The sequence below is a fragment of the Dryobates pubescens genome, chromosome 26, assembly GCF_014839835.1.
Source record: "Dryobates pubescens isolate bDryPub1 chromosome 26, bDryPub1.pri, whole genome shotgun sequence".
In the NCBI taxonomy this organism is placed as follows: domain Eukaryota; kingdom Metazoa; phylum Chordata; class Aves; order Piciformes; family Picidae; genus Dryobates; species Dryobates pubescens.
The window spans coordinates 16,994,439-17,106,668 of NC_071637.1; the positions used below are offsets into that span (position 1 = coordinate 16,994,439).

General features: G+C 60.6%; 4 protein-coding genes across 11 annotated transcripts; all 4 read right to left on the reverse strand.

The window, feature by feature from the left end:
* Window positions 1-6,382: 6,382 nt before the first annotated feature.
* LOC128898575 (corticoliberin-like) lies at window positions 6,383-7,641 on the reverse strand. The gene is made up of 2 exons (XM_054173587.1): window positions 7,608-7,641; window positions 6,383-6,794 (listed from the first exon to the last, which is right to left on the reverse strand). The coding sequence occupies exon 2, from the start codon at window positions 6,768-6,770 to the stop codon at window positions 6,384-6,386; it is 387 nt and encodes a 128-aa protein (XP_054029562.1). The 5' UTR covers window positions 6,771-6,794; window positions 7,608-7,641; the 3' UTR covers window position 6,383.
* Window positions 7,642-18,940: 11,299 nt separating this feature from the next.
* Window positions 18,941-44,796, reverse strand: UCKL1 (uridine-cytidine kinase 1 like 1). 6 transcript variants are annotated; one of them, XM_054173576.1, is made up of 15 exons: window positions 44,729-44,796; window positions 35,322-35,515; window positions 34,437-34,543; window positions 34,083-34,253; window positions 33,789-33,860; window positions 31,651-31,840; window positions 30,643-30,704; window positions 25,714-25,733; window positions 23,348-23,446; window positions 22,745-22,838; window positions 22,410-22,472; window positions 21,327-21,449; window positions 20,914-21,021; window positions 20,350-20,506; window positions 18,941-19,181 (listed from the first exon to the last, which is right to left on the reverse strand). In XM_054173576.1, the coding sequence occupies exons 1-15, from the start codon at window positions 44,776-44,778 to the stop codon at window positions 19,105-19,107; spliced, it is 1,587 nt and encodes a 528-aa protein (XP_054029551.1). In that variant the 5' UTR covers window positions 44,779-44,796; the 3' UTR covers window positions 18,941-19,104. The 6 variants fall into 6 exon arrangements, with proteins under 6 accessions (XP_054029551.1, XP_054029552.1, XP_054029549.1 ...); XM_054173577.1 differs by having other exon boundaries at window positions 35,322-35,512; window positions 44,729-44,795; XM_054173574.1 differs by lacking the exon at window positions 44,729-44,796 and adding an exon at window positions 40,274-40,542 and having other exon boundaries at window positions 35,322-35,512.
* Window positions 44,797-52,319: 7,523 nt separating this feature from the next.
* On the reverse strand, window positions 52,320-83,303 carry ZNF512B (zinc finger protein 512B). Its single transcript, XM_054173683.1, has 17 exons — window positions 83,193-83,303; window positions 76,577-76,699; window positions 75,144-75,223; window positions 74,236-74,364; window positions 73,355-73,527; window positions 72,988-73,241; window positions 72,525-72,596; window positions 70,851-70,985; window positions 68,930-69,054; window positions 66,288-66,380; window positions 66,032-66,130; window positions 65,044-65,319; window positions 64,243-64,434; window positions 56,849-56,950; window positions 55,896-55,958; window positions 53,199-53,297; window positions 52,320-52,616 (listed from the first exon to the last, which is right to left on the reverse strand). Exons 2-17 carry the CDS (start codon window positions 76,695-76,697, stop codon window positions 52,320-52,322), a joined length of 2,310 nt encoding a protein of 769 aa, XP_054029658.1. The 5' UTR covers window positions 76,698-76,699; window positions 83,193-83,303.
* A 10,797-nt stretch (window positions 83,304-94,100) lies between these two features.
* SAMD10 (sterile alpha motif domain containing 10) lies at window positions 94,101-107,113 on the reverse strand. 3 transcript variants are annotated; one of them, XM_054173526.1, is made up of 5 exons: window positions 107,008-107,113; window positions 100,990-101,171; window positions 97,156-97,324; window positions 94,781-94,921; window positions 94,101-94,235 (listed from the first exon to the last, which is right to left on the reverse strand). In XM_054173526.1, the coding sequence occupies exons 1-5, from the start codon at window positions 107,036-107,038 to the stop codon at window positions 94,183-94,185; spliced, it is 576 nt and encodes a 191-aa protein (XP_054029501.1). In that variant the 5' UTR covers window positions 107,039-107,113; the 3' UTR covers window positions 94,101-94,182. The 3 variants fall into 3 exon arrangements, with proteins under 3 accessions (XP_054029501.1, XP_054029499.1, XP_054029500.1); XM_054173524.1 differs by lacking the exon at window positions 107,008-107,113 and adding an exon at window positions 104,186-104,427; XM_054173525.1 differs by lacking the exon at window positions 107,008-107,113 and adding an exon at window positions 104,186-104,427 and having other exon boundaries at window positions 94,101-94,278.
* Window positions 107,114-112,230: the final 5,117 nt, after the last annotated feature.

Genomic DNA, 112,230 nt, shown 5'->3' on the forward strand with positions numbered 1-112,230 from the left:
TATCACCAAGCCTCTGCTGGGTGTCCCTCCCCTCCCCCTGGGTGTCCCTCCCCTTTTCTCTTCTCTTCTCACCTGTTTGACGTCACCTCAGGTCCCAAGAGCTGACAAGGAGCTGGCTGGATTTCAGTGGCAGCCTTGTTCAGTGGTTCCTCCCTTGCCAACAGACCTTTCAGACCTGAACTTTGGTGGATTATTGGGAGATAACTTCTCACTTCTTTTCCCCTAGCTGCAAAGGTCTCCTGGGTGGCCTTGAGGACAGAATGGTTTGGCTCAAGGTTCATAGAATGGTTTAGGTTGGAAGGGACCTAAAAGATCATCTAACTGCAACCCCCTGCCAACCTTCCCCTAGATCAGGTCACTCAAGGCCTCATCCAGCCTGACCTTGAACACCTCCAGGGAGAGACCCTTATTTAATTCAAAGTCTGTCTTTGACCCCTTGGCAGTCTCTCAGGCTTAAAAATGGATGTCACTTTGGTTGTCCTTGCTGCCTCTGCCTGCAGCCTGTGCTTGGGTAGCTGCAAGCTTTGAGCCCCAAATGCCACTGGTTCAGATCCCCCTCTGCTGTGCAGATGATGCTCTTGGTTAAAAGGGATGAAGTGCTGGAGGGCTGGAGCTTTGTGAGGGATCAGAGGGGCTCAGGAGGAGGAGGCTGTTCCCCTGTGTGCTGCAGTTTGTTGCCCTCCATGCCAGCCTGGTGACACAAAGCCAGTGCTTGTGGAGCAGCTCTGACCCCCCCGGGCTTCTCCTCAGCGTTCACTGGGAACTGGTTCTCAACCCCTCTGGGCCATTGCCACTGAAGTGGAAGGGCTGGCAGGAGGCTGTGGCTCTGGTGTGTGATGCACCAAGGGTCACTCCCAGCATCAGAGGATCAGAGGAGAGGCTGTTGCCTGTGTTCTGTGGCAGGAGACAACATTTGCTGGCTCGGTCCTCACTTGGCAAGGCCTGAGCCTGAGAGCCCACACTCCATCCAGCTGTGGGGGCTGTGTGCACACTGCTGGGAGCTGATGCTGCAGCAGAAAGCACTCTGAGATACCCCAGTGAGGAGGAATGGTAGGAAAAGAGGGCTTCAGGTGAACATTCCTGGATCCTGGAGCTGTTTGACGCTTGCCCACCTCTAACCCCTGCGTTGCAGATCCTTACCTGTTGGCATAGCTGCTCTTGACCTGTGGCTGCTCAAACGTGGCCCCTGCAGAGCAGAGCTGGTGGCAGCAGAAGGTGAGTGGGTTCATGCCCACCCTTCCCACTCGTTTCTGCTCCTGTAGGTGAGCTGCAAGTGAATCCTGGCCTCTAGCATGAGTTGCACTTCCAGATGGCCCCCAGCTAAGTGCAGAGCTGTGCTGGAGAGAACGGAGAGCACCCTGCTGCAGAGGGTCCCTGCAGGCACCACAGCCCTTCCCTGGCTTCACCTGCAGAATGTTTCCTTCCAGATTGCCCCTGGGCACCTCTGGTCTCTTCAGTGGGTTGCCAGGGTTAAAACTTTAGGTTATTGTTGTCTGTTTCTCTCGTTTGTTACAAGCTGTATTTGTCCTTACAAGCTGCCTGAGAGCTCTGCCTCAGTCTCTCCACCGAACCTCTTCAGCACCTCTCACAGCTCCTCCTGAGAGGGGAGAAGCTGACCTGGAGAGCTGCTGGCTGCTGTGCAGGGCACTGCTGAGCTGTGTCCCACGGGGCAGCTGCTGATGGCTTAGGGGCGAGCAGGGAGAGCTCCTGCCTGGCCGTGGAGCACGCTCAGCACTGAGCCTCCTGCGGAAGGAGGTGGTGCTGGACCTGGGGCCCCATCCTTCCGGGGGGGATCCCCCAAACACAGTCAGGACAAACTTGAATGAGGGGGGGCTGCCCCCAGGAAATGCCAGTTCCCTTTTGCCAGTGATGTCTGTAGGGAATTCTTACTATTTATCTGTACATACATCTGTTGCTGTCGACCTCCCTGGCCTCTGAGGGTGGGAGGAGAGTTCTGCTGCTTCCCCACAGCGATGCTTTAGAGCCATTCTAGTCACCTTTTCAGTCTCCTTTGTTGGGTTTGCAACCTTTTTAACCTGCTTCGGCTGTCAGTGCTCATTGTCTTCAGAAAGCGATGCTCTGAGGCTCGGGGCAGGGCGTGTGGAGCACGACCTGCAGTCAGGATGCAGAACCCCCCCAGGTCCTGTGGCAGGGAGGGCTCAAACCCCTGTGTGCCGGCTGCTAAACACCACAGGTGTGGTGTGGCCCCACAGACACTCCTGTCCCACCCCTGGAGTGGGTGCAGAGGGACACCAGTGTGCCCCTTGGGGTGGTTCTGTGGGAGCATCTGTCCCCTGTGCACTGCTTGGGCAGGGGACCTGCTTTTCTCAGCTGCTTTGTGCCCTGTGGTGTTCTTGGCATTTCCAGGTGACTGAGGGAGCCTGGCTGGAGCCCTGGGGCTGCCAGTTGTGCTTGTGCTGTAGGTTTTGCCTCCTACTGCAACCAGGATCAGCCTTGTGTGGGACAGGAGGCTCTTGCCAGGGGCTCAGGGAGGCTTTTGCAGCCCCCACCTCGTGTCTAGAATGCTGGATGCTGTTGAAATTCACATTGCTTAGAGCACTGAGGAAGAACCCCCCCAGCAGAAGTGCTGCTAGTGTAGGGCTGGCATAAACTCAGCCTGCTTCACCTGCTGCTGCTTCTCTGCCTGCCAGCGGGGACCCCCTGGTGTGCAGTGCATCATTACACCAACAGCTGCTTCAGGTACCTTGAGAGGAGCAGAGCTGAGCACTGACAGGGTGGCAGGAAGTCAGGCAGGGGCCCAGTGCTGCCAGAGCCCTGCTCTGCTCCGCATCCTGCAGCAGGAGGCCTGTGCCAGGGCTTGGTGAGTTCCCCACCCCTGGGATGCTGCAGGAGCTGGGCAGGGGAGCTGTGTCTCAGAGCTCTGCACGAACCAAAGGCCCCAAGTCTGGAGGACAAACCTTCAAGTGGAAATCAAATGGCAGTGCTGCCTGCAGGGCTGGGGCTGGCTGTTGGGAAGGGAAGAGCAGCAGCTGGGGGTTGCTGGTGGCTCCCTGCCTGTGTGTCTGTGCAGAGGAAGCTCTCCCAGGAAACAGCCAACCCTCCCCAGGGCTGCTGCTGTCTCCTCTGCTCCCTGTGCCCCCAGCCCGCCCTGGGGGCCGACTCCTGCGGTCTGCCAGCAGTTGCTTGTCAAGAGCTGCACAATTTACTGGAACTCCAGAAGCTGCCCCTTGCCCCCAGCCCCTCTGCCCAGGGCTGGGCTGTGCCAGCTCCAGCTCGCCACGGGAGGAGGCCAACGAGGAGGGAGGAGCAGGGCCATGTGTGGGGCCACCCAGGCCCGTGCAGGCTGGGATGTGGGGGGCTTGAGGGAGGTGGAGGTGTGCCAGAAGGTGGGGACTGGGGCTGGTTGGTTTGGTTTTCCCTTGTGCTGCTTTTCAGCGTGGTGCACTCTGCAGAGTGGGACTCTGGGCTGGCAGGGCGAGGGGGGGAGGCCTGCTGGGTGTCTGTATATATGCACATATGTATATATTTATACAACAGGGAGCACCTCCTTCTTGCTGCCGTGTGTTTGGGGTTTTCCCCTTGGTGGTAAAAATGTGACAATTAGACCTCCCAGCCAGCTGGCTGAGCTGCGTCTGTCCACAGTTGTGTTTTGGGGGGGGTGTTTTGTTTTGCTTTGTTTTGTTTCCTCTCAGCTGCAGGAAAAACCAAACTGAGTTGGTGGTGAAGGGACATGGTTGGGGGGGAAGGGTCCTGTTGTATAAATAAAAGGGTGTTGCAAGCAGGAGGAGCTGAGCTGGCTGGGAAGGAGAAGCAAATCTTTCCTCCTCCTCCTCCCCTCCCTGCTCCAGGGAGCCTGCAGGGGAACGGTGTGCAGGGGTCGGCATGGTCCAGCCCGGGGCTCCTCCATTGAGGCTGCTTGGGGGCTGAGTCCTGAGGGCCTGGAGTCAGTGCAGGGTGTGAAGCTGAGCTCAGGTGGGGATCTGGGTGAGGGCACCATGGTTGTGGCCAGGGTCTGGGTGAGGGCACCATGGTTGTGGCCAGGGTCTGGGTGAGGGCACCTTGGTTGTGGCCAGGGTCTGGGTGAGGGCACCTTGGTTGTGGCCGGGGTCAGGTGTGTGAGAGCCACCAGCCACCTCTGGGCAGAGGCAGAGCTGCTCCCTGCCGGGGCTGCTCCCTGCCCCGGCTGCTCCCTGCCGGGGCTGCTCCCTGCCGGGGCTGCTCCCTGCCCCGGCTGCTCCCTGCCCCGGCTGCTCCCTGCCCCGCAGCGCACCGCAGGGCTGTGCTGTGTGCAGCGGGGGGCCGGGGGGAGTCCTTCCTCGGGCAGGTCGCAGTGGTGTTTGTGTCCCGCACAGCAGGCAGCCTCTGAGGTTGCCAACCTCTCGCTGCCGTCTGCTCACCGGAGCCGATCGCTGCCATCCCTCCCCTGCTCTCTGCCCCACCTCCAGGGCTGGGGGTGCCCCAGGGGCCGTGTTCCCACAGCCCCCCCGAGCTGCTTTCCTGTCGCATGTGAGCCCTGGCTGCCACAGTTCCTGCTGGGGCTTGGGGGGGGCTGCTCACCCCGGAGGGAGCTGAAGCTGCTGGGGAGGCTCTTTCTGCACTGCACTGCACGGGCAGGGTGGGAGGGGGTGAGGCAGGGGCAGGGCCGGGGGGAGGGGGCAGGGCCAGCTGTAACACCAGGGGGGAAGCAAAAACCCGAGAAAAAAACGATGTAAAAGAAAAAAAAAAAGAGCAAAATGCCCAAAGCAGCCCCGAAGGGAAGCCTGAGCCCCCCTGCCTCTGGAGAAGGACTCTGCTAGAGCCAGCTGTCCGCCTTGGGACGGCCCCGAGGGCCTCTCGGAGCGCTGCGGAGCTGGGGCCGGGGCCGGCTGAGCTGCTGTGTCCTGGAGTCCCCCTGAGCTCCTGCCCAGCGCCCCCCGCTGCCAGCAGGAGGAGTTCTTTCCTGTTTCTAGCATGGTGATTTGTGTCTTGTTCTGTCTGGATATAAACTTACACAAAAAGAGGAGAATAAAAATAAAAACAACAAAAAAAAAAGAAAGAAAGAAAAGAAAAAAAGGACAAAAAAAAAAAAGAAAAGAAATAATAATAAAAAAAAATCAAATCCAAGATTGCTAAAGTTATCTGCAAAAAAAACCCCAAACCCACCACCAAACCACAGCCCCACCTGAGCCCAGCCCCACCTGAGCCCAGCCCCACCTTGAGCCCAGCCCCACCTGAGCCCAGCCCCACCTGAGCCCAGCCCCACCTTGAGCCCAGCCCCACCTGAGCCCAGCCCCACCTTGAGCCCAGCCCCACCTTGAGCCCAGCCCCACCTGAGCCCAGCCCTACCTTGAGCCCAGCCCCACCTGAGCCCAGCCCCACCTGAGCCCAGCCCCACCTTGAGCCCAGCCCCACCTTGAGCCCAGCCCCACCTGAGCCCAGCCCCACCTGAGCCCAGCCCCACCTTGAGCCCAGCCCCACCTGAGCCCAGCCCCACCTGAGCCCAGCCCCACCTTGAGCCCAGCCCCACCTGAGCCCAGCCCCACCTGAGCCCAGCCCAACCACCACCAACCAACCACTGTTGTAAAATAAATGTTTTCAATGCAGAAGTGCTGCCTGGGTTGGGTTTCCTTTGCCCTCCCCTGAGGCACCCCTGAGGGGCTGGGAGGGATCCCTGGAGGGGGTTGGGGGAGTGTCAGGAGGGAGCTGCAAAGGGGATGAAGATGTCGGTAGGCTGGGGGGGCTCTGGGCAGAGCCAGGGAAGGGCTCCCCCCATGGTCTGGTGAGGGTTAGCTGGGGCTGGGGGTGCCTGGCAGGGCAGAGGGAGCCAAAGGCTCCTGCTGGCAGCCTGAGTTTGGGCCCAGCTTGGGTGGTTCTTTGCCTTTTGCAGGGGGCAGCATCCCCTTGGCAGTCACCTGCTGGCCATGCTGCTGGGGGGTGCAGCCTGCTGGCCTTGGGGTGCAGCTGCCAGCCTGGGGCTTGGAGCCAGCCCCTTCAGGAAAGCTTCCAGGGGGCTCTGTGGTCACAGGGCTTGCTGGTGCCCAGGGATGGTGCCAGGGCCCTCGTGGGGTAGCAGGAGCCACCAGTTGGCCCCAGCACAGCATCCCAGAGGAAAAAATGTCCCCAGGAAGCCCCCCAGGGACACCTCCTGAGGGGCAGAGGAAAGGGTTCTCCTTTGCCAGCCCCATGTAGAACCTGGGGGGCAGGGAGGGAGTGGGAAGGGACAGAGTCAAGAGCACAGCAGTGGGGCAGGTGTGAGGGCAGATTTAATTGACAACAGTGAGAGCAACACACGCGGGGGACAGCGAGGAGGACCCTGCAGGGCAAGCCCTGGGCACGGCTCCAGCCCTCGCCCGGGCAGCAGCACCCCCCCAGCTCTGCTGTGCCACAGCCACTCGCCGTGGGGTCGGTCTCCTTCATCTCCCCCTCCAGTCAGCGTCCCCCCCTCATTTTCCTATGCTCTGCAGCAGCAGCTTGTTGCTGAGAGCCTTCTGGGCCAGTCTCTCCTCCCGGGACATCTCCAGGAACTCTCGCAGCAGGTGGAAGGTGAGGTCCAAGGAGTTGGGTTTGCCGTCTCGCCTCTTGCTGCCCTGCAGAGCCCGCGGGCTGCGGGCGGCCGTGGTGGGCTCTGCCCCGTGGGCTGGGCACAGTCTTTGTGGCAGGGGGCCGGGGGCGGGAGGTCGTGGGGCTCCCGGCCAGGGCTCCCAGGTGGGTTGGGGAGCCAGGGTGAGGCGGTGGGATGGAGCCCGCGGCCACTGCAGGGGCGAGCAGGTCTCCGAGGGCAGGAAGAGCAGGACGAGGACAGAGGCAGCTGAAATCATCCTGACCCGCATCGCAGCCGCTCCGGGGCCACACACCTGCAAGAGCCCCCCCCAGCCCACCCCGGACCCCCCACATCCCCCCCACTGCGGTCAGGGGGCACCCGAGGGGCTTCACACCGCGGGGGGACCCCCACCCCTGGGATGAGACCCCCTTGGAGATAGAATCCTCCGGGATGGGAACCCCGGGCATGGAACCCCCACTCCCCTGTCCCTGGCACAGCACCCTCCAGCCCAGGAGGTTCTGGTCCCACAGGATCCCCCCGGAGGCTGGACCCCCCACCTGTGGAGACCCAGGGATGAGTCTTCTCCCTTGGCCGCCGGGATGGGACCTCCGGCTCCTGGCATCCTTCCTGCCCCCGGGATGAGACCTTCCGGGACCTGGGAGCCCCTGGGGACCTGGGACCCCTCTGTCCGCGGGACAGACTCCCCCAAGACCTGTGAACCCCCGGGCTGTGGGACCTTCCTGCTCCCGGGATCCAGGCTCCATCGGACCCTCTTGCCCCCGGGACCTGGAACCCCCCGGGGACCTTGGGATCTTGCTGTGCAGGGGAAGGAACTCATCCTTGACCTGGGACCCCCGCCCCGGGATCCGGGACCCTCCTGCCTCCGGGTTGTGGAATCCCTTGGAACCTCCCGGGATCTGGACTCCCTTGGACCTGTGGCCCACCGGGATGCAGGACACCATTGCCTCTAGGACCCTCCTGCCCCCCGGGGACGGAGTCCCCCGAGACCTCCCGAGATCCGGGAGCTCTTCGCCCAGCGACCCCCCCGGGACAGGACTCCCCCTGGGACAGGACCCTCCCCTCCGGGACAGGACCCTGCCGGGACAGGACGCCCGGTGCCGCTCACCGCTCTCTCCGCCGCTGCCCGCAGGACGCTGGGCGCCGCCCGCCTGGCTCCGCGCTATAAAGGGGGCGGCGGGGCCCACGTGACCGCGCTATAGCCGGACACAGCCCCCCCCCCCCGAGCTGTCCGCGGTGCTGAACCCTTCGGGAGCGGGGGGCACAGGCGTGAGGGGCTGGGGGACACACATGGGGGGCGAGGGTGTCTAGGACCTGAGAGTCTGGGGGACACTCGGCGGGACACAGGGGGTGATAGGGGTGAGGGTCCAGGGGGGCAGGGTGGGACACACTGGGGCCAGGGATAAGGGTCCTGGGGGGCTACTCGGGGTGACACAGTGGGAGATAGGGATGTGGGCCTTGGGGGGAGACTCAGGGTGACACAGGGGGGGACAGGAGTGACAATCGGGGGCGTGATGTGGGGATCAGGGGGGGTGGCAGAGGTGGGAGTCTGGGGAGCACAGAGGGGTACAGGGGTGGGGAGTAGAGGGGACAGTCTGGGGGGGGAGCATGGGGGATCATGTTGGGGAGAGTCCAGGGGAGCATGCGGGGGACACAAGAGTAAGGGTGAGGAGGTGAGACCTGGGGGGGCGTGGGGGTACTTGGGGGAGAGGAAGGGTCTGGGGGTACAGACTGGGGAGGAGAGGGGGTAAGAGTCTGGGGGGGCACAGTGGTTTACAGCCGTGTGAGTCTGGGGGTTCGCAGTGGGGAGAGTCTGGGGGATGTGGAGGTACAATGGGGACAGAGTCTGGGGGAACACATGGGGTACCCGGGGCTGTGGAGGGGTGAGACCCCGGGGGTACACTGTGTTCCTTGGGGGGGGGGGGAAGAATGTGGGGGCCCTGTGGGAGTATATGGAAGTGAGAGGGGTCAGAGTCTGGGGGCATGGAGGTGAGAATCTGGAGGGGCTCAGGGGAGTATGGGGGTGAGAGTTTGGGGGGGACATCGGGGTTCATCAGGGTACACAGAGAGGAGGAGGGTGAGAGCCTGGGGGGGATAGAGGGGGCTCCTGGAGGTTTGAGTCTGGGGGTACAGGGATGTGGGGGGGATAGAGGCGAGGCGTTGGGGGGCTGTGTGGGGTGTGCAGGGCTGTGTATGCCCACGGGCACGAGTGGTCTGAGGGGTGCTCCTGTGTGTGCCAGGGGGGTGGGGGGCCCGGGGGTGTATGTGCAGACCCTCCGTGTGTGACAGCTGACGGCGGGGTGCAGCAGCAGCAGCCAGCCGAGCCCCCCAGGTCGCACTGGGGACAGCTTTGCAGGCGCTGGGGCACAAATCCACGCTCAGTGGTGGTCCCCACGGCAGAGGGGCTCGCAGGGGCCTGTGGCTTAGTCCCCGAGCTCGGCGCTGGCAGAGTTCTCTCCACCTGCTCCTTCAGAAGGTGCCCAGCGAAGACACAGCCCCAGTTCCTCCGGGTGATTCATCCTGGCCTCCTGCGGATGAGAACTCCGCTTCCGAGGCCTCGGCGCGCCCCGGAGCCCAGCGGCCCCCCCTCTGCTGCAGGATAAGAGGCAGAGTCCTGCCCCGGCCCCAGCGCCCGGCGCGGGCGCCGACCCCGACGGCACTTGGGCGGCCGAAGGCTTCAGCTTTGTGATTCATTTGCCTTGCGCCTCCCTCCCTGCTGGAGCTTCCATCACTCCATCAGCAATCACTTCATCTTGCAAAAGTGCTGCTGCCTCTGGAATCAACATTCCCTCGTGAGGAGTAAACATTTCAAGAGAAAGGGCGAAAAAAACAACAAAACCAAACCAAGAATCAAGAGGAAAGGGAAAAACATCCCAAAGAGCAGCTCCCGTTAAATGGAACTTGAATGAGCAGCAAGAACCCCCCCGGCGCCCCTGCAGCGCAGCAGCCGCATCAACAGCCAGGGCTCAGCTGCTTTCTGGAGGCTCAGCAAGAAGAGCTAAGGGGGTTTGTGGTGAGTGGGGGGCTCCCCCAGCCGCCCCCAAAGCAGAATAGCTCCTGGCAGAGGTGAAGTGGCCGCGGGGAGCATCTGCCTGCCGCGGGCTTTGTGCGCCCTGCATTGTGCGAGGTCCTCTCTTCCCGGAACCATCCAGAGCTGCTGCAAGCGCCAGAGCTCCACCTGAGCCTGTGCCCCCCCGCCCCGGAGCCCCACACCTGACCCTGCGTTACCACTGTGCCAGGGGCACAGCCTGTCTCCCCCCAACCAGCGCTGGCAGGACCCTCGGCTGGGGGCTGCTGCTGCCCTGCCTGCAGCTCTCAGGGCATCACCCAGTCCTGGTGGGTGCTGAAGGCAAATGGGACCCCCCCTCCGCCCCCCACATCCGAGGAAGAGGCTCTGCCAGTGACTGGAGCCCCAGTCACAGAGCCCTGGAGCAGGCTGCCCAGAGAGGTTGTGGAGTCTCCTTCTCTCCAACCCCCCCTGCGCATTGTGCTCCTGGGCAGGCTGCTGTGGGAGCCCTGCTGGAGCAGGGGCTTGGGCTGGGTGATCCCCAGAGGTCCCTTCCAACCCCACCACGCTGGGACTGTGTGACCCTAGATGGCTCTGGGCAGTGACAGCCAGGGAGCTCTCCCTGCAGGGAGCTGCCATGTTCCAGGGCTGCTCTGCAGTGACTGTCCCTGGGCACCCCAGTCAGTTTTGGCTGCCCGTGGGGCTGGGCTCTCTCTGCAAGATGCTTTCTTGCCCCCTCCCCTGGGAATCCTTTGCAGAGGAAAAGCTGTGGGGTGCGAGCTGCAGCAGAAGGGTTTGATGTCCAAAGCATTGCCCATGGGACATCGAGGATCACCTCAGCTCAGGAGGACTGAGCCAACAGAATGGTTTGGTCTGGGTTGGAAAGGACCTTTACAGATCATCTAAGCCTAACCCTCTGACCAGGCAGAGCTGCTCCTTCACGGACAACCTCATGGCCAGCAGCAGACCTGAGGGGATGCAGCTCTGCTCCGATGGTACCTCCAGGACCAGCACTGGGGCTGGTAACACTTTAGACCAAATGCTTTTGGTCCTTGTGCTTTAGGCTCAGCCATTTAGGGGCCGGTGGGGAATCCAGCGGCGGAGTCTGGTGCTTGTCTTTTATTCAGGAAGCCCAGCTTGGAGAACTGAATCTTTTTAACCCTGCTGCCTTCACAAACCGCTGACACGTTCGGCACTGGGGCCCTGCACGCTGCCTGGGGATTCATTATCGCCACCAGCAGGGACGTTGCTGTCTCTCCCTCTAAGCAGGAGCGTGAGCAGTGATGTGTTAATGACGCTGCCAGGGATGCCAGCTTCACGTCCCGGCAGGCAAGGCCATGGATCTGGGGCCTCACAGCTGCTGGAGTCAGAGGGGCTCCTAATTAGGCACTTGGAGCTCCTGTCCCGTGCTGGCACCGCTGACCCTGGCAGCGGCGGTGCCAGAGCGTGGCCCAGCTGCCAGCAGCTTCTCCTCAGGAACTGGAGGCCACTTTCCTCCCTCTGTTCCCTGGGGACTGCCCCCCCCTCGGTCCTTCTCCGTCGTCCCCAGCAGCCCTGCTGGGCTTCCCTCGTGCGGTGCCCTCTGCTCCTGGCTGCTTGATGGGTGCCAGAGGGGGGCTGCGGCGCTGGTGGGGGCCGGCGCTGCCCATCCTGCTCTGGAGAAGGCATCTCGTGGGCTGACGAACCTGAGATTGAGCCTGAAGTTCCACCATTCTCAGGTTAGACAGTCCTCAAGATGCCCCTCGTGTGGGCAGCTGCCAGCCCCCGTGCCACATGTCCTAGGACCCGTGGCCTGTGCTCTCCTGGGCCCTGCAACCGCTGAGGAACGCGGAAGAGAAAGCAGAGAAGCAGCTCCTTGGTTCTGCCTTCCCACCACAGCACTTCCAGCTGCTCTCCATCCCAGCTCAGCTGCTTCCCAAAGAGGTGCTCCTGGGAGGCTGCTTTCCCCTGGGCCAAGGCTGTTGTGGAGGCAAAGGGGTCCCTGGCAGGGCTGAATCCCTGCACGCTGCCTGAGGCAGGCTGGCAGCTCACCCCCCATCCTTTCTGGATCTCTGGACGTCGTTTCTGCCACCCTCCAGGCGAAGTGGTTTGCCATAAGGGTGGGAAATGAATGGCTCAAAGCCCATCAGTGACCCACAGAATCGAAGGGAAGGGTTTTCCCAGCTCAGCACCGAGAAGCTCCGTGCAAGAGGTGAGTTGGCCTATGAAAGCTCTCAGGAGAAGGCACAGAGGAACCTGTGAGCCATTTTCAGCCCCTTTCTGGATTTCTTGCTTCATCTGAGGCCTGACACAGTCCCACCTGTCTGGTAGGGACCAAGCCAGCTGCTCTCCTGGGCTCCCCATCTGCAACCAAGACTATTTCAAGGGAGTGACTCTGGATTTGTCCAGGGGCAAAGGAAAGAACCTTTCAGGCAGGGGCCAAGGGGGGTCACAGAGCCACAGCACAGCTTGAGCTCCTCAGATACCTCTACTGGGAATCTGTGATTGGCCTTGGGGGGTTTAAGCTGTGAATTATGGGCTGGCAAAGACCAAAGGTGGAAAAGGAAAGGAGCAGAAGCCAACTAGAATGAACTCTGAGCATGGTTAAGTTTGGGACAGAGCAATAAGGTAGCAGCAGACTCCTCCTGGCCTCTTTCTTGGTCAGGAGCTGAGCAGAACCACAATGAGCAGAAACACGACGAGAAACACCCTCAAAGCCTGCAGCCAGGAGGGGAAGGGCTGGGCAGGCACTGGCACAGGCTGCCCAGGGAGGTGGTGGAGTCCCCAACCATGGAGGGGTTCAGGAGCCCTGTGGCCATGGCACTTGGGGCCAGGGTTTAGTGGCCATGGTGGGGTTGGGTGGTGGTTGCAGTGGATCTCAGACATCGTCACCAACCCAAACAATTCTGATTCCATGACTGCCAACGACAGCAAGAAGCCTGCAGGGAGGGAGAGAAAGGAGGTGCAGGATCTGCCTTACCTGTGGACCTGCCTTGTCTCCAGGGCGTGAGGCAGAGTCTGGCCCTGGCCGCTCTCGGTGGATCCTCTCCCACCTGCCACCCCCACGCTGGCTTTTATGGCCTTTCTTGCCACTCCCCTGCGTGGAGCCAGGCCACAGCACCTTGCCACGCTCTCTGCTGGCTTCCTGTTTGCTCAGCGTGAGCCTCTGTGCTAAAATTTCCATTACACGCTGGACAGGCAGGGCAGCAAAGGGAGATGAGGCAAAGGCACACCAGGAAAAAAGAACAGGCAGAGAAAACTCCACAAAACCCAATGAAAAAACCCAACTGTGTCTTACAGTGAGGATGAGACAGCTCCTGGCTGCTGCTTGATAGAGAGAGGTGAGGAGGGATCCCATCTGTGGGCGCTGCAGAGCGTCCTACAGTGCCTGCGGCTAGGAAGCTGCTCTGGCTTCTTCCTTCCATGGCCCTGGGGAGATGGAGAGGTCCTGTTCACACAGCACCCCAGCAGGGAGGGGTTGGAAGGGACCTCTGGGGATCACCCAGGCCAAGCCCTGCTCCAGCAGGGCTCCCACAGCAGCCTGCCCAGGAGCACAGTGCCCAGGGGGGGTTGGAAGCTCTCCACACCAGGAGACTCCACAACCTCTCTGGGCAGCCTGCTCCAGGGCTCTGCTCCCTCACACCAAACAACTTTCTCCTCATGGAACCTCCTGGCTGCCACTCTGTGCCCACTGCTCCTTGTGCTGTCCCTGGGCACCACTGAGCAGAGCCTGGCCCCAGCCTCTTGCCCCCCACAGCTCCTTCAGCTCTTGCTGAGCATTGCTGAGGTCCCCTCTGGGGCTGCTCTTCTGCAGGCTCTCAGCCCCAGGGCTCTCAGCCTCTGCTGCTCCCAGAGCTGCTCCAGGCCCCTCAGCATCTCTGCAGCCTCCCCTGGACTCTCCCCAGCAGTTCCCTGTCTCTCTTGAGCTGGGGAGCCCAGAGCTGGACCCAGAACTCCAGATATGGCCTCAGCAGGGCAGGGTAGAGGGGGTGGAGACTCTCCCTTGCCCTGCTGACCACACTTCTTTCAAGCATTCCAGGAGACCATTGACCTTCCTGGCCATGAGGGCACATCCTTGGCTCACAGAACAGAGATGGAAGTGCAGCTTTGCAGACATCTGCTGCTGGACCCCAGCTTTTTGCCTGGCCTTTGGAGCATTTTATTGAACTCATAGAATCACAGAATCATTTCAGTTGGAAGAGACCTCTAAGATCACCCAGTCCAGCCTTCAACCCACCACCACCGTGGCCATCAAGCCCTGTCCCCAGGTGCCATGGCCACAGGTTTCTTGCACACCTCCAGGCATGGGGACTGCACCACCTCCCTGGGCAGCCTGTGCCAGTGCCTGCCCAACCCTTCCCCTCCTGGCTGCAGGTTTTGAGCTCCAGGGCTAATGAATCTCATCTGTATGTTTGCTGAGGTCAGACAAAGGCTTTCAGATGTCCTTTCTAGGAATGTCTCTGTGGTGAGTGAGCTTTGCCCCAGGCTGGCTTTCAGCAAGAGGCAGCATGAACTGAGCTGGAGGTGTGGGGCAGCAGGTAGCCACAGCAGGTGTGGGAGCATCACCTGAGTGTCCTCTCAGTGCTCCCCTGCCAGCAGCTGGAACCCATCCCACATTCATCCACTCCTGACAAAGCAGCAGAGGAGAGGCTCCCATGTGGGCACTGCCAAAGTTCCTCCTTCGGTTGCACACAGAAATTCACTTTTCATTTATTGATGTTGGTTGAAATTGTTGCAGTTGCCCAGGGCTGGACCCTGCAGAGCTGTGGGCTGGAGCTGCCAGGTTCAGAGACCTGTGACACATAGCTGACTGCAGACCCCACTCCTGCCAGGGTCTCAGATGAGGACTGGGTTTCGCCACAGCAGCTCTGCCTCCCTCTGTGCCAACAGGAAGCAAGAGGGCAGCAGACTCAGAAGGAAAATGAGTTGTTTGCTCTGACCTTTGGTCCCTCACAACCTGCCTCTGAGGTGCTGGAGCATCTCCAGAGGAGAGCAAGTCTTCTGAGGAGCAGCTGAAAGAACTGGGATTGTTTAGTCTGGAGCAAAGGAGGCTGAGGGGAGACCTTCTGGCTCCCTACAGCTCCCAGAGAGGAGGCTGGAGCAAAGAGGGGATTGGTTTCTTCTCACAAGCAACAAGTGACAGGACAAGTTGTGCCAGGGCAGGTTGGAGCTGAGGAACAATGTCTTTGCTGCAAGAGTGGTCAGGGATTGGCACAGGCTGCCCAGGGAGGTGGTGGAGTCCCCAGCCCTGGAGGGGTTCAAGAACCCTGTGGCCATGGCCCTTGGGGCCAGGGTTTAGTGGCCATGGTGGGGCTGGGTTGCTGCTTGGACTCAATGATCAAGAGGGTTTTTTTCCCAACTGAAACAGTTCTGTGGCTCTGTGACCTTATTGATCACCAGGCTGCTTTCCAGCCCCCCCATGCCCAATAATGGGGCAGGCAGCAGCCCCGGAGCCACCTCAGGCCGGGGACAATGAGCCACTTGGATCTGTTTCAGAGCAAACCAAACCCATCTGCTGCAGAAAGAGAAAACACAACCTGAAAGTCCTCCTCTGGGGTGTTGCTGCCTCGGGTGTGTGCTCTTTGATGGTCAAGCAGATATTGTTCTCAGGTTTTGTGTGTGCAGGTTTGGGTTTTTCAACTGCTCTGCTCTATTTTTAGCGACAGGAGGATGGTGCTGAGGAGCCTCTGCTGCTGGCCAGAGCAGTGATGCTTTGGGGCACAGGGCAGGAAGTGAAGCAAAGCCAACGATGGGGCTGTGCTGGGAGCAGGGATGGGGTGGGCCCCTGGCTATGGCAGGGGGGCTGCAGCTGAGCCTGTGGACACCTTGTGATGGGAATAATTCCAGTGGCTTTGGAGGGGGGGTTTGGCTGCTTTAGTGGGAGAGCTGGAGGGTGGCATTGCCTGGGTGTGTAAGGAGGGAAAAAGGGACTTTCCCCCTCCTCCTTCTCCAGTAGCACCATGTTTTGGGAGGATTCTCTCAGGAAAGTGGCTGTAGCTTCCCCAGGGCCAGATGTCCTCCGTGTTGCTGTCCCTACCCTCCGAGATGTTCCCCTGTCCTGCGTGGCTGGGCAGCAGTCACACACTCACAGAGTCACACAAGGCATGGGGTGGGAAGGGACCCTTAAAGGTCACCTTAAGCAACCCCACTGCTGTTAGCAGACACATCTCCAACTGGATCAGGTTGCTCAGGGCCCAAATCAAGTTTGACCTTGAGTGTCTCCAGGGTTGGGGTCTCCCTCACCTCTCTGGACAACCTGTTCCAGGATTTCACCATTCTCATGGTGAAGAACTCTCTCTGTGTGCCTAAGGGAGCTGGAGCATGCAGATTCAGGGGCTGGAGCTGCCAGGCACCACTCCATGGCTCAAACCACCACATTTACTCTTTTTTCCCCACTTAGACCCAGCAATGCTCTGACCCTTGAGGAGCTTTTTGGGCTGGTGAGAAGCAGCAGCGCTGCTGGGGGCTGTGGCCAGCACTAGTCGCTGCGCTGGAACCTCGTGGCCAAAGCTGCCTGAGAAAGCCTCAGAGCTGTACCATGGCACAAAACCCCCCAAAGGAGTCACTTTGCCTTGGGGACAAGAGGGTGGCTCTGTGTGCTGGGTGTCCCCAGCCAGGGCTGTGAGCGGCCAGCAGGGCAGGGCAGAGGCAGGGAGGGAGCTGCCTGCCTCCCACGCAGCGTTTCCGACGCTGTGTGCCACAAACAACAGACATTCAACTCTGTAGAGCTGCTAATGGTGAGCAGGGGCAGAGGGGCCTGGTGGACCCTCCAGGCCCCTGCCATGGGAGGCTGAGGGGGACCCAGGATGGTGCCTTTGCCCAGGGGTGAGGGAAATGCTGGCAGTGGTGTGGCCAGCAGCTCGAGGGGGGCGATTGTCAGCCTCTGCTTGGCCACGTCTCCAATCCTGGGGTCAGTTCTGGGGCCCTCACTCCAAGAGGGACATTGAGGGGCTGCAGCAGGTCCAGAGAAAGGGCAATGATGCTGGGTAAGGGTCTGGAGAACAGGGCTGGGGAGGAGCAGCTGGGGGAGCTGGGGGTGTTCAGCCTGGAGGAGGTTGAGGGGAGACCTCATTGCCCTCTACGACTCCCTGTTGGCTGGAGCAAGGTGGGGTTGATCTCTTGTCACATGCAACAAGTGACAGGACAAGAGGAAACAGCCTCAGGTTGTGCCTGGGGAGGTTCAGGTTGGATATTAGGGAAAACTTCTGCCCAGAAAGGGCTCTCAGAGGCAAACTCTGCTCAAGACCCACCCATGGTGTTGTCTCCTTCCAGGAAGCCAAGAGCACTGCTCACACAAGGTCTGCTGGAGCCTTAGGCATGAGGGATGATGATGGCATCCATTCATTCTTGGGGCTGAGCATGGGCTGGAAAGATAACACTGAGCTCCTCCAGCACTGAGCTCCTGCCCTGGCAGCTGCAGCCCCGAGGAAGGACTCTGGCTGCAGACATGGACCTGGAGATGCTGCTCTCCGTTGTCCCCAGCGCTGCTCACTTGGTGCCCCAGCCAAAGCCCCTTGTGTCTGCCTCTCCTCCTGTGTTTGTGCTTATGAGCTCTCCTTCCACCCACGCAAGCAGCTATTTTTAGCAGGCACTAATCAAGAGGCAGTGCTGGCTCCCAGGGCGGCTTTCAAGCCCAGGGCTCACTGCTTGTGCCCAGCGCTCGCAGGAGCTCAGCCCTGTGTCTCCTTTTAGACTGAGCTGAGCATTTACACAACGTGCTGCAGAGCAGGAGCAGCTATTCTGGGCTCATCACACCTGAGCCCACACTCAGTTAGCACCACTTTAGGCAAGGGTTTGGCAGAACATCCTCCTCCTGGCCCTGCTCTCCTTGCCGCTCCCCTCTGTGACCCTCACAGAGACAAGTTCCTCCTTGTGCTGAGGTGGAACCTCCTGTGCTGGAGTTTATATCCACTGCTCCTTGTCCTACCCCAGGGAGCAGGTGAGCAGAGCCTGGCCCTGTCCCCTCCCTCTTGACCCCCTCACCCCTCAGATGTTCACAATCATTTATCAAATCCCCTCTCAGGCTTCTCTCCTGCAGGCTAAGCAGCCCCAGGGCTCCCAGCCTCCCCTCCCAGGGCAGTGCTCCAGGCCCTTCAGCATCCTGGTGCTGTCTGCTGGCACCCAGGGAGAAAATCCACTCCTGGAGAACTTTTTGTTGTTGTTAAAGCCTTGTGATCTTGGTGTGAGAAGCACAGCCCTCCCCACCAGGCAAAATGATACTGATGGAGAGGTCTCACTGCAGTAGCCACCACTGGGCTTTGTCTTGTGCAGCATGCATGGCCTTGCTCTTTCTGCACGGAGGCAAAGCAAACCAGGAGCTGCAGCTGTGCCTCAGGGAAGAGTCACGGGAAGCAGCTGTTTGCTGTCACCACCCCCTCCCCTTTCCCACCATCTCTGCCCCTTTGCCACCCCACCCACCCCATTTCCCCCCTTTCCCCCCTCAAACCCAGGGCACCTGTGCTCTATTGGAGTCTCCTCCCACCCCAGGTGTGGCCACCTGGCCCTCCCCACCCCCTGCCCTATTTATTCCCCACGGGGAGAGGCTGCCGCCCTAAGCTGAGCCCTTCGGGGCTGGAGGATCCTCCTCTCACCTCAGGTTAGTGCCCACAGTGCACACTGGGTGCTGGTGGTGGTGACAACAAAGGCCGGGGGGCCTGGTGGCCCCCCGGCTGTTAGGGCCCCCTCCAATGCAACAGCTCTTGCCGTTGCCTGCGCCGGTATGCTGCACGGGTGTGGGCTGGGGCCGTTGTTGTTGCAGAGCTTACAGGAACGCTGGTTTGCATTTAATGAAAGGTTTCTTTGTCCCAGGTCCATTAACTGTTTGACTTTTAGGTGCCTGCATGAAACTCCTCAGTATGTTCCTGCCCCTTGGAAGTACATGCAATGAAGCTGTGAATTAAACCAGCCCTTGGTGCACAGCAGCTGTTACCAACCCTCCCAGCCTGTGTGTTTATGCAGTTCGTGATTCTCTCTCAGCCTTAGCCAGACCATCTTCTGTCGTTGTTGTCATGTATGTGTTTAATGGCTTTCTGCTGTAAGGTTTCCTCTCCTTCCCCTCACCACTGTGTCTCCAGAGGCAGTGGGAGCTTCACCAGGATTCCCCCCGCTCCCCACCGAGCTGCTCAGCAGCTTTGGAGCCTCCGCTGGACCCTCTCCAGCGGTTCCGTCTCTCCTGAAGCAGCGAGCCCGGCGCCGGACCCGGCGTTTTGCTTCTGGACGCCCAGCACACAGAGCAGCTGCTTTCAAGAAAACCACAGGAAAAAAAGTTTATTCTCTTCCTTTATAAAATATCTGCAATAAGTTATAGAGGCAAATCTTTAAATTAAAATAAATTAAGAGGACTTTGGGCCGGGGGCCGGGCGGAGCCCCGGGGCCGGAGGCCGGGCGGCGGCGCTGCGGACCGGGCGGCGCCCCGGGGCCGGGGGCTGCCGGGGGCCGGGGGGCAGCCGGGGGCTGCCCTGCGCCACAGCTCTGCTTTCTCTGAAAAAATATTGCCTTTGAGGCAGGTCTGCAAAAAAATATCTATGCTGGCTGAGGAGGAAGGAGACATCTGCGATGGACAGAGGGGTTAAGGTGCAGTGCCGAGGCTGCCTGGAGCTGGCGGCGTCTCCAGAGCCAGCTAAGTGCTAAGAGCATCTTCGTCGTCGCTCCAGTCGGGAGGAGCGTCCGTCCCGAAGTACCGATCGCCGAAGTTCCCTGTGGGAAGGTAAAAGAGAGCCTCGGGCAGGGTGCAGCTCTGCAGGGAGCAACAGCAGTCACAGGATGGGTTGGGCTGGAAGGGAGCTCCAAAGCTCACCCTGTCCGACCCCCTCTGCAGCAACCAGGAGCATCCTCCACAGCCTCACCTTGAGTATCTCCAGGGAGGGAGCCTCAACCTCCTCCCTGGGCAACCTGTTCCAGTGATCCACCACCCTCAGGGTGCAGAACTTGTTCCTAACATCCAAGCTGGGCACATGCCCTCCAGCCTGGCCTGGCTCCATCAGGTGAAGAATTTATCTGGATCTACCTGAAGGGAGGCTGGAGTGAGGCCAGTGTTGGCCTCTTCTCCCAAGTAACTAACTGAGGTTGTTTAGTCTGGAGAAGAGGAGGCTGAGGAGAGACCTCATTTCTCTCTGCAACTCCCTGAAAAGAGGCTGGAGCAAAGTGGGAATTGGCTTCTTCTCATGTGCAGCCAGTGACAGGACAAGAGGAGACAGCCTCAAGCTGTGCCAGGGGAGGTTTAGGTTGGAGATCAGGAAAACTTCTTTCCTGCAGGAGTGGTCAGGGGTTGGAGCAGGCTGCCCAGGGGCTGGAGGAGTCCCCATCCCTGCAGGTGTTCAAGAGGCATGTGGATGTGGCACTCCAGGACGTGGTTTAAGTTGAAGGTTGGATCTCAAAGATCTCTTCCAAAGTTCATGAGTTCCCTGTGATTCTCCCCAAGAGCTTGAACACCTCCAAACCTCAGAGCTGGAGCAGCCTGGAGGTTGTTTTTGCACCTCATGGCCAGGGTGTCCCTGGCACAGCAGAGGGGAGAGAGCAGAACAGAGTGAGCTTGTTTTGGAGGAGCTTGTTCAAGGTAGCAGCTTAAGGAATGAGGTGGGCACAGGTCTGCTCCAGCTGTCCCAGCCCAGCTTCTCCATTTGGGGCTGGAGGAGGCTCAGGGCACATGGCATGGCTCCTTCTGCCAGCCAGATCTGGCTGCCTGACAGCTCTCAGAGCATGCATCTTGATCCCAAATCCACGTGGGACCCAGCAGAGGCAGCAGGTGCCTGGGTAAAGTAAGGCCAGACCTAAAGCTGCTGCTGCTGCTAACCAGGGCTTCACCTCCTCTGGTGAGTGAGTCAGAACCAGGGATCCCTGATCCCATTCCCAGCCAGACACTCACCAATGCCAGGGATTATCCTGAAGAGGTCATTCACCTTCTTGTCCACAGCTGTGGTGATGATCTTCACCCGGGGGAAAGCATAGGCCACAGAGTGCACTCCCATCTCTGCCATCAGCAGGGACAGCAGGAAGATCTTATCCTCTGGGACATCATGATCCTGCAGGAAAGGCACAGGGACAGCTCAGGTGAAGGTCTCTGTGGCAGCTTACAGCCCATGCCTCCAGGGAGCGGCACTCAAGGACCTTCCTGGAGACACTTTTCTCCTTTCTGGCTAGCTGGGGGCCAACCAAGAAGCCAGCTGGGGATGTGGTTAACACCCAGCTCTGGAGCCAGCTCAGCCTGTGTTGTCCCCTGGGCCAAGAAGCCAGCCCCACCCAGGCTGGCCCTGCAGAGGGAAGGGTGACTTGGTCAGCGCCTGGTTAAAGCCCTCCCAGCTCATGAAGTCACCCACAGCACCTTCCTTCTGAGCACAAAGCCATTGGTGTGGCTGGTGTTCTGGGCATTGCCTGGAGCACAGCAGCAGCCCCCCCTGCAAAGCCCCCCGCTCAGCCCCCCGCTCCCTACCAGCAGCACCCTGACTGCCATCATGGCTGCGGCGCCCGTGGAGACCGTGCAGTCCATCAGGATGACGTGGTCCTCGCTGATGTCCTTCGGCAGCCGCAGGTAGTGGAGCTGGGCAGCAAGGAAGAGAGGTCAGCACAAGGGCTTGCAGGCTGAAGGGGAGTGGAGCAGCCTGAGCCCTTCTCCTCGAGAGGTGGAGGATCTGTCGTGCATCTCCATCTCTGGGACCCCAGCTGCCAGCAAGCGCTCGGAGAGCAGAGCAGCCCCCGTGTGCGCCAGCATGCTGGTAAAGCCCACTTGAGAAGCTTTCAAAGCACTCTGTGCACTTACCCCCCACCAAGACCGACTCTCAGGCTGCTGAAGAGCTCTCAGGAAGTACCTGAGATGCCCCCAGCAGCCCGGGGCTGGGGCTGTACCTCTGGCTCCCCTGTGTTGCAGTTGGTCTGGATGAGGATGGTCCCGATGCGGACGTCCTTGCAGACCGCTCGCAGCGCCGGCTCCATGGTCTCCCCCGCTCGCAGGATGGACACCCCGGTGATCTGCCACACACAGCCAGGCTCAGCAGGAGCTGCTCACCACCCCAGTGTGCCCCTGGGCCTCAGTGGGCAGCCCTGAGGACCCTCCCTCCCAAGGGGTTGTGCTGCTCCCGGTCCAGGCTGCCTTCCTCAGAGGCAGGGTGGCAGCGGCACAGCGACGTTGCCGATGCCTGAGGAAAAGCTTTTGGACTCTGAGGGTGCTGGAGACTGGACTAGGTTGCCCAGAGAGGTTGGGGGTTGGATTAGCTAACCTCCATAAGTCCCTTCCAACTCCTCCCATCCTCTGACTCTGTGACCTGCCACATACCCCAGTGACACAGCTCATCATACTCATGGTGGCAGGAACCAAACCCAGGCCTGAGGGAAGTCCCAGGAAGGCCAAAGTGTCACAGTGTCACAATATCAGTAAGGTTGGAAGAGACCTCAAAGATCATCGAGTCCAAGCTGTCACCACAGACCTCATGACCAGACCAAGGCACCAAGTGCCACATCCAATCCCCTCTTGAACACCTCCAGGGATGGTGACTCCACCACCTCCCTGGGCAGCACATCCCAATGATGAATGACTCAGTGAAGCACTTTCTCCTCACCTCCAGCCTAAACTTCCCCTGGCACAGCTTGAGACTGTGTCCTCTTATTCTGGTTGCTAGCAAGAAGAGACCAAGCCCTTCCTGGCTACAACCACCTTTCAGGTCTCCTCTGAGCCTCCTCTTCTCCAGCCTAAGCAACCCCAGCCCCCTCAGCCTCTCCTCACAGGGCTGTGCCCAAGGCCTCTCCCCAGCCTTGTTGCCCTTCTCTGGGCACCTTCAAGTGTCTCAATGTCCTTCCTAAACTGAGGGGCCCAGAACTGGACTCAAGGTGTGGCCTAACCAGTGCAGAGTACAGGGCACAATGACTTTCCTGTCCTTGCCCTGCGCCCACAGGGCAGAGTTCAGCTGTAGGTACCTTTTGGCTGCCACTTACTTGCTTCCCACTGTATGTCCTCCCTTCATAGTCCTGTCCCTGGGGGGTCTGGACAGTGCAACTCTGCAAAAACCACATGAGGAGCATCAGCAGGGGCTCTGCCCTGGCCCTCAGATGATGCCTGGTGCCAAGGAGCCAGCCAGCTGGGGGCTGGTCTGGACCCTTGGAGACCAAGGCTGGACACAGAGCTGTCACCCAGGGCCATGCCACTGCCTCATGGCCTGGGGGAGCACTTCTAGGAGGAAAGGGTGGCCATGTGAGGAAGGTTGGAGAAGGTTCAGGACCTCCTGGTAGTTCTGGGTTAGGAGCTGGAGGGGAAGCAGAGCTGAACCCACCTGGAAGGGGAGCAAGGAGAGCGCGTGCTCGATCAGCAGCCGCATCAGCCTCTTGGAGTAGAAAATGAACTCATCCCTGCTGGTCTCCTTGTTCCTGCAGGGGAAGGAAAGCAGCTTCAGCTGTGGACCAAGATGTGCCCCAGGAGATGCTGACAGAGGTCAGGAGCTGCGTGGGAGAGGACAATCCCTGCCCCTGAGCAATCCTCAGTGTCCTGTTGGCATGGGGGCCACCAGCTGGAGGCTGGCAAGACCACGGAGCACAGCTCCTGCCTGCGGGGTCTGCTTGTCCCATGGCCCAGTGGTCAGGGCAGACAGCTCCTGAGCAGGGCCTGTAGGGACAGCACAAGGGTGATGGTTTGAACCCAAAGGGAGAAATGTCTGACACTGAGGGTGGGGAGAGCCTGGCCCAGGCTGCCCAGAGAGCTGGGAGCTGCCCCATGCCTGGCACCACTGCAGCTCAGGTTGTTTGGGCTGGGAGCAGCCTGCTCTGGTTGGGGATGTCCCTGCTGAGCTCTGAAGGGTTGGACTGGAGGAGCTCTGAAGGTCCCTTCCAACTCAAACCACTCCATGATGATTCCAGCAGCCACGGTGCAGGGGCTTTACCTGATGATGGTGTGCATGCCCCTCACCTGAGGGGTGCTCTTCAGCACACTGAGGGTCTGAGGAAGAGGGTGGCACTGGTGGGCAGAGGCCAAGGCAGCCCTGTAAAGCAAACCCATGGTCAGAAGGTCTCAGGACAAGGCTGCCCAAGGGCTGGTGCACAGCACACGGCCGGAGCCATCCTCCCAGCTGTCACCTTGCACTGAGGCACACTCCGGAGCCACCCAGCCCTGCCTGCTCCTGGCACAGGGCTCCCATGAACAGGGCAGGGAGTGAGTGGCCAGTGGAGCCAGGGCAGCTGCTGGGCAGCTGCTGGGCACCTGCCCTTTGGTTGGCCCAGCCTGGTTTCCAGAACAAAGATGGAAAATCAAATCAAAGCCTTCTCCTGCTCGGGAGCCTGGCAGCGGATCCTGAAGCGGGGGGAGGAGGAGCTCTGGTGGTTGTCTCTGACCTACAAGTGCTAGGTGGCACCAGGAATGGCACAGGCAGCCTGGCACATGGCTCAGAGGGGAGCCAGGCTGCAGGGAGCCCACTTCAGAGGGTGCCTGCCCCACTGAGGGATAATCAGGTCCACAGCAAATTGGGAAGGAGCTTCAAGCCTTTCCGGCTGGCCAGGCCTGGCTCTGTGTGACTCATCAGAGCTCAGAGGGCTGGAAGCTATTCTTGGATCAAGGGAACACCACTGATGGGGAAGTGCACAATGGAGCCCCATTAGTCACCCTGCTCTTTGAGAGCAGCAGTAATGAGATGAAGGCCACAGCTCTCTGGGCTTCCAAAAGGCTGGGCAGGATGGGCGAGCAGCTGAGTCTGGGAGGAGGGCTGGGGTCTGAAAGCCACACATCAGCTCACACAGGTGCCAGGGGCTGCCTCCCAGCAGAGGTGCTGGGAGCAGGAGAAGAGCAAACAAATGGAAGCAGCAGGTGATGAAGACTTCAAATCAAGCAGAAACCTGTATCAGTTGCACAGAGACACACAAGCAGAGCAGAAGACAGAGGAGATGACTGGGTAGGAATGGAGGAAGGCAAAGCTAGAGGGTTTGAGACCCCCATCCCCATAGCCATCTCCTGGTCTTGGCTGACCAACACCAAATGAGACATTCCCAAGGCCTGGAGGTACTTCAGGGCTGCTCCTTGCTGCTGCCAGCTCTGGTCCTGCAGAGCAGCACAGAGGCCCTGTGCAGGCAGTGCTGCCAGGAGCTGGGAGAGCTGGAGGCCATGGGGAGGGTGGGGACCAAGCCCAGCCTGCTCCTGCTGCCTGCAGACCCCACTGCATGTTTGGGATGAGCAGCCCTCAAGGTCCTGGGCCTCCTGTCAGTGGAGCAGGTTCACTCTGTTAACCACAGCCTGGCCTAGATGCTCTCAGAGGTGCTCCTGCTCTAGCAGCTCTGTCCTCAGTCCTTCCCTCATTGCTCCTCCTGCTAGACCTGGCCCAGGACAGACCCTGAGGGCACAGCCCTGCCTAAATCCCTCCTGAGCCCAGTGGTGCCCAGTGGCAGTCCAAGGGGTAACCTGAACATAAGAAGCTCCATCCCAGCATGAGGAGCAGCTTCTTTAATTTAAGGGTGATGGCACCAGGGCAGGCTGCCCTGAGCAGTCTCCATCTCTGCAGACATGCAAAGCCCTCCTGGACATGCTCCTGTGTGACTTTCTCGAGGTGCTCCTGCTCTGGCAGGGGGGATGGACTGGATGATCTCCAGAGGTCCTTTCCAACCTCCAGCATTCTGTGATTCTGCCTTTAGCAGACACTGCTCTGGGAGAGGAAGAGCTCAGCCTCCCAGCACCATGCCACACACCCGCTCCTGGCCCCAGCTGGGTTTGCCAAGGTGGCAGACTGCTGTCCCCCAAACTGGAGGAGCTGGTGGGCACAAGCCTGAGCGTGTCTGGGCACCTCCCTCCCCTCCCTCATGCCACATCCATGCCATGGGAGGGGCAGCCCCTCTCCTGCCCTGCCCTCTGCAGTACTGCCAGTGAGACACGGTGCCACCTGGCTCCTGCTCCCTGCCAGCCATGCCAGCAGGTGCTCCTGCCTGCTGGGAGCACCTCCCCTGCACCCCCAGCTGCCAGCAGGGCCTGGGAAACGCTGTCAGCAGTTTGTCCCCGAGCTTCCCACACCTTCTGGTGACACCAGTGCAGGGACAGGAAGGTCCCAGGCAAGCTGCTTGCTGCTGTCCCCACGGTGCTCTCTGGGGGGCCAAGAGCAGGTCCTGGGTTTGGGGTGGGGATAAAGATGCTCTCTCAAGTCGTCCCACCCCAGTGGGGCCCCGAGAGCCCCAGCAGAGCAGGGCCCTGGGGGCTGGGCTGGGTTAGTAGCGTGGCTCACACGGTGTTAGTGTCCCCCCCAGGCACTGCCAGCAGTGGAGGTCTCCTCACATATCCCAGCGCAGCTTCCTCTGGTCACCGAGGGATGGTCAGGGGAGACAAGACAGCAGACACCAGAGTTTAAGGGCAGAGGGACAAAGGTGACATGAAACAGAGGAGAAAGCACTGTCATTAGTCAGAGTGTGGGAAAGTCCCCACTGATCATCGGGAAGAGAAGGCTCCAGGGAGACCTCGGAGCAGCCTTGCAGTACCTGCAGGGAGCTACAGGAGAGCTGGGGAGGGACCTGGACAAGGGCTGGGAGGGACAGGAGGAGAGGCAATGGATTGGAGCTTGAGGAGGGCAGGTTGAGACTGGAGCTGAGGAAGAAATTCTTGGCAGTGAGGGTGAAGAGACTCTGGCACAGGCTGCCCAGGGAGGCTGTGGCTGCCTCCTCCCTGGAGGTGTTCCAGGCCAGGCTGGATGAGGCCCTGAGCAGCCTGGGCTGGTGAGAAGTGTCCCTGCCCGTGACAGGGGGCTGGAGCTGGATGAGCTCTAAGATCCCTTTCAACCCAACCCATCCTGTGCATCTCTGCCTCTCTGGCTGCTGGACCTGCCCAGTGTCCAGGCCATTGCCAGGCAGACTCCAGCCCTCCTCTCTTGGTGGCCAAGCAATGTCACAGCTCCATCCACTCCCACCACTCCAGAGGCATGGCAGGGGGACGTTGTCCCATCCCTGTCCAAGGTGGTGCCACAGCACCAGCTGCAGCCCTGGGAGCCCAGAGGGACATGTCCATCCCTCAGCCAGGGCTCTGCTCAAGGCCAAGCTCCATCTCACCTCCATGCAACCAGCTCGTGGGCTCCCAGCGCTGCCCAGCTCCCTGCACACTGGAGCCAGGACCTGCTCAAGCCTCTCAGAGCCCAGCAGGCCAAGAGCAGTGGGCACAGAGGGAGAAACCTGAGCCTGAGCTGAACATCACCGCTCACTGCCTGCCACCAGGAGCTCCTGGGCCTGCCCTGGCATCACCACCCCTTGGAGAGGAGGCTGCAGAGAGCAGAGCTCAGCCTCTCCAGCACTCATGTCACCAGCAGGAGGGATGGAGCAGGTCCCTGCCACCACAGCCCCAGGGTGACAGCAGTGAGAGCAACGTTTCTGCCCCATCCCCATGAGGGGAAAGTCAGGTGGGTGGCCATCAGCACACCAGGAAAGCTTTGGGGACTTATTTTGCTCCCCCCCAGAACAAAAGCTTTAGAGGAACACAAAACAAAAAACCAGCCAACAACAAAAGACCAAAAAAAGCCCAAACCAAAATCCAAAACCAAACAGGAGAGGAGAAGACAGAAAGAGAGAGAGAGAGAGAGAGAGAGAGAGAGAGAGAGAGAGAGAGAGAGGTGCCCATGTCTGAGGAAGGCTTCAGGGAGGATCCTCAGCCCTTTGTGGAGCAAGCTATCAAGCAGGAAGCAGACAAGAGGCATCCAGCTACAAAGGAGCTGCTGCACTCCAGGCATTCCAAGCACGTGGAGCAGCTGCCTTTCAGGGCTGACATTTCAAACAAGGGCTATCAAACCCTGCCAGGGCTGGTATTTAAAGACACAGCTGGCAAAGGGCATGCCAAGCTGATGGAGACCTGGGGGGGGGATATTGATTGGTGAAGGGAGTTCTACTGAACTGCTGGAGAGAGTCCTGCAGAGGCTCCTAAGATGCTGAGGGGCCTGGAGCAGCTCTGGGAGCAGCAGAGGCTGAGAGCCCTGGGGCTGAGAGCCTGCAGAAGAGCAGCCCCAGAGGGGACCTCAACAATGCTCAGCAAGAGCTGAAGGAGCTGTGGGGGGCAAGAGGCTGGGGCCAGGCTCTGCCCAGTGGTGCCCAGGGACAGGACTGGAACCCAGGAGGTTCCATCTGAACAGGAGGAGGAAGTTGTTTGTTGTGAGGGAGCAGAGCCCTGGAGCAGGCTGCCCAGAGAGGTTGTGAAGTCTCCTGGTGTGGAGAGCTTCCAACCCCCCCTGGGCACTGTGCTCCTGGGCAGGCTGCTGTGGGAGCCCTGCTGGAGCAGGGCTTGGCCTGGGTGAGCTCCAAGGTCCCTTCCAACCCCACACAGCTGGGATTCTGGGGTCACCTGTGCTGAGTACCACTTGGATTAAAGAGGAGACCCTCTGGAGACAGAGGAATTCTCCCTGCACACACACACAGATCTCCACAAACACATTTTTCTTCCAGCTAACGTTATTGCTGCCATTTTTTACCACCACAGCCTTCTCCCCAAGCCAAAGCCCTCCCCACCTGGACTTGCAGACACAGCAGGAAGCTTTCTCTGTGTGGAAGTGTCAGGCCCCATGGTGCTCCACAAGCACAGCGAAATGAAATGACTCTTCCTGCTGCTCAGTCGAGGGCAGGGATGGCCTCAGCAGACATAAAGCAGGAGCAGCTTCCTCCTGCCCACCTCAGGTGCTTCAGCAGCTTGTTGTGTGCTGAATGTAGATTTTAAAGTTACTTGAGTTAAAAGTATGCTCAGACTAGGAGCAGGCTGCCCAGGGAGGTGGTGCAGTCCCCATCCCTGGAGGTGCTCAGGAAGCCTGTGGCCATGGCACTTGAGGCCATGGTTTGGTGGCCATGGTGGTGCTGGGCTGAGGGCTGGACTTGATCCTAGAGATCTGTGATTCTGTGCAATGATGGAGGTCTAACTGCAGAGCCATCTGCAGCACTGCAACCCTGCTGCTTCCTACCACCCCCCTGGCTGCTTCATGGAGCCAGAGAGCTCAAGTCCCACCTACATCCCCTGCTGAAGAGCTCAAACAAGTCAACACACTTGACAGCAGCCACCTGCAGGTACTGAGGAACTCCACAGCCTCTGGGTTAAGTCTTTTCCTAGTCCCCAGGGAGCTGCTGTCTAGACTTTAGACACTGCAGGAGACTGGGGACCTCTCACCATGCTGAATCTGCCATGCTCCTCTGAGGTGCCAGCAGGCACAGCGAGGGGCCCTGGGCTCTCACCACCCTTGAGCTGCTTTGGTTCATCTGAGAACTGCTGGTGAGTGAAGTTTAATCACCACAGAGGGAGAGTGGCTCTGAGCAACTGCTTGGTTTAGAGGCTGAGGGAGATAAAAGGCAACTGAGGCTGAGAGATGGCAAGGTTCAGCCTGGAGAGGAGATGGCTTCAGGAAGACCTCCTGGTGGCCTTGCAGTGCTCAAAGGGGTCCACAGAAAGCTGGGGACAGAGTTTTGAGCAGGGCCTGTTGGGACAGCACAAGAGGTGATGGTTTGAACTCCAAGAGGGAGATTGAGAGAAGAAATGTTTGACACTGAGGGTGGGGAGAGCCTGGCCCAGGCTGCCCAGAGAGCTGGGAGCTGCCCCATGCCTGGCACCACTGCAGCTCAGGTTGTCTGGGGCTCTGACGTCCCTGCTGGCTGCAGGGGCTTGCACTGGATGAGCTTGAAAGGTCCTTTCCAACCCAATCCTTTCCATGATTCCATGACTCCCATGATGCAAAACCTCCCCTGTTGTAGACACCCAACCAGCCTGGCCCTGCCTCAGCTTGAGGGCTCTGCACTGCAGCTGGTGGGATGAATACATCCCCGGGGAGCAGCTCTGTCCCTGCCGGTCTCAAAGCCAAGGACATCAGCTGGGAGTGTGATGGGGCCACCTGCAGTGCAGGGCAGGGTTAGGCCAAGCAGTGCCTGGCCCTGGCAATGCCTGGGGCTGCACAGACAGGACAGTTAGGGCTCTTACCTGACACTGAGTTCACGCTGCAGCAGCAACACAAAGACACAATGCAACCGGCATTAAGCATTGCCAACACCAGGGGCGTTGCAAGACAAAAGAAAAGGAGAAATAGGAATATTTTCCTGCATTCCCAGGTAGCCTTTTCCCCCTTCTCCCCTTCCCCAGGTAAATAAAAGCCCCCCAACTCCAGGCCAACCCCTTGCCTGCCTCACTGCAGCACCCAGCCAGATGCCAGGACCGGGGCAAACAGCCACGGCCCTCCTGCTCGGTGCCCTCCTTGGCCTGGCACCAGCAGTGCTGCCAGGGCTCTGGTCCCTGCTCCTGTCACTGAGGGCTTAGAAACCAACTTCCTGACCTGCCCAGAGCTGGGTGCTGTAAATCAGGGCAGGCAGCAAGCCCTGACCACAGCCCTGCAGAGGGTGGGATGCTTTCCATCACAGCCTTGCACCAGAGCAGGCACTCCTGAGGGACAAAGCTGTCCCCTGCCAGCTCCACATCCAGGGGCCTGGCTCCTGCCATCAAGGAGCTCAGAGAGGCCTGTGGAAATCAAGCCCTTTGCTTTCAGGTGCATCCATTCTTTCCACCTCCCAGGACATCACTCTGAGCATCTCCACAAATCAAGCAGCCAGGGGGTGGGAGGAGGTTGTGCTCCTGAGGGAAGAGCAGCAGACAGCAGTGTCATTGGAAGGGTCCCTGGCTCAACACACTGGTCAAGGACTGAGCCAGGCCACACAGAAGACAACTTGATGGGGAAGTGATGGAACACCTGCTGGGGACAGGGCTCAGGCTGGGGGTCAAACATGAGAAGGCTTTGGGTTTGGAAACCCATGGGCTGCACCCAGCAAGTGGGAAAGTGGGGTGCTGACTGACAAGGCTCTGCAGCAGTGTCTGCAAGGGGGTGAAGAAGAGAAGTCAGAGGAGAAGCTGAAGTACTGCAGGGTTTGGGGTGATGCCAGCCCTGGGAGGGCTGCAGGCAGGGAGGGCACATCCCTGGGATCACTCCAGGATGGTTGGCTTGTCCCCAGAGGATTTGCTCTCCCAGGAAGAGAAAGAGGCTGCTGCTGGGCCACAGCTTGCAGAGGAGCCTGGCACTGACCAGAGCAGAAGGAGAAGGCATTTCCTTCACTGCAGTGGAGGGAGCAGGGCTGGGAGAGGCTCATGGGGACAACCCCATGGCTCACACAGCAAGAAGCAACCTCAGCATCCAGAGTGCTGCTCCCTGCAGCATCACAGCTGCAAAGGCCAACCCCAGCACTAACACCCAGCTGATGAGGAGCCTCTTACCTCTTCCAGCTGGCTGTGGACATGCTGGACAATCAGGTCGATGGCCACTGTGTTTCCACTCCCTGGAGTGCACCAAAAGCAAAAGAGACACAGCCAGGTCAGGACCACAGTGCCTGGGGCACGTTGCCTCCTCCAGCTCCTCACATCACACCCCAAACAAAGCACCATGCAGCAGCAGACATTCATTTCATCCCTGCTCTTACTCAGCAATCTGCTGTTGACTGTCTGCAAGTGACCTCCAGCTTCTGAACTGCTGAGCTGTGGGAGCTGTGGGAGCTGTGGGAGCTGTGGGAGCTGTGGGAGCTGTGGGAGCCGTGGGAGCTGGTAGGGCAGGAGGTTGAGGGATATGACACAGAATCAGGGAATGGTTTGGGTTGGAAGGGACCTTTCAAGCTCATCCAGTCCAAGCCCCTGCAGCCAGCAGGGACAGCTGCAAGCAGAGCAGGTTGCTCAGAGCCCCAGACAACCTGACCTGCAATGGTGCCAGGGATGGGACAGCTCCCAGCTCTCTGAGGCTCTCCCCACCCTCCGTGTCAAACATTCCTTCCTTCTCTCCAGCCTCAATCTCCCTCTTTGAGTTCAAACCATCACCCCTTGTCCCAATAGGCTGTGCTCAAGTCTGTCCCCAGCTTTCTGATGGGTCCCTTTAAGCCTTGCAAGGCCACCAGAAGCCACAGAAGCCTTCTCCAGGCTGCACAACCAACTCTCTCAGCCTGGCCTCACAGCAGAGGGCTTCCAGCACTGCCAGCACTGCTGTGGGCTCCTCTGGACCTGCTCCAACAGCTCCAGGTCTGTGCCATGCTGAGGACCTTCCCCTGGGAATCTGCTTTCGATCAGTATTTGGAGAGACTCAACTGGAGAGCCCTTCCCTTTGGCACAGGTCAATCACCCTCCTGCCCTCACCAGCCAGGGGGCAGAGGGGCTTGGCCAGCAGACCGAGGGCAGGGGGGGAGGTCTCTGCGGTGCCAGTGAGGCTGCTGGGAGGCGGGGGCAGGGCCGGGCAGGTACCTCTGGGGACGACGATGTCGGCCAGCCTCATGGTGGGCTGGATGTACTGATCAAAGGCAGGCTTGACAAACTTGTTGTACTGCTTGATGACGCCCTCGATGTCCCGGCCCCGCTCGCTGATGTCCCTGCGCAGCCGCCGCACCAGCCGGATGTCCGAGTCCGTGTCCACGAAGATCTTCAGGTCGAGCAGCTGGGGACAGAGCCCACCCATGAGCTGAGCCCACCCATGAGCTGAGCCCACCCGAGAGCTGAGCCCACCCATGAGCTGAGCCCACCCTGAGAGCTGAGCCCACCCGAGAGCTGAGCCCACCCATGAGCTGAGCCCCCCCGAGAGCTGAGCCCACCCGAGAGCTGAGCCCACCTGAGAGCTGAGCCCACCCGAGAGCTGAGCCCACCCATGAGCTGAGCCCACCCGAGAGCTGAGCCCACCCATGAGCTGAGCCCACCCATGAGCTGAGCCCCCCCGAGAGCTGAGCCCACCCGAGAGCTGAGCCCACCCTGAGAGCTGAGACCACCTGAGAGCTGAGCCCACCCGAGAGCTGAGCCCCCCCGAGAGCTGAGCCCACCGATGAGCTGAGCCCACCCATGAGCTGAGCCCACCCGAGAGCTGAGCCCACCCTGAGAGCTGAGACCACCTGAGAGCTGAGCCCACCCATGAGCTGAGCCCACCCTGAGAGCTGAGACCACCTGAGAGCTGAGACCACCTGAGAGCTGAGCCCACCCGAGAGCTGAGCCCACCCTGAGAGCTGTGGGCTGAGCCCACCTGAGAGCTGAGCCCACCCGTGAGCTGAGCCCACCCATGAGCTGAGCCCACCCGAGAGCTGAGCCCACCCTGAGAGCTGAGCCCACCCGAGAGCTGAGCCCACCTGAGAGCTGAGCCCACCCGTGAGCTGAGCCCACCCATGAGCTGAGCCCACCTGAGAGCTGAGCCCACCCGTGAGCTGAGCCCACCTGAGAGCTGAGCCCACCCGTGAGCTGAGCCCACCCGAGAGCTGAGCCCACCCTGTGAGCTGAGCCCACCCGTGAGCTGAGCCCACCTGAGAGCTGAGCCCACCCTGTGAGCTGTGGGCTGAGCCCACCCGAGAGCTGAGCCCACCCGAGAGCTGAGCCCACCCTGTGAGCTGTGGGCTGAGCCCACCCCCACCAGCAGGCACTGGAGTGGGCTGCCCAGGGAGGTGGTGCAGCCTGGTTTGGATGTGGTGCTTTGGGGCTGTGGTTTAGGGGTGACCCTCGCAGAGCAGGGTTCTGGGTTGGCCTTGGTGATCCTGAGAGGCTTTTCCAACCTGAATGTTGCTGAGGAGATGCCAGCAGGAGGCTGAGCCCTGTGCTCAGCACGGTGCCAGAGCTCAGCTCTGCTCCAGCCTGCAGGGAGCTTTGCCTTTGCTGCTCCTCAGCGTGACCCGGGCTGGTCCCTTGCCGCCACCGGCCCCTGACTCTCAGGTCTCCCGAGACCTGCCCAGCTCCAGCTCCTGTCTCAGCAGGGTTTGGAGCACCTCTGAGCAGCTCCAGCACTTAGGCTGGGCGCTATTTGAGAGAGAGAGGAGCAGAGAAGCGAATGCCCAGGGCTTGGATCAACAGGCTTGACCGGGAGAGTCGGCTCCTTGAAGCTGGACACGGCGGCTCCCTCAAGACCCTGCCCCTAACGGTGACAGCCAAGAGCGGGGCTGCCCAGAGGGCATTCCTGGGGGATTCGCTCAGCTGTCCACTGGAGGTCATCCTTGCTCCAGGAAAGTGCAACTCGAGTGCTCGCTTGGCAGGAAAGGAAAAGCTCTAGCCCGAGTCTAAGCCTGAGCGTGGCTCACTCCCTCCTACACCGTTTCTCACGTGTCCAAGTCACGCCCAAGAAAGCCTGGAGCGCTGCATGAGTCCACCCCAGGAACACCCCCAGGAGCACCCCAGGAGCACCCCAGACCAACCCCCACCTGGCTCCAGCCTTCTTCCAGGCAGTTACAGAGCCAGGGCTGCCCTCATCCTCCCCCAGGCTGAGCACCCCCAGCTCCCTCAGCTGCTCTCCTCCAGACCCTTGCCCAGGCTCGGTGCCCTTCCCTGGCCCTGCTCCAGCGCTCAGCGTCCTCCCCGCGGCGCGGGCCCCGGGGCGCAGGGCGCAGCCTGCGCACTGGCTCTGAGCCCCTGCTCACCTTCAGGAGCTCCTTGTCTGCGAATGCCATGATGCCCTCAAAGATAATCACGTTGGCACCATAGAGGGTTTTCTGCAGAGGCAAAGGGGCTGTGGTTGGGCCCAGAACCTGTGTTCAGAGATGCCCCACGCTGGGCAATCTCTCTGGGCTCTCAGTGGCTGTCACAGCTCACCCCAAAAAGCTGCCCCGAGGCAGCCACAGAGCCAAGGGCACCTGTAAAAGGCAGGGGCTGGAGGGGTCCACTTGGCAGCCCCCTCCTCTGCCTTGGCACCCCCCTCCCACCCCGCCCCATACCCATTCCTTCTTCCGGCTGTGGGTGGTGAAGTCATAGATGGGAATCTTCACACTCTTGCCCTGCTTCAGCTTCTTCAGGGTGGCAATGATGAGGTCAAAGTCAAAGGCATCAGGGTGGTCAAAGTTGAAGTCATTGCTGGCTGCCTGCTCCTGCTGCTGCTTGGTCAGCACCTGCTCAGAGAGAGGAGCTTCAGTGCACGTGGCTGACCCCACCAGCTGCCCTCCCCCTCCACCAGCTCAGCAACTTCTCTCCTGCCCCAGCAACCACCTGAGGGGGATCCCAAGAGGCCATCACTACCACCACACCACAAGGGCCACAGCTCTCCACAGAGCCTGGCCCATGTGCAGCCTCACCTTGTAGAAGGAATCCATGGACAGCAGAACCACCCAAGGGACATCAAGAGCCTCAATGATCATGGTGGCCACTGTGGTCTTCCCAGAGGCACTGCCTCCTCCCAGGCCTGCAAGGAGAAGGGGATGAAGCCCCCAGCCCAGAGCCTACCTTTGCAACCACGGTGGGGAGCCCAGGTCATGCTGGGCTGCACAGAGTTGGAGGAACCTCCAAAGAGGGAGGTGAAGGGAGAGACCACCCTTGGAAACATCCAGCACCACCTACTGCAACTGCCAGCAAGGTGCCCAAGCCTGGGGGGAGCTGGCAGGAGAACCAGCCAGGCCTGAATCCCTGGCAGCTTGTGACAAGCAACAAGGGCTGAGGGGACAAGCAGCAAGGGCTGTGGTCTGCTCAGTGCCTGTCAGAATCCATCACTCTCATCTGCAAGCTCCCAGCTTCTGCCCAGCCCTACAGCTCCCCCTGACAGCCCTGGGGACTCTCCTGCCCCATGGTTGGACTCCATGACCTTGAAGGTCTTCTCCAACCTAAACAATTTTATGATTCTATGATCCTGTGCTTCCTGACTGCACCGAGCAGCCTGCAGCCTAGAGCCAACCTCAAGCTTCCCAAGAGCTTACCACAGCTCACAGGATGTCAGGGGCTGGAAGGGACCTCCTCCTGTTGAGGTGGAACCTCCTGTGCTGGAGTTTATATCCATTGCCCCGTGTCCTGTCACAGGGTGCAGCTGAGCAGAGCCTGTCCCTGTGCCCTGCCTCTTGACCCCAGCCCTCAGCCCTCTCAGGCTTCTCTTCCCCAGCTTTTGGGGTAGGGATCTCACCAGGATCTGCTGCAGAGCCACAGGAGGTGCAGATGCCGGCCGGAGCCAGCGGGGTGCTGCCTCCACCCACCTATGACGAAGGCCTCCTTGGACTGTGTGCCATGCTCGTTGTACCAGGGGGGGCGGCCAGCAGTGTAGATGGTCCTCTTGCTGGTCCTCAGCAGGGGGGGCTCAGACTTGCACTGGCTGGTGGTCCTCTTGCGGGGGGGCTTGGCGGTGCCCACGGCAGGGTACAGCCGGTCCAGGGATTCGGCACTGCTGCTGCTGGGCAGGGGCAGAGGAAGCAGCTGCATTGCTGCTGCAGGAGGGGCCCTGCCGGTTCAGGAGGGGTCCTGCTGCTGCAGGAGGGGTCCTGCCGCTGCAGGAGGGGTCCTGCCGCTGCAGGAGGGGCCCTGCTGCTGCAGGAGGGGTCCTGCCGGTGCAGGAGGGGTCCTACTGCTGCAGGAGGGGCCCTGCCGGTGCAGGAGGGGTCCTGCTGCTGCAGGAGGGGTCCTGCTGCTGCAGGAGGGGTCCTACTGCTGCAGGAGGGGTCCTGCCGGTGCAGGAGGGGTCCTACTGCTGCAGGAGGGGCCCTGCCGGTGCAGGAGGGGTCCTGCTGCTGCAGGAGGGGTCCTGCTGCTGCAGGAGGGGTCCTGCCGCTGCAGGAGGGGCCCTGCTGCTGCAGGAGGGGCCCTGCCAGTGCAGGAGGGGTCCTGCCGCTGCAGGAGGGGCCCTGCCGCTGCAGGAGGGGTCCTGCCGCTGCAGGAGGGGCCCTGCCGCTGCAGGAGGGGTCCTGCCGCTGCAGGAGGGGTCCTGCCGCTGCAGGAGGGGCCCTGCCGCTGCAGGAGGGGTCCTGCCGCTGCAGGAGGGGTCCTGCCGCTGCAGGAGGGGTCCTACTGCTGCAGGAGGGGTCCTGCCGCTGCAGGAGGGGCCCTGCCAGTGCAGGAGGGGTCCTGCCGGTACAGGAGGGGTCCTGCCGGTACAGGAGGGGTCCTGCCGCTGCAGGAGGGGTCCTGCCGGTACAGGAGGGGTCCTGCCGCTGCAGGAGGGGTCCTGCTGCTGCAGGAGGGGTCCTGCCGGTGCAGGAGGGGTCCTGCCGCTGCAGGAGGGGCCCTGCCGCTGCAGGAGGGGTCCTGCCGGTGCAGGAGGGGTCCTGCCGCTGCAGGAGGGGTCCTGCCGCTGCAGGAGGGGTCCTGCTGCTGCAGGAGGGGCCCTGCCGGTGCAGGAGGGGTCCTGCCGGTGCAGGAGGGGTCCTGCTCCCAGGGCATGGCAGTGGGGCCGCAGGAGGCTCCGCACTGTGCGGGTGAGGGAGGCAGTGGAAGAGGGGGAGAGGCAGCCATGGCCCTGCTGCAGCACGCCCAGCACCATGCCCAGGCCATGGGCAGCATGGAGAAGGCTCTCACAGCACTGATTTTAACCAGGTGCAGCACAAGATCACTTCCTCCAGCCCTGCTGCCTGGGGAAGGTCCCCCTTCAGCAAACACTTCAGAGGGGTCTCACAAGCACTGAGGGAGGTCACTGAAACCATCCTGATGTGCTGAGAGACCTTTCTGGGGATGAAAGTCACACACATGGGCTACAGTTCAACCATCCTCATTGCCCATGCACATTGAGGGCCTGCAGCAGGTCCACAGAAGGGCAATAAAGCTGCTGAAAGGTCTGGAGAGCAGGGATGTTGAGGAGCAGCTATGGGAGCTGGGGTTCAGCCTGGGGAAGAGGAGGCTGAGGGGAGACCTTGTGGCTCTCTACAGCTCCCTGAGAGGAGGCTGGAGCCAGGTGGGGCTTGGGCTCTTCTCCCAAGGAACAAGTGACAGGATAAGAGGAAACAGCATCAAGTTGCCCCAGGGGAGGCTCAGCTTGGCCATGAGGAACAATTTCTTCCCCTTGAGGGCTGTCCAGGCCTGGCCCAGGCTGCCCAGGGCAGTGGTGCAGTCCCCATCCCTGGAGGGGTTTCAAATCCATGGAGCTGTGGTGCTGAGGGCCATGGGCTGGTGGTGCCCTGGCAGAGCAGGGTTAATGTTGGACTGGATGATCCTAAAGGTCTCTTCCAACCAAAGATTCTGTAACTCCAGGAGTCTAAATGCCTCTCTCTTATCTCTCCTCCCACTGCAGCCCCAGGGGGGGAGAGGAACCAACCACCCTTGGAGCCCTTTCAAGCTTGGCAGCAGGAGAGCAGTGGCTGGGAGGTGATAAGTGGCCTCCGGCCAGGAGATAAGCTGCAGCCTCTGTGCCCGGGCACTGGGGGGGATTATTCACACCAGCTCCTGCCCCTGCTGCAACTCTCCTCCCTGTGAGAAGGTGCAGAGGGCTCTCCTTGCTCCTCTCTCAACCATGACCAGGCTGGAAACGAAACCCCTGCAAGGCCAGAGGAGAAGCCTGGGCACCCAAGGCGGCAGCAGCCTTCGGTGCAGCTCAGCCTGGGCTTTGCTGCCTCTCTGCTATTATGTTGGGGTTTATCCCTTGAAAGGGTTTAAACTGCAGAGCTTTACAGAGTTTGGTTGGATTCTAAGCTGGGTTGGAATGAGATTAATTCCACTCCCTCCCCCACCTCTCTTTAGAACAGTTCAGATAAAGATCAAAGTTTGAGACCACCTCCCTGGGCAGCCTGCTCCACTCCCCCAGGAAAGGAATTGTTCCTCATCTCCCCAGGCACATTTTCAGGCCATTTCCTCTCACCCTGTCACCTGATACAAGGGAGAAGAGACCACCCCCCCCCCCCAGCAGCCGCCGGTTGTGGTGGTCTCCGCAGCAGCACTCCGCCAGGGCTAGCTCCCAGCGCGGGGCTGACACCAGCCGGTGCACAAACAAAGTCCTTGGGGCTGCATCCAGGCAGGAGATGACAGGCACGCAGTTGTTTACCAGCACACCAAACGGCTCCTTTCATCCACGTCCCAGCTCCCCTCCCGGGACCCGGCTTGCTCAAGAGCGCTGCCGGCCGGGGCCGCTCGGCCGCCGCTCCCCCGGGAGCGCAGCAGGCTCCGCGCAGCGGAGCAGTGCCTGGGGACGGCAGGCGGCGCGGAGCTCCCCTGCGCCAGCCTCAGCGCACTCACACCACGATTCACAGGTTCGTGGAGTGGTCTGGGTCGGAAAGGACCTCCGAGATCGCCCAGTTCCGAGCCCCTGCCACCGGCAGGGACACTTCCCACCAGCCCGGGCTGCTCGACCTCATCCAGCCCGGCCCTGAACACCTCCAGAACCTCCCCGGGCATTCTGCATGCTCTAGTGCTGGCCAAGGCCATGGTGATGTTGACTGAGGTCACCAATCCTGAAATGACTCCAAAGTGGACAAAACTCTGGGATTTTTTTTGCAGCTGGAGTGGAGCCCAAGCCCAGCCCACAAGATGCTGTGGCCAAGACCATGATCTGCTTGCTGTGGTGCAGACCAAGGTCATGGTTCCCAAAATGACTCTGAATTGGGCAACACTTTGGCTTTAGAAGCCAAGTGAGGGTTGACCTCTGTCAGGACTTCTATGGTGCCTTCAGTCACCAACATAACCTCGCTCCTGGCTGGGGTTCATGGGACAGTAGGGGTTGGAAGGCACCTCTGGAGATCATCCAGTCCAAGCCCTCTGCCAAGGCAGGGTCACCCAGAGAAGGTCACACAGGAACACATCCAGGTGGGTTTGGAATGTCTCCAACCTCTCTGCTTGGACCCCAGTCTCCAGCTGTGTGCAGTCCCACAGGCTGTGGGCACAGCTGGCATCCTGCTGCCCCGCACTGCAGGGCACCTGCAGCACACCGAGGTGGTGACTCCCAGCAGCTCCATGCTGGAGCATCACTATGGGGCACAGGGACCCATGTGGGACAGGCTGGCAGAGGGACAGCCCTCGGTGAGAACAGAGCCATCCTCCCCCCTGCACACCTGGGGCTGCTCTTGGATGCAGCAGGTGGATCCCTGCTTGGCCTCTTCCCATCCAAACACCTCTGGACCTTCACCTAAACTGTTCCTATAGACACCAGGTCTGCACCCCCTGCACCTCCACAAGGCCTTCACGCTGCCTCCATCACCCTTCCCGTTCCTCTGGGACGAGCAGGGCCATGGGGAGGCCTCTGGGACTGTCCTGGAGCCCTCCAAAGGTCACACTTCTTCTCCTAATGTTACACTTGAAGGTTTGTAGATGTTTGCCAGGGTCCCCTTGCCAGCAGGGACTCTCCCTGCCTCCACAGGAATGGCTGATCCCTGATCCTATCCTCCTCAAAGCCATCTCCCATTGCTGTTCCTTCCCTGCAGCAGCCACAGGTCCTGTGCCATGCCCTTACCCACAAGGAAAAGCCCCAGAGGAAGGGGGCTCCCCACCTGCACCTGAAGCTATCACCATTGCCATAACCCAAGCACAGTCCTTGTCCCAGTCAGACCCCCCCAGCCTTCCCAAGCAGAGTGGCACCCCCTGCCCCCCGAGTTTCAGCAGCACAATGCCACAGCAAGGCAAACAGGGAGGGAAATGTCTGGAGTCTGCCTGTGCTCCTCTCCCAGCTCTGCACCCCAGAAGGGCTTCTCCAGCCCCATGGGCATGCTGGCACAGATGAAGGAAGTGTTTTCCTCCTGCTTCCCCCAAGCATGGGGATCAGAGGGGCACCTGGCTCCCCTCCCCACCACCACTCTGACCCCTGTGCCCTCCAGGTTTCCCACATCCCATTGCTCCCTGAGACCCCCAACCACCCCAGACCCGTGCTGGGCTGGGAAGGGGGAAGGCAGCAGCTCCCAAGCTGGCAAAGCCCCAAAGCTGAACTGTGCAAACCCAGAGCTGCCCTCAGCAGCCTGTAAACAACACGAGCAGGCACCCAGCCCTGCAAACCTCCCCACCGCGTCCCCAGAGCCTGCAGAGGCACCGGGCTGGCTCCATCCTCCGTCCCTGGCTTCATCCCCTGGGAAGCTGCTCCTTCCCCCGGCTGCTCCTTGCGCTGTCACAGCCCTCAGCCAGCAGCCGGGAATCGAAACTGAAGGCGCAGGGCTGAGGCCACCGAGGGCTTGCTCCAGCGAGCAGGGACCGCAGTCCAAGCGGTGGGAAAGAGGGAAACGCCAGGCACGGGCAGAGAACTCACCCAGGGTCCGGGCCGAGGGCCCAGCAGCCGGAGATGCGGACGCTGGCGAAGGCTGGGGGGCTGCTCATCTCCCCCCCAACGCTGCAGGTGACGGTGGGCAGGGGGTGTCACCCTCAGCCCCTGCTCACGCTTCAGCTCCTAGTCCCCAGCCTCCTGTCGCTGCTGTGCCAACGGGGGGCCCCCGGTGCGCCCCGCGGTGAGCAGCCATGCACGGCACCGTGCCCCCCAGCATGGGCACTGCGGCGCCGGGGGTGACAGGGAACACCCCCGGCAGATCTTGGGGGGCGGGGGGGGGGGAAGATGGAGGAAGGAGGAAAGAGCAGCGGCAGGGGAGTGTCCTGCGCCGGGGGCTGCGGAGCGGCCAGGGCGCATAAGAGGATAGCTTAGCCCAGAGATTACGCTCATTACCTGATATTAATAGCACTGCCTTGATTAAAGAGAGGCTGGGGGGGCAGGCGGGGAGCCGACACCTCCCCTCACCGCCCCTCGCACAGGCAATAAACACTGGGCCCCTTGGCCACCGTGGACCTGGGCTCTCCTCGGAGCTTGGGGGCCCGTGGGGGCTCCCCCGGTAAGTGTGCGGCTGCGAGCTCCCAGTACCCTGGGGAGGAGGCTGCTGGGGGCAGCGGGGACGGTGCTGGGACAGGCATGGAGGGGGGACCCGGTGGGGAAGAGGCTGCTGGAGAGGCAGAGGGGATGGTGCTGGGACAGGGATGGGGGGGGGGGCAGCTGGCACCCCACTTGCAGCCGATGGAGCTGGCAGGGACAGGGTTTGGGGTGCTGCTGGCTGTGCCTGGGCTGCCAGTGCAGGACTTGTCCTCCATCCCACAGGTCCCAGAGGCAGGGGGTCCTGCTGTGAGCCCCCCACCGTTGCTTAGCTCCTTAGGGACGAGCTGCCCCTCGCTGTCCCCTCGGCCCTGCAGTAAACAAGTAGGTGAAACTCAACACTGGTGGCTGCGGGTGGCTAAGAATAGCCCCTGCCTGCCCGGGGCCCTGCAGCCTGCTCCCTCAGCCTCCCCCCTGCCAGCTGCCCCTGTCCCCTCCCGGCCGTTTCAGCTCCTCTCCCTGGCAGCAGCCTGGCCGGGGGGGCAGGGAGCCCGGGCACCCAGCACCTAGCAGCCCTCAGGGGAAGCCAAGCAGCAGAGGAGGGGCAGGATGCCGAGTGGGGCAGAGCAGCACCCAGCACCCACGATGGGTGCTGAGAAAGGGAGGAGGTAGCAGAGGGGACACCAGAGCATCAGGCAGCAGGTTCTGAGGGCACATGGCTTGTCATGATGAGGTCTTGGGGCTGCCAACTGGGCCCCCAGCCCACCCCAGCATGGTGAAACCTTCAGTGCCCCCACTGCAAGGGGCTACAGGGAGGATGCTCCTCCTGTACACAGCACCAAGCAGGGCTGAACACATGGAGATGGGACCAGACTTGAGGAGACCTTTTCTCCTCCTCCCCAAAGCACTGAGGCTCTTCCAGAAGTGGGGGACAAACGCTGTATCCTGGTGTCCTCAGCAACCCCTACTGAACATGCAGCACACCAGACACAGCCCCTTCCTCCTGCCCAGCCCTGGGACCTGTGGAGGAGAACATCACTCCAAGATATGTCTGGAGGAAAACAGCACTGCTGGAAACCAGGGAGCAGGGACTGGCCCTAAAGAGGGGCTGGAAACCAGGGAGCTGGGACTGGCCCTAAAGAGGGGCTGGAAACCAGGGAGCTGGGACTGGCCCTAAAGAGGGGCTGGAAACCAGGGAGCTGGGACTGGCCCTAAAGAGGGGCTGGAAACCAGGGAGCTGGGACTGGCCCTAAAGAGGGGCTGGAAACCAGGGAGCTGGGACTGGCCCTGAAGAGGGGCTGGAAACCAGGGCTGATCCCTGCGGAGGGGCTGTGAGAGCAGTGGGATGGGCCCGGGAAGGTTTCAGAGGTGCCTTGTCCCCGCTCCAGCCACGGCTGCTGTCCCAGCAATACTGATGAAGTGAGTCATGATCAAAGGGACCTCTTCCAGCCTGGGAGAGCAGCCTGGACTCATTTTTCCCTCTCAAAGCTCCTTCTGAAGTTTAAAAATACCCCCCTCTTCCGCAGCCATTTCTATTCTTCTCCGAGAAGAAAGGGGATGAGGAACCTGGCGGTGAGGAGCCTGAGCCCCAGCCCTGGCCACATTGTTCCTGCTCCCATGCTCCCTGGAGCTGCTTTTCCTGCCTTTGTTCAGAATGTCCAAGCCATGGGAGCAACTCTCCCAGCACCTCACCCCACATTCCAGTTGGGACTGCCCACACCAGCTCTGGACCCTGGAAGTGACCAAACCTTCCTCCTGGCACCCAGAGCTCTGTGAACCCCAGCATCCCAGCGTACTGGGCTTGGGAGGGACCCCTGGAGCCCACCCAGCCCAACCCCCTGCTCCAGCAGGGCACCCACAGCAGCCTGCCCAGCAGCACAATGGCCGGGGGGGGTGGAAGCTCTGCACAGAAGGAGACTCCACAGCCTGCTCCAGGGCTCTGCACCCTCACAGCAAGGAAAGTTTCTCCTCATCTTCAGCCTGAACATCCTGAGCTCCTGGGAACCCATGGGTGCATGGAAGCCAAACCTGCTTGCCTCTGTCTTTGAGCGTGGTCTTGGCTGGGCCTGACCTGCATGAGCCAGCCCTGAGCTGGGCCTGACCTGCCCTACAGCATCTTGAGCTTCAGCTGAAAGCCCTGCAGCTGTGTGGTGCAAACCCATGGAGACCAGCACCAAGAACCCCTTGTCCAAAGACCAGGGTGAGATGGGGCTGGAGCCACCACTCTGTGAGCAAGCCAGGCTGGAGAGTGTTTCCTCCAGGGAGCCCACAAGGAAAGGCTTCAGAATGGGACAGAAGAAGCCAGGAAAGGGATGGAGGAACCCAGCCATGGGATGGAGGAACCTACTTACTAGCCCACTGCCAGCAGTTCCAGGGGTGCCAAGCCACTGCCCAGCAGCCCCATCTTGCCATACCCATGCCATGCAACCCCCCTGCACATCCCACCTGCTCCTCCCCAAGCTTTGCCACCACGCTGCCCTGGCCAGAGTCTCCCCCATGGAGCAGGATGGAGCATCCCTGGGCAGCTTGACTGGGCACCTCCAGCTCCCAACAGGAGAGCCACAAACACTTCCCTGTTCCAAGCCCTGGCTGCTGTTCATGCCCAGCGGCAGCAGTGCCAGGGGCTCAGTTACACAACCTCCTTACTCAGCTCCTGCCCCACCACCGTTACTCGAGGTGGCTCCTTCCTCCCCAGCCCATCCTCATCCTCCCACTGCTGACTCACAGCCAGCGGCGATGCCATCGCGGGGAGCTGCCGAGACCCAGCAGGCTGGCACTGACTCAGGCAGAGCTGGGGCGGGGTGGTGCTGTGGGGACACCCAGGTGATGGTGCACCACAACCAGGCACACTCACAGCCCCACAACCAGCTTGGTCCCTACCCCAGTGGCTGATGGGACCCCCACGGGCAGGGACGGTCACCTCACAGCCAGGATCCCCTCTGCTCTGCTGCTGCGGGAACCCCACAGCCACAGATGCTCACAAGCCTCTGACCAGGCTTCCCTCCACTCTGGTGATGCTCCAGAGCCAGGTCCCAGATGTTTGCTGTCTGGGGGCTCCAGAGCCAGGTCCCAGATGTTTGCTGTCTGGGGGCTCCAGAGCCAGGTCCCAGATGTTTGCTGTCTGGGGGCACTCTCCTCCATGCCTGAGGGCTGTGGGGAACAAGGGGGTTGGATGATGACCTTTGAAGGTCCCTCCCAACCCCCCAACCCCATTCCATGCTTTTTATTTGGGTAGTAAACACCATCTCCCCCAGCACCTTGTGCTCACTGTGGGTGCTGTCCTTCATCCACCACCCAACTAATGCTCCCAAAAGGAGGGAAAAGGGGAAAACAACCACGAAAAATGAGGGAAAAGAGGGAAATTAAAGAAGGAATAAGAATAGCTTGGGATGAAAAGAGGGGAAAATGATGGGAAGCAGCCACAGAGTGGGATGAGAAATGGAGCTGCACTTCATCCACTACCTAATTAAAGCCAAAGAGAGAGGGAGGGAGGGAAGGAGAGAGAGGGAGGGAGGGAAGGAGAGAGAGGGAGGGAGGGGGAAGGACAAACAGGAAAACAACCAGCAAAAAAAAGGATAAAAAAAGGAGGGAAAAAGGAAAACGAAAGAAGAAATGAGAACGGTTTGGAAGGCAAAGAGGGAAACGGGAAGCAGCTGGGGGGAGCGGGACAAACCCGGGGAAAGGGGCTCTCAGCGGGGGTTAAGGAAAGGAGGCAGGGATGGATCAGCGAGGCCCCACTCGCGGAAGTGGCATCGTGGGACGGGACCGGGATCGCAACGCACCGAGAGCGGCGGCTCCGGGGCGCTGCGATCCCGGTCCCGTCCCAGCAAACTGCTGTATACTGGAGGCAGGGAATGGTGGTAAGGGGTGGGGTGGGGGCGAGGGGTGGGGGTCCTTGCTGGATCTTACCTGTCACGAAGCTCCTCCGGAGCCCCCTCGGCCACCGGGGCCGCGGCCATGGTGCTACCGGGGGAGAGGCGGAGATGGAACCGGCGGAGGCGGTCCCGGCGCGGAGCTCCCCGGGACTTGTAGTACGGGATGGGGCCGGGGGGGACGCGACGTAAAGGGGGGCTATAGCGGGGGTCAGGTGCGTGCTATAAGGGGTACGGGGGTAGGGGTGGGTGTAGGGGGAGTGCGGTGGGGGGCAGGTGGGTGATTTGGGTGCGGGTGGGTGGTATGAGCATGAGTGGGTGCTGGGGGGGACAGGTGGGTGGTTTGGACAGGGGTGGGGGCAGAGGGGTGTGGGCGGGTGCTGAGGGATGCAGGTTGGAGGTGTGGGCACGAGTGGGTGCTTTTGGGGGCAGAGGGGAGCCTCAGGGGCAGGTGGGCATGTGGGAGGGAGGTGGGTGCCTCGGGTGTGGGTGGGTGTTGTGGGTGCTTTGGGCTTGAGTGGGTGCTGTGAGCAGGGGTGGGTGCTTTGGGGGACAGATGGGTGCTGTGGGGTGGTGTGGGTGCTGTGGAGGGCAGGAGGGTGCCTCGGGTGTATGGGGCTGCTGTGGGATGAAGAGGAGTGGTGTGGGCACGGGTGGGTGCTGGTAGCACCACAGGCAAGTGCTGTGTGGCAGCTTCAGCCTGGGGGGTGCTGAATCCCGACGAGCTGCCCAGGGAGGAAAGGAAGAAGTCTCATGCTGGATGTGGCCCCTGGTGCTGGGAGATGCTGGGTGCTGCTCATGGAGTGTGGGTAGAATGGGGGCACCTCTGGGGGTCCTTCTGTGGGCGCTGGGCTGTGGGCACTGGGGACTGGCTGTGCTGTCAGCACGGGAAGTGTCTCTGGGTACCATGCCCCAGGTCTGTGGCACCCCTGGGATGCAGAACCAGAGGTCCCCTGGGCTTAGGGGCAGCAATGGGATGGAGAACTGAGTACTCCAGGTTCGGGGGGGGTGTGCTGGGATGAAGACCAATGTGCCCCCTGGTTTTGGGGCACCCCTGGGATGAAGAGAGCTGCGTGAAGGAGGACCTGGGAGTACTGAGTGACTGCTGGCTGGCTGAGGATGAGCCAGCAGCGTGCCCAGGAGGCCAAGGCCAGCAGCATCCTGGCGCGGATCAGCAACGGTGTGGCCAGCAGGGATAGGGAGGTGACTGTCACCCTCTGCTGGGCACTGCTGAGGCCACATCCTGCGTTCAGGTTTGGGTTCCTCACTGCGAGGACAGCGAGAGGCTGAGAAGTGTCCAGAGAAGGGCAACAAAGCTGGGGAGGGGTCTGAAGAGAAGCAGCTGAGGGAGCTGGGGTTCAGCCTGGAGAGGAGGAGGCTCCAGGCAGACCTCAGAGCAGCCTGGCAGCAGCTGAAGGGCTCCAAGCAGGCTGCAGAGGGACTGCTCCCAAAGGCCTGCAGGGACAGCACCAGGGGCAGGGGTTTGAAATGAGAGCAGAGCAGATTGAGATTGGAGGTGAGGAACAAGTTGTGCCCCAGGAGGCTGCTGGAACACTGCAGCAGGTTGCCCAGGGAGGGAGCTGAGGCCCCATGGCTGGAGCTGTGCAAGGTGAGGCTGGAGAAGGCTGTGAGCAAGCTGCTGCAGGGGAGGATGTCCCTGCTGAGGGCAGGGGGTTGGGCTGGGCAGGGGGTCCCTCCCCGGGGCGAAAGAAGGAGCTGCAGGCTGAGAGTACAAAATCCAAAGCCATTTATTGGGTCCAGCTGTGGCTGACACGTCCAGGACAGAGACCCCCAGGGGCTGCTCCCACAGCAGCCCTGCAGGCCAGGAGGTGCCAGGGGCGACCCAGAGAGCAGCTGGCGGTCAGCGAGCCAGGAGGTCCCCAGAGGAGAAGGTTTTGCTGTTCAGACAGAGCCTTAACTTTGCCTCTGCAGATAAACACTTCTGTAATATAGAGCTTTATATATTTATATATATGGTTACAAGGATACACTGAACTCTCTGCTCCTCCTCCTGCCTTCTGGTGTGGGAGGCTTCCCTCCACTCCTGCTGGGGTCTGTTGGCCATTTTCTGTCTTTTGCCCGCTTTGTTCGTTATTATTATACATTTTTGGTGTCTCTTCTCCCTCTCCCTGTTGGGTTTTTTTTTCCCCCTTTCTTTCTTCTGCCTTCTGTCCATTTCCTTTTCTGTTTAATCATCACTTTTTGGTGTGCTTTGTCCGGTTTGGATGTTGGGTTGCTCAGGCCATGGATTCCTTCCGAGAGCCTTTTGGCCCTTTCCTTCTCTTTAATTCTTATTTTCTGGGTGCATTTTTGCCCATTTCCTCTCTTTAATTCTTATTTTGGGGAGGGTTTGGTCCATTGTCTTCTATTTCCTTTTTTTGGGTGCATTTTGCCCATTTTCCTCTTTTTAGTTCTTATTTTTGGTGGGGGTTTTTTGTCCATTTTCTTCTATCTAATTATTTTTGAGGTGCATGTTGTCCCCTTGCTCTTTGTACTCATTATTTTGGGTGAGGTTTTCTTTGTCCCTTCTCTTCTATTTCATTCTTGTTTTATTGTGTACTTTGCCCACTTGCTCTTTTTAATGACTCTTTTTGGTGGCTTTTGTCCATTTGCTTCTAGTTAATCTTTTTTTGGGTGCATTTTGCCCTTTTTCCTCTTTTTAATTCTTATTTTTGGTGTTTTTTGTCCATTTGCTTCTATTTAATCATTTTTTAGGTGCATTTTGCCCACTTGCTCTTTTTGCTGACTCTTTTTGGTGGCTTTTCTCCATTTGCTTCTAGTTAATCTTTTTTTTGGGTGCATTTTGCCCATTTTCCTCTTTTTAATTCTTATTTTTGGTGGGGTTTTTTTGGTCCATTTTCTTCTATTTAATCATTTCTGGGTGCATTTTGCCCACTTGCTCTTTTTGCTGACTCTTTTTGGTGGCTTTTCTCCATTTGCTTCTATTTCTTTTTTTTTTTTGGGTGCATTTTCCCCTTTTTCCTCTTTTTAATTCTTATTTTTGGTGGCTTTTGTCCATTTTCTTCTCTTTTTACTGACTATTTTTGGTGGGGTTTTTTTGGTCCACTTTCTTCTGTTTATTATTTTCTGGGTGCATTCTGTCCCCTTCCTCACCACCTCCCTGCTGCCTTTTGTCCATCTCCTTCCTGGGTTATTCATTAACTCCATGAATTCTCAGCACCTTTTGCCCATTCTCTCTCTTTTTCTGGCTGCTATTTGTGGCTTCTTTCACCCATTGCCTGCTTGGGCTCTGCACTGATTTGATTCACCTTTGCCCTCTGCTGCCCACTGCCCTTTGCTGTGCTCATTTTTGGTGTCTTTTGTCCATTCTCTTGCTCTTTGTTAACTTTTGTGGGGTTTGTCAGCTCCCCCCCCCCCTTTATTTTGGTGTCTTTTGGGCAATTCCTGTTGGTTTGATCAATCCATTGATTTCATTTTGGTGTCTTTGGCCCTTTCCTCTTGGTCTGTTGATTTATTTGAGTTTTCAGGCTGCCCTCTGCCAATTTTCTCGCAGTAATTAACTCATTAATTAGGTCTTTTGTCCCCTTGCTTGGCTTTTCTTCCCCTTTTTTTTGGTGTCTTTTGTCCATTCTCTTTTAATGATTATTATAAGTTTTTTTTGGGTGTCTTTTGTTCATTTTGATTATTTTTGTGTCTCTTGTCCATTTTCTGGTTATTTTTGGTGTCTTTTGTCTATTTTCTTGTTGGTTTTTTGCTTTAGTGACTTTCCCCCCCCCACCATTTTCTTCTCATTTGTGTTGTTGGTTTCCTTTTGCCTCCCCCCAGCCCCCCCCAAGGGCACTCAGCACTGGCAACCCCTGGCTGTGCCCTGGGCTGGGGGTCAGTCCCCAGGAGAGAAGGACAAGAACAAAATGCTCCCTGCCCACTGGTGCCCATGCCAGGGGGGCACAGCCAACCTCACCGTGGTGGTGCCAAGGGGGTCCTGCCCACCACAACCCACCATGGTTGAAGCTTCCCTCTCATGGGGTGTGGGTGACAGGGGTGTCACCGACCCCAGGCTGCTGCACAGGCAGATGCCACCCAGGGCTGCAGCCAGCCCCCCCAGAGGACCCCCTCCTACCCCACCCCCATGCTCCCAACAACCCTTTGAGCCCCCCAGGCAGCGGGCCAGGACCACGGGGGTGCCCCCAGCACCCCTGTGCCACCCCCAGCACCCCTGTGCCCTCCGTGGGGCTTTACTGTAGCTGTGGCCCAGGTCTGTGGCCAGCAGAGAGCACAGGGGTGTGCCAGGCTCAGGGACAGGCCTCACCCTGCCAGAGCAGAAGGTCTCCAGACCCCTGTGGGCAAGGGGGCAGCAGGAGGCAGGACCTGCTCGTCCCCATCTCACCCCACAGCCCGTGGGTTAAGGTGAGCTTCCCCCCAGGGCTGCTGCCTTGTGGGGAGCAGCCCAGTGGGCACAACCTGGCAGACTCTGCCAGCCCGGGGCAGGCAGCTGCCAGCATTCCCAGAATCAGCCTGGAGCCTGCCCTGGACAAGGAGGAATCTAAAGGATACCTCGAGGAGGAGCTGGCAGCAGGAGATGTTCCTCTCAGAGCTGCCTAGAGGGGGAAGCACCTTCCCAGAGGGCAGCCCCTCTGAAGGTGGCACCTGCTCAGCAAATCCTCCAGGTGACCATTTCCCTGGGGGCTCCCCCAGCAGTGAGGGGGGCAGGGGACAGCCACAGCACTGGCACTGCTGTCCCCACTGCCCCCAGCCCACTGCCTGCCCCTACCCTGTCCCTGGGTCCACTCCGGGGTGCTGCCATCCCCACAGAGCCACCAAGCTGTGCCCTCTCCTGCCCCTTGCTCCTCCCAGGCCACTCCTTTGCAGCCCCCCCCAAGCCCCCTTACTAAAGCTGGACCCCACAAAGACCTTCCCCCCACAGCCCCCCCAGAGGACAGGTTCCTCCCCCAGGTCTCCCCCACCCCGAGCAGCTCCCTGCCAAGCTCCCAGGCTGGGGCTCGCCCCGGGGTGCAGTGCTGCCGGGAATGTAATTAAGGAGCAGGGAATTAATTGCCTGCTAATTGAGCCCTGGGCAGGAGGTGGGGGTTAGAAGGTCCATCCCCAGGTGTCCCCTCCCCTGGCCAGGCAAAGGAGCTCTGCCAGGGGTTGTCCCCATGGTGGGAAGTGATGTGGGGACCCAGCAGAGATGTCAGTGCCAAACGCGGTGCCAGGCCCCCGTCTCTGCCCACTCCCCACCTCCTTACACTGCCACCCCTGCCCCCCAACAGCCATGATGTGCCCCTTGAGCACCCTCTTTGGGTGCTGGGGTCCCTCCTGGCCAGCCCTGGTGGTCTTTGCTTTGGTGAGTGGGCACAGGGCTCCGTGGGCACAGCACAGCAAAAGGCCCTCAGCCAGGGAAGTGTCCTGCTGTGACAAGGACCAAGATGCAGCCCTCACAGCCTCCAAGAGTCCCCTCCCTTCCCTGGGGAGGCAGGGTTTGTACCATGACCCCATCAAAACAAAGATGGGAGGAAGCCCAAGCAGCCACAGGATGAGCTGCAGTGACCAATTAAGCTTCCCCACTAATGACTTCGAAGCCTGGCACAGCCAGGCAGGTCCCTCGCCCCTGGGCACACCAGGCCAGGAGATGCTGCTGCTGGCACCCAGCTGCTGGCAGCTGGAGCAGGAGCATCAGCTCCTCCAGGAGGCCACCTCAGCTTCAGACAGTGCTGTCCCCTCCCCCTCCAACCTGCCAGCAGAGAGGGACATTCATTATTACCAAGCAGGGCAATGTCACCAGGCCCCCAGCCAGGAGGTGCAGAGCAGTGAAGGAAGCCAAGGGCTGAGGTCTGACTCGATTAAAGCAGGAGCAGAAGCTCTCCTCCCCCGGGGCCACCTCCCTGGCTCTGCACAAGGGGAAACAAACCCAGCTGAAAGGAAGTTTTCTGTTCCATGACCCAGAGGAAACGTGCCTGCTTCCCAAGGACAGAGGTAGCCTGGTTTTGGTCTGGAGACAGACACATCCCAGCCAGGGGAGGCTCAGGCTGGAGCCAGGTGTCGTGGTGGGATGGGGAAAGGAAAAGCCAGGGGAAAGGGAACAAGGGAAGGACAGCAGCTGAGTGGGGACTGCCTGTCCCCAGGGAGGGTGGCTGGGGGCTTGGACACATCCTGGGGAGCCCAGGCCCAGCCCCTGGTGGGTCCCAGCCCGCAGAGCCACGGCGAGGGCAGGGTGCAGGAGCCATGATTGTCACTTGGTGCTGCTCCTGTCCCTGCCACACACCTCCCACGGCTGCAGCTGGCTGACCAAAACTTTGTTCCTCCTTCCTGGGCCACCAGCACCTTTGGGATGGGGCAGGACGGGGAACCTGAGTTGCCTTTTCTGCCAACTGGAGCCCCCCAGGCTGCTGGGGCAGCTCAGTGGCTGCCAGCTCCCCCTGGCACCAGCACTGTCCCCCTGGTGCTGCTCCTGCCACCACAGGGCCCTGGGGCTGCCTACATCTGCAGACACTTGGAGCCCCAGGCACAGCTCCTGCCATCACCCTCCCTGCTCTGAGGTCTCACCACAGCACTCCACTCCCACAACATTCCATGAACCCCCCAACCTGAGCCAGCCTACAGCAACCCCTCCTCTGCCATCCCCTTCGGGGCAGCTCACAGCTCCTGCACCGTCCCCCAGCCCCGGGCCGCCCTGCCTGCACCTGGAGGGCCTGAGGCAAGGCCCTGCACGGGGCTGGCCACACAGCCAACACACCACAGGCCCAGGCCCTGCTGAGCCAAGGGCTTGGTCTCCTCTCCCAAGCAACAAGCGATAGACTGAGAGGAGATGGCCTCAAGTTGCCCCAGGAGAGGCTTAGGTTGGCCATGAGGAACAACTTCTGCCCCCTGAGGGCTGTCCAGGCCTGGCCCAGGCTGCCCAGGGCAGTGGTACAGTCCCCATGCCTGGAGGGGTTTCAAAGCCCTGGAGCTGTGGTGCTGAGGGCCATGGTTCAGTGGTGCCCTGGCAGTGCTGGGGTAATGTTGGACTCCATGATTTGAAAGCTCTCTTCCAACCCAAACAATTCCATGATTCTATTCCGTGTCCCCTCTTGGCCCAAGGCTAAAGGAAAAGCATGACCAGGCTGCCCCCTCCACCACATCCACTTCCAGCCCCTGCTGCTGCCCCTCTGCCCCTGCCTGCACAGCTCCAGCACCCTGGGAAACCTCCTCCTGGGATGCAGGCACTGCCCACGCTGGGAGGCTGCAGCCCCCCGGCCGGGCAGCTGCTGAGACCCCAGCCAAGGGCCCCTGCTGCTATTGCACTTCTCTTCTGCTCAAGCATCACCAGTTTGGTGCAGGGAGGGGGAAGGGAACTGAGGGGCAGGGCTGGAGGTGGGGGGTGGCAGCAGGCTGCTGCTGGGCAGGGGGCTATGTACATGGGCAGGGGGTGCAGCAAGGTCCCACTTTGCTTGCTCCTGTTTTGTTCTCCAGTGTGAAACAAGGTCCAGGACTTGCTGGGAGTGGTTAATTGCTGTCTCTCTCTTTTTCTCTTGCCTTTTTTTCCGTTATTTTTGTAAAAAGGGGTGAGCAGAGGGGGGTGGGGAGAGGAGGTGGGCCTGGGGGGGGACAGGAAAGCAGGAGAGACCCCCCCCGCACACCACCCTGTTACCCTGGGCTGTAAACGAATCCTCGGCGCGGCGGCGAGCTGCTCATTTCTCGGGCACCCTGGGGGCTCCTCCCTTGCGCTGGCTCTGGGGCCGGGGGCTGCGCTCGTCCCCCGCCTCGGGGCCGCCCCTGGGGCCGTCCCAGGCCTCCGGAGCTTTCTTGTGATTAGTCTTTGCCGCCAGGCTCTCTCTGCCCTTCGGGGACGGCTCCGCGGGCCTCTCCTTGGGCTTCCTGCCCCTCTTCTTGCCGTTTGCGCTTCTCTTGGCCTCCTCTCTGCCGGCACAAAGCTGCTCCCTGCTCCTCTTCTTCCGGCTGGCCTCGGAGGAGGTCCGGAACCAGTTCTGTGGCCAGGGGGGGACACGGGGGTTAGCCAGCAGCCCCCTGCCCACACGCTGCCGCCGGCCGCTCCCCGCACACAGCCGGGCTGGTGCTGAGCAGGACGTGGACCTGCTGCAGCCGGGCCAGGGCAGGCCACGGGCGCGACCAGAGGGCTGCAGAACCTCTCCGCGCAGACAGGCTGCGAGCTGGGGCTGCAGCGGGCTCCGGGGGGACCTCAGAGCTGCGGTTCAGGGTCCGAAGGGGACCTACAGGCAGGCTGGGGAAGGACTGCTCAGAAGGGTCTGCGGTGGCAGGCCAAGGGGTTTGAAACTGCAGCAGGGCAGAGCTAGGAGGAAGCTCTGCACAGAGAGGCTGGGGAGCTGCTGGCACAGGTTGCCCTGGGAGGAGGTTGAGGCCTCATCCCTGGAGACGTTCAGGGTCAGACTTGATGGGGCCCTGAGCAACCTGCTCCGGTTGGAGCTGTCCCTGCAGTCAGGCTGTCCTAGCACTGCTGATGCTGCTGGGAGCTGCTGTGGATGGAGCAGCCTGGGGATGGGCACGTTGGAGCAGGGAGCAGCCCAGGCCAGCTCCAGCCATCTCCTTACCTCTGAGTGAGCCTTGATGATGTGGTACTTGACCCCACTCTCGGAGCTGAACTCCTTCTGGCACAGGAGGCAGCGGTACTTGCCCACCGAGTGGTCCCCCTGCAAGACACAGCATCCCCCTGCAGCCCATCAGCCTGCAGGGGTGGCTGCCCCTGCCTGCCTCCCCCTGCTCAGGGGAGTTGGATGTTTTGAGTCTTGAAACCACAGCAAATAAAAGCTCATTTCTAAACCACCAGCTCCCTGCCAGTCCTCAACCCCAGCACAGGAGCTCTCCATTTCAGCCTGTGCTGGCTGTGCCCCAGCAGCTTAGGTGCTGCTGGCTATGGCTGGCACCAGTGCAGGCATCCAAGTGCTGGCTCTGGTGAGCTGGGAGGGCAGGGAGCTGCAGGTTCTGCTGCCTGTGCAGCTCCACCAGCGCTTGTTCCATGAGCACTGCCACCGCGTGTGTCCCCGCGCCGGCGGGAGGCCAAGGGCCTCCGTTTCCTCCCTGTCAGCAGATCTGTCATCTCCTGGGACTCCACCACCACCACCTCATTTATGCCCAACAGCCTCACCTCGTTTTCCTTTCAGGCTGTCACCAAGACACAGCAGCTGCTGCATCCCTGTCACCAGAGCCCTGGTGGGGACTGCGCCACGCTGCGAGGCACAGGGGAGATGGATGTGCTCCCTGCTGACCAGGGCTTCATGGATGGCCCCTCCAGGAGACAGAGAGGCTCCCTGGGAGTTCTCCAGGCTGTAAATCTGGAGCCAGAGTGGTCTCTCATTCTGGGGCCAGGCAGGACCAGCCCTGCTGCCACCTGGCTTCAGAGCTACTCATGGAACAGTCACCTTGGGACAGGAGTTCTCAGCACAGACCTGGAGCTGCTGCAGCAGGGCCAGAGGAGGCCACAGCAGTGCTGGCAGGGCTGGAAGGGCTCTGCTGTAAGGCCAGGCTGAGAGAGTTGGGGTTGTGCAGTCTGGAGAAGAGAAGGCTCCAGGGACACCTTCTGGTGTCTCTGCAGTGCTTACCAAGGGTGAGCAGGAAGCTGGGGAGAGTTTTGAGCAGGGCCTGCTGGATAGGACAGGGGGGGATGGTTTGAACTCAAAGAGGGATTCAAGACTGGAGAGAAGGGAGAAATGTTTGACCCTGAGGGTGGTGAGAGCCTGCAACCACTGCAGGTCAGCTTTGTGGCTCTAAGCCACCTGCCCTGGCTGGGGATGTCCCTGCTGACTGCAGGGGCCTGGCCTGGATGAGCTTTTGAAGGTCCCTTCCAACTTTCCTGATGAGCTGCCTGCTGCTGTAGCTAGCAGAGGACCTGCCCTGCCCTCCTGTGTTTGCACTTCCATGCTGCACAAATCCAGCTGCTTCTGGGGGATCTCTGCAGCCCATGTGCTAAATGATCCCATTAGGGGTTGGTGTTCCAGCAGCACTGGAGGGGAGCAGCAGTTTGTGTTTTAACCACCACAGGGGATGTGCTGGAGCTGCCTCCTGGAAGCTCCTCTCAATGAAGCTGCAGCTGGAAGTGTTTCAGGGTACAAAGCTTCACCAGCTCTCACTGTTGCAAAGCTGAGCCACCTACACTGAGCTCCTGTGGAGGCTGCAGGCCACCAGAGCTCCCTGCAGCCAGCAGCGCTGCTGCTCCACCCCAGGAGAGGTCACTGCTCAGAGACCTCCTCCAGCCTCAGCTCCATCCCCAGGAGGTACCCCAGCAGCGTCCCTCCAGCTGGGGAAGCTGCTGGGCTTCCAGAGGGGCTGCCCAAACCAACAGACTCCTGATGCCCCCCAGCCCTGGGAGCTGCTCAGCTTCCACAGCCAGCTCCCTGGCTCGGAGCTGCTGCCCTCACTGCGGGGCTGTGTGAGCTGCTGGGTAGCTGAAGGCCTGGGAGGGACTCAGGGGCTGCAGGGATCAAGCTGGGCAGGGGCTGCTGTGGGATGAGGACACTGAGGTGGGAGGATGTGAAGCTTCTGCTGCCCCATCTTCAAGGCACTTGGTGTGTCAGAGGCCTGGGCTCTTGAGTAGGGCACTTGTGTTGCAAAACCTTTCATCCAAGGCTGGGGCAGCAGCTCAAGCCCATCCACTAGCTCTGCTCAGTTTGAGCCCTCTACCTTTACCTGAAGGCAGGCAAGGTTCTGAGGGGACCTTCTTGTGGTCTTTCAGTGCCTAAAGAGGCTGATCAGAAAGCTGAGGAGAGACTTCTGAGCAGGGCCTCTTGTCACAGGCCAAGGGGGGATGGTTTGAACTCAAAAGAGGGAGATTAAGAGTGGAGAGAAGGGAGAAATGTTTGACACTGAGGGTGGGGAGAGCCTGGCCCAGGCTGCCCAGAGAGCTGGGAGCTGCCCCCTCCCTGGCACCACTGCAGCTCAGGCTGTTTGGGGCTGTGAGCAACCTGCCCTGGTTGCAGCTGTCCCTGGGGGCTGCAGGGGCCTGGACTGGATGAGCTTGAAAGGTCCTTTCCCACCCAAACCATTCTGTGACTCTAATTCTGTGATGTGCCTGTGGCTGTGGGCTTGATCCTGCCCAGGACACTGCTGAGGGTGAGCAGCTGGACTGGGGTGGTGCAAGAGGCTGAGTGGGGATGGCTCCCAGGGCAGAGGCATTGCTCAGCCCAGCAGCCACAGTTGCTGTGACTGTGCTGCTGTCCCTTGGCCTGCTGCTTGCACAGGACCCCAGGGGAGGAGAGGCCCAAAGCCTGAGCCCAGCCAAAGGCAGCTCCTACCTTGTTGCAGTTGGCCAGGTGAGCCTTCAGCCCCGAGACACTGGAGTAAATGGCTTCACAGCACTGTGGGAAGGAACAGAGCAGGGTTGGCCACGCTGCCCCCGGGCCGTGCCGGCAGGGCCCCCGGGCCGGGCTCAGCGCAGGGCCGGGGTCACACCTGGGACTCGTGCGGCCACCTCCCCTGCGAGGGGCAGGAAAGATGCCTCCCCTCAGCGTCTCCATGGGAAAGGTCCATCTGGGAGCAGCGGGGAGGTCCTGCCGGGCTTACAGCAGCCCTTGGAGCCCACGCTGAAGGGAGCAGAGGAGCCGGCTGGGCAGCAGCCCGAGCAGCTTGGCGCAAGGGCTGCTCGGAGGGCCGGAGCGTGACAGCGATCGGCCAGCCCCTCGGCCCGGCCCGGCGGCGGCAGCCCGCCCCCCGCTGCCCCGAGCCAGGCTTTGCTCCGGACGATAAACCCAGGGCCCAGCACCGGGGGGGGTCACGGCCCCGCCGGCCCGGGGCTGGGTTTGCAGCAGGACGAAGCACACAGCCTGTCCCCGAGGGCTCTGTCCCTGTCCCAGGGCTTTAGAAAGGAATGGCTGCAAACCAGCCCTGGCTTTACACTGGGAAAAGCATGTCCCCTGCAGAACGAGGCTCTGGCGCACAGAGCAGGAAGCCTTCACCCTGTCTGCATCCCAGCAGCTTCCCAAAAGCATCTCCAGAGCCCGAATTAGGCAATGCCGAACCAGGGCACCCCGGCAGAAGGGGACCTGGTCCCCAGGCCTGGTGGCTCCAACACAGCCATCAGGACCCTGGAGGTGGGACACACCTCAGCCACACAACGAGCCCAGGGAGAGGAGGAGGTGAAGCAAGGCTGAGAGCATCCCTGCCAGCTTCATCCGGGGCCCTGCAGGGGGGGGGCTGTGGTGGGCTCTGCCCCTGCTCCCCCCTGCAGGCAGGCTGGGGAGAGGCTTACGTTGTTGGGACAGTTGATGCGACCCTTCTCCTTCACTTCATGCTTCCAGCTCTCCAGCAGCCTGGGGTTGAGCTTCGGCAGCCCCGGCCGGGTGTAGTTGAGCTGCAAACAATGGGAGAGGATTAGCAGGGCAGCACCCCCCGGCTGCTCCTTGAACGACTCCCTGCCCTTCACGAGGGTCTTGCCCCCACCAGGAGAAGTGAAAACTCGTTGGGAGGCTTCCCCCAGAGAGGTCCTCCCCAGCGGGCACCGCAGGGCACAGGGGAGGCTCTGCCTGCTGCTGTGCCGGCAGTGAGGTGGCAGCAGGGCCCCCGGGGGTGGCTGTGGCAGAGGAGCAGGGAGAGGTGTGGGGCTGCTCCTGGGTCCCACGGCAGGGGGGGCAGGGTGACAGCACAGCCACTCTGCCATGTTTCATAACCAGGACAATAAACAGCCCTGCACGCTGGGCACAGGGGATGGGTGCCAAGAGCCTCCATGGCTGCCTTCCACCCATGAATGGGCACAACCCCTTGAACAATGAAAGGCTCTTGTGTTGCTGCCTCTCCTCCTGGCAGGGCCACTCTTCCCAAGTGATTTTAATTACCACTTTATTAACAACTCTGAGGCTGAGCACAGCAGGCTGCCCTTCCCAGCTCCATTTCTGCATGCTCAGCACAAGCAGAGGCAGCTGTGGCATCTCTGTGCCCCCGGACTGCCTGGCTCTACCTGCACGGCTGCACTCTGCCTGCCGCGGTGCCACCGTGCCAAGGTCCACAGGGCACACAGAGCTGCTTTGCCTTCCAGCTGGGCACAACTCCCAGCTCACCCCAGTCAGCTCTGCTGGGACTGATTGATGTTGCTCAGGTCCCAAAGCCCAAACCTGCCCCATGGTGGAGCAGGGCTGGGTGAGCTGGCACATGGCACCCTATGGGTGCTGCTCCTTGTGGGCACCTCCAGGCACAGGGCATGGCTGCATCAACAGGGATCTGCTAGAGAGAGTTCAAAGGAGATCTGTGAGGATGATGAAGGACTAGAGCCTCTCTCCTAAGAAGAGAGAGTGAGAGGCCTGGGGCTGTTCAGACTGGAGAAGGCTGAGAGGGGAGCTGATCAATGTCTATCCATGTCTGAGGGGTGGTGTCAGGATGAAGGTGCCAGGCTCTTTGGTGGTGCCTGCTAATAGGACAGGGAACAATGGGCACAAGCTGGAGCACAGGAGGCTCCACCTCAGTATGAGGAGAAACTTCTTTGGAGTGAGGGAGCAGAGCCCTGGAGCAGGCTGCCCAGAGAGGCTGTGGAGTCTCCTGCTCTGGAGAGCTTCCAACCCCACCTGGATGTGTTCTGTGTGACTGTCCTGGGTGACCCTGCTGTGGCAGGGGGGTTGGACTGGATGACCTCCAGAGGGCCCTTCAAGCCCCTAACATTCTATGACCCCTGTGCTGGCCATGAGGAGGCACAGCACAGTGCTCAGAGAGGTGCAGCCCCAGGCTTTGCCTGGAACGTGCCCAGAGGCCCTGGCACTGCTGGCTCCAGCAGGGTGGGGAGGCAGCTGCTGGGTTTCTTTTCCAGCTGTGCTGTTCCCTGAACATGCTGAACAATCTGGGAGTCTGCCTTTGGCCAGCTTGCCACAGGACTTGGCCAGGCACTGGCACAGGCTGCCCAGGGAGGTGGTGCAGTCCCCATCCCTGGAGGTGTGCAAGAGACCTGTGGCCACGGCACCTGGGGACATGGTGTGGTGGCCATGGGGGTGCTGGGTTGAAGGTTGGACTCAATGATCTCAGAGGCCTTTTCCAAGCAAACTATTCCATGATGCTGTGGAAAAGGCTTTGCTCTCAAAGCTCCCTGCAAAGGGCAGCTCCCTGCAAAGGGCAGCTCCCAGCTAGGCCTGGGAATGTGGAGGGCTGGGACACAAGCTGCTCCTTTCCACCCAAAGCGAAGGGATCCGCAGCCCCCCGCAGCCCCCACCTCGGTGTGTGGGGGCACAGCTGGAGGGGAAGGGAGGCTGGGCAGAGCTGGGCTCTGCAGGAGTGGGCAGGGGGCCCTGTGAAACGGAGCTTCGAGGGCTGGTGAGGAAGGATGTGGAAAAACCCCCTGAGCCCCAGGCTGCTGCTGCGCTGTGCTGCTCTGCGGCCGGGGGAGATGCCACAGAGCTCTTTGAAGCTCTGGGGTGAGGGCATCTACCAAGGGCTCGGTCCCTGGCCTGGGGAAGGCAATGCCACCTCCGGGGGAGAACACAGAAGTCCCTCTTTGTCATTGATACCGAGAGTCAAGATGCCAAACAGCCTCCTTCATTAAAGCCCAATCACTCCCATGAATGAGCACACATCAACGGCAACCACACACAGCCCCTGCAACAACCTCCCCCTCTGCGTGTCCCCAGGGGAGGAGCTGAGGGGGGGACGTTCAGAGCTGTGGCCTCTGCTGCTCTGCTTTCCCACTCCACAGCACAAAAAAGGAATACAGCTCCCTCCCTGCTCCCTGCTCCAGCAGCCCTGCACAATAACTTGCAGATCCATCCCCTGTCTTCCCGGGGCACTGCGGTTCTGGGAATGTCAAAGGCAACTTTATGTCTCCATTAAGAGGGAGCCCCAGGCATGGAATATTTGATTACCCCCTCTCCCCCCTCCCCTTATTTCTTTTCCTCAAACAGCCTGTAAGTGAAAATCTTCATGGCCAATTCATTAAATGGCTACAACTGGGCTTGGCTGCAGCCCATCCCCTGTGAGCCATCGAAGGATGCTGGGGTGGGAAGGCTCATTTGCTGTGACTGATGGCTTTATTTCATTAGCTTTCATACTGCAATCCTCCCTGCTCCCTAGACAGCTCTCCCCTTCCCCAAAACACACAGTGCACTAAATGAGAAGCATGCAGGCAGCCTCGGCCCTGGCGCCCGAGCTCTCCTCCCAGCCCCGGCGAGGTCCCAGCGCGCAGCACTGCTCTCCCTCGCCCCAGCAAGGAGGCAAAAGCCAAAGCGCACCCAGGGGCGCTGGCTGGCTCTCTGGGTGCTGGCTCACACCATGCTGGCACTGCTGAGCAAGGGTGGGCTCGGTCCCACCACGCTCTGAGGCCGCAGCTGGAGCAGGACGGGGTTTGGCCCCGCAGTGACACGAGTCCGCAGGGCTCAGCCCGGCTCCCCGCTGGATCCCAGGGCCATTGTTTCGGGGGACAAACCCAAGCCAGGCTTCCTCTGCTCTGGAATTTACCCTGCCTCCAGGATTTTCTTAAACAAACCTCAAGCCTGGAGATGACTTTTTCCCTTCAGCTTGGTGCCTGGCCTAGGGCAGCCTGCGCTCCACATCCAGTCGCCCCACGACGTGGCACCCGAGCTCCGCAGGGAGGGGAAGCTGCCACAGCTGGCCCCAGCCCTGCAGCAACCCCCTCACCCCCATACTGCCCTCACTGGGAGGTGAGCAGTGAGCACCCCACAGAGAAGCTTTGCATTCTTTCTGTCATGGCTTAACACAGGGAGGTGTCCTGGTCTCAGCACAGTGGTGGCCTGGGCTGCAAGAGCCCCCTGGCACTGCCAGCACAAAGCTCTCTGCACAAGGAACCCTGCATCCAGCCCTTCAGGGCAAGCAGCACACCATCAGTACTGGGCTCAGGGCTGGGGGCCTCACTCCAACAAAGGCACTGAGGGGCTGCAGCAGGTCCAGGGAAGGGCAATGAAGCTGTGGAAGGATCTGGAGAACAGGGCTGGGGAGCAGCAGCTGAGGGAGCTGGGGGTGTTCAGCCTGGAGAAGAGGAGGCTGAGGGGAGAGGAGGCTGAGGGGAGACCTTCTGGCTCTCTATAAGTCCTTGAAAGGAGGCCACAGCCAGGTGGGGGTTGGTCTCTTCTCCCAAGGAACAAGGGACAGGACAAGAGGAAATGGCCTCAAGTTGCCCCAGGGGAGGTTTAGTTTGGCCATGAGGAACAATTTCTTCCCCTTGAAGGCTGTCCAGGCCTGGCCCAGGCTGCCCAGGGCAGTGGTGCAGTCCCCATCCCTGGAGAGGTTTCAGAGCTGTGGAGCTGTGGTGCTGAGGCCATGGGCTGGTGGTGCCCTGGCAGTGCTGGGGCAATGTTGGACCTGAGGATGTGAAAGGTCTCTTCCAACCCAAGGTTTCTGTTCTAGGAAACTGTGGCCTTTCCATGCTGCTCTCTTGCCCTTAGATGCCTCTCCCCTCACCTCCAGGAGGCTGTTTCTCTCACTCCAGCCTCCACAGCAGTAAGGGCATCACTCCCTTGCAGCTCCCTGCCCTGCCCTCCACCACGCCGGGGAGCTGCTGGCCCCTGCCTGCCGCGGCAGCCCCAAGGCTGCCAGCAGCCCCTGAGCCCCGGGCAGGCCAGGGAGGGCTGGGGCCTCAGCAGCAGCTTGCTGCAGCTTCTGCAAGGGGGAGGTTTTTTTTCCCAGAAAAGCAGCAGGGCTGTGCCCTGCCCCATCTGAGGGCCATTGTGAAACACCCATCTGTTTCAGCTTATCCCCAGGCAAAGCAGGCTGGGAGCGAGGAGCTGAGGCTCCAGAGTATATTTAGCAGGGCTGGGTCTGGTTAGAGCAGCGAGCAGGCAGCGCAGGGCCTGGCAGCCAGCAGCCTTTCTTCTGCTGCCATGGCTTTGGTGCGAAGGAATCCATCCTCCAGGCATCCCACCACGGCCCACCAGCAGCAGCCCAGCCCAGCAGCCCTCTCCCTGCTTCCCTGTGGCCCTGGGGACAGGACAGGGAGCGGGGGCTGCGGCGGGGACCCCTCACGCCCCGCCGCGCTGCCTGCTGCCCCTCTGCCTGCCCAGGGATGGAGAGGAGGGGTGGCCTTCATCAGCACCCCTGAAACCCACCTTGGTGGGAGTGTGGAGAGCCTGGGGATGGAGCAGCTGCTGTGCTGCAGCAAGTGTGGGTGCCCCCAGTTAGCACTGGGTAGAGTGGAGCTGGGAAGTGTCTGCCCCTGGAAATCCCCAGGGATGGTGCAGGAGCAGCTGAGGTCTGCTGCTGACCCCTGACACAAGCACTGAATCATGTGGGCTGGAAGAGACCTTGAAGATCAGGTCCAACCCTTACCCCAGCACTGCCAGGGCACCACCAAACCATGGCCCTCAGCACCACAGCTCCACAGCTCTGAAACCTCTCCAGGGATGGGGACTGCACCACTGCCCTGGGCAGCCTGGGCCAGGCCTGGGCAGCCCTCAAGGGGAAGAAATTGTTCCTCATGGTCAACCTAAACCTCTCCAGGGCAACTTGAGGCCATTTCCTCTTGTCCTGTCACTTGTTCCTTGGGAGCAGAGACCAACCCCCACTGGCTCCAGCCTCCTTTCAGGGAGCTGTAGAGGGCTGTAAGAATGTCCCACCTCGCTCCAGGTCCAAGCCAGCAAGGGGGCCTGTGGGCCTGGCAGCTCCCAGCATCAGGATATGTCCCATGGGAGGCAGAGGTGATGGTGTGGTGGCTCTTCTGGGGACCATCAGTCCCACCAGCCCAGCAGTGTTTGTCCTCCTGCCTCTCTGGGCTGTCAGCTCTCTCAGCGATGGCCACCACAGGAGCTGGGTGGCACAGAGACCTGGGGATGCTGCCCACCCCTCCAGGCCTCCTCTGCTGCTGAAGCCACTTCCACAGGAAGGGCTGGTGTGGGGCTGGGTCAAGCTGGGCACCTGGGGCAGGAGCTCCCAGTCAGGAGGGTTTTCTCCAGCCTGAGGTGAAGCAGACTGGTGCTGAACGCAAGATGCTGCTCGGCAGAGCTGCACACAGCCTGCTGAAGTCAGCAAGCTCCCACCAGCCTCCCTGGGCAGGAACCTGCCTCCCACCTCCTGCCAGCACCACTCACAAGAGAAAAACACATCACAGACCGAGCAGATCATGGTTTAGTGTTGTCAAGGGAGCGTGGCAGCCGCTGCAAGACGCAGCCCCGGGCACGGCTCTGCCTGCTCGCCCCCGCACTGACCGCCGGAGCCCAGCTGCCTGCCACAGGGCCAGCACAACCGGCCTGGGGAGGGACCCCAGGTCCCCATTCTCCAGCCCAAGAGCCTCCTCCGTCACCTGGGAGCTGGTCCCACTCCCCCCTCGCTCATCTCCAGTGCAAAGCTGCTTCCATCAGCCTCCCAGCATCTCTCTTTGTTTTGCAGGGCTGAGATGAGGCTCAGACTGCAGCAGCTCAGCTCTGAACACAAGGAATGCCTCATGGACACCCCCCCCAGCACCTCATGGAGCAATGCTGACTGAGAGAGACCTTTATGATGCCTTCCCCTGCCAGTTTCCACGTGGCTCCCTTGCCCAAGCCCAGGCCTGCTGGCTGCTCCCTCAATTCAAGGAGAAGATAGCCCAAAATCAAGAGGAGCAGCTCAGGGAGGAAGGGGAGCCCCCAGAGTGCTGAGGCAGGAGGGGGGAGCAGTGAGCTCCACACCTCCCCTCCCACGGGATCTGAATCAAGCAGCTCCTTTAGGCTTCAGTTTTTCATGCTACAAATGCACTGCAGCTGAAGTCATCTGGAAACCAAACAATGACAGCACCAAGCATTGGGAAACAAACATCTGCAGCCAGCTCTGGCCCCAGGAGCTCAGCTCTGTTCCAAGGGGGCTGGCAGCGCCACGGCTGCGTGCCCCCCTGTGCCAGCTGCCTCGCTGGGCTGCCAAGGAGGGCAAAGAAGATGCTGCTGTGGTTGTGTGCTGGGTTTTCACCTGCCCACTGTGGCAGACTGGCAGCTGAGTCAGACCAAGCTTCTCCAAGGAGGGTGGCATCCAGGACAGTGTGGGCACAGCTGTGGCAGTGGGAAGCCACTTGGCTGAGGCTCTGCTGCTGTGCCACCCACTTCCCTGGGGTGGGCTGCACAGCTTCTCTGGCTGAAAAACACCAGGTCTCTTGGATGCTCCCCACCAGCCCTGTGCTCCAGACCCTTCATCAGCCTCCCAGCCCTCCTCTGGACACACTCCAGCCCCTCCATGTCCTTCTTGGAGGGAGGGGCCAAGAACTGAGCACAGGATTCCAGGAGTGGCCTCGCCAGTGCCCGATACAAGGCCATGATCCCCGCCCTGGTCCTGCTGCTCACACTGTTGCTGAGCCAAGCCAGGATGCTGGTGGCCTCCTTGGCCACCTGGGCACACACTGGCTCATCCTCAGCTCCTGCTGACCTATACTGCCAGCTCCTTTCCTGCTAGGCAGCTGGGCTGGGTTCTGATCTCTCCAGTGCCCACAAAGCACCACATTTTGTTCCATTTAGATTTGAGTCCCAGTAGTGGAAAGGGCAAAGCTGCCTGCTGTCAGACTTGCCCAGAGTCTCCAGAGCAGCAGGGCTCAGCCTGCACTGGGTGGGCTCTTGAGCAATAAATTTCCCATCCCAGCTAATTGATTTAAGGCACAGCAGAGGAGCCACGTGAGCCCCGAGCCAGCCCAGGCTGCGCCGGCGCCCCGGCGAGGGCAGGACAAAGCACAAGAGAGAAAGAGGAGACATAAAAGCTTCTCACCCGCTTTGTTTCAGGCACCAGGTCATCCTTCATCCTCCTCTTGGTCCAATCCTTGGCCAGCTCATCCTCTGCTATCTCCTGCAGGTGGAAAACAGCCACCTGGGCTGAGGTGCGGCGGATGCGGCCGCTCGGGGTCCTTTCGAAGTCCTCCACAGGGCCAGGCTCTGCCTTCGCCTCCTGCTCCTCTGGAGGCTGCAAGAGAGAGAGTGAGGATGAGGAGTGAAGCAGCAGCGAGCTCCCCAGCTCCAGGGGGGACATCATAGAATGGTTTGGGCTGGAAGGGACCTTGAAGATCACCTAGCTCCCACCCCCTGCCACGGGCAGGGGCACCTCACCAGCCCAGGCTGCTCAAGGCCTCATCCAGCCTGGCCTCGAACACCTCCAGGGAAGGGGCAGCCACTTCTGATCCAGGCCAGGCCAGGCTGCTGTTGGCCTTCCTTACCACCTGGGTACAGTGCCAGCTCACGTTCAGACGGCTGCCAACCAGCACCCCCAGGGGCTTTCTCCACCAGGCATTTTCCAGCCGCTCTGCCCCAGGCCTGGAGCACTGCCTGGGGCTGCTGTGACCCAGAGGCAGGACCCAGCCCTTGGCTTTGTTAAACCTCGTACAGCACCTTAGCCCATCGATCCAGCCCCTCCAGCCCTCTCTGCAGAGCCTTCCTACCCTCCAGCAGATCAACATCCCACTCCCTCTCGGTTTGGTGCCGGCTGCAGGGGGCCGCAGCTCCTCCCCTCCCCTCCCCGGCCCCGGCCCCGCGCGGTGAGGCGAGGAGCAGCCCCCGGCCCGATCTGGGCACCTGCCTTGCCCGGCTGGGCCCTGCCCGGCTCCGCGCTGCCCGGCGGCTCGGCGGCTCTGCAGCCCCCGCCCGGGGGCGCCGGCGCGGCGGGGGCGTGCGGGGGGCTGGCCGGGGCGGGGTGCTCGGAGCGCAGGTGGTAGTCGTGGCCGGCCTTGGACTTGTACTTCTTGCCGCAGTGCGGGCAGCTGAAGCTGGGCTTGTCGGCCTCGGCCAGCTGCTTGCCGCACCGCTTCTGGTGGTACTGGTAGCCCATCAGGCTGGAGAAGTTGGCCACGCAGCCCTGCGGGGTGGGGGGAAAGAGGAGGGTAAGGAGGGTGTCCGGCCCCCGGGGCAGAACCGTCAGGATGCTGCTGCTCCAGGGAGGAACCGAGGAGCGGAGCAGCTCCACCAACCTGTCCCCTCCGGCCCCTGCCCCCCACAGAAGCCACACACAGGCACAGGAGGCACATGTCCTGAGGAGCAGAGCAGCTCCACACAGAGCAGCTCCACCAACCTGTCCCCTCCAAGCAATGGGGGGGTCACCCACCAGCCCCTGTCCCCCCCCAAGCCACACAGGGGCACCACAGTGCCACAGAGTGATGGGAGCAGCCTCCACCCCATGTGCTACCTGCCCAGACACACTGACAGCTCCCCAGACAGACAGGCACAGGGCAGTGGAGGGGAAGGAGGTGGGGAGGCACTGTCTGTGTGGGCACCAAAGCACCCCCAAGGGCAAACCTCTGCCACTCCCTGGCACCTGCTCATGGCTCACCACTGCTTCCCAGTGTGCTCTGGTTTCATTGTAGGCTGTGCCCAGGACAGCACCAGCTGGGCCCCTTCCTGACTCCAGGGGACAGAACTTGCCCTTCACAACTCCTCACCCTGCCCTACAGCTTCTGGGATGGCCCAGGGCCAGTGGGATGGGCACTGGGGTGGCTGAACTGGGACAGAAAAGCCAAGCATGTACCAAGGGATGCCTGTCCCAGAAGGAGAAACAGGAATCCTTCTCATACCTCATTGGGGCACTTCAGTTTCCCCATCTGCTTCAGCACCTTCCTCAGCCTCTCCCTCTCTTCCTGTTCACCAAGTCCAGCAGTTTCCACAGGAACAGGCTGGGAACAAGGAAGTGACAGAAGTGACAGTCATCCATTTCCTCCTGTCCTCCATGCCAGGAGTGTGTGTGGGCTGAATCACTGCCCCACAGTGGCTGAGTGCTTCACCCTCAGCACCAAGAGAGGAAGTGCAGGACAGCAGCAGCCCAGCTCTTACCTTGCTGACATGCTCAGCCATGGTGTGGTAATTCAGCCCAGCCTTGGACTTGAACTGCTTTTTGCAGTGCTGACACTTCAGGGCATCCTGCAGCTGAAGGAATTGAAGCCAAGTCACCATGGAGGCCACAGCCCTGCTGCTCCTGCTTCCAGGGGCTGCTGCTGCTGCCAGGGAGCCCCGTGGGCAGCTCTTGCTGCAGCAGCACCCAGTGATGGCACCCAGCAGGCAATGCAGCATCCCTGTCCCCATCCCAGCCTGCAGCTCCTGAGTTTTCTCCCTGTCCTCCTGGGTGCTGTTATCAAACCCACATGCCCCAGCTTTTGGAAAACATTCCCTTGTAGATTTAAAGCCTCACCAGCTGCAAACATCTGGAGCTGGTGTCTTGGTCTTCCTGTTGCAGGGCCAGGGAAGAGAAGCTGCTTTGATCTCCCAGCATGTCAGCAGCCTGGGCTCTGCAGCCCCATGCACTGGGGCAGAGGCTGGGGGACAATGAGCATCCTGGGTGCCTGAGCTGGTTGGAATTAAGGCTCTGCTGGACACAACCACAGCAGAAGACTTCTCAACTCACACTGCTCTGCTGCATGACCTGACTTGGCCTCCTGAGTGGCTGGGGAGATGCATTACATGCACACACTGAGGCTGGGGGGGAGTCTGCAGAGGCTGTGGCTGGTGCTGGGGCAGCTACCAGAGGTGAGTGACTCAGGAGGTGCTCTGGGCACCAGGAGGCAGGATGCCTCCCCAGGGAGCCGGTGCCTGGGGGGCTGGGGCCCTTCCTGCTCCTCCTGCCTGGCTGCTGCTCCACCTTCACCACTTCCCCTTCAGTCAAGCCTGGACTAGAAGCTGGAGAGGGAATGAAGATGGAGCTGCAAATCCCTCTTTATCCTGGAGCTCTGGGCAAGTGAAGAATAAACTCAGTGCAGGCAGCTGGGAGTGACTCACTTGTACCTGGGCAGGGGTTAGCCTTTTCCCAGCCCCAAGTGCCTGATCCTAACAAGGTGGAAGCTAAAAGCTCCTTGACTCATCAGAGGCCAAGGCCAGCCAGTCTGGGGCTTGCTCCTCCAGGAACATGCCATGGCCACACTCTAACAAGCCCTCTGCCCCAGGATGCTAGAAGGATGCCCCTGCCTTTGCCTCCTTCAGGCTCAAGCACGTTGCAACCATCCCCATCCCTCTCCAGAGCCAGAGGAGATGGGACAGGCTGCTCAGTGACCAGCAAGGAAAGGAGAAACCAGTTTCTGTTGGTTTAGAGGAGAGTCAGCAGCCTGCACATCCTTCTCCCACTGTGGAGCTAAGAAACACTGCAGTCATTCAAGCAGAGGGCTGAGAAGGTGCCTGCACTGCAGGGCCACTTGTGAGGAGGGTTCCCTGACTCTGCAGCAGCAGGACCCTGCTAAGGACATGCCACAGGTTCATAGAATGAGGGAATCATAGAATGGTTTGGGTTGGAAAGGACCTTAAAGATCATCTGGCTCCAACCCCCTGCCATGGGCAGGGACACCTCCCACCAGCCCAGGCTGCTCAGGGCCTCGTCCAACCTGGCCTTGAACACCTCCAAGGAGGGGACAGCCACAGCCTCCCTGGGATGCTCAGAGATGAAATGTGGAGGTTACACACCCAGAGCTTGGGGACTTGTCCTCCCTGAGCCTCAGGTTGCTCTGGCAGGGATGCTGCAAAGCACCCCAGCTCCTGCAGCAGCACAGGCACCCCTGGCAAGGGCTGTCCCTCCCGGGGAAGGATGACACATTACCCACTGCTTGGGCTGGAGCCTCAGCTCCTCAGCTGAACACCCACAGGGAAAACATGCCTGGCTGCTGGGGCAGAGCCTGCTGGGGAGGCTGGGTGGCCATGCAGCCCACCTGCAGCCAGCCTGGCTCACAGGAGATGTGAGCAGGGGTGGCCAAGATCCTCACTCTGCTGAAGGCAGGAGGGTGTCAGGGGAGGGATGACTCTGCTGGGCATCGATGCAGCGTGGGGTTGGAAAGGGAGGAGAGCCTCCCACTGCTGTCTGCACAGCAAGGCAAAGGCTGAGGAGGCATTTACAGAAGACAAATGTGGCAGCAGAGCTGAGCCACAGGTTTCCAAAGCAGGAGGCATCCATCCCACGCTGGCTGCCTGTGGGAGCAGCTCTGCAGCGTGGCTGCTGAGGGCTGGAGACGCAGCTCTGATGGATGGTGCTGGGGCACAGAGTCCATTCCTCACTGCACCATCACTCAGCTGCTGTGTCCTGACAGCCTGCCTCAGCACACCCCAGCTCAGGGGCTCCCCAGGACGTGCTCTCATCCAACCACAACTCCTCTGGCCTGATGCAAAGCACAGCACACAGCAGAGCCCCACAGCCAGGACTCCAGGGGAGGCAGACAAGAGGCAAGCCCAGCCCTAAATCACTGCTTAGCTACTGCAAATACCCAGGCCTGCTGGAAACACTGGGGCAGGGGGCTCAGATCACACAGGGATGCAGAAGGGCTGAGAATCAGGGGTCCAAATCCTTCTGGCCTGAAGTGAGGCAGCCAGCTTTCTGAGGAACAGCCAGAGACTGCTCAGACAGAGCCCAGAACTGCTTTTAGGAGCACCAGCAGACACTCCCCTCCCCAGTCCATACTCCCCAGTCCCTAAGTGAGTGATGGAACAAAGCAAGCCCTTACTTTCTGGCAGACATCCATGTGCTTTTTCAGCCCCACAATAGTTTTCCTGGTTACAACATTGCAGGTTGGGCAGGAGACTTCTCCCTTCTCACTGATCTCCCTCTGCCACTGGTCCTCAGGGTTTGCTGGTGGAGGAGAGGAGAGAGGTGTGAGACCCAGCTGCAGAGATCACAACCTGCTTGGGGCAGGACAGGGCAGGGCAGCGCTGTCACAAGCCTTGGTTTGCTAGGTTGGAAAGCACTGAAGTGGGAAGAGCTCCTGATGCCAAAACCAGAGAGGTATTTGCCATGGGCCAAGCCCAAAGCAGACACAAACCATGCAGGAGCATGGAGCCTTGCCTGTGCACAGCTGCTGCAGCTGCCTGAGCAAACTGGGTCACTGGGCCGCTTCATGTGGAGTTACCTGACCTGGAGGCATGTCAGGGATCAAAGCCATGGAGGCTTCCATAGAGTCATAGAACACCAGGCTGGAAGGGACTGCAAGGATCATCCAGTCCAACCTTGCAGGGTAAGAACAGAGTTTAAATGAGATGGCCCAGAGCACCCTCTCAAGCCAGGCCTTGAAGCTGCCTCAGCTTGCCCAGCCTGCTGCTGGCCTTCACACCAAGGGAGCTAAACCATGATGAGGATGCCCTTGGCCACCTCCTCCTGCCCTGGGTGGAACAAATCCCCCCTGGGCAAAGGGAACACTTAGTGGGAGTGAAGCAGAGGTGAGCATCTGGGCTCCATCCAGGTGCACTCCTGGGAAGCTCCCCTGGCAATCCTCTTCCAGGCAGCCAGAGAGGCAGCCAGGGGAGAGCTGCCTTCCAGGCATCTCTTTGTTTGAATGGCTGTGACCAGCTTGAAAAAGCCACCCAAAAGAAGAGCTATGTGGGACCCAAAGCTGCTCCCAGGCCTAGAGTTCAAGCTGTGTTCTCAGCAGAGCAGCACTGGGCTTCCAGCAAAGGAAGCTCAGCCTGCCTAAGTGCCCCCAGGTCTGTTTGTTTGGATGGTTTTGCATGGCTGTGAGATCTGAGAGTATCTGAAAGCAGTGCAAAGCATTGCAGCTGTGTTTATCTCACACTTCCTGCCTTCCCCCTGCTGTCAGAGCTCCTCAGGAAAGTCAGCAACCTGCACCAGGCTGTAGGCTGCACCTCAGAGACTTGGGGGGGCAGAATCATGCCCAGCTCAGCACTGGTAACATTCATGGAGATGGTGTTAGGAGAGCCCCAACCTCTGCTCTCTTTAGCATCTTTACCAATGGCCTGAGGAAGGACCAGGGGCACCCTCAGGAATGTTGCAGAGAACAGCAAGTTCTGTGGGTGCTGATCTGCTGGAGGACAGAGAGGCTCTACAGAGGGATCTAGCCAGGCTGGATGGAGGGGCTGAGGCCAGGGGGCTGAGGCTCAACAAGGCCAAGAGCTGGGTCCTGTATTTGGCTCACATCCAGCCCATGCATGCTCCTGACTTGGGGCAGAGTGCCTGGGAAGTGCCCACTGGGAAAGGCCCTGGGGGTGTTGGTCAGCAGCCAGCTGAAGATGAGCCAGGGTGTGCCCAGGCAGCCAAGAAAGCCACCAGCACCTTGGCCTGGATCAGCAGGAGCAGGGCAGGGATTGTGGCCCTGCACTGGGCACTGGTGGAGCCACACCACAAACCCTGGGTTGAGTTCTGGGTCACTCACTCCAAGGAGGACATTGAGGGGCTGGAGACTCAAGTTGCCCCAGGGGAGGTTTAGGTTGGTCATGAGGAACAATTTCTTCCCCTTGAGGGCTGTCCAGGCCTGGCCCAGGCTGCCCAGGGCAGTACTGGAGCCCCCATCCCTGGAGGGCTTTCAAAGCCATGGAGCTGTGGTGCTGAGGGCCATGGGCTGGTGGTGCCCTGGCAGTTAAGCAGCTAAGCTTCCCCCAGAGCTGCTCCCTGTGCTGTGCCTGCCCCAGCCTCACCTGCTGGCAGATGCACAGCTGTCTCCTTCTTCACACTGCCTCCTGGAGACTTCTTTTTCAGCTCCTCTGTGCTGGTGCTGCCCTCCAGCTTCTTGGCTCGATGAGCTTTTGCCTTGTCCTCTGCTTTGACAAGCCCTGGGGGCAGAGAGAGCTTTTATCCACTGCTTGTTTTGATGCCCTCAAACCAGCTCACATTCAGCAGGAAAAAAGTCTCTGCCTTTAGCCCAGGGCCACTGAACTGGCTGTGGGTCTGCCAAGGCTCTCTGGGTAGCATCAGGACCCTGATTGTGACAGGCAACATCCTCCCAGCTCGTGGTGTTTTAGAAACAGAATCATTTCCCCCCAGAGCAGACAGCTTAGGAGCTATGGAAACACCATGGCTAAGTGGGGTAGGATGCTGCTGGCAAGGCAGAGCATGGGGCAGACAGGCTGGGGAGGAAATAAAAGGGGAACTGGAACAGGAAGTTCAGGATGTGAGAGATGCTGCTGCTGCTGCACTGGAGAGGCTGCCTGAGTGCTCCCACCAAGGAACATCTGGGCTGATGTAAGAAAAGGAAAATGTGGCCTGCAAATGATGTGGAAAGGTTGGTGGAGAGACAAGGGGGCTCAGCCCCCCCAACCCATCCTGTGCTTCCATAGGAAGGCAACATGGGAAGAGCCAGGGGCAGATCCAGACAGGCCCCACGAGGTCCACATCTCCCTGAACCTGTGAAGCCAGGCTGGATGGAGGCCCCTGTGTGCCTGGGGGGCAAACTGCCATGCTGAACCCAGGGCATTTAGGCAAACTCCTGCCCTATCTTCACCCTCCAGCTGAGGCAGCAGGCCACCAGCTTGCTCCTGAGGAAGCCACAGCAGATGTTTCAGCCTCCAGCAGTGCCTCTGTGGAGGAAAACAATCCCAGACGTCCCAGGAGCCAGGGGAAAGCAAACCAGAGACCACATCCAGCCTGCTCTTTGGTGCTTCATTCTCTGCAAGCCATTAGTGCCTCTCCCAAGTGCCTCTCCTACTGGAAGGTGCTGCCCACAGTGCCTGGAAATCCACTTTTTATTTCCCTGACTGAACTTATTTCACAGCCAGTCTGAATCCAGGAGGCTCCAGGTCAGCTCCAGGTCTCCTTCCTCCCTTCCAGCCCAGCTGGCTGTATTTATGAAGCACAACCACAGTCCCACTGGTTTGCCAGGCTGAAGCAGCCACCTCCTGAGGTTCCTCTCAGGAAACATCCCAGTAATGTGCCTCTTCCTCCTCAAATTCATTCCTTGACTGTGGGTGACCAGCTCTGGAGACAAGATCTGAGGGCTGGCTGCATCTCCCACCCTTTCCACACAGCAGAAATCATTCTCCATGCTCCTGGCAACACCATGACACCCCAGAATGGTGGGAGGATGATGATGGGATGATGTTTCTCATGGCTTCCTTGTGTCAGCAGCTCATTCCTCTTGTGTTACAGCTGGACACATCCAGATCCTTCCCTCCCTTCCCCAGTGACAGGCTCCTGACTGTGGTCAGTGCCAGCCCTGCTGCTGCCTCAACAGATCCTCCAGCACTCCGTGCCCAGGGTCTGGGTGGCTCTCATGTGTTGCCAGCACAGGGAAGTCTCTGGGGGCATGGCCTTCCCTGAGATGCCCCAGGGAGAAGCTCCAACTCTGCAGCTGCCCAGAGCTGTCCCTGGATTACCTTTCAGTCCAAATGTCCCCGAGATGGAAGGCTGCTCCCCCGTGAACTTCTTAGGAGTTTTCTGTTTCCTTCCTGACTCAAAAGAGAGAAACAGAGAGAGATTTGGTCAAATAACTGCTCTGCCAGGGGGCTTCAGCAGTCCTGGGGCATGGGGTGAGCACACACTCCATGTCAGGAGGTCTTTGCAGGGCACCCACCCACCAGACAGTGACTGGATGCTGCCTCCCGTCCCATCTAGGAGTGGAAGCAGTGGCTCTGTCCAGCGCCAGAAGGGCTGCCAAGGCCTGGCCCAGGGCAGTGCTGGAGCGCCCATCCCCAGGGGGCTTTCCGAGCCGCGGAGGTGCGGTGCTGAGGGCCGTGGGTCGGCGGCGCCCCGGCGGCGCCGGGCTCAGGCTCCAGCATCTCCAAGGCCTTCCCAGCCGCGGCCCCTCTGCGCCCCTGCCGCCCCGGGCTCTAATCTTACTGTGCTTCATCCTCTCGGGGTCCTCCTCCTGCAGCGAGGCCTGGCTGCCGCGCTGCTGCACGGCCTCCTTGCCGCTGCAGGAGCGGGCGGGGGGGGTGGCGGCGGCCGTGGCCTCGGCGGCGGCGATCTGGAACTCCTTGCCGTCGCGGCTCTCGGCCGGGCACTCGCCGTTCTCGGCGTGCTCCTGCCCCGCGGCCCTCTCCGTCCTGGCCTGTTTGGGATGGACGGTTGGGCAGGCTGAGCTCTCGGCAGCTCTAGGGCAAAGCACAGAGGGCGGTTCAGGAGGGGTGGTCGGACAGAGCCCCCTCGCCTCTGCTCCCCTGGGGGCCGGGGCGGCCCGCGGCGCGGAGCGGCTGCCGCCCGCTACCTTTTCTTGCCGCTGCTCTTCCCGATGGCCTTGGGCACTTTGCTGTCTGCTCGGCAGGCCGGCACCGGCCTGTCCAGGTGATTCCAGAGCCGGTGCTTCTCCAGCTGGGTTTTGGAGGTGAAGGCAGCTTCACAGTATGAGCAGGAGTAGGTCAGCTTCTCGGAGATGGCTCCCTGGCAGCGGGGGGAGAAGGCTGAGCAAGGGCAGCGGGCGGCGGAGGGACGGGCTCTGCCTGATGCAGGCAAGGACACAAACCCCGGGGAGCGCCCTTCTGCCCCTCCAAACGGCTCCCAGTGGCCCGTGAACCCACCAGCACCCCAGCTGGAGGGACCCCGGCTCAGCGCCCACACCTGGCCCGCAGAGAGCAGGGCTGGGGAGGAGCGGCTGAGGGAGCTGGGGATGCTCAGTCTGCAGGAGAGGCTGAGGGGAGACCTCACTGCTCTCTGCAACTCCCTGAAAGGAGGCTGCATGAGGTGGGGGTTGGTCTCTTCTCCCTAGTGTCCGGTGACAGAGTAAGAGGAGAAAGCCCCAGACTGCCAGGGCAGGGTTAGGCTGGAGATCAGGAAAAAAATCTTTGCTGCCAGAGTGGTCAGGGACTGGCACAGGCTGCCCAGGGAGGTGGTGGAGTCCCCAGCCCTGGAGGGGGTCAAGAAACCTGTGGCCATGGCACTCTGGGACGTGGTGTAGTGGCCATGGTGGTCTCAGATTGAAGGCTGCACTCGGTGGTCTTAGAGGCTTTCCCACCCCAAACAATTCCATGATTCTGTCTCTGCCCTTCTCAATTTAACTGCCTGGGGCTTAAGACCTGAGAGGGGCTTTCCCCTGGAGATGGTGACAGAGCTGGCCACCAGGAGGGCCAGGCAGCCCCCTGCTCTCCTTACCCCCTGGCAGCGCTGGTAGTGGTACTTCAAGCCATAAATGCTGGGGAACTCCAGCCAGCAGCCTGCATTGGGGCACTTCACCCTGGAGTGGGCTTTGAATTCATCCTTCCACTGGTTCATCAGGGGAAGCTGGGAACAGGAGAGATGAGAGACACAGCTGAGTGGAAAGCATGCCATGCCTGGGTGTGTGCCAGTGCATCCCAAGCAGGGCTGAGGGCACATGGGACCTCTGATCACTCCTGCCCACCCCTCCCACCAAGCACAAAGTGGCCCCAGGGGCTGTGTTTCAGTGCAGAGATGCTCCCTCCAGCAAGATGTGCTGGGACAGATGCCACAGGGCTCCCCAGGTTTAATGATTCCTCCTGGGGATTTACCTTGCTGTATCTCCCAGAGCACACACACAATGCTCCCAGCCAGGCTGGGGAATAAATCAGGCCAGAAGTTGCCTGGGTGATTTAACCACCCCACATTTCATCCAGTCACTAAATCACCCCCTGCTCGTGCTCCCATGACAAACTGCTCTCTGTGGTGTCCATGCTGCCATGAGGGAATTAAACTGCACAGCTCTGTGGGGAATAAATCACCCCCTTGCTGGAGCTGCTGGATCATTAACCAGACCTGAGGAGGCTGTGAAAAATTCCAGCTCATCTGGGCCTGGGCAGGGGAGGCTTGGGTGGGTTTGCTCCCTGAGCAGGGCTTTGGAGGACACTGGGTGCCTGCACAGAGGGACTGAGGGCCCAGGGCCTTGCTAAGCCCAAGACAAGGCAGCTCTGAAGATTAAAGCAGAGGGAAGCATGCTGAACCCCAGAGTGGGGCTGGCTGGAGCCTCTGGTGCAGCAGGATGTGGCGGGCAGGGCAGAGGGAGCATGGCAGGGAGGGCACCGGGGATGCGGCGCCTGGGGCCTTACTGGGATGTCCTTCAGGGCCTGGTTCTCAGCCTTGGGTCGTCCTTTCTTCTTGCCTTCACTTTTGTCACTGGTTGCATTGCCTACAAGCAGACACAGAGCATCTCACCAGAGCACTCACCACCACAGCAAGCCCAGCTGCACAGGTCTGCCTCAGGCCTGTGCAGCACCCTCCTGGGGAGGGCCAAAGACCTTCAGCACAGAGTATCCTTGGCTGCACTTCAGCACTTTCAGTGCTTCTAACCCGAATGCAGGGCCTATGAGAAAGGGGTTTGCCACTTGGGAGGGTGGTGCAGGGCTGAACACTGCCCTGCAGGCAGCAGTTCATGGCCCCTAGCAACGACTTGCACTCCCCTGCTGGCCATGGTGGCGTCCAGCGCCTGAGGGGCAGTGCGACACCTGAAGCACTCAGGACACTGTGTCCTCATCAAGCCACTCCTGCAGGGGCCTGGGCCGAGGTACATCTCTGAGCTCTGACCCTCACCTGCAGCACAGACTCCCCTCAGTGTCCTGAGCTGCTGCCAGCAAGGGAAAGGCAGTGAGAGCTTCACCACACTCCCAGATGGGAGCTGCCCAGTGTAAGAGGACAGGAGAACAACCCAAGGCCCTTGGGCCTGGAGGTTCCTGGACAGAGCAAGGAGCTATCCATCAGAGGTCAGCCCTTGGCCAGAGCCTCCCCTGGGGCTCATCTGCTCACCAAGCTCTGTCCCAGGGGCTGTGACATGGGTGGCAGCAGATGGGCTGCACCTACTGAAGCCTTTCCCCCCCTCTGATGGAACACTTCAGCCACCAACAGAGCCCAGCAGCGAGACCCCCTCCTCATTCAGCCACACACCCCCCTCCCAGAAGGGGAAGGACACCTCCAGCATTCCCCTTCCCAGGCAGCTGCTCTCTGCAGCTCTGGAGGGTCTGGGGCTGCTTTGGCCTCCTTGAAGGTGAAGCAAGGAGCCAAGGCACTCTGAGACCTGATGCACTCACACCCCCTTGTTCTGGCAGCCCCTTCCCAACCCCTCATAAGAGCACAGGTCTGGTGAGGAGCAGCTGAGGGAGCTGGGGGTATCCAGCCTAGAGAGGAGGCTGAGAGGAGACCTTCTGGCTCTCTACAGCTCCCTGAGAGGAGGCTGGAGCTAGGTGGGGGTCTGTCTCTTCTCCCAAGAACAAGAGGAAACAGCCTCAAGTTGCCCCAGGGAAGGTTTAGGTTGGACATGAGGAACAATTTCTTCCCTAAGGAGTCAATGAGTCCTCATCCCTGGAGGGTCTCAAAGCTGTGGAGATGTGGTGCTGAGGGCCATGGTGTAGTGGTGCCCTGGCAGTGCTGGGGTAAGGGCTGGACTTAAAGGTCTCTTCCAACCAAGATGACTCCATGATTCCACAAGCCCCTGAGCTTGCCCCATCCAGCCCATCCCCTTCCCTGGCAAGAGAGCCCAGGTCCTTACCAAGCTTGGGCAGCTCTGCAGGTGGATTTATCCTGGTCTCTGTCCTTTCTTTGCTGACAGTGGGTTTGGTAGAGCCCCCAGTTTTCCTTCCACCTTTACAGGGATAGGAGGAGGAATCCATCTCTGAAAGAAGCAGGGCAGATGTTAACATTGACTGCCCAGAGCAACACCTGCTGAAAGCAAAGGGAGGGAGAGAAGTTAGGCAGCTACAAAGAGGAGGGATGAGGATGTCTTTCTGAGCCTTCATCCTCCAGCTGCTCAGCTGGATGAAGGCTGAGTGAGAGCTGCTTCCATGAGAGGCTGCTTTCCCCTCCAACTGAGCAGACTTTCCCTAGGGAAAGCAGCAAATAAATCCCTTTTATTTCCACCCCCCCTCCATTTATCTCTGAGTTTTCATTTAAAACACCAAAAAAGGCATAAAAAAATCCCCCAAAACCCCAAACCAGCCCAAAGGCCTCCCCAGGAGCTCAGACTTAATGAAGAGATGCAGTGATAAACTTCCAACTGTCCTTATTAATGGGGAGCTGCTCTGGCTGCAGGATGGTCCATGCTAGGTGTCAGTGCTGGGGAGCTGCTCTGGCTGCAGGATGGTCCATGCTAGCTGTCAGTGCTGGGGAGCTGCTCTGGCTGCAGGATGGTCCATGCTAGCTGTCACTGCTGGGGAGCTGCTCTGGCTGCAGGATGGTCCATGCTAGGTGTCACTGCTGAGGAGCTGCTCTGGCTGCAGGATGGTCCATGCTAGCTGTCACTGCTGGGGAGCTGCTCTGGCTGCAGGATGGTCCATGCTAGGTGTCAGTGCTGGGGAGCTGCTCTGGCTGCAGGATGGTCCATGCTAGCTGTCACTGCTGGGGAGCTGCTCTGGCTGCAGGATGGTCCATGCTAGCTGTCACTGCTGGGGAGCTGCTCTGGCTGCAGGATGGTCCATGCTAGGTGTCACTGCTGGGGAGCTGCTCTGGCTGCAGGATGGTCCATGCTAGCTGTCACTGCTGAGGAGCTGCTCTGGCTGCAGGATGGTCCATGCTAGCTGTCACTGCTGGGGAGCTGCTCTGGCTGCAGGATGGTCCATGCTAGCTGTCACTGCTGGGGAGCTGCTCTGGCTGCAGGATGGTCCATGCTAGCTGTCACTGCTGAGGAGCTGCTCTGGCTGCAGGATGGTCCATGCTAGCTGTCACTGCTGAGGAGCTGCTCTGGCTGCAGGATGGTCCATGCTAGGTGTCACTGCTGGGGAGCTGCTCTGGCTGCAGGATGGTCCATGCTAGGTGTCACTGCTGAGGAGCTGCTCTGGCTGCAGGATGGTCCATGCTAGCTGTCACTGCTGGGGAGCTGCTCTGGCTGCAGGATGGTCCATGCTAGGTGTCAGTGCTGGGGAGCTGCTCTGGCTGCAGGATGGTCCATGCTAGCTGTCACTGCTGGGGAGCTGCTCTGGCTGCAGGATGGTCCATGCTAGCTGTCACTGCTGGGGAGCTGCTCTGGCTGCAGGATGGTCCATGCTAGGTGTCAGTGCTGGGGAGCTGCTCTGGCTGCAGGATGGTCCATGCTAGGTGTCACTGCTGGGGAGCTGCTCTGGCTGCAGGATGGTCCATGCTAGGTGTCAGTGCTGGGGAGCTGCTCTGGCTGCAGGATGGTCCATGCTAGGTGTCACTGCTGGGGAGCTGCTCTGGCTGCAGGATGGTCCATGCTAGGTGTCAGTGCTGGGGAGCTGCTCTGGCTGCAGGATGGTCCATGCTAGGTGTCACTGCTGGGGAACTGCTCTGGCTGCAGGATGGTCCATGCTAGGTGTCAGTGCTGGGGAGCTGCTCTGGCTGCAGGATGGTCCATGCTAGCTGTCACTGCTGGGGAGCTGCTCTGGCTGCAGGATGGTCCATGCTAGCTGTCACTGCTGGGGAGCTGCTCTGGCTGCAGGATGGGTCATGCTAGCTGTCATTTTTTCCCCTATTAATAACTCAATTTGCCTGCTCCATTAATTATGAGCATCAGGAATTATTGCAGGAGGCTTCATCTGCCTCTTGATGGGAGAGGGGAGGACACCCCTCTGCTTTGGTGCTGCACAGCTGGCCCTGACCCAGGTTTTGTAGATTCACAGAATGGGTTTGGGTTGGAAGGGACCTTAGAGACCATCCAGTTCCAACCCCCTGCCATGGGCAGGGACACCTCCCACCAGCACAGGCTGCTCAAGGCCTCATCCAGCCTGGCCTTGAACACCTCCAGGGAGGGGACAGCCACAGCCTCCCCAGGCAACCTGTGCCAGGGTCTCCTCACCCTCACTTCAAAGAGTTTCTTCCTGATCTCCAGTCTCAGTCACAGAATGTTAGGGGTTGGAGGGGACCTCGAAAGCTCATCCAGTCCAAGCTGCTGCTAGAGCAGGACCACCTAGAGCAGGTCACACAGGAACACATCCAGGCAGGTTCTGAATGTCCCCAGTGCAGGAGACTCCACAACCTGCCTGGGCAGCCTGTCAAATCTGCTTCCTCAAGCTTCAATCCATTCCCACTCCTCCTGTCCCATCTGGGGCAGGGGCTGCACCAGCAGCTGCTCCTGTGTTTTCCCAAGGAGTCCTGCAAACCTCCCCAGTGAGAGCACCAGGCCCTGGGGAGGTGATTCCCTGGACCCCCACGGCTGAGCAGCATGTCCTGGCCAAGGTCTCTAGGCCAGGCACTGGCAGTGTGACTGTCTGGGTGGGCCAAGCCCTCTGAGCTCACGCAGCCCAAGCAGCAGCCCAGCACCGCCACGGGCACTACAGCAGCTCCCCGCGCGCCGCAGGCTTCCCGGGCACCACAGGCGATGGGGACTCCACCACCTCCCTGGGCAGCCTGCTCCAGCGCCTGGAAGCGGCAGCTGATGCCTTCCTCACCTTTGCTCAACACTTCTCTCCCCCACACACAGCTTTTTTAACACGGATTCGACTTGTCAGCCCCCAGTCCTCCCACGGGAGCATGTTTAGCATCGCTGACTCGAGCGGAGCCGCTGCCCTCAGCAGCCAGCCTCACCCTGCCTGCCCTCAGGCCCAGAGGGACAGCACAGCTCAGGGCAGCACCTCCCGTGTGCCCAGCTCGCCTCCCTGCCACCAGCCCGGGGGACGCCAGGCTGCAGAGCCCTGTCCAAGGTGCCCCTGGGGACTGCCCGTGTGGGATGGGCCCAGGCGCTGCGAGGAGCAGCGGCCAGAGCTCGCAGCCGGCGCCTGCCGGGGCCACAGCTGCGGCTGCTCGCAGCGCACGAAGGTTAATCGGCTCAAGTGAGAAATGCCAGCCCTGGCGACAGGCTCTGGCACTCGGTGCCCGGCACAGGGACCGTGCCCTCGGCTAATCTGGGCTCCTTCGGCGGGAGACCTGCAGCCTGAGTGCCGGCAGCTCCCTCCTGGGGACAGCTGGTCTCCAGAGCAGGCACACGGCGGGGTCCTGCAGCCCCCTCCTGAACTGCTGCCCTGCTCTCGCTCAGGTGGGCACTGCTGCTGCCCCCAAACCTCTGGGGCCGAAGGTGGCAGCCCCCTCCTCCCCGTGCTGCCCGCAGCGCCGCTGCTCCTCGGAGCCATCCTCGCTCAAGCTGCTCAAAGGAAGCAGAAGACTCAGAGCAGACCAGCGAACCGACGGCTGAAGGTGACACCACCTCCACACCTCACAGGGGAATCCCACACAGCTCACACCTTTAACCAGCCTGGGCTCTCCCCAGCCCTGCTGCAGCCTCACCCCCGGGCCAGGCACAGAGCCCAGCAGAAGGCAGGGATGAGCAGCGCCGGAGCCTCCCCCCGCCCTGAATGGCACCCACCGGAGGGCAGGGCAGGGCAGGGCAGGGCTGGGCAGGGCAGGGCAGGGCAGGGCAGGCAGGGCAGGGCAGGGCAGGCAGGGCAGGGCAGGCAGGGCTGGGCAGGGCAGGGCAGGGCAGGGCAGGGCAGGCAGGGCTGGGCAGGGCAGGGCAGGGCAGGGCAGGGCAGGGCTGCCATCAGACAGGTGACAGACCACAAACCTCCATCTCTGCCCTGCTGGGCAGCTGGAGGACAGCTCACGAAGGACGCACAAGGCAGGCCCCATCGACAGCCGGGCTGCCTGCTCTCGCTTGCTGGGCACGCTGGGGCAGAGCTGAGCACCGCTCCTCACCGCTCCCTCCCCCAGACCACCACCACCGAACCACAGAATCGTCTGGGCTGCAAGAGGCCTCTAGGAGCCACGCTCAGGGTGCCCAGCTCATCCCTCCTCCTGAACGTTTCTTCTCCCCTTAACACATCTTCCCTTTCTCCACAGTGAGTTCCACACCTGGAACTTTTCTCTCACTTAGTGAGAGTCAACCTCCACTCCCTGGCCACGGACACAGCCCCAGGGATCCCCGAGGAGCTGCCCCAGGGCCGGAGAGCAGCAATCAGCCCACCGTGTTTCCTGTGCTGTCCAAACTTCACTCCTCTGAGTAAGCACACTCTGAAACCAGGCAGCAGCCTGCCTCCTCCCGTGCTGTGGCTGGTTTGGTGGAAGCCCCTGCAAGAGGCAGCAGCAGAAGGGATCAGCAGGTCCTGCCTGCCAGCAGGGCCAGGATGCCTCCAGCTCAGCTTCAGGCACCTCTTGAGCAGTCTGTGGCAGCATTTCCAGTGTCCCACTCCAGCTCCAGATAAAACCTCCCTGTTGACATGGGAGCCAGGGTGGGGTGAGCGGAGTCGAGCTGGCAGCACCTGGAGCAGAGGCAAGGAGCAAGCCTGGGACTCCACCAGGTGCTCCCCAGCCAGCAGCAGCCCTGCCTGCTCCTCCCTGGCTGTGAGGGGACAGCAGCATCCCAGCCACCTGCCAGCCCAGCTGGGCCTTGCCCTCTGTGCCAGACCCCTCCTGAGGAGCTGCCAGGCCCTGCAGGCTGGGCACAGCCTGGGCACTGGGCTTCAAGGCACACCTGGGACTTTGATGGGGCCTGAGCAGCCAGGGAGGTCACCCATGGGTCCTGACCACAAATGCTTTTGCTGAGACTCCTGCCCTGTTCCCATAGTGATGGATGCACTGTGAGAGCACTGACCTGGCTCCACCACCCACTGACTGGCACCATCTCCTGCTGACCTGGCTCCATCACCCAATGACTTGATCCATTACCCAATGTCCTGCTCCATCACCCAACGATCTGGCGCCATCTCCCTCTGACCTGGCTCCATCACCCACTGACCTGGCTCCACCACCCACTGACCTGGCTCCATCACCCACTGACCTGGCGCCATCTCCCTCTGACCTGGCTCCATCACCCAATGACCTGCTCCATCACCTGCTGACCTGGCTCCATCACCCACTGACCTGCTCCATCACCCAATGACTTGATCCATTACCCAATGTCCTGCTCCATCACCCAACGACCTGGTGCCATCACCCGCTGACCTGGCTCCATCACCCAATGACCTGCTCCATCACCTGCTGACCTGGCTCCATCACCCACTGACCTGCTCCATCACCAATCAACCTGCTCCACTTCTCATTAATAATTAACCAGTGGTCCAGATGCTGGCAATGCCCAAAAGGCTGGGGAGCTGCCCATGGTGCTATGGCACCAGCAGGGTACCCAGCAGGATGCAGGCAGAGATGTGACAGGCTCAGAGCGGCTGCTGCTGCTGTCCCCACTCTCCTGTGAACTCGAGGCCAAACAGCGCTGTGGAGACATCTTGGGAAGAAAGATGAGGAAGCTGCCAGGAGAGGCTTCCTCAGGAGGAAATGGAATGTCCCTCCCTGGAGGCTTCCCAGGAGGGAACCACGTGGAAGGTGAAGCCCCAGCAGGTGCTGACTGCCCGGCTGGTGACCAGGCGGCTCTGCAGGGCCATGGTGCAGCCCAGTGCTCGCGCCAAGGGAAGCCCAGAAACTGGGGCTGTCCCCAGCAAGGTTCTCCTGGAGGGAAGATCTCACTCCTCAGCATGAAGCCACCAGACTGCTGGCGCTCCCTGGGCACGGGAGAGGCGTTCTGACAGCGGGAAGTTTCAGTTTGAAGCCCCCCGGCAGCCCCAGCCTCCGCGCCCGCTCCCAGGCACGAACGGGAAGGGGGACAGCAGAGAGCGCTCGGCTCGTGGTGCTGAGGGGGAGCAGGCTGCGCCCCCGGCCCTGGCCCCCGTGGGCACACCTCTGCCCTCCGGAGCAGGAGCGCCCGCCGTGCCGAGGCGGGGCCGCGGAGCGCCCTTGGACCAGCGGCCGCGGGCACGGACAGCTCTGCCCGCGGCTCTCGGTGCCGAACGCGGCTGTCCCGCGCATCCGAGCGGCCGCCCCTGCCCCGCGCCGCTGCCAGCGCCGGGGGCCCGGCCGTGCCCCCCCCCGCGCCCTGCCTGTCACCGGTGCCCGCGCGGGCAGGGCCGCCCCGGGCCTGTCACCTCCCGGGGCCTCGGCGGGGGCCGCCTGTCACCGGGCCTGCCCGCCCCGCGGCCTGCCGCCGCCCCGGGCCCGGCCGCGCCGCTCCGCGGGAGGCGATCGGGGCCCGGCGAGCCCCCGGGCGGGGAGGCCCCGGGCGGGGAGGCCCCGGCCCGGCCGCGCCGGCGGGAGGGGAGGAGAGCGAGCGGCAAAATGGCGACGCGGCGGCGCGCGGGGCGCGGGGGGGTCCCCGCGGCCGCCACCCCGGGAGGGTCGCGGGGGGCTGGGTGCCGGCAGGGCCGGGCCGGGGCCCGCGGCTCGCTGCTTACCTCGGCGGCGCCGGCGGGCCGCGGTGCGGGGCGCGCAGGGCCGGTCGCCCCAACCCCGGGGCCGGCCAGGCGGTGCCGCCCGCCGCCGGCTGCGGGCCGCCCTACGGCGCTCCCCGGCGCGCCCACACCCGCGGCACCGCCGCGCTCCGTGCCGCGCTCCCGCCGCCGCCCGCCGCTCCCGCCGCTCCCGCCGCCGCGGCTCATGCGCGGTCCCCCGCCCGCCCCGCCCGGCCCGGCCCGGCCCGCCCCGCCGAGCTCGTGCGGCTCCGCCGGTGGGGACGGGGACGAGCGGCAGGGGAGGTGGCGGCCGGCGGAGCTCCGCGGGAACGGCTCGGCCCGGTCCGGCCCGGGCAGGTGCGGGCAGGGCTGTCCGGTTACTGCTGCGGGCAGCGCAGCGCAGCCTCCCGCACGGTCCCTCCAGCACCGACGGCGCTGCATGGCCGGGCTGCGGGCAGGCTGTCCTGCCTGTGGCCGCTGCACCCAGGGTGTCCTGCCTGTGATTAGTCCATCTAAGATGTAGGCAGTGTCCTGCCTGGCATCTTCCCTGCAGGATGTCCTGCCTGTGGTCATTCCCTCCGGGGTGTCCTGCCTGTGGCCACTTCCATTCGAGGTATCCTGCTTGTGGTCACTCCACCCGGGGTGTCCTGCCTGTGATCCTTCCCACCAGGGTGTTCTGCCCATTATCCTGCCCTCCATACTCTTCTCCAGGATGTCCTGCCCACTGTCCTTGTGTCCTGCCTGTGGTCACAACCTTCCCAGGTACAGGCAGAGGGTCCTGCCTGTCATCCTTTTCTTTCCCCTAGCGTGTGCTGCCTGGCTTCCGACCTTCATCCTGCCCAGGGTGCAGGCAGAGCGCCCTGCCCATCCACTCTCCCCTCTGATCCAGGGTGCAGAAGGCTGTGAGAAGGTTCAGGTGCTCTTGTGAAGCCACCCTGGCCCCCAGGGACAAGACTGGCTGCAAGGCCGCAGCAGGACAGTTTGGTTTTCCCAGCTCCAGACTTGGGGCACTGCCACACAGCGCCAGCAAGGTGCTGCAGGTTGAGCCATTGGCTGCCAGCACCAGGACCACGCAGCCGTGCTGGGATCCAGCACCACCAGCCTGTGGCTGAGTAAATGGGGGGAAACCAGGCAAATTGTGCCATGTGCCAGCAAATCCTGGAGTGGCTGTCACTGGTGGGGGCCACCCCGCACCACCACTGCCGGCATGTGGCTCAGGTGGTGCCACTGGGAGCTGGGAGGCCCCGTGGGAGAGCCACACAAAACCCAAGGGAAAAAAATACATAGAAAACCCCAACCCAACCCCAACCCTAGCTGGGAGTTTCCCTGTGGCTCCCCTCTTTGTCTCCATGGCAGGGAAAGAGCTTAATTAATGTCTGCAGAGAGCAGGGAACGCTTTGTGTAATTGCTAGGTATGATTAGCGGCGCAGCGGAGGGGGATCAGCAGGGAGGGAGGGACGGGCACAGCCCACCCTCTTTGTATCAAATGAAGCACAGCCAAGGCTGCTTGGTTTCCCAGCCCTGTCACCTGCAGCAGGCAGGCAGGCAGCTGCCTGTTAGGGCTGGCAGGCAGTTACAGCTGCCTGCTGGCCACCCTAGAATCATAGAGTCTCAGCATGGGGAGGGTTGGACCTCTGGAGCTCATCCAGCCCAAGCCCTGCTCCAGCAGGGCTCCCACAGCAGCCTGCCCAGGAGCACAGTGCCTAGGGGGGGTTGGAAGCTCTCCACACAAGGAGGCTCCACAGCTTCTCTGGGCAGCCTGCTCCAGGGCTCTGCTCCCTCACACCAAAGACATTTCTCTGTAAGTCTGTGCCCACTGCCCCTTGTCCTGTCCCTGGGCACCACTGAGCAGAGTCTGGCCCCAGCCTCTTGCCCCCCACAGCTCCTTTAGCTCCCCTCTGGGGCTGCTCTTCTGCAGGCTCTCAGCCCCAGGGCTCTCAGCCTTTGTTCTTCACAGAGCTGCTCCAGGCCCTTAATCATTCTTGTGGACCTCTGCTGGACTCTCTCCAGCAGTTCTCTGTCTCTCTTGAACTGGAGAGCCCAGAGCTGGACCCAGTACTCCACATGTGGCCTCAGTAGGTCAGAGTGGAGGGGGAAGACAACCTCCCTTGATTTGCTGGCCAGACTCCATGCACCCCAGCAGACCACTGCCCTTGGCCATGAGGGCACATTGCTGTCTGATGGTGAACTCGTCCAGCAGCACTGCCAGGTCCTTCCCTGCTCTGGTGCAGGGAGTTCTTCCTCCCCAGGTGAGAATAAAAGGCTGCAGATGGTGCCCAGGCACTTGTCCCTTCAGCATCCCCATGGCCACACGTGCAGGGCAGAAATGCCACCACGTTCATGTTCTGCACTTCAAAGCATCTTGAGGAGCAGGGGGAAGGTGAGCAGGGAGGTTCTGGGGAGCCTTGGCCACCCAAGGCCTGCACAGGGGCTTGGAGAGCAGCTGGTGCTGGGCTGGTTAAGGCACAGAAACTCTGGAGTAATGCAATTTATCAGCAACCACAGCTGCTATTTGCAGGCCCTGCTGAGCTGAGGGGAAGGGGCCAAGGAATGGACTTGAAAAGAGCAGCAAATGCAGAGCAGATGCTGGGGAGAGCTGTGCCTCACGTGCGGGGCTGTACCGGTGCGGCAGCGCTGCGCTGCGGAGGGCAGCAGGAGGCTTGTGGCTTCTTCCCTGCAGAGCTGGGATGAGAGCTTGACCTGGCAGAGCAGCGTGATGCCATGGCAGGGCCAGGGCCCTGTGTGGTGAGCAGCGATTCCTCGGTGCTCTGGCCCCTGGGACACTGTTCCCACCCTTCTCATGCTGGAGAGGTGCTTGGTATTGGGGGATGAAGCAGTCCAAGGGACTGAGTGTGTGAATCAAGCTGATGCTGACCTCAGGAAGAGTGGAGGGGGGAAGCCCTTGTCCTCTGGGGCAAGCACATGTGTGCCTTCCCTCGCCCTGCTGCTCCTCTCTGCTCAGTGAGGACAGCCAAGTGTTACTGAGGGGCCACATCTGCTACCCCAACGAGGCACAGACCAAGCTCCATATTCTGCTGTGGACCCTTGCTGAAGCACCTGCTGCTGCCATGAGTGCTCCTTGGCCAGGCCATGGGTGCAGCGAGCTGCTGCTGTCCTTCATGCCATCCCAACACCACTCCTCCAGCCTCCTCTGCTGGTGTGGAGCAGAAGATCTCCCACCATGTGCAGATCCAGGGTGGGTGCTGGGCAGGGACCTACACCTGGGCTGTGCTTTGGGGCAAAAAAGCAGCTGTCTGTTGCTCACAGATTTCTCAGGTGACATCCAGCTGCCTGGACAGGTTCACAGGCTCCCTGTGCTGTTTTCCGGGGGGGGGTTGAAGGAGAGGGCCCTTGGTTAGACTTGATCTCAAAGGTCTCTTCCAAGTCAAACCACTCTGATTGCCCGGGGATGCAGCACTTCCACCTCTGCCAGGGCTTTATCTCAGGGTCACAGCTAGGTCTGGAGCCTGCAGTGCCACTCCATCCCCTCTTGTCCCGGGAGCAGAGGGGGGACAAGGGCCGCGGGACCTGCTCAGCGCTCTCCGGCGCAGCGAGCAGCGGCCGGTGCGGCAGGAGCGGGGCTGAGCCAGCCCAGAACAAAGAGAGAAGTGCTGCTGGTTTGCAAAGCAGCATCCGGGGCAGCCCCAGCCCTCCTCCCACAGGCTGGGGCCTCTGATTGGAAACTGGAGCTCCTGCTGGCTGGGTGAGCCATCAATTATCCCCACGGACCGATTTAGTTATTTTTTTATTAGTCTTATTTTTCCCCTCCCTGTGCTTGAACACACTCAGCAAATAGAGGCAAGCAGAAGGGGAGGAAAGGAGAGAGAGAGAGAGAATCCAGAGAGATTTAATTTTAGATATGGTGAGAGAGCAAAAATGGCTGCAGAGAGGGAAGGGGAAATGCTCCTGCTGCAGAGCAAAACCAAGCTGCCAGCAGCCTTGAGCCTGCTGCTCATTATTTACAGGGTGGTACTGTGTGGGGGGCAGCCCCAGGCTGAGGGGGGCTCGGTCCTTGGGACACCCACAGCATCGAGGAGGGCAGCAGGGTGCTGGAGGGGCGTTGGGCAGGACTAGGGGACCACAGGCTTGCTGATGAGGCTGTGTGGCTGCAGAATCATAGAGCCATGGAGGGGGTTTGGTTGGAAAAGACCTTGAAGATCATCAAGCCCAAGTGATGACCCAGCAGCCCTGCACCCATGCCCTCCCCGTGCCCTTCCCTCTCCACAGCACACCGGATCAGGGAGGGTGGTTGGCTCCAGGGGGGCTCCCAGCAGACATCCAGGAGCTGAGGATGGGGACCCCAAAATGACAGAAGTAATAGAGGTGGAAAAACCTGCAATGAAGCAATTATCCCTGCTCTGATAGTTTCTAATCCAGGGAGCTGTCACCCTTACTCATTGTCACAAGTCACCACCAGAGTCCAAGCAGCCAAACATGCCTGGGCCACGGGGAGAGGAGCAGCAGCCTCTTGTCCACACAGCCTTGAGAGCTGCTGCTTGAGGCCATGGGGCTGCTCCTGCCTTTCAGCAAGCCATGTGCTGCTCCCCATGGTGCACAGCCTGTGCTGGGCAGGGATGAACCTTGGTCTCAACAACCACATGCAGCCACACCTCAGCATCCCCATACAGCAGCCCCCTTGGGTCAGGGAAAGCTGCTTAGTAGAGAAAGAACTGGGAGTGTGGGTGGACAGACATCTGAAGGTGAGCCAGGGTGTGCTCAGGTGTCCAAGAAGGCCACCAGCATCCTGGCCTGGATCAGCAGTGCTGTGGCCAGCAGGAGCAGGGCAGGGATTGTCTCCCTGTACTGGGCACTGCTGAGGCCACACCTCCAGTCCTGGGTTCAGTTTTGGGCTCCTCACTCCAAGAAGGACATTGGGAGGCTGCAGAAGGTCCAGAGAATGAAAGAAAACTGGGAAAGGGTCTACAGAACAGAGCTGGGGAGGAGCAGCTGAGGGACCTGGGGTTCAGCCCGGAGAAAAGGAGGCTGGGGGGAGACCTTCTGGCTCTCCACAGCTCCCTGAAAGGAGGCTGGAGCCAGCTGGGGCTTGGTCTCTTCTCTCAAGGAACAAGTGACAGGATAAGAGGAAACAGCCTCAGGTTGTGCCAGGGGAGGTTTAGCTTCAACATGAGGAGAAACTTCACTGAAAAGGCTCTCAAGCACTGGAACAGGCTGTCCAGGCAGGTGGCTGGATCCCCATCCCTGGAGGGGTTTCAAAGCTGTGGAGATGTGGTGCTGAGGAGTATGGTTTAGGACCAGCCTTGGTAGAACTAGAGAGCAGTTGGACTCAATGACCTTAAAGGTCTTCCCCAACCAAAGTGATTCTGTGATCTGCACTCATGCCCTGTCCCTGCACACTCTGCCCTGCATGGCCCAGATGTGTTTGTGGAGCAAAGGATGTGGTGGTTTCTCAGCAGGCTTCAGCTGCTGGCTGCTTTGAGGGAACCCCAAAGAGTTGCCAGAACATCCCCAGCCCTGTGGCTCAGGGCAGAGTTTCCCCCAGCACCACCTCAAGCTGCCAAGCAGCTCATCCCCAGCAGCTCTCATTATGCATTCTGCATGGAGGGCCCTACAGCAGCTTAATTAACAAGGTGAGAAAGAGGGGGCCTTTGAGGGAATCTTAATTACATTATCCATCTCACCCCGGGTGCCACCTGATCCAGCCCAGCTCTGCTCACCAGTTCATTAGCAATGAATCAAGATTGATGAGCCCTGGGCGCGGCGAGGACGCGCCGGGGCTGGAGCCTGCTGCGGGCAGCCCTGTGCCAGCTCCCCCTGGCCCCAGCCCTCCTCTCGTCCTCCAGCACCAAGCAGCCAAGATGAGGGCCAGGGGTGCAGGAGAGGGCAGCCAGAGCTTTGCCACTGCTGGGATGTGGCTGCTGGAGCATCCCAGGAGCAGTTTTGCCGTGTCCCCAGCTCCACTCCATCCTGGATGCTCAGATTTGTACCAGCCCCACCAGCCTGCCGTGCCTGCCACCACCCTCACCCTGCTCTCCTTCCCCAGGGTTCATGTGGCCCTGACCTGTGGCACATGCCACCAGCAGCTGAGATGCCTGGTTTTTTCCTGCCTGCCACCCTGCTGCCACGTGTTTGGGTGCCTGCAGGGCTCCAGGGCTGAAAAATGTGTGAGGAGCTGCCTGAAAGCACCAAGAAGGTGAGGATTCAAGGGCTTGTACTCCTCTCAGGACACCTGATGGGAGCACAGGCTGCTTGTCCAGGTGGCCAAGAAGGCTACCAGCATCCTGGATTGGATTAGCAATAGTGTGGCCAGCAGGAGCAGGGCAGGGGTCAACTCCCTTTACTGAGCAGCAGTGAGGCCACATCCCAAATCCTGGGTCCAGTTTTTGGCCACCCCACTCTGAGAAGGACATTGAGAGGCTGGATCATGACCAGAGAAGGGCAGGGAAGCTGGGGAAGGGTCTGGAGAGCAGGGCTGGGGAGGAGCAGCTGAGGGAGCTGGGGGTGTGCAGCCTGGAGCAAAGGAGGCTGAGGGAGACCTCCTGCCTCTCTGCAGCTCCCTTCAAGGAGGCTGGAGCCAGGTGGGGCTTGGGCTCTTCTCCTACGAAATGAGAGACAGAACAAGAAGAAGAGGCCTCAAGTGGCTTCAGGAGAGGTTTAGGTTGGACATGAGCCACAATTTCTTCCTCAGAAGGGTTGTCAAACCCTGACCCAGGCTGCCCAGGGCAGTGGTGGAGTCCTCATCCCTAAAGACGTTTCAAAGCTGTGGAGATGTGGTGCCAAGGGCCACGGTTCAGTGGTGCCCTGGCAGTGCTGGGCACAGCCAGTGCTGAGCTGGACTCAGTGACCCTAAAGGTCTTTTTCAACCAGAATGATTCTGTGACTCCATGATTCCAATCAGATTGAGACTGGGGACCAGTGCAGCAGAGCCCATGGCTGACTGCCATCCCTCCCTGCTCAGCAGCTCATCTCCTCACACCTTTGCAGGCAGGGCAGTCAGGGGCTGGGTTCCCAGCCCAGAGTGGCTGTCAGTGCTGGGGGAGCAGGGATCATTTCCTGACTCAGAGATGCAATCAGCAGCATTTCAGAGCTGGAGGTGTCTGCATCATCTAGCCAGGCTCACTAATTACTCACACAGATCAGGCATGCAATGTGTTGCTGCTTTTGTATCTGCCTGCAAACCTTGCTGGGCTCTGCAGCCTGCCTGCACCTCTGCAGGCACTGCTGCATTTGTCACTGCCCCACAGAAGTCCTTGGTTGGAAAAAACCTCAACCATCACTGAGTCCAAACAGCAGCCCAACCCCCCCATGGCCACCAAACCCTCCCTCCAAGTGCCATGGCCACGGGTTTCTTGAGCACCTCCAGGGATGGGGACTCCAGCACCCTGGGCAGCCTCTGCCAGTCCCTGGCCACTCTTGCAGCAAAGAAATTCTTCCTGATCTCCAACCTGAGCCTCCCCTGGCACAATTTCAGGCCATTTCCTCTCCTTCTATCACCTGGCACCAGGGAGAAGAACCTAACCCCCACCCCACGCCAGCCTTCTTCCAGCTCTGTGGAGAGCAATGAGGTCTCCTCTCAGTCTCTTGCTCTCCAGGCTTTCTTTTCATAGAGTCATGGAAAGGTTTGGGTGGGAAGGGACCTTAAAGCTCATCCAGTTCCAAGCCCCTGCCACGGGCAGGGACACCTCCCACCAGCCCAGGCTGCTCAAGGCCTTGACCAGCTCCAGGGGGTGGGCAGACAAGGAGCTGCTCCAGCTTGCTGCTTCTGCCTTTGCTGTATTTTTTTCCTGCTAATTGAAAAATAAGAATAATTTCAAAGCAAATCCCCATGAGCAGCAAACCCTCTGAGAGATGCCCAACCTGCTCCCTGACAGCTGCTGCTGCTGTCCCTTCTCCCTGGTGCTGTGCCCACTTCCTCCTGCCTGCTGCATGGGATGGGTTCCTGCTCGGTGCAGTGCTGTAATTGCTGTCTGGGGTGAATATTGCATGGACCTCTGCCTGCCTCAGCTGGCTGTCATTGTCTGCTGCTGTTTCTCTTGGGGCAGCGCCTGGAATCCCTCGGGCAGCTAAGTGCTAGATGAAGAAAAGAGATTGTTCTTGCCCAGCAAAAGCTGAGGAGTGACCCTGCTGCCTCGTGGAGCAGAGCACAGCCCCAGTGTCCATCTCTCTGCAGCACCCAGCAGCCCAGGTGCTCACACAGGGGCCCCTGGAGAAGACAATTCTCCCTCAGTGCCATCATGCAGAGGGATTTTCTTGTGTGCCCAGAGCTGCTCAGGGTGTGTTCCCTGCTGCCCGGGGCAGAGTCTGGCTCTGGGTGCTCCCCAGATGATGGCACCACAGCCAGGGAAGTGGTCCAGAGGCAGCCTGGAAGGATGCTTCACTCTCATCACCATCCCTGCTGGGATGCAGCTGGCACAGACCCTGGCAGGGCCCTGGGTGGGGCAGGACTCATTCTGCTGCCTGCCCCTGGGCATCATTTGGCCCAAGTGCTCCAGCCCCATCCTGCCACAGGTGGGTCTCAGAGGCACCCCCAATGGGGCCACGTTTGGGGGCTCTGGCTGGGCATGCTGGTGGGGCTCCTGCTTTCTTCTGTGGCTTCTTTCTTCTGTGCAGATGAGGAACTGGAGGGAGCTGGAGCAGAGCCTGGCAGGGGTGGGCATGGCCACGGGGGTCCTGTGGCCAAACACAGCCTTGGGAGCGCAGCGAGGGGCAGCTGGGTTTTGGAGCAGGATCCTGGGGAGGGGGTGGGAACTTTGCCTCCGTAGGGGCTCAGGGGCATCCCCAGCAGCACTCCCTGCACCCTGCCTGCATTTCAAGCTAAACCACCGGCAACCTGCTGAGCCCGGAGGAGCCTTTGCCCCGCCGCGCAGCTCCGAAGCTCTGGAGAGCAGCTCAGCATCTCCCTCTAACGATGCTCCTCACCACGGCCTGGCACTCGGCAGCCCTCTGCCGCTTCGGGGGACGCTGCCTGCCCCCAGGCACCCCACGGCCCTCATCCTGCTGCCCCCGGCACGCAGCACCATGCTGGGGGATCCCGGAGTGGTTTGGGTTGGAAGGGACCTTTCAAGCTCATCCAGTCCAACCCCCTGCAGCCCCCAGGGACATCCCCAGCCAGAGCAGGTTGCTCCCAGCCCCAACCAACCTGAGCTGCAGTGGTGCCAGGCAGGGGGCAGCTCCCAGCTCTCTGGGCAGCCTGGGGGAGGGTCTCACCACCCAATTTCTTCCTCTCTCCAGTCTGAATCTCCCTCTTTTAGTTCAAACCTTCACCCCTTGTGCTGCCACAACAGGCCCTGATCAAAAGTCTGTCCCCAGCTTCTTTCTCAGCCTCTTTAAGCACTGCAAGGCCACCAGGAGGTCTCCCTGGAGCCTTCTCCAGGCTGAGCAACCCCAACTCTCTCAGCCTGGCTCACAGCAGAGGGCTTCCAGCACTGGCCCTGCTCCAGCAGGTCCCTGTCTGTGCTGAGGACTCCAGAGCTGCCCCAGCACTGCAGGGAGGTCTCAGCAGAGAGGAGCAGAGGGGCAGAATCCCCTCCCTGTCCCTGCTGCCCACACTGCTGGGGATCAGCCCAGGACAGGACTGGCTCTGGGTGCAGTGGGCTCTTGGAGCTGGGGACTGTGCCCAGTGAAACCCCAAATGCTCAACTCTCAGTGGTTCTGTGGAGCTGGGGTGGATATAAATACTGCCCCCCTCTTCCCCCCAGGCTGAGGCCTATTCCCACAATCCAGACTTCTGTCCCCCATGGAGGTGCTTGTCCCAGGGAATTTAGGGCTGAGACATCTCCTGAGTATCCCTGGGCAGGGCTGGAGGGATGAAACCCATGGCCCAAGCTCAGGTGTGGGAAGAGTCAGAAAAGCAGTGAGTTAAAATAACAGTCTCTTGGTTTATTACCAGCAGAGGAGCAGGGCAGTGCCTGGTGAATGCCCAGCTTGGGGGGGGCACCCTGACCTGCCTCCACACCCCTGCCAGCTCCAATGCCCTGGGGCCTTTGGGGTGCTGTCATTTTGGGACCCCTCTCAACCCCACAGCCCTGCCCTCACCACCAGAGAGGGAACACTGGGAGGCGACAGCATCCATCCCATCCCTGAATCCCTGGCTGTTCCTCCTGCCCTTATGAGCAGCCTGTGGCTCTGGATGGGGGTGTTTGCTTCCCCCTTAATGCTGAACGTGGTCACCAGGGTGGTGCCTGGGCTCAGTGTCACCATCCCAGCCCTGGGGCAGGAGTTTGGGATGAGCAGCTGTCAATGCCCAGAGGAGCAGAGTTCTGCAAAGAGCTGGTGAGAACCCAGGGGATGTGGGATGGAGCACGACCAGGCACCAAGGGCAGGGGGACCCTGGCATTCAAGAACCCCCCCTCACCCCAGGCAGCACCCAGCACCACCCAGCAGCATCCCTGCCTGCTCCCACCCAGCCCTGCGTCAGCGCCTCGTCTGCCTGCAAACGAGGACGGATGAAGGACAAGCTCCTGGCACAGCTTCCTCCAGTCCACAGCACCCTCCAGGCTGCCTTTGCTCCTGGATTTCCAGCTCCAATGACTCAGCTTCCTTCTCAACTCACCCAGCAGAGTGCTGGGCCACGTTTGGCTCTTTGGGGGGCTGGTCAAGTCGTGCTCCTGGTAAAGTTGCCACCTAGGACGCTGGGAGACAGCCCAGGCTGAAGACACAACTGAAGCTCCCTAAATAAGCTCCAAGGTATGAGCACGGGCTGCTGGCTGCTGGGATGTCATCCATGTGCATAAGGCTTCGTGTCCTTCCAGCTGTCCCAGGAAGAGCCCTGCTCGGTGTCCATGGTGCTGAGCCCTGCTGCCTTCTCCTTTTCCCCATCTCTTTCCCTGTGAGCCCTCAGGGCAGAGGTTTATCTGTCCCCGTGGCTGTTTGGCTGGTTTGCCTCCAGCCAAGAGCCACATCTGCTGGAGGAAACCTCCCATCTCTGCACAGGAATGCGTTTGTGGAGAAGAAAGAGAGAGGAGGGGAGGGAGAGAAGCCCTGGCAGGGCTGGGAAGCTCTCTCTTCGGATCCCAAGCGCGGTCCAGGTCTGGTGTCAGCGGTGCACAGCCCAGCCCAGAGGTGCTCGGTTCACAGTGTTGGTGCAATCTGCCAAACAGATGGATCAGCTAGGAGACATTTCCAAAAGAAGCTGGAACAAGGTGGGAGAGGAAGGAATGAACAGCCTGCAGGGTGGCACCTTCCGGCTCACCTGCTGCCAGCCCCAGACGGCCCTGTCCCTTCCGTGCAGCACCGCCGCTGATGGACCGTGGGCTGCGCACTGCAGCCTGGCCCTGTGCACCCAAACCTGTGCCCCCAAACCTGGCCCTGTGCCCCATGCACCGTGAGCTGTGCACCAGGATCCAGCCCTGTGCACCGCAGCCTGTCCCCACACATCGCAGCCCAACCCAGCGCACCGCAGCCCGTCCCTGCGTGGCACAATCTGTGCAGCGCAGCCCAGCCCTGTGCCCCCCGGCCCCTGCTCCCCACCCCACTCACCCGCGGCGTGGGCTTCGCCTGCCCCCGTGCCGCCAGGCGAGAGCCTCGGCAGCGCCCCCAGCCGCGGCTCTCCGCGCCCGGGTGACTGCGAGACGGCCGCAGCCTCGCTGAGGCTTTCTGGCCTCTCGCCCTGCTCGGGCTCCCTCCAGCCCTACCTTGGCTGAGCAGCTGCAGGTTTCGGACCTCCTCGCGCACCTGGAGCTGCAGGACCTGCTGCAGGACCTCCTGGCGCTGCGCCTCGTGCGCGATGCCCATGCGCTGCAGCTTCTCCCCGTTCAGCCGCAGCAGCGCCCGGCCTGCAAGCACGGCACCGGCTCAGCAGCAGCCCAGCCCGGCAGGCAGGGGCAAGGACCACAGCAGGGCAGAATGCCAGCTTGGAAGGGACCCCAAGCATCCTCTGCCCCAACCTTGCCAGGTCACAGTGTGGTTGAACTGAGCTGGCCCTCACCCTGCCAAGCCCAGTGGGGACTCCACTGCCTCCCCTGGGAGGTGATTCCAGCCTCTGGCTGTGGTCATAGTCTTCGAATCCCAGACTGGGTTGGGTTGGAAGGGACCCCCAAAGGTCACCCAGTGCAGCCCCCTGCCCTCAGCAGGGACATCCTCCCCTGCAGCAGCTTGCTCACAGCCTTCTCCAGCCTCACCTTGCACAGCTCCAGCCATGGGGCCTCAGCTCCCTCCCTGGGCAACCTGCTGCAGTGTTCCACTACCCTCATGGTGCAGAACTTGTTCTGGGTTCCCATCAGAATCTCCCCAGCAGTAACTTGTCCCCATCAGCCCTTGTCTTTCCCAGGGGACACCTTGGGAAAAGGGATTCTCTGTCTCGGCAGCCACCCTGTATGTACTGGTCCGTGGTGAGGTCTCCCTGGAGCCCTCTGCAGGCTGAGCCCCCCCAGCTGGCTCAGCCTCTCCTCACGGGGCAGGGCTGCCAGTCCTCTGATCATTCTCTTGCCCCTTTGCTAGAGGCTTTCCAGCCTGCCTGCATCCTCTGCGTACAGCAGAGAGCAAAGCTGCTGCAGCATCCTCAGATGCTCTCTCAGCGCCTGGGCCCCCGGGGCTGGAGCGGCCTCGCAGGTGACCCTGCCTGGGAGGGCGCCGAGGTCCCCACTCGGCGTCTGCAGCCCCGGCACAGGTGCTGGCCCCAGCAGTCACATAAGCCAGCCCTGCAGGCCAGAGCTTTCCATTCTGCACTCCAGCTCCACATCAGGAGATGCTTTTCCGATGCAGGATCCCCACACCGGGCTGGTGGTCCTGGGGGGACGGGGTGGGGGGAACCCATCAAAACACATTAGTGCTGCCACCACTGTCCCTGGTGAGCCGCTCTGCTCCAGCCCCGGGGGCTAGCAGAGAAGGGTTTACAAGCAGCTTTTGTCCTCTTTCCCAGAGCACATCTGCTAATGCTGCTTTTGTTTCCCCACCAAGGGCCCACTGAGCTCTTGCATTAGGGTTTCACATCCCTCCCGGGCACCTCCAGAGCTCTCCCTTCCCTGCTGCTTTCTCCTGGCCCTGCAGATGGAGAAGGAGGAGAGGTCAGCACCACTGTCCTCAAGGGATAGCAATGCAGGAGCAGGTCCTAGAGGTAAACCTCCTCCAAGGACTTGGCTGGAAGAGTTGGATTCAGACCTTGGATTCAGAGCTGGATTTAGATGTTTGGAGCTTGGACTCCAGCTGGGCTGAGAACTTCTCTCTTGTGCAAACATTTTCAGTACTCAGAAAGCTCTAAAGTGATTATGTTAATCCAGGGGAGGAGAAGGCTCTTCCCCAGCATAGAAACCACAACCTGCCTGGGGCAATTTATGCTCATTTTAAAGCATCTCCAGGCTGCCCAGGAGCTCCTGCCAGTGACAGATGCTTCCTGCCCAGCCTGGGTGGGCATCCTGATGCCTGGCAAGCTCTCACCCTGCTGCATCACCCATGGGGAGAAGGGACAGAATCAGAGACTCCCACACTGGCTTGGATTGGGACCTTTAAAGGTCACCCAGGCCACCTCCCTGCAGCCAGCAGGGACATCCCCAGCCAGAGCAGGCTGCTCAGAGCCACAATCAACCTGACCTGCAATGGTGCCAGGGAGGGGGCAGCTCCCAGCGCTCTGGGCAGCCTGAAACGCAGTGGGGACCATGTCTGAACCTGAACCTCCCAACAGCTCTTTCCCAGGAGCAGGTGTTGATGGGGATGAGTCCTGGGCAGGAAGCAGGGATGGGGATGGGGATAGGGATGGGGATGGGGATTGTCCTGGGCAGGAAGCAGGGATGGGGATGGGGATGGGGATAGGGATGGGGATGGGGATTGTCCTGGGCAGGAAGCAGGGATGGGGATGGGGATAGGGATGGGGATGGGGATTGTCCTGGGCAGGAAGCAGGGATGGGGATAGGGATGGGGATGGGGATGGGGATTGTCCTGGGCAGGAAGCAGGGATGGGGATGGGGATAGGGATGGGGATGGGGATTGTCCTGGGCAGGAAGCAGGGATGGGGATGGGGATAGGGATGGGGATGGGGATTGTCCTGGGCACGAAGCAGGGGAGTTGACCCTACCGGTGATGGCGTGGTGGGAGAATGCCTCGACGTAGATGAGATAGTTGTGTGGGCAGTGCTTCTTCAGCCATTTGCACACATCCTGCTGGGTCCAGAGCACCACTGGCTTGGCCAGGCTGCCCAGCGTGGGGCTGGTGTGGTAGATGCCATAGTGCTCGTAGGTACGGCCCTGTGGGGAGCAGGAGGGGAAGGGGCTAGTGAGGTTCAACCACATGAGGAGGAAAATGTCCTGGAGCTCATGAGGGAGGTGGGAGGAGTGGGGGCAGGAGGTCAAGGTGGAGGTCCTGCACTGTAGACCCCACACCCAGGAGCTCACAAAGCTGCTGCAGGCAAGAGCCTCAGGCCACCTACCCTACACACCCCCCAGCCAAAAGAGCATCACATAAGCTTGGGAGACCTTCTGGAGGTCCCCAGGGTCCCTCCTTCACCAGGCAGGGAAGGGCAGTTGCTGGCAGCTGGCGGTGGGGATGGAATTGGCAAAGTCCTGGGTGGGCATCAGGAACCAGAGCAAAGCCAGCAGGCAGCTGGTGCCCTGGAGCAGGGTTAGGAAGCATCCCTGCCCGGGACACGGCAGGGGCATGGCAGAGGCAGCAGCTGCCACAGTGCCATGGGAGACAGGTCGGAAGCACTTGGGCTGTGGTGTGCCAGTGCTGACCTCCATGTGTGAACACTGGCTAATTAAGCATGACTAAGAGAGGAGAGAGATAATTAGTGTAGCAGGGACTCCAGACATCCTGTGGTTGCTGATACTAATGACACGTCCCTGGGAGATGCCAGAGAGGGGGCACAGGAGGGCAGCAGGCTCTGGGATGTCTCCTCCAGCCCTGTGCTGGGCACCACTGACCCTGCAGAGCCTGGCCAGCCCTGGCCACCCTGGCAAGAGCTGCTGCTGCTCCCATGGCACCATTTGGGCTTGGGAAGGGACTTTGAGCAAAGGAAATGAGTAAAGGAGCAAAGGAAGCATTAAAAGCTGAGTAGATTTGGCACTCTGGGACGTGGTCTGGAGGTCATGGAGGTGTTGGGTGGAAGGTTGGACCTGATGATCTCAGAGGGCTTTGCAGCCTGACTGGTTCTGGGATTCGAAAGCTTGCCTGGGGCCACACAAGCAAGAGGGAAGAGAGCAAAGTGGGGAGCTTGTAAATGAATAACCAAGGAGTCCACCTCAGAAGCAGGTGGAAGATGTGACAGACAACACACAGAGTTTGGTTTCCCAACCAAACCAAATCAAACCAAACCAAACCCCTCCACCGTGCAGGGGGACCTCTAGCAGCTCTTTGCTCCCCACAGACACAGCCCTGGCTGCTTGCTCAGCTCCTTCACACTCGGCTGAGCTTGCAGGGAGTGTGCCATGGGGAGGAGGAGGAGGAGGAGAAGAAGAAGGAGGAGGAGGCAATTTGCTCTGGATTCACTAAGGAGTGATGATGAGAAGTGGAGGGGCCAGGGGAAATAACAGCCTGCTTGCCACGAGCTTCCTGCCTGCTTCCCACGAGCTTCCTGCCTGCTTCCCTTGAGCTTCCTGCCTGCTTCCCACGAGCTTCCTGCCTGCTTCCCTTGAGCTTCCCACAGCAATTATCCAACCAGCTGTGCCAGGCACAGGGGAAGAGGTGAGGAACAGCCTGCAGGTTCCCTCAGCATGCTCATGCCTGCAAGCAGTTATCCATTATCAGCCCCAGCCCTGCTTTTGGCACCCATCTCATCATAGACTCACAGAATGCTTTGGGTTGGCAGGGACCAGTTCCAACCCCCCCTGCCGTGGGCAGGGACCCCTCCCACCAGCCCAGGTTGCTCAGGGCCTCATCCAGCCTGGCCCTGAACACCTCCAAGGAGGAGACATCCACAGCCTCCCTGGGCAGCCTGTGCCAGTGTCCCCCCACCCTCACTGGAAAGAATTTCTTCCTCATCTCCAGTCTCAGTCTGCCCTCCTCAAGCTTCAATCCATTCCCCCTCATCCTGTCACACCCACCCCTTGTCAAAAGTCTCTCCCCAGCTCTCCTGGAGCCCTTCAGGTGCTGGAAGCTGCTCTAAGGTCTCCCCAGAGCCTTCTCTCCTCTAGGATGAATAACCCCAACTCCCTCAGCCTGCCCCACAGAGGAGGTTCTCCAGCCCTCTGATCATCCTCATTGCCTTCCCTGGCCCTGCTCCAGCATCCTTAAGCCCTCTCCATGCTGCTGGCTTGGGGTGCACCTTGTGCCCCCCCAGCACGGTGTGTGCAGCCCCTGGGCAGGTCTGTGGGTGGGCAGGGGAGGTGTCAGGAATCTGGGGCTGGTTTTCCAGGCTGCTGAGCTCTGCTGTCTCTCTGATGAACTCTCAGCCGTGAACAACCAGCAGCGGCAGTGAGGAGAGCAGAGCTCGGGGCTGCTCCTGAAGGGAGGCAGGAGGTGGCTGGGGAGTTGAGAGGTGGGAGCCATCCCCTGGGAGATATTCATCTCCCTTCTCCTGGGCAGTTTTCCTTGCTAATGGCAAAATGAAAGCTTTTGTCCTGCCCCAGTCTCTCTGGGAGGCATGGAAATGAGGCAGGGCCACGATGAACGTGTCTGGCACCTGGAGAGGGGTTGGCAGTGTTCCCCTCTGCAGGCAGCATGTGCAGGCAGCATGTGCAGGCAGCTCTGTCCCCATGCTTCTCATAGAGCTGTAAGAGGGAAGGAGGCAGTGGGATGCCTGGAGGGTCTCTTTGGACGGTGACACCAGGATGAGGACACCACAGCTGCTGGTTCTGTGGTGGTAGGGCTCTTGTTCCCTTTCATGAAGGGAGCCCAAGCAGCACAAGCAGCACAGCCAACCTGGCCCTCAGGGTGGGAAAGCATCTTGATGGAGGCTGGAAGATGGGCAGTCCCATTTCCCCTCTTTCCTTTCTGCTGCTGCCTCCCAATGCTGATCCCAGGGCATGCTGAAGGGATTAGGGATCACCAGGAGCTGCTCACTGGGAAGATGTTTCCTTCTGCTGGCTGTGGAGAGGTAGGGGAAGAGGCAAATGGCTGGAAACCTTCGGCCCACAGCCTCATCACTGTGCCATTACCCTCCCAAGGCTGGCTGGGAGCCATTCCACACTCAGGGATTTCCAGGCATTCTAAGGAATTTGGGTCTGGTGCATTCCCTGCAGGACTGCATCAAGTCCCAGCTCGAGGTGTGGAGGGGAGGTGATGCAGAGAGCTCAGCACAGCCCCCAGCCTGGTGAGAATAATTCACTGGTGATATTTTTATACCATAATTAAATGCCCAATAATCAGGAGGGCTTCCAACAACATGGGATCTGGCAGTGTGAGCCTGCAGAGAAAGGGGAGAAGCTCCTGCAGGGAATCTTTGGATAGATCACAGAATTGTTTGGGTTGGAAGAGACCTCTGAGCTCACCCAGTCCAACCAGCAGCCCAACCCCACCATGGCCACCAAACCCTGGCCCCAGGTGCCATGCCACAGGGTTCTTGAACATCTCCAGGGCTGGGGACTCCACCACCCCCCTGGGCAGCCTGTGCCAGTCCCTGACCACTCTTGCAGCAAAGAAATTGTTCCTCATCTCCAACCTAAGCCTCCCCTGGCACAATTTCAGGCCATTTCCTCTCCTTCCCTCATCTAATCCCAGGTTTAGCAGAGCTCAACCCCCACCTCACTGCAGCCTCCTCTCAGGGAGCTGTAGAGAGCAATGAGGTCTCCCTCAGCCTCCTCTTCCCCGGGCTGCGCAGCTCCCTCAGCTGCTCCTCCCCAGCCCTGCTCTCCAGACCCTTCCCCACCTCTGTTGCCCTTCTCTGTACACACTCCATCCCCTCATGGCTGGGGGCAGACGAGCAGCAGCCCTGGGGCAGCGTCTGGAGGGAGGAGTGGAGGTGTCTGGGGGGTACCTGGCAGCCCTCGGTGCCCGGCTGCCGCAGGAGCTTGACGGTCCTGCCGCCGTCTGCCCGCTGGCTGCGGCCGTCGTGCCAGGTGCGGCTGCTGCCAGGGTTCCGCTGCAGCCGGTAGCTGAGGTTCTCGGCCGACACCGTGTGCTCCAGGAGGCTGCGGCAGAAGCTGAGGTGAGCGGCGGCTGCGGAGGGGACCAGAGAGACACAGGGGTGTGGGAGCCTGCGGGCAGGGGGTGCTGAAGCACAGAGCCGTGGGGGCAGAGAGACAGAGCCGCGCAACCGTGGAGCCATGGGATCGCAGGAGCAGGGAGTTGTGGAACCAGGGACTCACAGGGTCGGGGAATCACAGGGTCAGGGACTCACAGGGCCAGGGACTCACAGGGCCAGGGACTCACAGGGTCAGGGACTCACAGGGCCAGGGACTCACAGGGCCAGGGACTCACAGGGTCAGGGAATCACAGGGCCAGGGACTCACAGGGTCAGGGACTCACAGGGTCAGAGACTCACAGGGCCAGGGACTCACAGGGTCAGGGACTCACAGGGTCAGGGAATCACAGGGCCAGGGACTCACAGGGTCAGGGACTCATGAAGTTGTTTGGGTTGGAAAAGACCTCCAAGATCACCCAGTCCAACCACCAACCCATCACCACCATGGCCCCAGGTGCCATGGCCACACATTTCTGGAACCCCTCCAGGGATGGGGACTCCACCACCCCCCTGGGCAGCCTCTGCCAGTCCCTGGCCACTCCTGCAGCAAAGAAATTGTTCCTCATCTGCACCCTAAAGCTCCTCTGATGCAATTTAAGGCCATTTCCTTTCATCCTGTCACTTGCTCCTTGCAAGAAGAGACCAAACCCCACCTGAATGAGGGGCAGAGCTGGCCATGGTGACCTTCCACCTCACTCTTGGGCACCCAAAACTGTCTTGCCCGGCCCCATGGGATCTGCTAAGCTCAGCTGTACCCCCTGCTCCGATGATCTCCCCTCTCCCACCATCCCTTCCCCCTGCCAGGGAGGAAATCCACGGAGCTGCCAGCTGGTGCTGGGAGCTGGCAGGCACTGACAAGATGTTTGCCCACAGAAGCCCCTCAGCAGCAGGGCTTGTTGTGACGCCTGCCTGCTGAGCAGACGTTGGGGACCTGCAGCTGCTCTTTGCTGCCAGACAGCAAACCCCTGCTTGGCACCATGGCCCTGCTGGGTGAGAGGACAGGAGGGGGGCAGAAGGGAGGAGGCACTCTCCATAGAATCACAGAGTTGTTTGGGTTGGAAAAGACCTCTCAGACCATTGAGTCCAACCAGTGACCTACCAATGGACCAGTCTGGCACTAAGTAGCCACCTCCGAGGGCTGGGGAGCAGACAAACCTCACCCTGAGCATCCCAGGGGAGAAGGGGACACAGGCTGGTCCCTCCAGCAAGCCCACAGCTGCCTGGGGACAGCTGCTGCCCCACAGACTCACAAACTGCTGACCAGGCACGGACCAGCCCTTCAACGATGGCCCACGGAGAGCCACTCACCCACTGGGGAGTGGGGGTTGTCCCTCAGTCCTTGTGTCATAATGAGCTGGGGGTATACAGGCTGCTGTGGTGATGCAGAGCTCTCCTTTGAGTGGGGGATGAAGGGAGCTGGCTGCTGTGGGAGGAGGACACAGGGGTGTTAGGGGCTCCTGCTCTCATCTGTGCCAGGTGAAAGCCAGGTGCCTGGACATGAGCAGCCCTGACCTGCAGAGGCACAGGGCAGAGCATCCCCCAGCTGCCCTGCTCCCACCACAGCAAGCTGGGCAAGCAGGGAGCACCATAGCAAGCTGGGCAAGCAGGGAGCACCACAGCAAGCTGGGCAAGTCAGGAACAAGTACTGAAAGCACAGCAGCAGCCAGAGGAGATCCCACCCCAGGATCAGCCACCCTGGGGGAGTGGAAGGGCTCTGACAGCTCACCAGAGCCTGTTTCCATAGGCCATGGGTTGAAAAGAGAGGAGACTTCAGAGACCTCTCCAACCTGTGTTCATCTTCATGTAAGAGGAGACCAGCTGGCCAAAGGAAGTGGAAATGGAGCAGGAAATGGTTGTCAATGTGTCCACGTGTCCCAGGCTATCCAGACCACACTGCCTGGCTCCCTAAACACAGCCAGCAACAAGCAGTGATTTGGGGAAACTGAGGCAGGGGACCTGGCCAAAGGCTAGGAAACAAGCTGCAGGGAGCTCCATGGAGAGGTTTGGTGTTGAGGAGAGGCTGGGCTGGCAGGAAGGGTCTCTGCACCTGTCTTGGGTGGTGGGGATGTCTCCAATGGCTTCCTTCAGCCTCAGACACCGCAGGTACCCTCGGCCAAGGATGCCCAAGGTGCCTGCAGCTATCCTGCCCCCAGCCCTCTGAGCACCCAGCCCTGCTGTGGTAGTGCTGAGCTGCCCCTGAGCTGAAAACTATTCTGCTGGGGGCAGATATGAACCTGGCATGGCCAGAGGGGCTGGTGCCAGCGCTGTGTCCTTCAGCTGTGCCAGGGCTTCCCCAGGACTTGCTGCAGGGAGACTGGGGAATGGGGCTCTGGCCACCACCAGAACCTGTACCCAAAGGGGCTACAGAGCATCTGCAACCAGGAGCAGGACGTGGGCATCCTCACTCCCCCAGCAAACCCTGCTGGCGGCGAGAGAGATGGAGAGAGAGCAGATGGGAGAGGGGGGGAACGACAAGGGAAAACAAGAGGAGGAGAAAGGCAGGGCCGGGAATGCCGGCGGCAGCCTTCCCGTCGCGGGCAGGGCAGCTGCTGCCCTGGAGCCCAGAGCCCCAGCAGCTCCTCCAGCAGCAAACCTTGGCAGCTCCTCCAACAGCTCCTCCTGCTCCCCGAACCCACTCCTCGGGTCCCAACTTTCCTGTCACCCAGAGGCACTCAAGCAGGATGAGGGCAGCGGGGTGCTGAGCCAGGGCATATGGGAGCATTCCGGGGCAAGGGAAAGATGGAGACAGGGAAAGCCCTCGGCAGGGCACCCCCTGGGCTGTCTCCAGGCAGGGACACGGAGGTGGCCTCCCACACAGCCTCTCCTCTCCTTCCACAGGAGCAGCCACACAACGCCACGGGCACCCAACCGCCTCCAGCCCTTTCTCTGCCTAGCCCGGACAGGGCTGCACACGCAGCATCTCCCCCCAGCCCCCCCGGCCCGGCAGCCCCCAGGCCATGCCCTACAGCCCCCTCTGGCCATGGCTCACCTGGCTCGGGGGGTCCTTGCGAGCTGCGGATGGCGGAGACGCAGCAGAGGGACGGTCGGCCCTGCTGCATCTCGGCGGGAGGAGGGACGAGCGAGCGCTCGGCGCCACCGGCTGTCACCAGCTCAGCTCCATCCCTGCCTCCCCTCATACCTCGTCCACACCTGACTGACTCCCCCCCCGCCCATCACCTCCCTCCTGCCGCCAAGCAATGGTGGCTCCACGCTCGTCCCAGCCCCGGCGCTGGGCAGCCCCCAGACGGCTTCGTCCAAGGGGAGGGGGGAGACTTACACCCCCTCCCCACTGCCCTGTGGGCGTTTGATCCGGAGAGATGCTCCCGTCTAATCCCATGGCAGTGCCAGCTGGCACTGGGATGGAGGGAGGGAGGGAGGGAGGGAGGGAGGGATGGGAAGCCTAGGGGGCTGCTGGGGGTGACACCAGACTCACCAGGCATGGGAGTGCACAGCATGGCAGCATGGCAGCACCAGGGGCACCGGTGGTTTGGGGTGCCTGGGATGTAGGAGGAAAAGGAGAGAGGGAGTGGGGTGGTGAGCACCCACCCTGGGCAGGGGGCTCAGCATGGTCTGCTCTTGCTCCTGCCAAAGCTCTCATGGTCATGGTCCTGTTTGGGGTCTGGGTAGACTTTGCAGAGCCTTGAAATGGAGTTGCAGAAGCCTCTGGGGTGGCTGAGCCAGACTTGGCTCCACCTCTCTGGGTCACCACTGGTGGTCCATGGCCCCTGTATGTCACCTGGCAGCCCCAAGTGATGGACACCCCACCACTTGCTCCTGGCCTGGGCAATCACCACCACCTCACTTCTTCATCGTGGCTCTTGAATCCATCTGGGGACCCTCTTCAGCTGCAGAGGATAGGTGGAGGGGGAAGCCAGTGGCTGGGTCACCTCAGCCAGACCAGCAGCCACCTGCCCCGGGCACTGGGACAGGGTCTGCAGCAGCAGCAGGGGCAGACACAGCTCCCCCACCTTGCTCAGCACACCACCACTCCTTTTCCTTCTCCAGACACTGGTGGAATGTGAGTGCTGGAGAGGCTCAGAGCTGCAGCAGCCTCTGATGTGGGACAGGGGTGGGAAATCTCCCAGGGCTGGGGGCCTTGGGGCAGGACAGGGCAGCATGTGCCAGCAAAAGCATCCCCAGGTTGGTCCCAGGGTGGGCAGAGGCTGAGGGACACCAGCAAAGTGGCTTTGAGCTGGCTTCCCATGGGTGCTGCCAGCCTTGCTCAGTGTCCAGGACCTGTCCCAGGGGAAGTGGCAGCAGGCAGGTCAAGGAGAGTGGACCCCAGCACCTGGACAGGCAGCACACTGCTCACATCCAGCTCCATCCTCTGCCACCGTTTCCCAGCACGGCCTCGGGGACAGCCCTGTGCCTGTCACACACGTGTGTGTCCTGCAGCCCTGCCCTCTCTCTGGGGACAGCCAGCTGCTGTGGGGGACAGCCAGGCTCCCTGGGGTCAGCCAGGCTTCCTGGGGTCAGTCAGGCTTCCTGGGATTAACAGCAGGCCCTGGGAGAAGCTTGGCACAAGCTCTGCAAGGAACAAAATCCCTTTGTTGGTTTGCCTGGCTCCTGGTGGCTGGCAGGGGGGAGACATTTAGCACCCAGCGGGGCCAGAGGGCTGCCGACGGCCACGGAAGGGCTCGCAGGGAGCCGGCTGTCCCCTCTCTGCTCCTCCTGAGAGCTGAAGAGTGGATGGGGCCAGAGCTCTCTGGGGACTCTGAGGATGAGGGCTCCCCTGCACTGGTGGAGCAGCCTTGCCAGGGACTCATCTTGCCCTTGGTGACATCTGCATGAGCCACAAGCCTGGTGCTGCCCTGGTCCCTGCAGCCCTACCACACAGCCTCACAGAAGGCAAATGCCCTTTGCATGCTCTCCATGCATGGGTGCTGTGCTTGGGTGCTGTGCATGGGTGCTCCTGCATGGAGGGACAGGCAGCCCTGTGACAGGAACCCTGGGGCACAGCCTTTGGGGGGATTTGGCATCTCTTTGGGGGTGTCTGTACCCCTGAGCCCGCCATAGGCACTGCCAGGAGGTCCCCAAGAGCTCCAGGAAAGGAGATCTCTGTAGGGTTGGGATGAGGGCAGCAGACAGGACCTTGGAGGGTGTCTCTGAGCAGGGTCTCCTGGCAGGAAGCAGGATTGGGAGCCACAGGCAGGGACCCCCCTGCCTTCAGTGAGGGCCCTTCCACCTTGGCACCACGTTCCAGCCCCTTCCCATGGCTCCTACCCTGCTCCAGCCCCCCCAGCCCTGCCCTCACACCTGCACCCTCTTGCTCCAGCCACGTTTCCCAGTCCATAACGCTGGGGTAGAGGATGGGAATGGACTCTCCCTGGGGTGTTGAGGGCAGCAGGGGAGGATGAGGAGGGGCAGCCCCCCGGTTAGAGGGAGCAAGAATAGGTGGGGCATGGAGTGGCAGGACTGGGGAGGGGGTGGAGGGCAGATCCCCGGGATCGAGGGGCCAGCACTGGGGGTGATGGAGGGTGGGCAAACCCCCGGGGTGGAGGGGACTGTGCCAGGGGTGATGGAGGGAAGACCTCCGGGATGGAGGGAACAGCAGCGGGGAGGGATGAAGGACAGAACCCCAGGTTGGGTAGAGAAGTACCGGGGGTGGAGGGCGAGGAGACCCCCGGGATGGAGGTGTCAGCGTCGGGAAGGGTTTTAGGACAGACCACCGGGATGGACAGAGAAGCACCAGGAGTGCTTAAGCGCCTGGGCAGATGCCCAGGATGGAGGGAGCAGCCCCGCGGGAAGGTTTGGGGCTGGGGGAGGCGCATCCCGCCGTGCACCTGAGCCCACCCTCCCCGTCCCCGGTACCTTCCATGTCCTTGTGCTGGCCGCAGCTCATCCTCCGCGCAGCGGGGCCGCGCTCGGGCGGGGACGGAGCCCCTGGTCCCGTGTCCCCCCCCCAGCTCCGCCGCCGGCACCGGGCGCTCCCGGCCCGCCCCGCCCCGGTGTCCGCGCCGGGGGCGGTACCGGCTCCGCCGCCCGCGGGCGCTCCGCCCGCCGCCCGCCCCGCGCCGCCGCCTCTCCCTTCCCCGAGGATGCCCCCAGCATCCCCCCGGATCCTTGCCCGGGAGCGTCAGCCCCCACACCCCTGCCCGGCGACATCAGCCCCCTGGATCCGCCGGGAGCCTGCGGGCATCTTCCCCGCCCCGATCTCTGCCTGGAGACTGTGGGCAGCATCCCCCAGCTCCCTGCCCGGAGACCACTGGGCATCGCCCCTAGGTCCCTCCCCATCTGGTAGAGAGGTTCTGGGGATGCCAAGGTGTGGTGGGCACCATGCTCACGTTTTTGATTGTTCGGGGACCCACTGGGATCCGTCTGTGTGTGGATGTGTGTGGATGTGTTTATGTGTGTGTCTGTGTGTGTGGATGTGTTTATGTGTGTGTGTCTGTGTGTGTGGATGTGTGTGGATGTAGATGTGTGTCTGTGTGTGTGGATGTGTCTGTCTCTGTATGTGTGGATCTGTGTGTGTTTATGTGTGTGTGTGTGGATGTGTGTCTCTGTGTCTGTGTGTGTGTTTATGTGTGTGTCTCTGTGTGTGGATGTGTGTGCGTGGATGTGTGTCTCTGTGTGTGCATGTGTGTGTGTCTGTGTGTGTGTATGTGTTTATGTGTGTCTGTGTGTGTGTAGGTGTGTTTGTGTGTGTGTGTTCAGTGCTTGGAAGAATTACTCTCCCCAGGTCCATATGAGCTCTCCAAAATCTTGGATACTTGTTGAGGAGATGCCCTTGAGGGGGCTTAAGCCCCCAGCCAGGCTCAGCTCTGTGCCATGAGCCAGCTGGTTCTGCCACTCTTGGTGAGCCAACCGTGCTGCCATGCCAGGAGCAGGGACACTGAGCCACAAACCCTGTGTGCAGCCTGCAGATAGTCCACTGGGCTACTGCTACCCTCCTTCCTCCCGGCATTGGCAGCCCCCTCCTCCTCCTCCTGCAGGCAGGGCAGTGCTGCTCATTGCAGGCATCCCACTCCATCCAATAAAGACCCAGCCTGGTTTCCCTCGCTCTGAAATGCCTTCTTCTCCCTCAGCCTGTGTCTGCACACAGAGCTTCCAAGCCCTGGCAGGTATTTTCCCAGAGGGATGTGGTTCCAGAGGGGCCCTGGCAGGGCAAGGCTGGTGGGGCTTGACAGCTGTGTGCAGGTTCCACCAGGCTGTTCTGCTCTCCCCAGCCTGCCCTTTCCCACTTTTCCCCCTCTGATAGCAATCATCCTTCTCCAAGAAAGGTTTCATGATCCTGAGGACAGGAATTTGTTTCCTCCTCACCATTTCCATCCTGGTGGTGCTGCAGTGGGGCCTGGGGGTGTGGGGGGGCCTGGACCTGTTTGCAATTCCAAGGGATTTTCAGGATGTTCTGGGCTGTGCAGGGAGGGCTGGGGAGATGGTGTGGTGTGCTCCACGATCTGGCCACCCTCAGCTGTTACAGCTTCCAGCAACAGCCCTGGGTGGTCAACCCAATCCCTCCCAAGCCAGAGCATCTCTTGACCAGCCCCAGTGACCCTGTGCTGGATGCTGGTTTGTCTTTGGGTCCTTTCATGTCTGCTGGAGGGTTTGTGCAGAATGAAGATCATCAAGTCCAACCATTACCTAGCTCTACCAGGACCACCACTGCACCACATCCTTCAGCATCCCTCAGTGGGGTCAAACAACAGGAGGAAAAAGCTGCTGAGTTGAACTCCAGCCCAGATCAAAGCTTGGGAGGCTCCAAGCACCCCCCAGGGGCTCCCTGCCCCTGGTGTTGGCGAGGGACAGCCCAAGGACAGCAGCTCCACCCAGCCCCAGCCCTACAGATCTGCCCTGCAGGTGCCCGTGGGTTTGGGTGGGGACAGCACCAATGTCACCGTGAGCCCTGGCAGCCCCGTGTGCCAGGCTCTGGAGAGGGCACAGGGAGGGGATGATTCAGCACGTTGGATTTTCAGAGAAGAAAGGAAGCAATTAAAGCTGAGCGCTGCTCCCGCCGCAGCCCTGCCAGGAGGAGAGGGAGGGGAGGAAAAAGCCTTCAGACGGAAGTCGTTTGTCTGAGGAGAAAAGCAGCTAATTTCTGCGTGGCTCTGCTTGTCTGCTCCTTAATGAAAATCACTCATCAGCAGGAAAAAAACAACAAAAAGCACCCAGGAGAGGGGGAGGAGGAGCTGCACCCTCCAGCTGTGGCCAGGCAGGTGGCCACTGGAGCCCTGGCCGTGCCCCAGCCCTCCTGAGACTTTCTGCAAGGGCTAGGATGGGAGGCAATGGTTTCAGCTGGAAGAGGGCAGAGTGAGACTGGAGCTGAGGAAGGAATTCTTTGCAGTGAGGGTGGGGAGACCCTGGCACAGGTTGCCCAGGGAGGCTGTGGCTGCCTCCTCCCTGGAGGTGTCCAAGGCCAGGCTGGATGAGGTTGAGCAGCCTGGGCAGGTGGGAGGTGTCCCTGCCCCTGGCAGGGGTTGGAGCTGGATAATCTTTATGGTCCCTTCCAACCCAACCCGTCCTGTGAATCCATGATGTGGCCATCACCAAGCCCCTCATGCCTTGCCTGGGGGGGCTGCAGGTGCAGCCAGGTGCTGGGGATCCCCCTTCTCACCACAGCCAGGGGCTGGCATTCACAAGCCAAGCACCACGGAGGGGTTTTCCCTCTCACCCCCAACCCTGAATCTTTGTGCAAGGAGTTCAGAATGAGTGTGTGGAGGCACCTGGGGGGAGGCAGCTTTGTGCCTGGAGCCTGCTGCCTGGCGTGGGGTGATGGATGGAGCTTAGCTCGACTGGGCACAGAAATATTTAGTGCTGTGAGAAATCTCTCCTTGCAAATAATTTGTTTTCATGCTGATGCTGAAGCACCAAAAGCTGAGGGCTGCGGAGCGAGGGCTTGCTTGAGGCGGCACCAAAGCTCCCGAGCGCCTGCGGTCTCCTCGTCCCCGGCTCTGCTGGATGCCCTCTCCCTGAGAGCTGCACCTTCCTGAGGATGCTGATTTACTGGCAGAGGACATCTGAGGCATCCCTGCCTGTGTGCTGCTCCCTGGCACTGCTGGAGCTGCTTTCCTTTGGAGGTTTACATGGATGTGTTGCTAATTGGATTTGGGCACCTCGCGGGTGCTCTCAAGGCAGCTGTAATGGTTTGGGAGCTCAGCCTGGCTCCTTCCCTTCCTCTCAGCACAGAGGAGGGGCTGGGGGCAGGGGGGGAGGGTTAATATCATTTTCCAAAGTGAAATGATGAATTTCCATCTGAATTCAAGGAGGGGATGCTGGAGATGCCATCAGCTGCAAGGACACAGCGCGGTGGTGGGAGCCACCTTCCTCAGCTGCTGCAGCGATTCACAGCCCGAGGACAAAGCTCAGAGCCAGATCTTAGCCCTTTCCAGTAGGAAGGGAAAAAACCCACCCACCCACCAAAAAACCCAAACCCCAACCCCTGCATTGATATTCCAAGAAGCTGCTCGATGCTCATGGATGTTTCATGAGCTGGGGAGGTTTGGCTGGGCCCCAGCCCACCCTGTGCGGCAGTGCTGAGCACCGTGGGAACGCAGCCAGGCGCAGGGATGCAGCTCCTGCCTCATCTGGGTGCAGCCACATCTCCCAGTGCCCCCAGTGCCATGGCACAGGAGGGTGCTCAGACGCTGGCCTGGGGCTTTCTCTCCCCCAGCTGCAGTCTGGAACCAGCACTGAGGTTTTTCTTTGCTTGGTTCTTGGTTGTTTATTCTTTGGTTGCAATACTTCTAGGGGCCAAAATCCTTCCACCCTCTGCTCTCCATAAGCTAATTGAAGCTGTGACAGGCTGGATCCTGCTGGCCTCACCCAGGAGAAGCCCCCAGGCTGGGCACTGCCATCACCCTGGCTCTGGGGTTCTTACATCAGTGCCCCAAAGGGGCACAAATCAGAACCATTGTAAGGGGAGAAGTTACTGCTCTCTACAACTACCTGCAAGGAGGTTGGGCTGAGGTGGCTGCTGGTCTCTTTTCTCAAGGAGCAAGCAGCAGGACAAGAGGAAGAGGCCTCAGGTTGCTCCAGGGGAGGCTTAGGTTGGATGTTAGGAAACTTTCTTTGCTGAAAGAGTGCCCAGGCCTTGGAACAGGGACAGTGATTTGAACCTAGAGCAGGGCTGGACACCAGGAGGAAGCTCTTCTCTACGAGGATGGTGAAATACTGCAACAGGTTGCCCAGAGAGGTGGTGGAGGCACCACCCCTGGCAACACTCAGGGTCAAACTTGGTGTGGCCCTGAGCAACCTGCTCTAGCTGGGGGTGTCCCTGCTGACTGCAGTGGGGTTGGACTGGATGACCTCCAGGGGTCCCTTACAACCCAATGCACTCTGTGGTTGGAACAGGCTGCCCTGGGAGGTGGTGGAATCCCCATCCCTGGAGGTGCTCAGCAAGCAAGCAGGTGTGGCAGCTCAGGCCATGGTCTGCTGGCCCTGGAGGCCTCTGGCTGGTAGTTGGACTTGGTGATCTCAGGAGTCTCTTCCAACCTTCCTGATTCTATGATTGATGCTCTGATTGCTTCTGTGAGCTGAGCAGGCTTCTGCAGCCTCTAGCAGCTAAGCAGCATGAGCAAGGTAACAGCCACAGCGTGGCCATGTCCCATCTCAGCAGCCTGCAGCTCTCCAAGCCTGATTTCAGGGCTCACTGCCTGCATTCAGCTGCTCACAGGATCCGGTTTATTGTTTACGTCGCAAGGTAGAGCCAGGCTGCAATTGATTTGCTCTGCTCTGATTGCCACCACACACTGCTTGGGGAGCTGGGAGCTGCTTGTGATCACAGCCAGGCTGCAACAGGAGGGGTTCAGCAGTCAGGAAAGGCCAGGCTGGAAGCTGTCCCTGCGTCCTGGTGTTCCAAAGAGCATCTCCTGCTCTTGGGACGTGGGAGAGGTGGTCCTGAGGAGTGGCAGTGAGATGGAGGAGCTGGTGTCCCCCCAGGGGTTGTACAGCCCTGTGCTGTGAGGCAGAGCAGTCGGGTGCAGAGTTTAGGCAGCCCCAGGATGGGGAATGAGAGGGGACAGTGACACTGGGTTTTGGGAAGGAGCTTCTGTGTCCACCTCATCCAGCAGCCCACACCGCTGGGAGCTTTCAGCCACC

What these genes read in the sequence shown, in the direction of transcription:
- LOC128898575 (XM_054173587.1), bottom strand. Translation starts at nt 6,770, where the DNA reads ATGCGGGTCAGGATGATTTCAGCTGCCTCTGTCCTCGTCCTGCTCTTC.
- UCKL1 (XM_054173572.1), bottom strand. Translation starts at nt 40,341, where the DNA reads ATGAGCAGCCCCCCAGCCTTCGCCAGCGTCCGCATCTCCGGCTGCTGG. An exon ending in GCCCTCGGCCCGGACCCTGG is followed by an intron (nt 35,516 to 40,273) that starts GTGAGTTCTCTG and finishes GCCCCTGCCCAG; the next exon opens with CAGCAGCAGTGCCGAATCCC. An exon ending in CAGGATAATCCCTGGCATTG is followed by an intron (nt 19,182 to 20,349) that starts GTGAGTGTCTGG and finishes ACCTTCCCACAG; the next exon opens with GGAACTTCGGCGATCGGTAC.
- ZNF512B (XM_054173683.1), bottom strand. Translation starts at nt 76,697, where the DNA reads ATGGATTCCTCCTCCTATCCCTGTAAAGGTGGAAGGAAAACTGGGGGC. An exon ending in ACTACCAGCGCTGCCAGGGG is followed by an intron (nt 73,528 to 74,235) that starts GTAAGGAGAGCA and finishes CCCCGCTGCCAG; the next exon opens with GGAGCCATCTCCGAGAAGCT. An exon ending in GGGGACATTTGGACTGAAAG is followed by an intron (nt 70,986 to 72,524) that starts GTAATCCAGGGA and finishes CTCTGCCCCCAG; the next exon opens with GGCTTGTCAAAGCAGAGGAC.
- SAMD10 (XM_054173524.1), bottom strand. Translation starts at nt 104,333, where the DNA reads ATGAGGGGAGGCAGGGATGGAGCTGAGCTGGTGACAGCCGGTGGCGCC. An exon ending in CTCCCACCACGCCATCACCG is followed by an intron (nt 94,922 to 97,155) that starts GTAGGGTCAACT and finishes CCGTGCTTGCAG; the next exon opens with GCCGGGCGCTGCTGCGGCTG. An exon ending in CCTGCAGCTGCTCAGCCAAG is followed by an intron (nt 94,236 to 94,780) that starts GTAGGGCTGGAG and finishes TCTGTTTGGCAG; the next exon opens with ATTGCACCAACACTGTGAAC.